This window comes from Mercenaria mercenaria, chromosome 5, assembly GCF_021730395.1.
Source record: "Mercenaria mercenaria strain notata chromosome 5, MADL_Memer_1, whole genome shotgun sequence".
In the NCBI taxonomy this organism is placed as follows: Eukaryota; Metazoa; Mollusca; class Bivalvia; order Venerida; family Veneridae; genus Mercenaria; species Mercenaria mercenaria.
The window spans coordinates 27425933-27556766 of NC_069365.1; the positions used below are offsets into that span (position 1 = coordinate 27425933).

The window sequence follows — 130834 nt, forward strand, 5'->3', positions numbered from 1 at the left end:
ACAGTGCTTATACTAATTGATATAAACAATTGGGCTGAAGTTCACCTAACCTCATTAGTGATCAGTCCAAAGCCTATTTGTATATATCTTGGAATTTTATGGTCCAGTGAATTTCGTTGGAGTTATGGACCTTAATTTATGGCATTTTTAGCTTGACTATACAAAGTATTTGGAGAGCTATCCTACTCGCCCGGGCTTCAACCTCGGCGTCTTGCCGCGTCCCCACCTTGGTTAAAGTTTTTTTTTTACACTTTTTTAGCTCGACTATTCGAAGAATAAGTAGAGCTATCCTACTCACCACGGCGTTGGCGTCGGCGTCACACCCTGGTTAAATTTTTCGTACCAGTCCACATTTTGACAAAGTCTTTTGAGGTAAAGCTTTGAAACTTTCAACACTTGTTTACCATCACCATGTCCAGTTATAGGCAAGAGTACATAACTCTGTCAAGCATTTTGACTGAATTATGGCCCCTTTTGACTTAGAAAACTTGGTTAAGTTTTTTGTACCAGTTCATATTTTGACAAAGTCTTTTGAGATAAAGCTTTGAAATTTTCAACACTTGTTTATCATCACCATGTCCAGTTGTAGGCAAGAGTACATAACTCCATCAAGCATTTTGGTTGAATTATTGCCCCTTTTTGACTTAGAAATCTTGGTTAAGTTTTTCGTACCAGTCTACATTTTGACAAAGTCTTTTGAGATAAAGCTTTGAAACTTTCAACACTTGTTTACCATCACAATGTCCAGTTGTAGGCAAGAGTACATAACTCCATCAAGCATTTTGGCTGAATTATGGCCCCTTCTGACTTAGAAATCTTGGTTAATTTTTTCATACCAGTTTATATTTTGTGTAAAGTGTTTGACATATGGCTTTGAAACTTTTATATCTTGTTCAGTATTATAGTCTCTTTCAGTAGGCAAGAGTACATAACTTTGTCATCTTTTTTGGCTGAATTATGGCCCTTTTTGAACTTGGAAATTGGTTCTGTTTTCATATATATCCATGTTTTGTCAAGACTATTTGACATATGGCTTTGAAACTTTAGACACTTGTTTATCATTATGATTTCCATCTGTAGGCAAGAGTACATAACTCTGACAACTATTTTGGCTGAATTATGGCTCTTTTTGGACTTTGAAATTTTTGTCAAAACTGTTTGAACTGTGGCTTTGAAACTTTTAACACTAGTATATCAACATGATTTCCATCTATAGGCAAGTGTACATAACTCTGTCAACTATTTTGACAGAATTATGACCCTTTTTGGACTTGAAAATAAGTTAAATTTTTCATACTAGTCCATATTTTGCCTATCATATAACTTAACATATTTGCCATCATGGTCACACATTGCCATTTAGTGCAAGACTAATCGAAATCCACAAATACAGGAACATTTTTTGTTTAATCCCTTTTTTTTCTTTTGTCTGAAAATCTTCGGAAATATTTTGACCCCATTCTTCAATCAATTCTTCGAATAGTCGAGCGCGCTGTCATCCGACAGCTCTTGTCTTTTTTCTCCTTATCTCTATAATTACGTTATGGATTTGCTTTAAACTTATAATAGTTAATCCTCATCATCACCCACATCATATGTCACAAGGGTCATAACTATCACCAATATTTCAAGAATTATCCCCCCTTTTTACTTAGAATTTCAGGTTAAAGTTTGATGCACTTTCACTCTATCTCAGTTAATCCTAAATGGATTTGATTCAAACTGAATGTTGTTGTTCCACATCTCCCACATCATATGACACAAGGCCCATAACGCTGGTACCAATATTTAATGAATTATCCCCCCCCTCCCCCGCTAAATCCACATCATACTGCACTTAATAAAAACTAAGTGGTTGAAAAGATATACTGTCAAGGTCCCTAATTAGAAAAGTCAACAATAGGCAGCCTGCCCGCTTAGCTCAGTAGGGAGAGCATTGGTCTACGGATCGCGGGGTCGCGAGTTCAATCCCTGGGCAGTTCGTATGTTCTCCGTGACGATTTGATAAAAGACATTGTGTCTGAAATCATTCATCCTCCAACTCTGATTCATGTGGGGAAGTGGCAGTTACTTGTGGAGAACAGGTTTGTACTGGTACAGAATCCAGGAACACTGGTTAGGTTAACTGTCCGCCGTTACATGACTGAAATACTGTTGAAAAACGGCGTTAAACCCAAAACAAAACAATAGTTAATTATTTAGGAAAAATCAATGAACTATAAAATGGCAGATAACTTTCTTTTTGCCCCACAGTGTTCTTTTTAGCTCACCTGTCACATAGTGACAAGGTGAGCTTTTGTGATCACCCTTCGTCCGTCGTCCGTCCGTGTGTCAATAATTCCTTTTCTGCACGATAGTGGTTTCATTTATGATTTTATTTTAACCAAACTTGCACACAACTTGTATCACCATAAGATCTCGGTTCCTTTCTTGAACCGGCCAGATCCCATTATGGGTTCCAGTGTGATGGCCCCTGAAAGGGCCAAAATTAGCTATTTCAACCTTGTCGGTACAAGGCAGCTTCATTTTTGATTTGATTTTAACCAAACTTGCACACAACTTGTATCACCACGAGATCTTGGTTCCTTTCTTGAACTGGCCAGATTCCTTTATGGGTTCTAGAGTTATGGCCCCTGATAGGACCAGAATTACTATTTTGACCTTGTCTGCACAATAGCAGCTTCATTTATGCTTTGAATTTAATCAGTCTTGCACAAAACTTGTGTCACCATAAGATCTTGGTTCCTTTCTTGAACCCGCCAGATCCCATAATGGGTTCCAGAGTTATGGCCCCTGAAAGGGCCAAAATTAGCTATTTTGACTTTGTCTGCACAATAGCAGCTTCATTTATGATTTGATTTGAACCAAACTTGCACACAACTTGTATCACCATAAGATCTTGATTCCTTTTTATACGCCCTTAGTGACGTATTATGTTATCACCTCGGTGTCTGTCTGTCTGTCTGTTGGTTAGCAATTTCCCTTCCGCTCTGTAACTATTGAACCCCTTGACGGATTTCAAAGAAACGGGATACAAATGTTCACCTCATCGAAACGATGTGCAGAGCGCATGTTTCGGATGGCTTACTTCAAAGGTCAAGGTCACACTTAGGGGGTCAAAGGTCATATGACTTTGTTTTGTGTGTATATTGCTCTGCATTTGCGTTGCATTGCAGTGCTCTTGTTTTTATTTGGCAGATCCCTCTTTTGTTCACTTACAATAAATTTTTTTTAATTACTTCCCTTTTGTTTTACTATAAATAGCTTATTTAGTAACTTTTTTATTATTGGCCGTAGGGAAAAACCGAGACCACTTTCCTGTGGTACAACATGGATGGTACCTCCAATTTATAGGTGTATTTTGACATATCTGTACCTTTAAGAAAATTTCAACTATATTTTCTCATGATTCCTTTCATTGATCTTCATTATGATTTTTTGACCTTCTTGTCCTTAAGTGCAATGATGACAGGTGAGCGATATAGAGCCATTATGGCCCTCTTGTTTAAATCAACTGTTTGATCTGGCAACATTGAAATGTTTGCTGATAATTAGAAGAAAAACTAGTTGTGTCTACTGGACATGGAAGTACACTAAAAAAGACAATTTTTCTGTTTAACTTAGATGTTAATTTTTCTTCTTTTTATACACCTCCTTTTTGAAAATTCATCCTATATGGATGGGTGGTTGTCACTGGTGAATGAAATTTATATCCGTTTGGTAATTAGATTATTTTTTTCAGACCTAAAACAGACTTATTAAGTGTGTATCTCTACAATATGTAGGTCAGCCAGTTCAGACCAGTATAGATTTATTGCCCTTAAATTGATAAAAATTGTAAAAACTGACAGTACCAGCTTCATTGCTATTGTACCGGTAAGTGTTAGTCTGCGATGCCAACCATACTTTTACAGATATGTTTCTACAAAGTCTAGGTTAAGTTTGATAACCAGCCAGTTTGAAATATTATCTCTAGTTATTGTTCCTGAATAGATCAAAATTGACAAAAAGATTCGATAAGTAGATATATGTGACCGGTTGGGAATCCAACAGGATGTATTATAAGCAGTGGCAGTTGTTGTCCATGAAATTGTCCTCTCTAGCTTGAGCAGTAACCCCATGTCCAACAAACCTGGTATATGTATTCAATTTGGCATAATGACTCTGCCAGTTCAAACCTGGTGAGTATCTATAGAGTTCTTGCCCTTAAATTGATAAAAATTGTAAAAACTGACAGTACCAGCTTCTTTGCTATTGTACCGGTGTTAGACTCAGCCAAGTTTAATATTCAGACAGATCCTCTATATGGCCCTTAAATTATTCAAAGTTGAGAAAACTGAATGTGGTGTTCTTATCCAGTGGTCACTAAACTGGGTCACAATGTTTTTGGCATATCACAGCGAACTATCAGTGGCTGGAGTAGTGGCCCTGAAATTAGTCGAAACTGAGAAAAGTAACATCTTCTTAACTTGCTAAATAGAGAGTTTAAAAGTCTGAAGTAATTTGTTGTCACTGGCATAATACTATGACAAATATATTTAACTTGGCAAAATGTGTAACAGTCATTTTACTACAATTTATTACAAATCAAAATGGTGACAACTTGCATGTAAAACTTCAACCAGATTTATTTTCTAAATCAGACATGGACCATAATTTGAATAAGGCAGTCTTAAAAACAGCTATATCCTCCGTCGCAGTTATGGATAGTGTAAGGGCTGATGGTATTGGGTGGAAGCACTGACTTTGTAAGGTATAATTTATAGTCCATGCATGACATCAATGAATTGTTTCAAGCGATATGCTGAGAGATCACAGGAATAAGTTTAATATAAAAAGAATCATGAGTATACAATTCAATTAGATAGGTTATTGCATATCACAAATTTACAAATTCACTTACCATTTTTGAACGGCTTTAATAAAGTTACAAATTTATTAAGGAATATTACAGCCAAGTCATACTTAAATCCTTCAAGGGGTTTAGGAGATACTGAGTGGACACAAAATGGAAGGCTCAAACCTTTGACCTTGAGTTCTGACCTTGACCTTAAGCCGACATGGCTTACTCATGAGTTCTGCTCATCATCTTGATGAGGTGACAATTTGACCTAAGTTATTTGAAAATCCTTCAAGAGGTTTAAGAGATACAGAGCGGACACAACATGGAAGGCTCAAACCTTTGACCTTGAGTAAAAGCCTGGATCTTGAGCCCACATGGCTGACTCATGAGTTCTGCACATTTTCTTGATGAGGTGATCATTTAACCCAAGTTTCATGAAAATCCTTCAAGGGGTTTAGGAGATACAGAGCGGACAAAAATTTAAAGGCTCAACATTTTAATATTGAGTTGTGACCTGGACCTTGTGCCGACATGGCTGCCTCGTGAGTTCTACACATCATCTTGACAAAGTGATCATTTGACGCAAGTTACTTAAAAATCCTTCATGGGATTTAGGAGACACAGAGCAGACACAAAATGAAAGGCTCAAACCTTTGACCTCGAGTTGTGACCTTGACTTTAAGTCGACATGGCCGACTCATCGTCTTGATGAAGTTTCATGAAAATCCTCCAAGGAGTTTAAGAGATACAGAGCAGAAACAAAATGGAAGGCTCAAACCTTTGACCTTTATAACCCTTAGTCCAAGTAAGATTAAACTCTTGGTTTGATTCTGATCTCTAACTACAACACGTTTTGACTTAGATAAAGATCTGGTAGAAAATATGGCTGCTGGAAAGCTATAAGAAAAGTTTTAATAGGATTGGACCAAGAGATCTACTTTTTATTTAACACATCATTGTCTTGATTTAGATTTCATCAAACCAACATTCTTTATACCAGGTAAAAATATGGCCTCTACATTGTAAAGAAAGTTTTTCTACGATTATACCCTGTGATATAGTTTTAGATGTGACCTAGATTTCATCAGGATGTATTATCATTCAGACTAGTTGGAACAAATAACTTCTTCAGTGTCAACAAGCTTTTGTCTAGGACTTTATCCTAAAGAACAAGAGTTAGATTTCATAAAAAAACTTCCAAGGTTTTAAGTAAAGCAGGTACAAAATGAGGCCTCTAGAGGGTTGATAAGGGTTTTCTGTGTTTTTATTGTGCCCCACTTTATGAACCCAGCCGACCCTGTTGAAAACCTAACCCAGATTTCATGAAGACAAACATTTTGACTCTGTTTTATGTAGATCTGATAGAAAATGTGGCCTCTGTAATATTTACAGGGTGTTTCTCAGGACCTAATTTTGTTTAACTCCAACTGGATTATTTCAATCAATTTTATCAGAACAAACTTTTTGACAACCATGTTAATCTGGTTTAAACTTTGGCCACTGGAGACTTTACAAGATTTTATTAGGATCTAACCTGTGGACCTATTCTTGGATCGGAGACGTTGCATTTTTAAATTTTTCCTAGATTTCCTAAAGAAAAAGATTCTAACCGTGTAGTGTAGTGTCTAGTGTTAACAAGATTTTTTATGACTCAATTACAAAGTTCTTACCCTTGATGACTGAATTTTTTAACTTGATATAGAATTTATAAAGACAAGCATTCTAACCAAGTTGAAAATATGGCTTCTGGAGTGGTAAAAGAGGTTTTTCTGTATTTGGACATAGTGACATACTTTTTGACCCCATATGACCCAGTATCTAACTTATCCAAGGTTTTTATTAAATTTATGTTTTGACTAGGTTTCATTAACACTGGACAAAAATTGACATAGGGTGTTGCCAGTAACTGGTAAATTATTGATGTCAGATGACAACTTGTGACAGACACAGGGTGATCACTATAGCTGGCCTTGTGCTCAACCGAGCTGAAATCTGAATGTATTAACCCCCTACTATACAACTGCAATATTGTCTGTCAACAGTATTGAGAACTCGTTTTGGGTCTGACACCATTTTTCAACAATATTTCGGTAACGGTGGGCAGTTAACCTAACCAGTGTTACTGGATTCTGTACCAGTACAAACCTGTTCTCCGCAAGTAGCTGCCAACTTACCCATATGAATCAGAGCTGTAGGACGAATGATACCAGACAAAATGTCTTTTAGTAAATCATCACAGAGAACACACGGCCTGCACGAGGATCAAAATTGCGACCCTGCGATCTGCACACTATTGAGCTAAGCAGACAGCACTAAGAAAGTTTAGGACAGAAAGGCTATACTAGTTAAATGTCACTCTGCTCTATCAGAATTTTTATGTCTCCCCCCCACCCCACCCCCACTGGGGGAGACATAAATGTTTTTGCCCTGTCCATCCATCCTTCTGTCCGTCCGTCACACTTCATTTCCGATCAACAACTGGAGAACCATTTGAACTAAAACCTTTAGACTTCATAGGATAGCAGGGCTTATGGCGTAGATGACCCCTATTGTTTCTGGGGTCACTCCATCAAAGGTCAAGGTCACAAGGGCCTGAACATGGAAAACCATTTCCTATCAACAACTTGAGAACCACTTGACCCAGAATGTTGAAACTTCATAGGATGATTGGTCATGCAGAGTAGATGACCCCTGTTGATTTTGGGGTCACTCTGTTAAAGGTCAAGGTCACAGGGGCCTGAACAAGGAAAATCATTTCCGATCATTTACTTTAGAACCTCTTGACCCAGAATGTTGAAACTTCATAGGATGATTGGACATGCAGAGTAGATGACACCTACTGATTTCGAGTTCACTCTATTTTCAGTCAATAACTTAAGAACCATTTGACCTAAAACCTTCAAACTTCATAGGGTGATAGGACTTACGAAGTAGATGACTCCTACCTATAGTTTAATGCCTAGTTTAATCAAAATCCATTTAGTGGTTAAGGAGGAGATGTCTTTTAAACACAACTGTTGACGACAGACTGACAGACCACGACAGACACAGTGTGATCACAATAGCTCACCCTGAGCATTGCTCAGGTGAGCTAAAAAAAAAGACAAGCATTTTTATTTACCTTTATAAATTTTTATTCATTTAGACCAAATGTCTGATGCATGCTGGTATATTTCATGATTTCATGCAGACATGATATACAACCTCAGTTTGACAGAATCATACTGTTTTTTAATCAGGCATTTTGTAAAATAGTAAACCAAATACAATATATGAATGAAGTATTCTAAGCACCTTAACTTAAACACCTTTGTTTTTGTCAAATCTTTATTTCTAGCTGGGCGGTATAGCACATTAATTATGTTTCTGTCTATAGTTTTGGATTACCAATACTAACTTCTTGCAGCATAAAAGTGACAGGTCCTTTGGATAAATCTGGGTAAAGAATAAATGATTTACTTGTATTATCGTCAGTCATATTGTCAAACAGATGTAAATTCGAATTGCACACATTTTGTTGGAAAGCTTACAGACCTAAACAGTTGGGTGGCTGTATTCTACAAGATACTAAATACATCCTCAAGCACAAATATGAATTATAACGAGTTAATGTCCGATATTTAACACTGATACTTAATTGAAAAGCAGTAGACTCTCTGAATAAACTGTAAATGAATATTCAAATACCCAGTTCTCTTACAATTGCAACGCATGTAGTATATTCATCCAAGAAAAGATTTATACAAAGAGGTTTTTTTGACATAGCCGGAAAATGTCAAAATAATTACAACAAATAATACACACCATTGAACACTTCAAAATGATGACAGGTTGCAGATAAAGACTTCATAATTTCTTTTCTTTGCGAAGAAGAACATCTGCCCAGCGTGCCAGCTTCAGGAAATTATGAAAAACATAAAGAGCAGAAGTTCTTTTGACACTAAAGGGATACAGAGACAGAAACGGGGAACAAAAATTTAAAATCCTTTCAAAATTTGTAGAAACAATATTTCTCACACTTTACTGACATAGTGAAAACTTGATAATCTGCCTTGTTGATAAATAAACAGACAATATCATAATAAAAAAAAAGTTCAAACAAGTCGAAGTGATCTTACCTACATGTAAATGTACACATATAATGCTTGTAACATCTGAAAGTTCCTATAAAATGTCATACATCACTTTTCTTTTTTGAGGTATTTACTTTTAAAATTGACAAATTTGACTGTCAGATTCTGAAATGGACAATTTGTCTGATGTTTTCGTGACTTCACATATTATCATATTGCGACTACTGTAGAAAGATATATTTCAATAAAACAACCTCTTTCTGTTTCCTTTAACTGACTAAGTGAAACAGTATAAATAAACAGTCTATATATTTCTTGAAAAAACAAACAAAACAAGAGGACCATGATGGTCCTGAATCGCTCACCTCTTCCCACATGACCCAGTTTTGAGCATGACGTCGTTTTTTCTATTATCTGACATAGTAACCTAGTTTTTGAGCTCATGTGACCCAGTTTTGAACTTGACCTAGATATTATCAAGATAAAAATTCTGACCAATTTTCATGAAGATCCATTGAAAAATATGGTCACTAGAGAGGTCACAAGGTTTTTCCATTATTTGACCTATTGACCTGGTTTTCGAAGGTATGTGACCCTGTTTTGAACTTTATCTAGATATCATCAAGGTGAACATTCTCACTAATTTTCATGAAGATCTCATGAAAAATATGGCCTCTAGAGAGGTCACAATGTTTTTCTATTTTTATACCTACTGGCCTAGTTTTTGACCGCACATGACCCAGTTTCGAAAATGACCTAGATATCATCAAGGTGAACATTCAGATCAATTTTCATGAAGATCCATTGAAAAATATGGCCTCTAGAGAGGTCAAAAGATTTTAATAATTTTAGACCTACTGACCTAGTTTTTGACTGCAGTTGACCCAGTTTCAAACTTGACCTAGATATCATCAAGATGAACATTCAGACCAACTTTCATACAGATCCCATGAAAAGTATGGCCTCTAGAGATGTCACAAGGTTTTTTTATTATTTGACCTACTGATCTAGTTTTTAAAGGCACCTGACCCAGTTTCAAACCTGACCTAGATATCATCAAGGTGAACATTCTGACCAATTTTTATGGAGATCCATTCACAAGTATAGCCTCTAGAGAGGTCACGAGGTTTTTTTATTTTTAGACCTACTGACCTAGTTTTTGACCGCACATGACCCTGTTTCGAGCTTGACCTAGATATCATCAAGATGAACATTCAGAATAATTTTCATACAGATCCCATGAAAAATATGGCCTTTAGAGAGGTCACAAGGTTTTTCTATTATTTGACCTACTGACCTAGTTTTTGATGGCACGTGACCAAGTTTCGAACTTGACCTAGATATCATCAAGATGAACATTCAGATCAACTTTCCTACAGATCCCATGAAAAATATGGCCTCTAGAGAGGTCACAAGGTTTTTCTATTATTTGACCTACTGACCTAGTTTTTGATGGCACGTGACCCACTTTCGAACTTGACCTAGATATCATCAAGGCGAACATTCTGACTAATTTTCATGAAGATCTCATGAAATATATGGCCTCTAGAGTGGTCACAAGGTTTTTCTATTTTTAGACCTACTGACCTAGTTTTTGACCGCACGTGACCCAGTTTCGAACTTGACCTAGATATCAAAAAGATGAACATTCAGACCAACTTTCATACAGATCCCATGAAAAATATGGCCTTTAAAGAGGTCACAAGGTTTTTCTATTATTTGACCTACTGACCTAGTTTTTGACGGCACATGACCCAGTTTCAAACTTGACCTAGATATCATCAAGGTGAACGTTCTGACCAATTTTCATGAAGATCTCATGAAATATATGGCCTCTAGAGAGGTCACAAGGTTTTTCTATTTTTAGACCTACTGACCTAGTTTTTGAAGGCACGTGACCCAGTTTCAAACTTGACCTAGATATCATCAAGGTGAACATTCTGACCAATTTTCATGAAGAGCTTGTGAAATATATGGCCTCTAGAGGTCACAAGGTTTTTCTATTTTTAGACCTACTGACCTAGTTTTTGAAGGCACGTGACCCAGTTTCGAACTTGACCTAGATATCATCAAGATGAACATTCTGACCAACTTTCATAAAGATCCCATGAAAAATGTGACCTCTAGAGTGGTCACAAGCAAAAGTTTACGGATGGACGCACGCACGCGTGGACGACGGACACCGCGCGATCACAAAAGCTCACCTTGTCACTTTGTGACAGGTGAGCTAAAAACACACACGAATATACTTTCAAAAGAACATAGCAAGTTATTATACCGATCAAGGTTTTGTAGTTCCAGTATACACAATCTATATGCAGAGTAATAAATATGGTATTGAATATTCTTTACATTTAAGTCCATGGTTTTCATACATATGTGACTAGGTTGATAAAATTATGGCAAACTTGAATAACTAATAAACTGTTACAGGCTTTTGCATGAGAGACAAGATTTTTGTCACTGGCCATGTAAGGTACATTTTGCAAAATACTTTTCTGACAAATTATTAAGTAACCAATAAAATAATCACTTTAATAGCTAAGAACAACAGTTCTGAACGGTTTTTCTGTGGCTCTTTACTCAAAAAATTTACTTAAATCCCTAACATAATAACCAAGTAACACTTTATGTTACAGTAACCAAATATTTTCTAAATAACCATGTAAGAAACACAACATTTTCAAAAATACATTCTAAAGTTATCTGGGTGTTGGCATATTCTTTCACTGGTTGCAGGCACAGACAAGAATATCCCATCAGAGGTAAACCATTCAGGGAGTAAAGAGGTACTGTCAAGTTCCTGTGTAAACAGCTACCAAAGAGTCGGATATTTCCATCCATACCTACAGACATTCACAGACCCTGCAACTAGCACGCAATTATATTCAACAAATAATAGTAAAAATAACAAAACAAGAGCACCGCCTTGCGGGTGCTGACGCTCATCTGATTTTTTTTGTATAATAGAAATATTGTCCTACCCATGATTTTCTAAGTCTAAAAAGGGCCATCACTCTTGCAAAAAGCAGGATAGAGTTATGTTTCTTGATGTACAGTGTCCACTTATGATGGTGAAAAACTGTTGCAAGTTTTAAAGCAATAGCTTTGATAGTTTATGAGAAAAGTTGTTTTAAACATAATATTCAACCAAGAAAATGATTTTTCTAAGTCCAAAAGGGGCAATAATTATTGCAAAAAGCAGGATGGAGTTATGTTGCTTGCTGTACAGGGTCAGCTTATGATGGTGAACAAGAGTTGCAAGTTTTAAAGCAATAGCTTTGATAGTTTAAGAGAAAAAGTAGACCTAAACATAAAACTTAACCAAGAAATCTGATATTTTCTAAGTCCAAAAGGGGCCATAAATCTTGCAAAAAGCAGGATGGAGTTATGTTTCTTGCTGTACAGGGTCAGCTTATGATGGTGAACAAGTGTTGCAAGTTTTAAAGGAATAGCTTTGATAGTTTAGGATAAAAGCTGACCTAAACATAAAACTTAACCAAGAAAACTGATTTTCTAAGTCCAAAAGGGGCAATAATTCTTGCAAAAAGCAAGATGGAGTTATGTTTCTTGATGTACAGGGTCTGCTTATGATGGTGAACAAGTATTCCAAGTTTCAAAGCAAAAGCTTTGATAGTTTAGGAGAAAAGTTGACCTAAACATAAAACTTAACCAAGAAATCTGATATTTTCTAAGTACAAAAGGGGCCATAAATCTTGCAAAAAGCAAGATGGAGTTATGTTTCTTGCTATACAGGGTCAGCTTATGATGGTGAACAAGTATTCCAAGTTTCAAAGCAATAGCTTTGATAGTTTAGGAGAAAAGCTGACCTAAACATAAAACTTAACCAGGCAACGCCGACGCCGACGCCGACAACCGCTCAAGTGATGACAATAACTCATCATTTTTTTTCAAAAAATCAGATGAGCTAAAAAGAAATGACTGTCTTTATATGCACAGTAATAATGACAAAAAAGGAAATGAAAGACAAAGAACATTACACACAGAGGTTATATAAAGTTTTGGTCTAACAATCTTATAACTTCATAGGAGGATTGCCTGTGGTCAGTATATAACACTGAATAGGCTAAAGAATGCTTTCTCAGACAGTTGCCAAGATATAGGATAATTGTCCGTGAACAGAAGATGACCTCTTTTATGTTGTGGGTCAGAAGGTGAAAGGTCAATGTCACAGAGACACTGAAATTGGGAACATTGTAGGCACAGTAACTGAAGAATAATCTGGCCAACAGACTTTCATAAGATTACTAGATACCCTTTTGTAATGGGGGTCAATAAGTCTAAGGACAAGGTCACAATGGCTTTGAGACTAAAAGCAGTTTATGCTGAATAACTAAAGAACACCACAGTCATCAACCACCTGAAGTCAGTAGAAGACCCCCTTTGTTTTGGACTTCAGTAGGTCAAAGTCAGTGACCAGGAGACTGCTCACTTTGACCTGCAGTAATAATACATGAAGGATAATTACCTGCAGTCAGTAGATGACCTCATTTGTTTGTGGGTTATGAGAGATGTTAAAAAATAATGTAGATTTTGCTCTAGCTTTTATAATAATTTTATACTTTCATGAAGCAAATCAAGAAAATTGGAGAAAAATCGAATAATGTGGGTATCGTCCAGAAAACCAGAAGAAATCCTTCACAAACCTACCCACAAAGACTTGAAGATTATGGATTTAAGCAATGAGAAACTGTGGAATGAAGCACAACTCGACTACCAGAACTTCCTGTCCCACGATTGGGAAGACATGTTTAAAGTGCAAAAAACAAAACCACTTCATTAAAATGTGTCGTTCAAAAACAAAGGATGTACATGATATTGAAAAGTATTTTGGAGATTATAGTGCTCATGGATTTAGCTATGAATATGGAAGTGAAAACAATGGTGCCTGTGGATTTAGCTTTGAAAATAACGAATATTTCACCGATATGGTAAATGCTTCATCTTTTCAATTTCAAAGCCCAGACCATGCCTTTGTTTCCCTTCTTTTAGCCCAACAATGCAAAGCTTCAAATTTAAGATTGATTTGGCAGTGCTGTTAACAGTATTTTCTACCAAATGTATGAGAGACTTGTCTTGAGAAATCCCTTGGAACCCCCTGATAGCAAACTGACCACATATTCTGGTGATGTGATACAGGTCATCAGAAAAGTACGCCTGGAATGTGTATATACCACTTCCTGCATTGTTACAACTTTCTATGTAGTGGAAACTGTAGCCCAGCCTCTGTTAGGGTTGAGGTCATGCCTTTACCTAGGTCTCATACAACTGACATATTCTGTAGAAAAATCCACTCCTACCGGAAATCAAGAAGCCATGACAAAAAAGTCTGTAATGTCCCAGTATAGTGACCTTTTTAAAGGTATTGGTTAAATTCCAAGGAAGTGTAAATTATATGTGAAAGAAAATGCTGTCCTTGTGGTTAATGCCCCTCGCAAGGTGCTGGAAGCACTTAAATCAAGGCTTAAGCAAGAACTCCTGTGAAGAGAAAGACAAAATTATTACAATGGTCACAGAATGTACAGACTGGGTTTATTCTATAGTGGTGGTAGAAAAGCCCAAAACAGATCAACTCCAAATATATCTAGACCCAAAAGCACTTAATGACTCAATATGCAGACTGCATTACTCTACACCTACACTAGAAGATGTGACAGCAGATCTCATGGGCATGTCACATTTTATTATTCTCTACTTTGCTTATATGTTATCCTTCCATCTACATTGCCCATCTTTCTATAGCAGTTCCTTCAGGCTATCGATACAGTAAATCCACACTGCACACCTACCTATAATGGGGGGTGGGGGTGGGGGGGGGCCTCAGTCAGTATATTAATAAAGTCTCCATATTGCACATCTATCTATACAAGAGCTCGTCGAACACGAAATGCCCCCCTTGATGCATTCAGTAATTGCACAAGGAACAGAAATTATTTGCTCACTGTAAACAAAAGTTCTACTGCTCTGGTTCAATGTGACATTGACCTTTTACCTATTGACCTCAAAATCAACAGGGGTCATCTCCTGGTCATGATCAACCTCCCTATCAAGTTTAGTGATCCAAGAGTTCTCAAGGTATCGTCTGGAAAGGGTTTAACTGTTCCGGGTCAATGTGACCTTGACCTTTAGCCTACAGATCTCAAAATCTATACGGGTCAACTACAGGTCATGACCAACCTCCCTATCAAGTTTCATGATCCTAGGCCCAAGCATTCCCAAGTTATTGTCTGGAAACTGTTTAAATGTTCCGGGTCATTGTAACCTTGACCTTTGACCTAGTGACCTTAGAATAAATAGGGGTCATCTGCTGGTCATGACCTCACTATCATCTTTCATGACCCTTGGCCCAAGCGTTCTCAAGTTATCGTCCAGGAACCGTTTTAATTGTTCCTGGCCAATCTGACCTTGAACTTTGACCAAATGACCTCAAAATCAATAGGGGCCATCTGCTGGTCAAGATCAATCTCCCTATCAATTTTCCTGATCCTAGGCCCAAGCATCCCGGAAACCGTTTTACTGTTCCTGGTCACTGTGACCTTGAACTTTGACCTACTAATCGCAAAATCAATAGGGGTCATGTGCTGGTCATGACCAACCTTCCTATCAACTTTCACAATCCTAGGCCCAAGCAATCTTGAGTTATCATCCGGAAAAAATACAAGTATGAATTTTGATAAAATGATAGCAATGATTATAACATGCAAATGACACTGATCCAAACCCAGAATAGTACTTGAATAACATTAAATACATGATAATCTATTTATACAAGTTTTCTGATGACAAATAAAAATTCTCCTCAAAATCAATTTTTAACACGAACATCCATCTTTGTTCCCTTCATCTGACCCGGCCCTCCTTAAGCCCCGCCTCTCAGGACTGTCATGAATATGAACAACCTCTTCATTCTGGTAACCAGATCCGTAATTAGCCAAGTGTGGGGGCATCATTGGTTTGGAATTCTTCAATTTATGAGCCAAGGTCATAAATATTGCATCAACATGATTTGCCTTTTCATCATCTTTTGCAGACGTTTCAAATAAGGGCATGTTGTGCGTGTCGGCAAACTTTTGAGCTAGGTTTGTATTGACGGCTACTTTGTCCGTCATATCACATTTATTACCGACAAGTATCCGAGGAATTTGCTTGTTTAAACTGTGTCTATCACACTCATCTATCCAACCAGGAAGATTCTCAAACGACAACATCTTTGTAACATCGTACACGAACACAACTGCGTGGACATTTCTGTAGTAATGCTGAACCATACTTTTACGGAAGCGCTCTTGACCGGCAGTGTCCCACAGCTGCAGCTGAAAATCAAAACCAACTATTTTAGAATTAGATTTCTATAATGATTTATCACTGACTTTATCAGTATTTACTGCATATATTGGTATCATTAATGCAGTTCTTGGTTATCAACATTATTTTGTGGTTGTATAAGCAATGCAAACAGTAGAGTTATTAAACTTGTTAATTTTAAGTGCAATTGCTATATAAGTAGATTCATGGCTCCATGCAGCTAGAATGTTTCTACTGTCAAATCAGACACTTCATATCATTTTACTATAAAAGATTGCATATAGCCAGTACATACTTTCCAAAATAATTTTATATACATGTATGATCATCTTTCACGTATGAACATCAAATATTTACATTTTCGCTTGCCATTATGCCACACATTAAATCATTGCATTACTAATTCTAATGTCACTGATATATTTCATGAGTTAAACAGTGTCTTTCAATGGTTTTAACAGAATTTTATGTTTTCAGGTCTTTTTAATTGTTTTACATCTTTTTTTACACATTTCCACTATGTTAACATTTTGCCTTTTCTGTCTGCAGTCTGCTAAAAAGAGCAGTCCATACTGTGCATGTACATTTTCTTATTTATAGTTACCACCAGTAGTCTGTATGGGCAACTCTTTCAGAAGAGATAGTAATATTTTCAAAGAGGATATTGCAAGATACAGAAAGTGCTCCAATTCCAGAAGCATCTCTGGTACTTTAGTTGTGTCAGGTGTAAAGTATCCATACAGGGGACTCATCCTATTATTAGCAATTTTAATGGAGGAAAAGGGGCTCAAACAACTCCTGGTTTTGTAGACAGACAATGTGACCTCTGGACCACTTTGACCTACAGGTGTTAGACTTAATTTTTCTAACTGAGTTAATTTTAAAATTCAACTTGCCAAAATATGTATTATAGGAGTTATTTAACAAATTCATTTGAAACTAAAGCTGCTTTGGAGAAAAGCGCATGTCTCCTACAACTACCTAATCATTTAGATTGGCATTTCTTCTCCATTATGTATCTGAGTCAACCATGCACCAACACCGGTATCACTGGCATCAGTATTTTCAGTAATTCAAGGACCATAATTCCGAAAAGCCTGGGCCGATTTGGCTAGCTTTCAAACTTGGCCGAGGATTTATTGTCAAACACATTTGTAAAAGTTTGGTGAAGATCGGATGAGAACTGTTCGACTTGGAGCACGGATAAGATTTGTGACAGACTGATGGACGAAAACACACACACACACACAGACAGGAGTAAATCAATATGTCTCCCACCACAGTGGTGTGGGAGACATAATAATACACTGTCATATATTGGACATATTCTAATAGTTGACATCCGACACTACACAACTTCTATTTATATCATGTAACAAGATTAAATTCAATGCTTGGAACACTTAGTTAGCGTTTTGGGTTGCCCTACTGAACTTTTACTTTCCCGGACAAACAGGCATTTCCATATTTTTGTGTCTTTTGAGATAACAGTTCCCTCTAAGACAGAATGTATTCTGCTTTGAATAAAATATGTAAACTGGTTACAAATGATACATCCCATGGAAATATTCAGTTCAATGATCTCTCTTTGTAACCACTTTACCAGGTTATGTCTATGATACCCCATAAAGAATCAGCTGTTTTGAAGCCATGTTATGGTTTTGTAAATTTCTGTTGAGATATTAATGTAGCTGAGAACAAACAGCTCTGCCACTATTTGCCGAATGTTGAATGGAGTACTTCTAAGTAATTCTATTTTATTTTGGCAAGACAATATTATTGTGCACACTGTTTTTCTTATTAATCTTAAAGTCCCATAAGGCTTTAAATTTTATATTGAAAACAGATGATAAAGCTTCTAATTAGATGTTATGCAAAATTACATGGTTAGAAAGGCACTACTTGAAATACTGCACATGAACATATACATCTAGAGCTGTGAAGGGAGGTAATCAAAAACAATGTATTCAATAAAACCTTGTAATATGTTAAAGAACATTCCAACATAGGACAAATATTAAAGAAAACAATTACTGAACATTGGATTTCACAAGAAATGAATATATTTTGTGTTCATAATTTAAATGTGGCAGCCACATCGTTAACAAAGGCATTATGAGCCTTTAATTAAGTATCCTTATGCATATGACAAGTGAGTTGTTAGTGTTTCTATTTTTGGCATAGGTAGACTATTTTATTTGCATGATGTTGATTCCTTAAGATATTAATACAACAGGAAATAATAAGCACACCCGTTTTTTTTATTGGACATCATCCTGAACATTTATTCAGTGCAAAAGGAATTGCTTTTCTGTACATCTGTTGGGTTATTAAATTAATATGGGGAACCCAAAGGGACAGTGCTTCCCAGTGAAGAGCAGACATCATTCGACTGTCAGATCAAAAAGATTAACTATATTTTTCCAACAAAATCCTATGAGACTGAGTTCCATTTATCTGATAAATTGCTAAATGTTTTTACATAAACAAATGCTGTCAGAGGACATCCTTGTCAACTGAATGAATATAAAAGTCAACAACAGCACTGCAATGCAGAGCAATATACGCCCGCAGGTATGACCTTTGACCTCTTAGTGTGACTTTGACATTGAAGCGAGCCATCTGAAGCATATGCTAGGTGCACATCATCCCGATGTGGTGAACATTTGTGTCAAGATTCTTTAAAATCTTTCTAGCAGTTCAAGAATTACAGAGCGGACATGAAACATAGTCATATGACCTTTGACACCTAAGTATGATGTTCACCTTGAAGCTAGCCTCCCAGAACATGCACTCTGCATGTTGTCTCAGTGTGGTGAACATTTGTGTCAAGTTTCTTTGAAATCCTTCAAGGTGTTCAGGTATGACCTTTGACCCCTACATGTGACCTTGACCTTGAAGCAAGTCCTCTGAAACATGCGCTCTGCACATGATCTTGAAGTGGTGAACATAGGTGCAATTTTCTTTAAAATCCTTCAAGCAGTTCAAGAGTTACAGAGTGGGCATGAAACAAAGTCATGTGACCTTTGACCCCTAAGTGTGACCTTGACCTTGTAGTGAGCCATCCAGAACATGCATGCTGCATATTGTCACGATGTGGTGAACATTTGTGTCAAGTTTCTTCGAAGTCCTTCAAGGGATTCAAGAATTACAGAGCAGACACGAAATTGCTAACGGGACAGACGGACCAGTATCACAGAAGATAAATGTGTGAAGTTTCAACCTATTCCCGATTAGTGGGTACTGTGCTACTAGCTTGATATAGCCATTTGAATATTGTCCATGTAATCAAATGGCAGCCATTTTGGGCACAGTGACATCATTATTCTTTCCTTATGAAGTTATGAGGGCATTACCATATATGGAAAATCAGTGATTAACAACTAAGAGAAACATATTTTGTGGGCCATAATATGATATCAACCTTAGTATGTGTGTAAAAGTGTGTACCTGAAACTTAAGCTCCATGTTTAATTGTATTTAAAATTTTTTACCATAAATACAATAAATGGTAATGCCCATATAACGAAAGGACGACAACGTCACTGTGCCCAAAATGGCTGCTGTTTAATTAATTGATAATATTTAAATTGCCATATCATTTTTGTTTGTAGTCTGATTTTCAATTTTTTTTCCACCAAGTTATAGTATTTCTTAAATTCTTTCTAAATATATACATTGTCAAATGTTGAATATCCCTCTTTCAGATGTATTTTGACAGATTTTCCTTTATAAATTATTCCTAAATTTCATGACTTCAATGCTGATCAAAAAAAAAAAGACATACTGGTACAAAAGCAGTTTCGGTCATATAAAATAAAGGTTTTTTTTTTAAATGTATTTTTCTACAATGCTTCAGTTAATACTTTAGCTCTTTTGCTTTATGAAAACATAAATATCAATAGTGTTTAGTGCATGTGATAACACACAGAGGGGCTCCAAAATGGGTGTTTAAATTGCACTGAATTGGCTGACTACAAAAGCAGTTTCCGTCATCGATTTTTCTTTGAAAATCTAGACAAAGCACCATCCGTGCTTTTTCTAACCTTTCTGGTGAAATTAATTTATACAACAGTTACTGTCACTTCGCACAGCGCGCAGAATGTGTACCACTTACCTCTCTTGGATAAGAAAATTCGGCAGGGGTTCACTCAGGCCAAATAAATAGGTCCATTTCCCGTCTCCCTAACTACCCTCTTTTTTAACCCCTACATCCCAAACTTTTTATTGGGGATAATTTTCTGCCTTTCGATTTTTAAAAAATACTTCTGTTTCATTTTAAACCTTTCATGTTGTTTTGCTGAAATACGCGATTCTGATTGGTTGGCAGTTATATCAAAGATGGCAGCGCCAGTGTTGCTGGCTTCATCAGTTTCAGGGCTTCGATTTAAAGCTTTTTGCAAATATAAAATGGCCAAAAACTAACTTACAATTGTTCCAGATCAAAAATTAGTTAATGACATTGTCACGGTATAGAACTTGAATATTAAAACGGGGAGAAAGTGTGTAGGCGGCCGGGTAGCTCAGTCGGTAGAGCATCGGAACGGTATTCCGAGGCCCCGGGTTCAAGTCCCGGTCTGGCTGCACATTTTTCTCACCCTGTGACATTTGGCGCCGAACATGGGACCGTGACTGAATATATTCCGAGGCCCCGGGTTCGAGTCCCGGTCTGGCTGCACATTTTTCTCACCCTGTGACATTTGGCGCCTAACATGGGACCGTGACGGCATTACACTGGTTAGTCTCCGACGCCTGTAATTGCTTATATATAAAGTACCCACTGAAATTCGAGGACGAATTTCAAAATGGTGGAGAAATGTGTCACGGTATAGAACTTGAATATTAAAATGGGGAGAAAGTGTGTAGGCGGCCGGGTAGCTCAGTCGGTAGAGCATCGGAACGGTATTCCGAGGGAATACCAGTCGTTTCACCCCCTGGATGTTTCCCCTAGTTGTTCACCTCCCAAAACCCTGTTTTTTTCCCCCCATGTGAATATGAAAAGTATGATTGATTTTAGTTAAAGTTTCAGTTTAAATTATCTAAAATGAGGTTTAATCCTAAAAAGAATGGCTTTTAAACATGCAGTTATGATATATAATAATGTTATTTGATGTATGGTGTGTAGATAAATACGCAACTTTTTTTTTGTGATTGTTTTTTAATGTGTAAATAGCTATTCTGTTAAATTAAAAATTTTAAAAATTTTGTTTTTTCCCAAAACACTAATAATTAAAATCAGCAACACATAAATTTTAATTAATGTCATAATTTAATCATAAAAAGATATATTTGCTTGATGTAAAAAGTATGAATAAACAATTTATCACACCTTATTACAATTTGTTAAGTTACAAGTGTAAAAATAAAAGGACTATTTAATCAATTATCACTATCATGATTAACATGATTAAAGGGTCATTTTGCAGTGTAGTTCCAACAAATAAAAAAAAAGAAACCTGTAAACTTTTGTTAACTTCATTGAAGTAATGTCATACACAGATAAATCGGGATATTTATTAAGTTGATATTAACCTATCATATAAAATATTAATACATCAGATTTTTCTTGTTTCTTGATTAGTATAATAAGTTATTTTGAATTTTTTTTAAATAGTGCATTGAATGAAAAATTTTTTTGGGGCAATTTCACATTTTTTCTTTACAGGTATCTACGGTGGCATAGAGGGGACACAGGAAATATTTTATTATCAAACGTCCTATGCCCCCTCTTTTCCCAACGTGCTCAATAAAATAGATCCTATATAGATACGAACGTGATAGGTATCACATGCAAACGTGTTAGTCCCGTATGCGAACGTGATAAGCTAACACGTGCGAACATGTAGTTATCACATGCGCAACGTATTAATTAACACGTTCGCACGTGGAAGCTAACACGTGTCACGTGATAAAAAAACATTCCTATGTCATCTATGCACCATAGGTGCCTCACTGGATATCACGTCTTAAAACACGTGGCATGATCCCCCACCCAGTCACATTATACTGACACCGGGCTGACCAGTCCTAGCATATCCTCTTAATGCTGAGCACCAAGCGAGGAAGCTATAGTACCATTTTTTTTTTACGTCTGAAGAACTTTGTTTCACACTGAAGATAAGTAGAAAAATACAGTGGATGATAATTATACCTTAAATTAAAATTGTCAAAAATGAAGACTTCCACTGTATGTGGGTATAAGTTACAATTAGAAGAGTTCAGCTTTTAAAATTGAATTCACTGCCAATTTTGTAGAATTATTCATTATTAAAATGAAAAATTCAAAATTTTTAGGACATATGTTTTACTTATTTAGTTACAATTAGAGGGTAATGGATGTTGAGGTTGAACCAGGTATCATCGTAGACCAGCTCAACCAATCCTTTAGGGCCCTTTTATGTGTATAGATAAAAGTGGTCATATTTGTTAAAAATATTTATGTGATATTAAATATAAGTTTTTTGTTTTTTTTTCAAATACGCTTACATATGTGTCATTGATGATTACATAAGGACTATGTGTATGAATGAAAGTGGTGATACTTGTTAAGATATTATGTGATTTTTTCAAATGTGCTTATTTTTAAAGGAAATAGTTCAGTGATGTGTAATATAATAAAATATCGGGAAAATTTACAATTGTTTCCTTGTTTAATTTAATAATGAATTAAGAATGACCTTTCTGTCTTTAGTTATACTTCGTCTGGAATGTAGACTGTGTATCAAGTGTCAGCTCCCAATCAGTGACACATTAATTTCACAGGAATTTATAGGAATTCACACCTCCCTGAGTAGCCTCTCCCCAACCCAACTAGCAAAACCTTAAGCTTGCCATTTTGTCTTTAACACCCATTAAAATTCGGTATTTTGGTTTTCTTTTTTTTTTTTTAAATTCTATATTCTGAAATAAATATGCATTTTTTACATTCCTGAAATAAGTCTTTTTGGGTGAAATGATGCTTTTTCAGATATTAGTTGTAGTCCTTGTATTGATATAACTAATTAATTTTCACCGATTTTTTTTCCATTTGACTCAAGTTATCTACAATTTTCCCTAAAATAAACATTAATGCAATTCATTTTATTGAATAATTTACAAATTTAACTATAATCTGTAACAATTTTTAAAATACTACAGATTATTATTAAAAACATAATCAAAATTATTCTGTAATTCAAGAGGTATAATAAATTTTCTAAGTTTTCTAAGGTTATGTAGTGAAATAAATAACAATTTTTTACTGAATTTTATTTTCAGTTTGACTCAAAGTCTTCTACAGCCATTTTTTGCCTAAAAAAATAGTTCAAGGCCAATTCATTTTATTCAATAACTTTACAAAAGGAATATTTATAATTTAATTTTTATCTTTTTGGAGTTTTTAAAAAAATTATCTTAAATGTTTTTGAAATACATCTGACATTTTAATTCAAATAGGACCTATAAACCAGGGTTTTTTTATAAGACTATAGAATTATTCTAAATAACTTACATCAACTCATTTTATATTTCCAAAACTAATAAACAAAGTTGCTATATGTGAATAACGTATCGTGCTCAAGTTCTGCTGACTTTTATGCTTCTTTGGGCAACATGAGGACTGCTAAACTACCTGAGACCATTATCCAATGATCACTTTTCAAGTATCAACGAGTGAGATACATTTAACCCCCCTATTAATCATATATAAACATAATCAGGGGATTGAAACATTAGGGTGAAACAACAGGAGGTGAAAAGTTAAAGGGGAGAAAAGTCTAGGAGGTGAAACGTCTAGGAGGTGAAACGTCTTGATACCTTCCGAGGCCCCAGGTTCGAGTCCCGGTCTGGCTGCACATTTTTCTCACCCTGTGGTCTATGCAACTGGTAAATAATTATCAAAATTTCAAAGTAAAAGTATTTCTTATTTGAAATCTCAGCTGTTCACCTTTAGTTGCTCTGGCTCAACATCAACAAGTTTTTCACGAAAGTCAACTCCAATTGTAGCTTCTGTTTTGTCTGGGAACTTTCCACAACAGAATCTATATGTAAGACAGGTCTTGCCTACATTTGAATCGCCAATGACAATAATTTTGAAAATTCGTCTTTGTACTTGTTTTTCCAAGACTGTGACGGAGCTTTCATTTTCAAGATCCCTCTGCATTTCCAACTTTTCAATCGATGCCATATCTATAGTTCATTAAATGTGAAATTTTTTGTACTTTGAACGTTTAATCTGCTGGTATATAAGGGGCCGTTATTCTTTTAAAGTTTAAAAGGACATATTTGTGAAAAAATTTCAACTTCGTCACCACTGGGGGCGGCCATATTTGTTGTTGTTGTGGCGCACTCGCATTTCAACGGGAGAAATTATTTATCATATCTCATAAAATGCGGTCAATTTCGCTTATTTGCGCAGTTGTTTTTGACAACATAAGTGAAAATGTAGAAAATGTTTATATTTTTTGCATCTAGTTTAATTCGAATATCTTCGAGATAAGTCAAACGGGACTTTGCGAGATTTAGCTCCATCTTGGAATTTCCACGAGGTTTCTCAGAAAAAAGGGCAATAGTTTGAGGGCCTATTAGTCCTGCCCAAAGTTCAAAATGCCCACGAAAAATCCATTACCTCCTAAAGAGAATGCTCTGTTCAAGCGCATTCTGGTAGGTTTCAAGATATGTCGTTCATTGATTTCTTAGGTTAATGACATGAAGTTTGACACTGAAAGTGAAAAAAAGGGAATTTTTCTTGTTACTGAATTTCTCGGATACGGATATGTCTTGACGAAGTTATTGCTTCCATATTTAAGGCTGGATATTTCTGGCTCTTGATTATTTTATGATTGGTGTCTCTTAACCATTCTGTACTGTGGCTTCTGTTTCTTGGGCCCTGCTAGCAGCAAACATTTCAAAATTATGAACTGAGCACAGGCTCTGTCCACAAGTATTCATCGTCTTGATCACACTACGTCTTGTCTGGAGTGCACAACATCTAGTTTCCACCACTAACATCAAATTGTGAAAGCACGTTTACACGTCTAAACAAGTCTGTGTCTTGTTAGTCCAATTTTCGATATCGACATTATAGGATAAATCCCGTTTTCCGGTATAACCACCAATAAACGCTCGTTCCCAGTGAGAGGGGTATCGGCCATTATGCTATATAGCGGTAGTGTTTAAGATTATCCTTTTTCAAGGTTTGAACAAAGAAAATGAATAAAAAAAGTATTGCAGATAGTCATAAAACAATGTTGTAATTAACGTTTAGTAAAAATATCATCAAACTTTACTTTATTTTTGAAATTCTATCTTTATTCTATATTGCCGTGTCTGTGGCTGAACACCAAAGGTGTGAAATTTTTCGCATCTTTTAAGGTTAACAAATTATTTTTGCAAAAAATTTGTTACCGAGGTCGTAAAAAAATTTTTTTCATCGTCAGAAAGTAAGAACTTTCCTAAATCCTAATCTTCTGGCAAATATAATCGCTAATATCGCAGCATGCCCACTCATTTTTAAAGTTGAGGGTACATGTACCCCCTGCTTTTACAAAATAGGGGTACACTTCAAAATTTGGGGGTACACTACATGGCAGATCTGAAAATTTTCTATTTAACTACTGAAATTTGTATTATTTTTTTTTCATGCAGAACTCTCGTGGGTGGGGTATAACAGATGAGATCAATTTTAGAAAATTTAAAATGTTTTCAACGTTAAATAGGACACTTCTGACATCAACCAAGATCGCTCCTAGTCATACTAAAATTAGGGTGTTGTACGATTACATCGAACTATCGATGCATTGCGATAAGTGTCCTAGCATGCATCGACAAGAAAAGTCCGATCACCGAATAACATTCAGCGATAGTTCCTTAACATCGAAGGTTCGGTAAGTTTTGGACTAAATTTTAGTAAATACGAAATAATTTATAATTTAAACCAAGAAACAGAGCCAGCTTTCATTTGCGCTCGGAAAATGTTAACGTTTCCATTACATATTACCCTCACGAATTTAAATACCATTATAGGACTGAGAAGTTGGGAGATAATTAATGAGAATTTTAGTTCTTCAGAAATTTGATTAAATATATTTAAATACTGTTAATTTAGATGAGAAAATGTATTATGGACATGGAGAAAGAAGGCTACTTTATTATACAGCAAATGTCGGTAGGGTCTTATTGTGTGGCACTTAATCGATCCGTTAATTTCCTTCTTTTCGATGCTTTGGGTTATTAAACATTGTTGACATTTCACAAAATGCGATTCGTCTGAGTATACCTGCATAGGTTTAGTGTTGTATTATTGTTCAAAGCCAAGGAAGCAAGAAATATTTAAGTTTAGAATTATTTTGTCCGTTTCAGTTATACCAAACATTTAATGTGTGTTACAGCAATTTTAAAACAGGTCGTCTCCTTACACTGTGTAAAATGCAGTTGGTGCTTTCATGTCTAAATATGATGGGCGGATAATATTGATAAGTATGCAATAGTAACTGCAATAGAATAGTTCAATAGTTTTTAAGCAATATCAATGTATTGGGCAATCAGTCAAAATTGGCCTCCAATAGTCACCCTACTAAATATAAATACGTTTTCAACAAGGTTAATGTATTCCCAATTTCGTGAACGGTACACGATTCGTCCGAAATAACATACAGTCAACTGAAGACTGGTAAAAATCGCCGATCAATAATAATGCCCAAACCAACTATTACAAATATGCAATGTGCATCAAAATTGCAGTTAAATATCGAAAAATAAAATACTGTAAACTGGTGCAAGGGGGCGTGGGCAGTGTTGCATTTTCCATTACTGCTCATGAACAGACTCAATCAAACCGAGTGCAATTTTCACTGTTTGCCTTGTTTTCTGTGCTTCCGAGGGATCTACTTTTCAGATTTTATTTTTTTGCTGAGTTTATTAAAGCTAAAATGCCTTTTTGCACTTCGTATCCATTCTTCTTTTTTTTGCACACGACCCGTGTGACGTCCGACTAAAACAGTTACCAAACCCCTCAATGCAGCTGACAATTACGCCGAGAATTCGGTGATGGAAACGAAATTATCACGTCCATGGACTGGATCTGCGTTTTAGACCATACCAAACAATTGGCAAGACTAGTGCGCGATGAAATAAACAGCGATTTGGCAGCTGAACAGGAGTTCCGAATCTCTGCGTGCATGTACCCTCAACAAGTGATTTTTATGCGTGCAATTGATATTCTGTGCGTGATTTACGTACTGCAGTGCATGAATGGGCATGCTGTATTCTACACGGTCTTTATATCGGTTAATCTCGCGAGTCCCCCTGACCCTATTTACGGAAATACCGGAAGACAGGATTTATCCTATAATGTCGACATGGTCAATAGGCATTTGGTGCATTTGTTTGGTAAATAATGTTGATATATATTATCAAAAATATTTATAGACAGTCCAGTCCAGCACCCACTTATTACAACTGACTGATTGAAGGTAAACACCTTGGCGTTGCTGTATTTTGCAATGATGGTTGTTTCACGCTCTTTTTTCTGTCACAGGGCTAAATAGATTAGCAATCCCGGCGTAGGTTCTTACTCTCTTTATTTAAGCCTAAAACATAAAAACATGAAATTAGCAATCCTGATAAAATAAAGATAAAATAATACAAAATTGCACAAACGATAATTTCACACGTTGGCAAAGAAATACAAAATACAATAATAATGAACAATATATCGTAAATATCTCTTACCACATGATCTAAAGAATTGACTATTTCAAAATGATTTGAATTTCTAGTCAAATAAATTTTTAATCCCCCGCCACAAGTGGTGGGGGGTTATAGGAATGGTCTTCGTCCGTCCTTCTGTCCTTCCGTAACATTTTGTGTCTGCTCTGTATCTCCTAAACTCCAGACCTGGGATTTTTCAGGACTGGTCCTGATTTCAGACTTTTAAATGCCAGAATTTTCCTATATAACTTTATTGAAAATGGGATTTCAGGCTTGAGAATGTAGATTTTCATGATTTTGATTTCTGACTGAATCCCAGGCCTGAAACTCCTTGAAGGATTTTCATGAAACTTGGGTCAAATGATCACCTCATCAAGACGATGTGCAGAACCCATGAGTCAGCCATGTCGGTTCAAGGTCAAGGTCAAAGGTTTGAGCCTTCCATTTCGTGTCCGCTCTGTATCTCCTAAACCCCTTAAAGGATAATCATAAAACTTGAATCAAATGATCACCTCATCAAGATGATATGCAGAACCCATGAGTCAGCCATGTTGGGTAAAGGTCACAAGGTCAAAGGTTTGAGGCTACCATTTCGTTTCCGCTCTGTATCTCTTAAACCTCTTGAAGGATAATTATGGAACTTGGATTAAATGATCACCTCACCAAGACGATGTGCAGAATTGATGAGTCAGCCATGCCGGCTCAAGGTCAAGGTCACAACTTTAAGAGTCAAAGGTTTGAGCCTTCCATTTTGTGTTCATTCTGTATCTCCTAAACCCCTTGAAGGATTTACATTAAACTTGGGTCAAATGATCACCTCTTCAAGAACTCATGAGTCAGCCATGTCAACTCAAGGTCAAGGTCACAACTCAAGGTCAAAGTTTGAGCTCTGTATCTCCTAAACCCCTTTTAGGATTTTCATGAAACATGGGTCAAATGATCACCTCATCTAGACGATGTGCAGAATTCATTGGTCAGCCATGTCAGTTCAAGGTCAAGGTCACCCTTTCACTATCCATACCAGTGGCGGGGGTTTTAGCTGTCTTTCAGACTGCCTTGTCCATCTTGTAAGAGGAGACTGTTCTGAGGGCCGAAGGAATTTGGCACTGGAAAGTGCAAAGAGAATGAAAAGAACAGACCAATGTATTTCTTTCATTCTCTCATTCAAACATGTAAGACAAACAAGATGATGTGCAGAACCCACGAGTCAGTCATGTTGGGTCAAGGTCAAAGGTTTAAGGCTACCATTTTGTGTACGCTCTGTATCTCTTAAACCTCTTGAAGGATAATTATGAAACTTGGATTAAATGATCACCTCATCAAGATGATGTGCAGAATTGATGAGTCAGCCATGCCGGCTCAAGGTCAAGGTCACAACTTTAGAGTCAAAGGTTTGAGCCTTCCATTTTGTGTTCATTCTGTATCTCCTAAACCCCTTGAAGGATTTACATTAAACTTGGGTCAAATGATCACCTCATCAAGAACTCATGAGTCAGCCATGTCAACTCAAGGTCAAGGTCACAACTCAAGGTCAAAGTTTGAGCTCTGTATCTCCTAAACCCCTTTTAGGATTTTCATGAAACATGGGTCAAATGCAGGGGTCAAATTTAACAATAGTTTGTACTAGCTGAAATTAGCTAGTGCCCTTTTTGATCACTAGCTAAAATGAAAAGCTACCGGCTGAAGTTAATAATATTTAATTACTCTATTTATATATTATTGGCCAAAACTTACTGACTCATGAGTTCTTGATCAGGTGATCATTTGACCCAAGTTTAATGTAATTTAATTTTCGTCGGGCTACCAAAAAAATACTGGCGGAAGCCCGCCGGGCAACCATAAATTTGAAGCATCAGTAGCCTGGTTATTGTATATTTTACAAAACTCCCCAACAAAATCATCAACATCCGGTCGTTTACTCGGTTGTAACTTGCAATAAACAACTTTCCATGTGTACTGATTAACGGGTCGTAAACCGTCCTATTAGTTTAACCCCGCCCATTTATCGATAATTTCAACGGTGGCTGCAGAAGCAGTCTCCGCCTACGAATATCAAATATGCAAACTATCGTGGACTGGTCTCCGCTTGACTAATCAAAGTCGACCGATTTAACGATAGTTAATTATGACCGATGTACCAGTCAAAATCTCTAAATTCAATCGGATCCTCTCGTACATTACCGACGACTGATTATGATAGGTACCACGCTTTCACTGCTTCGACAGTTCCAGGGGTGTAAAATTCCACTCGCCCGCTCGCATTGGCGAGTGAAAGTCTGAGTAGGACGAGTGGACCTCGCCGTATACTCGACCGATCGGGCGAGTGGTTTTTTACGTCCTTACTTTACCAAAATTCAGAAATTACAACTCCAAAACGTCTATAAACTTTGAGATGGTTCAGTCGCTACCTGGATTGACTGGAATTTACCCGCGAATCGTAAAGATATCAAAACGTCATGCCGGTAATTTTCCATTCCACAAGCACGTGCGACCTATCGTCATATCTAATTTACATCGACACGTACACAAAAACCGTGCGTAGTGCATTCATTTTTTAACATTTTCGCTTCAAGTTTTCAACACCTCTTGAGAAATAATACTGTTTGAATTCTATAATGATTATAATAAGATATCGACAGAAATGTAGGCAAAATTCTATAAAAACGGTCGAATTTTCATATAATCATTTGTAAAAATTCAAACAGCGCGATCTTAGTTACTTAGTTCTTTCTAAAAGTAAATAAATGATGAATACTCTGGGCATAAAATTCAGACTTTTGACCAGAAAGTACAAAAAACAGAATAAAAAATTCTTAAATAATGAAAAAGCGGCAGCTATTACAATACATGGAGTAAAACGATTTTTGGCAAACAGATTTCTGTTAGTGCGGCAGGATAGGTTACGTGACCTCGTGAACGTAAATAGAAATGCGATTTTAAAATAAAGCAATGTGATGTCATTGCAGTTTTTAATAAGTTTTAAATGAATCTTTGTACATGTATTTTTTGACCAACAATTTAAAAGTTTTTTTTGTCAAACAATAATGTAAATTCCCTGAGGGCAAATAGGTCACATAGGTAGTATATCCACTATAGTAACTATCGTTTGAGACATTTACCTTTTATACGGGATATAGCACATTCGCTTTTGATAAATTAAAGAAGACAACTTTTTATTGATTTCTATTTCTCAGCAGTTTTAAGAACCGATGCGGTACGATCAGACAGTGATGTGTCACATGGCGCGAAAACATGACGTAATGCCATGACAATCTCGAGCAAAAATACCGCTTTGATCTCCGCTTCAGATGTCAAGATACTGACACACTTCTTTCAGCTCTTTCAGGGGGTGTAAATTGATCATGAAAACAAGGTCTTAGTTTATCAACTGAATAATTACCGATAATCATTAACGTTTTTTTCCTCTCTTTCAACACGGGTGGATGGACGATGATTATTTAGACACTTTTCAAAATAAATATTTTTCGGGAAATAATACTATTGTACATAATACTCCTTTCATAAAAGTGACAGTATTAAAAGTGTCAATTATTAGGGCGAGTGGCTGTTCACTAAGGGCGAGTAGATATTACTGGCTACTAGTCCTGCAGGACGAGTGGTGTGAAAAATAATTTTACATCCCTGAGTTCAAAGGCTGGGAACCAGCGTAAAATGAGTCATTAGTAACATGTCTGTCAGCATGTGCGAAAAACACGTAAAACATAAAAACTGTCAATTTACTACACGAGTCTTTTGTATAATGCCGATTTCTTTGGTTAATACCATTTCATGTTATGTGAACATTTAACTAGAGATTATAGAATGTTTATAGAATGTCAAATACTCAAGTTGATCTCAATATTGACACAGGTGGCAGTATCATTGATTGGTCACCCCTTCCCCACCCTAAGACCCCTGATACCACCCTGAAAAAAAATCTGACATTCTCAGGTGTTCCTTAATATTCCCACCCTACAAGACCCCTGATACAATCCTGAAAAAAAATTTAACTATCAAAACAGTAGTTTGATAGTTGAAAAAAAAATTGCTGGGTTGTATCAGGGGTCTTGTAGTGTGGGGATATTAAGGAACACCTGAGAATGACAGATTTTTTTTCCGGGTTGTATCGGGGGTCTTAGGGTGGGGAAGGGGTGACCAATCAATGATACTGCCACCTGTGAATATTGACAGTGACTTGCAATTTAAATACATTTTGTGAACATCTAATAATTGATTACCGGTATAGAAAGTATAAATACTCAAGTTGATCTCAATACGGACAGAAATTTACAATTTTAATATTTTAAGACTTTTAAGTTGTAAACTAAGAGATACTTGTGTGAAAATGTTTCTTTAATAAGATGTTGTATTAACTTCAACTTGTACTTCTATATTATGATTAAAGAGAATGAAATGTTTATCTTTGTGTTTTTAGATTTCTGTTATTAACAAAATATTGTTAAAGACCAATCTTATTCTCACATCTCAGTAAGTCGGGTACGGATAGAGCAAGTTAGTACTTTCATGGTTAATTTTCTGGGCAACTACAAGAAAATGCTGGGCTACCAGAAAAAAATTCTGGTAGCCCAGTGGGCTACCAGTAAAATTATAGATTTGTCGGACACCGGTAGACTGTTCTGAGGGCCGAAGGAATTTGGCACTGAAAAGTGCAAAGAAAATAAAAAGAACAGACCAATGTATTTCTTTCATTCTCTCATTCAAACATGTAAGACAAACAAGATGATTGGACAAACACGACAAGTGTTCACAAAATTGCACGGACAGACACATGGATAAATTGCCTCGGGAACTTCCGTTAATATCCGTGATATAACGTACATTACCGAGAAGCCCCGATTCAATAAAATAGCAGATGATGCAACATAATAAAAACCTGAGGGACACTATTGGAAATTTGGCACATGGTTAAGTATTATTTTCCCCGCTCTGGAAAAGACTTTATGCACGGCGCACGTTACTATTAAGGATAAAACAGCCTGTAAAATTTACGACCCGTGACATTTCAACCTAAAAAGATAGCCAAATATCCGCATGCCAGCAACACCCTACAAATGTATCTCTCAGATCCTGGGTGGATAATTTTCATGTTGTTGATTTTTCGAATGTATGTGGTTGTATTTCATTTGTAGAAGCTTTTACAGGGTTTTTTTGTTTCTTCTTTGATAATAGCCATTAATAGGCCCTTTTCCCTCAGAAAATAGGCCCTTTCCCCTCAGAAAATTTCCTTTAAATCATGCAGTTTTCCCCAAAAATTGACTTGACATCAGGTTTTTTGTATTCGCCTGTGCCCAAATTATTTAATATCTGCAAAAGAGCTTAATAGTATATCTTTGGATCTGCCTCAGTTTGAAAGGGTCATTTAATTTGATATTGGTTTGTTATCTCTGTATATGTTTTTCTTAAATGGCTGACAAATATTTTCCAGAAATGTTATGAACAGAAACAGTACAGAAATGGATTGAAATTTTCCAAACAGATTTTGACAAATCCAAAATTTGCAGAACATGGAGGTAAGAATTGGTTTTAAATTCGGCCATTAGAAGAATAGTGAGAACTTTTCCATTCTCTCGAGCGTATGCAACACACTTCGGTTAAAATTTTGTGTACAAATTCATATCTCAATTGCCATTGCATATATTGGATCGGAACTTCGCAGAAGGCTTCCTAGTCATCAAACCTATTGACCTAACCAAGTAAGGCTACACTTGGGTTAGATTATTGAAAATTATGGCCTTTTTTCGACCAAAAAATTGGTTCAAGTTGTGAACAACTTGCTATCTAACAACTACATTTGTAAAATTGAACCTTCCCAGCAAACAACCTTCCTGAAAAAAGGAAATGAGAACTCTTTATTTGAATAAGATACATATGAATTTTTTTTACTAGAAAATTTGGTTTCAATATTGCATCATTTGAGATGCTTCAGTGATGTTTTGGTTGTATTACAGAGACCCTGGCTATGAAAGGACTGACACTGAACTGCCTTGGCAGGAAGGAAGAAGCGTATGACTATGTTAGACGTGGACTGAGAAATGATCTACAGAGTCATGTCTGTATCCTTTACCAGTAAATGTTGTTCACTTTCCAGCTGTGTGGTATATATCATACAATACATTCATACTTAAAACAGAGAGTGTGTTGTGACTGCTGCAACACAATCCTGTAAAACTGAAATCTCTGTTGGTACTTGATCAGGCTTTTGTGGCTTATGGTAAAGACTGCGTTCGTCACATGGATTCTTTGCGTTGTTTTATTTCATATCTTACCAACAATGTGGAAAAGTTCCATTTCATTCGGTTTTAGAGTCGAGTTAAAAGTTTGAACAGCAACAACCATTTCAACCAAAATCACAGCAGCATTATATCCCATGAATATTACCTATTGCCTGCCATCTGTATCAATTACCACCAGACAATAGTACCAATAAGAAATGTTATTCCCATCCATGTTTCTCATGTTCCTGCAAACAGATACATGCCACTGGCTCAGAATGACAGTGCCAAATTTAATGGGATACAAAAAAAATGCTGATGAACCATAATGTGCAAATAATTGATTGGCCTGGCATAAAGGGACTAACCCACACATATTAGGCGAAAAATAATTTCAGAAATCCATAAAAGTGTTCTGAAAGTGACTATTGATATAAACTTATAGACAAAGATTTTTTTAGCTTACCTGAGCATGAAGTGCTCAAAGGTGAGCTTTTGTGATCGCCCTGTGTCCGTCGTCCGTCTTCGACAATTTGACTGTTAACACTAGAGGTCACAATTTTGGCCCAAACCTAATGAAACTTGGTCAGAATGTTACCATTAATAAAATCTTGGATGAGTTCGATATTGGGTCATCTGGAGTTAAAAACTAGGTCACCAGGTCAAATCAAAGGAAAAGCTTGTTAACACTTAAGAGGTCACAATTTTGGCCCAATCTTAATGAAACTTGGTAAGAATGTTACCCTCAATAAAATCGTGGACGAGTTTGATATTGGGTCATCTGGGGTCAAAAACTAGGTCACCAGGTCATACCAAAGAAAAAGCTTGTTAACACTAGAGGTCACATTTTTGGCCCAATCTTAATGAAACTTGGTCTGAGTGTTACCCTTAATAAAATCTTGGACATGTTTGATATTGGGTCATCTGGGGTCAAATTTAGGTCACCAGGTCAGATCAAAGGAAAAGCTTGTTAACACTGTAGAGGTCACAATTTTGGCCCAATCTTAATGAAACTTGGTCAGAATGTTATCCTCAATAAAGTCTTGGACGAGTTTGATATTGGGTCATCTGGGGTCAAAAACTAGGTCACCAGGTCAGATGAAAGGAAAAGCTTGTTAACACTGTAGAGGCCACATTCATGACTGTATCTTAATGAAACTTGGTCAGAATGTTAATCTTGATGATCTTTAGGTCCAGTTACAATCTGGGTCATGTAGGATCAAAAACTAGGTCACCAGGTCAAATCAAAGGAAAAGCTAGTTTACACTGTAGAGGCCACAATTATTACCATATCTTAATGAAACTTGGTCAAAATGTTAATCTTGATGATCTTTAGGTCAAGTTTAAATCTGGGTTAGGTAAGGTCAAAAACTATGTCACCAGGTCAAATCAAAGGAAAAGCTTGATAACACTCTAGAGGCTACATTTATGACTGTATCTTCATGAAACTTAGTCAGAATTTTAATCTTAATGATCTTTAGGTCAAGTTTCAATCTGGGTCATGTCGGGTCAGTGACTAGGTCACCGGGTCAAATTAAAGGAAAAGCTAGTTAACACTTTAGAGGCCACATTTATGACCATATCTTTATGAAACATGGTCAGAATATTAATCTTGATGATCTTTAGGTCAATAGGTCAGGTGAGTGATACAGGGCCTTCATGGCCCTCTTGTTATATGAAACCCAAACAAACTTAATATGGCTTATTGTCTGTAGAAGTTCTTGGATTGTTGGAATTATTATCAAGGGGAAATACTCTTGTACAGATTTGTCTTCTAGGGACAGTAGTTAGCTTTCTTGTTTTTCTACTAGAACAGGAAGTATCATATTATCTCCCTTTCATTCAATGTCATTCCTGCAAATTCTATTAGAAAAATAAAAACTTAAAATCTTGAGCAATCTGAAATAAAAACTTAAAATCTTGAGCAATCTGACCTTTCACAAAGATGCCTGGGAGAGGGAAAGGTGGAGAAAGAAAGAGAAAAGCTCAGCAGGCAGCTTCATCAGAACCAAAACTGCAAAAGGGCGATGATGTTCTGGAGAGAGTGAATGTTCTGGACTTGTCCAAGGAAGGACACAATCAGAAGGGTAACATTATTGATTTTGAGCAGCTAATATCTGAATCCTTGTCTTTACCAATAAATGGAATTCTAACACGATCTACAGCAATTGGTATATAAACATATAGTGAAATCGCCTAAACATGAATCTACGATAAAATATGGTTGACTGTCAGGGCTCTCGCGAGTGGGCGACTTGAGCGAAATAGGCGCTTTGGAACTTCAAACTTCGCTCAAAACTAACCTCAAAGCAAAATGCAAGTCGCCCGATTTTCTTTGATATCCGCATTCGCTAATTACCGCCACCCGGACTGTTAACCTTTGCACGGTGTCAAAATGAGTGTTGAATACACGGAGACACACGCCGAAAGCATAATTTAAGCTCCGCCTACTTCAGGTACTTGCGAGATATTCCCGAGAAGCGTGAAAGCTAATCAAATTATCCGATACACCAGAGTCGGTTGTGTTTAGCCAATTAGCACCGCGGTTACGTCTTTGACACTTTGGGTTTAATTGTCAACATGTTCGAGTGCAAAAAAAAATGTTTTTATAAAGAAATTGCTGATTAACCATGCGGTTAGATTAACAGCATTGGCTTGAATTTTGAAAAAGACTTTTTTTCAGAATTTTGCAATGAAACAATAACCACTGTAAGGGCAATGACCTAACTAAAAAAATGAATGGTCACTTCAATGTTTTTTATTTAGAAACAAGAAAATTACAGCCACCTTTTGTATCACTCAACAGCATTGCGATAGGAAAAGTCTTCCCACTTCTCTCTAAAGTCTCCCCACTTCTCCCTAAATCAGCTGGAGGGAGAAGTGACTTCTCCCAAAAAATTGGACCTAGCTAGACCCCTGGTTGTTACATTTCACCTACTATGATTGTGGCATAAGAGATTCTACTTCAGTTTCATTACATACAAATTATTTCAGGGCCAAACAGTTGAAAACAGCATCTCAAAAACATAAATATGATAAAATGTCATACTGAGTTATGTGTAGGACCGTAAAACACGTTTCGATCTCTACAAGTGAATTCAATTAGCTTTAAGTTACAGCGGTGACGCCATAAATGTATGACATAAAGAATGACGTCATAATGATGTGACGTCATATAAAGTTAAGTTCGTAACTTGTAACACAGGGTCAACTCGCTTAATTTGATGATTCTCTTCATAATTAGTTTGCGGGCTGTTAGATTACTAAATTATAAATACTTCTCAAAATTCTGATATAAAGAAACAAATATCTATACGTTCCATTGGCTATGCAACTCTTTCTAACCATAGGGGGTAAATTGTAACAGCATATGACCCGAATGACGTATTACACTGAAAATGTAGTACTGTAAAATGTGAATTATTTGCGTTGTTAGAATCGAAACAATAAATATGTTCCAATAATTTTATCTATTAATAAAACATGGGCAGTTGTTTGGATGCGAATAATTAAATCACTCGTGCTACGCACTCGTGATTTAATTATTACGCATCCAAACTCCTGCCCATATTTTATTAACTGATAAAATATAGGAACAGATTTATTATTTCTTAAATAACAGTATAGAACCAAAACCTGTTAAAAACATTGAGAAAAGTTTCAGTTTTGATACAGATCAGCCTGAAATTGAAAGGTATGGCAGGGATGAATTGGGTTGTCATGTTCCTGAGTCTATTAAAACAAAAATAAAACAACTTGAATATATAAATATGGCTGTTCTTCTCAAAGGAAATGTAGAGCTTAGTGAAATGAATGCTGGTGCTATGTTATATGTTGAATGTGGAAATATTGTTAAAAGGCCAAAGGTATCTACAGAGAAAGTTAACTCAAATGAGAAATGGTCTGATGCATTTCTTATATACAGTAGCATTTATCGAAGTGCCCATCCAGATCAAACACAAGACATACTTCACTAAATGTATGTTATTTGTGAAGAAGCTTACAAGTACAGTGGAACATTCTGGAGAACATATGATGAACAATTCCATCTGAGACAGGCAATTCAGTTTACACCTTGGTCATCTATTAATTCTGATCTTTGGTTGAGGTGTTTTTCTGGTGCCTCTAGAGGTCAGGGTAGCACTGGTTTTGCCACAAATAGTCAAACCAAGCCTAGTCAGTCAATGCCGCCACCATGTATTGATTTTAACAAGGGCTACTGTATTGATTTTAACAAGGGCTACTGAAAATGAGTAAATTGTCATTATCCGCTCATTTGCTCCACATGCTACAACACTCAGCATGGTTGATGGCTGTGCAAAGCCAATAATGTCAATGGTCAAAATGATCAAAACCGTCATTCAAACTCGTTTCGGGGTTCCTTTTGAGGTTCCCAAGCAAGACCCATCTGGAGAGGCCAGGCAAGGGGGTCTGCTAGAGGCCAGTGCTTCTACTAATCCAACCCTATTAAATTTAGCACCATCTCCGATACATATTAATCAGCTTGAAAAAGAATCTGTAGACTATGATCCTGAAGAGGCAAATTTCCTCTTACATAGTTTTACACAAGGGTTTTCCTTGCAGTATGAAGGCCCTAGACAAGCATCAGAATCAAAAAACTTAAAATCTGCTTTAAATTCACCAGAAATTATCAAAGAAGAAATTTAAAAAGAAGTTGAATTACAGAGAGTTGCAGGCTCTTTCAACCATAGACCATTCCCTACTCTGAGGGTGTCGCCAATAGGCCTCGTCCCTAAGAAGTCAAATGACCTTTGGAGTAGTAAAAAGGAATATATAGGTTAATCCATTACTTGTCATATCCAAAAAGTCAATCATACGATTACATAGATCCAAGTAAATGTTCTGTGCAATACACAGGATTTGACTCTGCCATTCACATGGTTCAAGATTTCGGCAAAAACTGCCAACTGTTTAAAATCCATATAAAAAGTGCCAGTAGCATGTGCAGACTTTGATCAGTTGGGATTTAAATTTGAAGACCTGTGCTACTTGGACAAATGTTTACCATTTGGCTGCTCAATTAGTTGCAACATATTTAACAGATTTGCTGATTTTCTAGAATTTTTGGTAAAGCAAAAAGCTGAAATCTGATGCACTATCTGGATGACTTTCTAGGTGGTGGGTGGCATAACACTAATCAGTGTAAGATATTAATGCAAACTTTCTCTGACTGCATAAAGCAGCACAGTGTCCCATTGGCTGAGGAGAAAACAGAAGGTCCAACAATGGTCATGTTTTTTGGGGCTGGAACTTTACTCAAGGGAGATGGTTGTACATTTACCAATGTCAAAAATCCAAGAAATAAGTACCCTGGACACAATCTTGCATAAGGAGAAGTGCACTTTAAAAGAAATGCAAAGCTTGATAGGTGTACTTAATTTTGCATGTAGGGCCATACTCTGGGCGACCATTTTGCAGACGTTTAATAAATTCTGTTTGTGGCTTGACCAAGCCCTATCACCATTTAAGAATCAAGAAAGGGATGAGAAAGGACATGTTAATGTGGAAGACATTTTTTGAAAGGTCCAATGGCATAAAAGTGTTTCATGACAGATTTTAGTCTAATAATAAAGATGTTCAGCTTTTTACAGATAGTGCCGGAGGACAAGGTGTTGGTTTTGGTATTTATTTTGCAGGAAAATGGGCCTGTGAGAAATGGCCAAACTCTTGGCATGCAAAAGGGTATGCGGAGACATTAAATACAAATACAAATTCAGAGAGCGGAGACATTAATTACAAATTTGTAGAGCGGAGACTTACATTAATTATAACATACAAATTCATAATTGATTCTAATTAAGTATTGAGCTGAGACACACGCAATTTTGTTGGCTTTAAACATGGCACTGGTCCCTGACAGCCCGGGGTTTTCTGTCTCTTGACTCTTCTTCCTTATGACAATTATTCCTTATAATTGATGATCAAAGGAAGAAACTTTCATTGTCATTGGGACCAAATTATGCTACACTTATTTATAATGTGTAACACTGTATCATGAAATATGTACTGATTTTGTATGTATTGATTTTGTATTAACAAGGTATTTTGTGCAAATAACACATGGAACCTTCATTGAGTTACTTATTGCTTATACATGTAGTTAAAGTTTTGTAGGAATGGCATTGGCAATTTTGGCTTCAGTCTTGAAATAATAAATTTAGCACATAAACAGCATTTAAAAAATTGCTAGTGGGGAAAAAAAGTTAAATTTGATCCCTGTGTAACATTTGAAAGTTCGAAGTTTACAACAAGTTTAAGTTTTTAGCTATTCTACCCACCCTGGCATCGGCGTCACACCTTGGTTAAAGTTTTGCATGCAAGTACATACAGCTATCATTTAAAGGCATATAGCTTTGAAACTTATTTTTTCTTTTTCTAGGTCAATTACCAACCTCGCTTGGTCAAGTTCCATAACTCTGACATGTATTTTGAGCAAATTATGCCCCTTTAGACTTAGAAAATTCTGGTTAAAGTTTTGAGTGCAAGTTGCTATCTGCAGAACAAATGCAGATATTAAATTGAAACTTCACATGTACCTTCGGGGTTATAAAACTAGTTGATTGCATCAAGTCCTATAACTTTGATATACATTTTGGTCAAATTATGTCCCCTTTTGAACTTAAAACTTCTGGTTAAATTTTTGCATGCAAGTTACTATCTCCAAAACTAATGATACTTGATTGAAACTCTATAGATACTTTAACATTTAGGGTAACATTTTCCTGCTTCTGGGACAATAATTCGAATAGTCGAGCATTGGCTGTCTTACGGACAGTCTTGTTAAATCTCGATACTTGTAGAGCATGTAATATCAATTAACCATTGTTCATTAAAAATTGGCAGATTTGTATCAGAATTTCTGAGTTATTTTCGACCTTATATTAATTTTTACTTTCCATTTAATTGTAGTATGCATGCTCAAATGAACCCTAATTGTTGGGCATCGGTACAGAATTGTGACCGTTTCAATGTAGGTTTCTGAAACCATGTGTGATAGTATAAAAACTCCTAGGATTTCCTTAACTGAGACTAGGTTGGCATGTGTACGGTCTACTTCAAAGGTCAGACAGAAAATATGATGAGGCAATAAAGTGCTACAGAAATGCTCTGAAGTGGGACAAGGTAATATTTTTATTATTTTTTTTAAAAAGAAGAAAAAACAACAAAAACCCATTTATTATTTCCACACTTTATGGTTTGTTAAGTACAGTACTCTACAGATTTTTTCTGGAATGAAAAGGATTAATGAGTGTATGTATTCTTTATATTCTTCAAAGTCTTTACAGGATGTTAGACTTCGTGGTACAGAAAACATGATTCCCTATTAACATTGAATGCATATGATGAACACTAATGGATCCTTCGTACTGTGTACAAGGTGTGGTAGTACTCACCCATCTAAACCTTGTCACACAGACTGAAGAGTATTGTTAGCTGATGCAATATCATATGCAAATACTTCATGTAAATAGTGACCCATAGGTTGCAGTAGTACTCAGAAAATATATGGCATCTGTGTTCAAAATTTAAGAAATATTGTAAAAAGAAAATGGACTGCAAATGAAATGTTTCGCTTAGGTCAAGATATGAATATTGATAAAGAATGTTATAAGTAATCACTAGAAAGAAGGATGTGGAAATCCAGACTTTTGTGGAACCCGCCACTTAGCTCAGTAGGGAGAGCACAGATCCACGTATTGCATGGACGTGAGTTTGGTCGTCAGGCAAAGATATATTCTCCATGATTATTTGATATTAATAGGCATTGTATCAGGAGTCATCTTGTTCTCCACCTCTTAATCATGTTGAGAAGTTGGCATTTGCTTCTGAAGAAGATGTTAGTACTGGTATAGAATCCAGGAACACTGGTTAGGTTAACTGCCCTAGTAGCATGACTGAAAAACACAGCTAATCCCAAAACAAAAAACAAACAAACTTCTGTGACAGTACAGATACATGATGTTTTGCAGATGATGAATATAAATGGATCCTTCTTACTATATACAAGGGGGAGTACTCACCTATATAAACCTTGTCATATAGACTGAAGATATTTTTCTATACTGATGCAAAATTGATTTTATTGAAATTGATGTCATCATATATGGGATTCTTACATTGGTACCTTTTGCATTACTGTGACAGCATTTCCTTTTAATGGGGATGGGGGTCTTAATTTTTGAGGATTTTATGTCTATTCACGAAATTTAATGTTATCCCTGTTTCTTTTATCTTTAAAATTAGAATTTGTTGTTTTTTAATTTCAACAGAACAGTATCCCCACGAAAAGTCTAAAACTTTGTCCATGAAATTTGACAATATTTCAATATGTATATGTAATGTTGTTGATGATGAAATGTATATATGTTACAGGACAACTTACAGATCCTGCGAGACTTGTCCTTGCTGCAGATACAGATGAGAGATCTAGAAGGTTACAAGGTAAACTCGTTATTCTTACAAAACTTCGCAATTTTTGTTTTTACATGAAAAGTATCAACTGTTGCTAATGGAAAGGAAACTGAGAAACACAAATCTGTAGAAATATATACATGTGTTCAAGATTTTTACAATGAGTAATTGTTCTTTCTAAGAATAGTAAAGTAGATGCTTACTAATAATGTCTGGTGTCTCCAGTATTTGTTAAAAGTAAGGATCAGACTGGAGTGAGAGGTAATTACAAGCAGTTACCTTCATGTTTAAGTAAATTTATTTCAATAGTACATATGCAGGTAGTAAATTTCTAGAACGGAAATAGCTATGATATATATGAAATCAAATTGTCATAGCTGCCTTTACTTCAGGAAACACGTTACCAGCTGCTAGTTCTACGTCCAGGACAGCGAGCATCATGGATAGGTTATGCTATGGCTTTCCATTTGCTGAAAGAGTATGATATGGCACTGAAAATCATTGAGGCATTTAGGAATACACAAACGGTAAATATTGCTGTAATATAATGATATATATTTAGCTTCACAACTGACACAATTCCAGTTGTTTATGTTGATGTCTTCCTGGCTTTGCTTTCTTATTTTTAACTATATAATAAAAGTAGGTTTTAGAGGGATCTCGTGCAGTGTCGACAGAATAAGCAAAGGAAAAAAAATTGTAATTAGCACAAAGTTGGCAGGTGGGATTATTGAAGAAGAAAAAAACAGCAGTAGTATTCTGGCATTTTTCATCACAGTACTTAACCTATGCATTCCATGCAACAATGCACATGATGAACACTAATGGATCCTTCGTACTGTGTACAAGGTGTGGTAGTACTCACCCATCTAAACCTTGTCTCGCAGACTGAAGAGTATTGTTAGCTGATGTGTATTTGTACATGAGGATTTGGCAGTAGTGATTCTTACAAATAATCTATGGTGTAGAATTTGGGTTTTTATTTTGCACTAAAAACATAACTTGCTTTTAATGTTTAATTTAAAAGATATATAAATTTACTTTATATGGTTTTCAATATTTTGATAAATGAGAGTTTTTATCACTAGACCAAGTATACACTGTCTGGAAAAAAAATTAACTTACAATATATATATATATTTTTTAGCCAAAAGCATTTGATTATGAACATGGGGAGCTGTTGTTGTACCAGAATCTTGTGATTAGAGAGAAGGGAAATATGCAAGAAGCATTGGACCACCTTGATAAATATGATAGTCAAATAGTAGACAGACTTACAGTGCAAGAAACCAAAGGTTAGTGGTATGGCATTACTTGGAAAAACCTTCAAAACATTTTGGAGAAATACTTTCAGAGAGAAAAAGATTGGCAGTTTTGGAGTCTGAGACTAGGAAACACTTTGCTGTGTCGCACTGAAATAAATTCCACAGCTGGCAAGCACTCTCAAAGCATTTAATACATTTACACCTTACATTGTGAAAATAAAGTTTTGCTTTGCTTAATGAGCAGATAAAGACGGGTGATTGTTTCAGTAAAACAGATAGAAATTTTGTAAACTTTTACCAACCAAACTCATGTAAACGTAGAAGCCATATCATGCAATCTCTGGTCTTTTTGAGATTTTAGAAAGTTTTATGCTGCACAAAGGTCACTTGCTGATCAAACGTGGTAGGCGTAGTTACACTGGTAGGCAGTCAGCCCAATACAACATGCTGTTTTATTTTTATTTGTTCTATAGCTGAAGCAGCAATATATATTGGTTGAATTATTGACACTGACATATTATTTCTTTGTTTCTAATTACAGTGATATAATGAATTTGATATTTGTCATTCTGTAATTTTCTCCTTTTGTTGGTTTGAAGATCTGTCCCCAAAATACACTCACCTTTTATGACTGTGTCCCTAGTAAGTTACGGTAGACTTTGTTGAAATTTATATTTTGTTCAGCCAGTCTGTTTTAATCATTTGTTATGTGAGCCGTGCCATGAGAAAACCAACATAGTGGGTGTGCGACCAGCATGGATCCAGACCAGCCTGCGCATCCGCGCAGTCTGGTCAGGATCCATGCTGTTCGCTAACAGTTTCTCCAATTCCAATAGGCTTTAAAAGCGGACAGCATGGATCCTGACCAGACTGCGCGGATGCGCAGGCTGGTCTGGATCCATGCTGGTCGCAAACCCACTATGTTGGTTTTCTCATGGCGTGGCTCATGTGTTGTTAGCTGTTATACAATGCCTTAAAAAGTAGTACAGGAGAAAATGTAATGCAGTATACACAAGTCCTTTCTGAAAATGTATCTTTAGAAGTATTTATTGCTTTAGGGAACTTTGCTCCGTATGATGGAGGAAAAGTTAGAAATTTTCCATGTAGCAAAGCTTTTAGATATCTGTTGTTTTGTTACAGGGGAGATATATCTAATGATGGGTCGGAAGTCTGAGGCTGCTGTTATATATAAAGAACTTATCAACAGAAATCCAGAAAACTGGGCCTACTACAAGGGTCTGGAAGATTCCGTGCAACCAGGTAAGTCCTCGGAAAGTTTCCTATAAAAAATCACAGGGTAGAAGAACAACTATGTTACATGTTATATAGGCCATAATTTTACGAGTTAAATGGTTAATTCAAGTTCATTCATATACATGCATTATTTGAAGACACAGAAATCACTCAGAAATATAGATTAGAATTTGTTCATTGTTCAGCATCTAAAATGCAACATTTTGATATTTGATTAATAATGGCATATACACATGCAGTTTGACATTTTGATATTAGTATGAAGTTATTGAATGTTACTCTACAATTCATAGAACATTAAAAAAATATATATATTGTTCATAGAGACAGAAGAAGCTCGTTGGAAGCTGTATACGGATGCGGAGGAAAGATTTCCTAGAGCCTCAGCACCAAAAAGAATTCCACTTAACTTTACCACAGGTAACCCCTGTTATAGATAGATATACAGCTATATATACATAAAGCATTGAGATGCTACAGAAAGTACATTATAATCAGATTAAGCAAGCATGCTAAGCTCAATAGGGAGAGAGCAGATCTACTGATCGCTGGGTCTTGAGTTTCATCCTCGGATAACGTATTTGTTTTCCGTGTTGATTTGATAAAAGACGTGACTGAAATCATCTGCCTGCATCTCTGTTTCATGTGGGGAAGTTGGCAGTTACTTGCGAGAGAACAGGTTCGTACTGGTATAGAATCCAGGAACACAGGTAGGGCTAACTGCTTCATGGTTCGCACAGGTCCTTGAAAGTCCTTGAATTTGATCCTAAGTCCTTGAAAAGTCCTTGATTTTTTTCTTTCAAAAATCCCCTGAAAAAGTACTTGAATTTTGAAAAAAAAGGTAGAAAAGTCCTTAAATTTTGCTAAAAACGGGGGTGCAATCGTATTGTAGGGGAAAAATACAAAAAATAAATAATAAATAAGTCAAAACGAGCGAAAAAACGGTGTAAATAAAAATACATGCACACCCACGGAGGGAACGCTAGTTGAACACCGTTTCGGTACGGAAGTTAGATACGGAATAGCGATTTTCACAACGTTAAAATATTATGCGCAAGGTCATTGTAGCGTGACTTATCAACAACAACAATGAGTGGCCCAAAAATAAATGTAGTTTTCGCCAATAAATGGCTTACACAGGATGATTATTCATCGTGGTTAAGGAGTTTAAGTCAGACAAGCATAAGTGTATGTGATAAACTCATTGATGTCGGAACTATGGGAGAAAGTGCGTTGAAATCACCGCGAAAACAAGAAGTGAAGTCCCTTGAGGACAATTGAAAACTAGTCTTGAGAGCTTGAAAGACTTATAAGAAACATGTACTAAGTATGTATACAGGCAAATATAGCTCATAAAAGGTAATCCCATTGAAGATCTCATAAAGGTTAAGATATGCTATTGTAGCTTATGGAAAATAAAACTGGTCTGTAACTTTTCTTCTGTCATAATGCCTTATGAAGAGCCTAAATGGTTTTGTAATTTAAGATTTAAAGCGATTAAAATAGTCCTTGAAAATCCGTAAAAAGTCCTTAAAAAGTCCTTGAAAAGTCCTTGAATTTTTTTTGCCAAGTCCTGTATGAACCATGTGCTTGCCATTTCATAAATGAAGTAATGTTGAAAAATGGCATTAAACCCAAAACAAACAAATCACAATCAGATTTGCCCTGTTGCTAGTCATACATGAAATACATATAGAAAGATTTTAATTTAAGAAGTTAGGCATATTGTTGCAATTTTTCAGGTGATTTGTTCAAAAAACTGTTGGACAAGTATTTGCGGAATGGCTTCCATAAAGGAGTTCCACCATTGTTTATAACACTGAAATCTGTCTATACAGATCCAGCAAAGGTATTCTATTATACTTGTTTATATATTTATGCAAACAAAGAGGATTTCACATGTTTAAAAACTTAAGTAATTACTTGTATCCAGAACTGTCCTCAGTTCCAGAAATTGTATTTAAGTAGTGTATGCAGGCAGGGCTTGATTGGCCAATTTTATATCTGTTATTGATTCCTAATTGAAAATACTGAGGTTTTTTTTTTTTGAAATTCCAAATCTTACCATGCAAAAGTAAGTCTTCCTTTAGCTGTCAATCAGCCATTTTTCAAGCCGATAGTTGGCTCTTATTCCCCACAAATTATACATACTTGCACTGCGCCATTTATATTTGCCTATGTACAAAAGTGTTACTATTGTTTATGAAAACTCAGCAATGTCACACCCAAAATTGTAGTGGATTTGGGACAAACATTTATTTTGATACACAAATACGATGTCAGAGAAAGTGGAAAGCATTGATCATTTAGTTCAATGTCTTTATTTGAATCATGATTTATCCCAAAAATGAAGAATGCTTTAAAGTGTAAAATGTGAAGTTATGATTTGATTTTGAATAGAGGTTTTATCAGAGACACATGTATGCATAATGATGGAGTAATTTTTCGTAACAAAATTTCAGATACATGACAAAACTAACATTGGAGAATCGCAATTTGTTCTAGCACAAAATTTCTTTCCAGGTTACAGCAATTCAAGAAATCTGTTTAAGCTATGTAGAAAGCCTGAGAGAATATGAATTATTCAACAAATCCGGTAAGTTGATCATTTTAATGGACCGTCATGCTTATTATAGAAAAGTGAAAAAAATTAAAGCACTCGGACAGCTTGCAAGTCATTTAAGTTAAAAATGTTTTCTTGAATATTTACATAATGTTTGCTGTTAGTTAGAACTTGTTGAGTGTTACCATGGCGATTATTTATATTTCAGATGAAAATTGTGAGAAGGAACCACCAACAGCATTGTTATGGGTCTACTACTATCTTGCTCAACACTACGACTATATAGGCAATGCACAGCAAGCCTTGCACTATATAGACATGGCGATACAACACACTCCTTTACTTATTGAACTATATGTTCTTAAAGGTAAACTATTTAAGGTAAGACACATAACAGTATTGTTTAGTGAAAATGGTAGGATTTTAGAAGTGATGCCAGTCTAAATCATTAGGGAGACTGTCTAAATGTGTTTGATATCAAAGTAGTGCCATTTCAGTTGGGGAAAACGGTCACTTGTTGATCAAAGAAGGTGATAGAATTGACACAGTTTGCTGAAAAGTGTTTATCTAGCACTTTGGTATGTTGAAAGTTGCAGACAGTAATATTAATCTATTCACCATTTAAGAAGTATTACTGTTTCTAGATGACATTAATTTTAAACCGCTTACTGCTTATAATATTCGCCTGATGACGTGCTGCCTCAATTTTAATTGAAAACCATTTCTTTATCTTGAGTTTACAAGAAGATTTGGAATCTGGCAGGAGAGAGTGACTTTACTTATACGCCATAGCATCTCCACTTCAAATTTCATAGACTGGATCAGAATTCTGATTTTCTTTGTGTTCTTACTATTTCTAGTTTTATTCCAACATGTCTATTAGTATAATTTAAAATGATAATAAAAAATTATTTACAGCATGCGGGTGATATAGAAGAAGCTTACAGATTGATGGATGAGGCACAGTCTCTAGACACTGCAGATCGTTACATTAACTCAAAATGTGCCAAGTATATGCTGCGATCAAACCTCATACAAGAAGCAGCTGACATGTGTTCAAAGTTTACTAGGGTAAGTTGATAGACATGCAAGGGTGTAAAATTTCACACCTTTGTTCTTGTTGGAGAGATAAAATGAAGATTGGGAGAGCAAGAGAAATATTACCATTATTGTAAACTACTTTGTCTTAAATGCATAGAAAATATTTTTCAGAAATACACAAAAAATGGTAACAAAGTTTCATGAAAATTTCATTGGCTTTAATCACATGAATAACAGGTTATCATTAACTGCAGTGCCTGTAGACAATATCTATCATTACTTTTAGATGCAAGTATTGTATTAAGTACACTAACTTCAAAGGCCATTAGGTAAATTAAAATATTTCATGTGTGTATGTTTCTTATTTAAAAAAACATAATTGTATTTGTTAGGAAGGTGTGTCAGCAACAGATAACCTGAATGAGATGCAGTGTATGTGGTTCCAGACAGAATGTGCAGCAGCGTATCAACGACTAGGCAAGTGGGGCGAGGCCCTGAAAAAGTGCCATGAAATTGACAGGGTAAGTACATTTTATAACCGTTTTGTGAAATTATCTGTAAATATGCAGTTTGTATTCCATATAGCATAAGTGGGTTACATTTGTCAAAAAAAGTACAAATTACAGTTAAAACTAGATATCTCGAACTGGCTTGTCTCTAAATTCCGTCTATCTTGAAGACAGGTTTAAGTCAGAGCACTGGCATTTACATTACTGATGGTTACACCAAGGGATACGACTCTGTAATTACCATAAAAGAAAATATACTGATCTAACAAAGTGTAAATTTGTTCTTTGTGTTACATTATTTTCTGCCTCTTTTTCAGCATTTTACAGAGATTATAGAAGACCAGTTTGACTTCCACACGTACTGTATGAGAAAGATGACGTTACGAGCCTATGTAGGATTGTTACGATTAGAAGATGTTTTGCGTAGTCATCCTTTCTATTTTAAGGCAGCTAAAATTGCAATAGAGGTAAAGTTTTGTCTATAATTGACATTATACAGGCGCAACAAAGTTTAATTCATTCTTTTATTGAGCGAAGCATCACACCAAGTCAGTTTTAGGTCATATGGCAACTTTCAAGCTTTTGGTGGTGGAGAACAGTCAAAGATGCCCCCTCTGGGCATAGTTTCAGGCCTGGGCGGGCACCTGCATAGAACCACTGACCTTCCATAAGCTAGCCGGATGACTTCCTGTTATAAAAGAATTTTACTCCTCAAGCAAATTTTCAAACCAACAAATGTGAGCGGCAAGTGATTAGAAGTCAGCTACATTAACCACTCAGCCATGGAGGCCACTACAACAAAATCTTTAAGTAAGAAAAACTTAACACAGGCCCACATGCACATAACAATTAACGCTAAATCACAGCAATTAAGTGGGAAGATAGAATTTGTAAATAAATGGAATGTGCATATGAATTAACCTAGTAGCTGTTAATTCATGCAATGATTTATTGCCATTAATGATACACATGTTTTCTCATTACTTTTCAGATTTACCTGCATTTACATGATCATCCTCTGTCAGATAATGATAAAGATAATCTACTAGATGCAGGTATAACTTTTAATTCTTTGTTATAGTAATATTATAAGATAGAGACCTTTAGATGATCAGTTCAAGCTTCTCTTCACTATAAAGAGAAATACAAGCCACACTGTGAGAAAACCAACATAGTGCATTTGCGACCAGCATGGATCTGCACAGTCTGGTCAGGATCCATGCTGTTCACTTTCAAAGCCTACTGCAGTTAGAGAAACCGTTAGCGAACAGCATGGATCCTGACAGACTGCGCAGATGCACAGGTTGGTCTGAATCCATGCTGGTCGCAAATGCACTATGTTGGTTTTCTCATGGTGCGGCTCAATTACGTAGATTTAAGTTAAGATTTTCTTGTCAAAAGATCCATATGTTATAACAGACAGATGATTAGACTAGACTTACTGCAGTACTTACAAACAGAATTGTTCTTTCACAAGAAATGCAGCAGAATATTCTTTAAAATATCAGATGCTATCTCTTAGCATAGTTCAACAAGCAAAAAAATTAATGGAGAAGTTAAAAGAAAAATGTTAGTGTAATCTGTTTCATGTGTTTTGCATTGAAACAATGTAATCAAATCCTACAATACCTTTTATCTACTGCAGACAATCTAACGCCGAGTGAACTGAAAAAATTAAAGAACAAACAAAGGAAACAACAGAAGAAACTGGAGAAGGAGAAAGAAAAACAGAAAGAACAAGAGAAAAAAGACCATCCAAATAAGAAACAACAAGATCAGGACCAAGATGGACCTAAAGAGGAGGAGTTGGTGCCAGATAAACTCGCTAAAGTAAGAAAACTGCCATCCTTCATTAGCTTCTTCAGTTAGAGAAGTACAGTTACAGATTTAAGAACAAAAGTATATAGCAACATTTGTTACTTTCAGTGCCACAAAAAGAAATAGAACGGTTAAGTTAGGCCTAAATGTTTATGTTCTTGTTACCAATAATGGGTTTGGAACATTTGATGTTACACCTGTAGCATTGCTTAAAGTTAAACATACATTCATCCTAGTAAGAGATGGCCTTGCAGTTCAAAATAAAAAAAATTTCTCTTCTGCTCTGTAATCCTGTACTAGGATGGATATTCAAAAAATTTGGATACTTCATGGTAAAAAAGGTTACATCATATTTTTTTTGCGTTGCACACATTGTGTCAAGCTGAGACATTTTAGCATGATTGGCCTTAACTTGGTCCATTTTTGTCGAGCCCGCTTGCGGATGCGAAGACATAGTTGTCCAAATGGCTGTTCGGTGTATGTGTGTGCGTCCGTCCGTCCGGATTTGTTTGTCCGGACCATAACTTTGACATGCATGGAGCAATCTTGTTTATATTTGGCATGAATGTTAACCTCAGTGAGACGGAGTGTCATGCGCAAAACCCAGGTTCCTATCTCAAAGGGCAAGGTCACACTTATAGGGGTGGTTTTCAAAATAATGAAGCTTTTTCTTTTCTCTCACCTTACTTTAATTCAGTTTAGTTTTAGAATGCATTTTGGGGCAAATTATATCCAAATCAATGTAGTCAATAAATGTGTGCAATTTCAGCTTAATGAATCAAACAGTTTTAAAGTTATATTAAATTATATAGCTAATTTTGTCCCCTGTGCACCCAAAAAAGTGTGACATTTTACATGAAGTATAGTTTCAACTGTGGCTTACTTTTTAAAACCATGCTTTATTGTAACAGCTTTGGCTTTTTTGTGTAACTTAAACTCTGCACATTTAAATAAAATACTTCTTTTCATTACCTACATCTTATTGTTACCAATATTTCACATCTTGTGATGGAACCCCCTTCACAAAAAATAGTTAAAAAAATACTAAATTTAAATGTTGAACACTACAATTTCATAACCCTATTACTTTTCTAAAGTCTTAATGTTTTTCTAAGATCCTTATCCCTTCAGCTGTGAAGACACAGTATGATTTTTTTCTTTAATAAATCAACTTTCTCTCAGAAACTGCTGGATGTCTATACACCTAAAAATGTCCCCTGTGCATCTTTCAGTTGTTAAGTGTCAGATTTCTTATATTCTTTAAATAAAATGGGATTTTACTTTATTTTCCTTGAAAGGGAGTTACAACAGATACAAAAGCAGCATTCAACTTCACATATTACTGACTGTTAAACATCACAGAGCCAAAAGTGATGTCCCCTGTGCACCCTTTTTTGACATATATCAATTTTCATAGCATTACTGTAATTTGTGGTGGCAGTTCTATATTCTTAACAGTGTGAAAGCAAAATTTAGGCATTACTTGATAATTTAGCATTATATAAGAAACCCTGGACAATTTAAAATTCATTGTTTGCATTTTCTTCTGAAGTTGCCAATTTTCAAGTTTAAAGGTGGATACATCAATTTTATTGCTTCTTAAGCTCTTTAAATTTACCTAAATATCTAATGTTCACTAGTAAATATTGTGTAGTTAAAAGAATTTTACTTACCATGAACATATTCTATGAATAAATATTTTGATACAATTTGTCCCCTGTGCACCCTTTTTAGTAACATTATAAAGTATGTATGAATTTTACTATTCCATTTTATCATGCATGGCATTTTGTCATTTGTCTACTATGAATAAGCATTGCATGTAAACTAAATGATTTCAGTGTATTAGTTATGTATAAGTCACTTATTTTTCATTTAAAGCATTACATTCAGTTGAATTTTCATGTTTTGTAGTGAAAATTTTCAATTTGTAGTTATTTGTGGAGTAAATCAATTTTTTAATAGGATTTGTCTAAAGTTGATCACCATTAGTCTTTTATGAATAGAAAACTAATAATGGATGAATATTACACTGATCTTCAGTATGTGTCCCCTGTGCATCTGTACAATAACTCAATTTTGAGTTGACAATTCTAGAAATTAGAATTACTGGACATTCTTGAAAATTGGCATGTGGTTTATAAAACATGCAAAGTGAGAGAAAAAAAATAGGTTTAATAATTATATGTTAGTTATTTTGCACTTAGCAACAATTTTTCTAGGTAAAGTTTTATTTTCATGTCAGATTTGTGCCTAAATTGTGATTTTAAAAACCAGTGTCCACAAACATTTGAGTAAATAAGTTTCAAACCATACACATACACCCATTACTTATCATTTATGTTGAAAAAATTACTGTTATACATAATTCCTTGTCATAAAACACTGCAACATTTATCACCCATCTTATGGGAAATTCACTGAACTTTCGAATTAAAGGCTGAAATATTTTCTTATTGGCATTTCTCAACACTTTCCCAGAGTTATTTCCTTTAAATTTGAAGTATTTGCTATCATAAAAAATAGGTGACCACCCTAACAAATAAGTTTGAATTTTCAACCCCTATGTCACACTTTTGCTTCATTATTTTGAAAACCACCCATAGGTCAAAGGTCAAATTCAAAAATGACTGTCCGCAGCATTTCTTCTGCATGCATGGAGAGATTTTGATGTAACTTGGCACAATTGTTCACCATTATGAGACGGAGTGTCTTGCGCAAGAACCAGGTCCCTAGATCTAAGGTCAAGGTCACACTTAGAGGTCAAAGGATACAAGAATGGCAACTTTGTCCAGAGCATTTCTTCTTCATGCATGGAGGGATTTTGATGTAACTTGGCACAAATGGTCACCACCATGAGACGGAGTGTCATGCGTAAGAACCAGGTCCCTAGGTCTAAGGTCAAGGTCACACTTAGATGTTAAAAGTCAAATACAAGAATGACTTTGTCTGGAGCATTTCTTTTTGATGCATAGAGGGATTTTGATATAAATTGGCACAATTGTTCATCATCATGAGACGAAGTGTCTTACGCAAGATCCTAGAATTACTTCCCTTTGTTGTTACTATAAATAGCTTATATTCGTAACTTTTTAGCTCACATGTCACAAAGTGACAGTGTGAGCTTTTGTGATCGCGCAGCGTCCGTCGTCCGTCGTCCGTGCGTGCGTCCGTGCGTAAACTTTTGCTTGTGACCACTCTAGAGGTCACATTTTTCATGGGATCTTTATGAAAGTTGGTCTGAATGTTCATCTTTATGATATCTAGGTCAAGTTCGAAACTGGGTCAACTGCGGTCAAAAACTAGGTCAGTAGGTCTAAAAATAGAAAAACCTTGTGACCTCTCTAGAGGCCATATTTTTCAAAAGATCTTCATGAAAATTGGTCAGAATGTTCATCTTGATGATATCTAGGTCGAGTTCGAAACTGGGTCACGTGTCTTCAAAAACTAGGTCAGTAGGTCAAATAATAGAAAAACCTTGTGACCTCTCTAGAGGCCATATTTTTCATTGGATCTGTATGAAAGTTGGTCTGAATGTTCATCTTGATGATATCTAGGTCAAGTTCGAAACTGGGTCAGCTGCGGTCAAAAACTAGGTCATTAGGTCTAAAAATAGAAAAACCTTGTGACCTCTCTAGAGGCCATACTTTTGAATGGATCTTCATGAAAATTGGTCAGAATGTTCACCTTGATGATATCTAGGTCAAGTTCGAAACTGGGTCACGTGCCGTCAATAACTAGGTCAGTAGGTCAAATAATTGAAAAACCTTGTGACCTCTCTAGAGGCCATATTTTTCATGGGATCTGTATGAAGGTTAGTCTGAATGTTCATCTTGATGATATCTAGGTCAAGTTCGAAACTGGGTCAACTGCGATTAAAAACTAGGTCAGTAGGTCTAAAAATAGAAAAACCTTGTGACCTCTCTAGAGGCCATATTTTTCACAAGATCTTCATGAAAATCAGTCAGAATGTTCACCTTGATGATATCTAGGTCAAGTTCGAAACTGGGTCACGTGCTATCAAAAACTAGGTCAGTAGGTCAAATAATAGAAAAACCTTGTGACCTCTCTAGAGGCCATATTTTTCATGGGATCTGTATGAAAGTTGGTCTGAATGTTCATCTTGATGATATCTAGGTCAAGTTCGAAACTGGGTTAGCTGCGGTCAAAAACTAGGTCATTAGGTCTAAAAATAGAAAAACCTTGTGACCTCTCTGGAGGCTATACTTTTGAATGGATCTTCATGAAAATTAGTCAGAATGTTCATCTTGATGATATCTAGGTCAAATTTGAAACTGGGTCACGTGCCTTCAATAACTAGGTCAGTAGGTCAAATAATGAAAAAACCTTGTGACCTCTCTAGAGGCCATATTTTTCATGGGATCTGTATGAAAGTTGGTCAGAATGTTCATCTTGATGATATCTAGGTCAGGTTCAAAACTGGGTCACATGAGGTCAAAAACTGGGTCACTATGTCAAATAATAGAAAAAAATGACGTCATACACAGTTCAAAACTGGGTCATGTTGGGACAGGTGAGCGATTCAGGACCATCATGGTCCTCTTGTTTATTACTGGGCGTAGGGAAAAATCAAGATCACTTTTCTGTAGTACAACATGCTTGTTACATCCAATTTTCAGGTGATTTTTGACCTATCTCTACTGGTGAGGATTTTTGTGTGGACTTAGAATTTCTTCTCTTTGTTGTTACTTTAAATAACTTATATTGTAACTTTTTGCAATCTCTTTTTTATTTGGCATAAATGTTTGCCTCAATGAGACAGGGAGTGTCATGTGCAACTCCCAGTCCTTTTGACAGCTGGCGGGCTCGACATGTTGCCCGTGGGCATCTAGTCTTAATAAACATTAGCGGTAATAATTACTGGGTCTGCTCATTTCCAGTTTAAAATTGAATATAGCAGATGTGACTGAAAAAATGATTTAGTGAAAAATGGAAATAACAAAATATTAAAATCGTCATGTAGTTTCTTCACCATGTATGTGTTTAATATATGAAAATGATTATCTTTGTTTCTTTTACAGGTGGAAAGCCCTCTAGAGCAAGCAATCAAATTTCTCAAACCATTGCAATTACTAGCTCCACAAAGAATAGAAACTCATTTATTTGCTTATGAAATTTATTCTAGAAAAGGTAAAGTTTTGCTTTGAAGTTCTACTTTATTTACCTTCGAACCCACCAACTTTTGATTTCAAAACTATGTTTGTCCAGGGATACAAGTTGAAAGGATGAATATCTGCTGCCTGATGGAAATCATACACAGACTATACAGGGCTCAACAAATCCAACTGTCCAGTTGTACAAGTAGAAATTAAAGGAATTAATATTTGGCTTACTGCTAGCAGTAATTCCATATACCTATAGTTTTACTGCATTTTATACACTATTGCTGGAAGATTTATATACTATTTTCAAATACACACTTAAATATTGTTAGGGGGTCTCCATGGCAGAGTGGTTGTTACTCTAATCGCTTACCTCTTACTCCAGTGGATTAGAAACAGCTGGCTTACGGAAGGTCGGTGGTTCTTTCCAGGTTCTTGCTTGTGATGAAATAATGCACGGAGGGGCACCTGGGGTCTTCCTCCACCATTAAAGCTGGAAAGTCGCCATATGACCTATCATGTGTCGGTGCAACGTTAAATCCAACAAAAAAAAAAAATTGCTTGTTATGTTGTACTTTGTTTGTGCGGAAGGCATCCAGCTGATTAACCCTTAGCCTGCTGCAGGCGAATTTAACAGCCTTTGCAAACAGCTTGGAACCAGATCAGACGCCGATTAAATCGGCATCTGATCAGGTTCCAAGCTGTTTGCTACTCTGACAGTATTTCTTCCAATTTTGGAGCAAATTGAATGAACTTAACAATTTTAGCAGACGACATTTCCAGCAGACGACAATTTACCTAGCATGCTAAAGGTTAAGGTCAGTGGTTCTTCCCAGGTGCCCACTGGTGCCTGAACCAATGCTCGTCAAAAGCTGGAATAGTGTATGCTCAACCTAAAATGGTGACTGAAACTCAGTTAAATAAATTATAAGCCATGATGTTTTCTGTTTGTTTCAGATAAGTTACTATTGATGTTGCAATCATTGAAACGTGGATGTCAAGTAGACAGAGAAAACCCACAGTTACATGTCTATCTTCTCAGGTTTCTTATTCTAGGTATTTTATTTTATGATATTCGTTGAAAACTACTTTAACCTTTACCCTGCTAAATTTTTAAACTGGACTGGTCCATCATACAAGTTCGGCAGTACCATTTCTTATTCAAAGGGATGTTCAGTGAAAATCTACTGATTGAATAGTGAACATGATTGGCCTGCACTGGTCGCAAAGGCAAAACTACTTGTCGCCAGCAGGTTACAGGTTAATATGACTGAAACCATAAAATGTCCAGGAAGATACTTGAATTTTGAAAAAATATACTGCTTCAGGGTTACCTCGAGAACTTGAAAAAAACATTGCCATCAGCTTATTTCATGGAAAGAATAAAGTTTTTAAAAAATGGAAATAGATAAAATGAAGGGCATGTTGTTCAGCTGTTTTTAGCTCACCTGTCACAAAGTGACAAGGTGAGCTTTTGTGATCGTGCGGTGTCCGTCGTCCGTCCGTGCGTCCGTGCGTACGTGCGTCCGTGCGTCCGTAAACTTTTGCTTGTGACCACTCTAGAGGTCACATTTTTTGCGGGATCTTTATGAAAGTTGGTCAGAATGTTCATCTTGATGATATCTAGGTCAAGTTCGAAACTGGGTCACGTCCCTTCAAAAACTAGGTCAGTAGGTCTAAAAATAGAAAAACCTTGTGACCTCTCTAGAGGCCATATATTTCTCAAGATCTTCATGAAAATTGGTCAGAATGTTCACCTTGATGATATCTAGGTCAAGTTCGAAACTGGGTCACCTGCCTTCAAAAACTAGGTCAGTAGGTCTAAAAATAGAAAAACCTTGTGACCTCTCTAGAGGCCATATATTTCACAAGATCTTCATGAAAATTGGTCAGAACGTTCACCTTGATGATATCTAGGTCAAGTTCGAAACTGGGTCACGTGCCTTCAAAAACTAGGTCAGTAGGTCAAATAATAGAAAAACCTTGTGACCTCTCTAAAGGCCATATTTTTCATGGGATCTGTATGAAAGTTGATCTGAATGTTCATGTTGATGATATCTAGGTCAAGTTCGAAACTGGGTCACGTGCGTTCGAAAAATAGGTCAATAGGTCTAAAAATAGAAAAACCTTGTGACCTCTCTAGAGGCCATATATTTCATGAGATCTTCATGAAAATTGGTCAGAATGTTCACCTTGATGATATCTAGTTCAAGTTCGAAAGTGGGTCACGTGCCTTCAAAAACTAGGTCAGTAGGTCAAATAATAGAAAAACCTTGTGACCTCTCTAGAGGCCATATTTTTCATGGGATCTATATGAAAGTTGGTCTGAATGTTCATCTTGATGATATCTAGGTCAGATTCGAAAGTGGTTCACATGCCTTCAAAAACTAGGTCAGTAGGTCAAATAATAGAAAAACCTTATGACCTCTCTAAAGGCCATATTTTTCATGGGATCTGTATGAAAGTTGGTCTGAATGTTCATCTTGATGATATCTAGGTCAAGTTCGAAACAGGGTCATGTGCGGTCAAAAACTTGGTCAGTAGGTCTAAAAATAGAAAAACCTTGTGACCTCTCTAGAGGCCATACTTGTGAATGGATCTCCATAAAAATTGGTCAGAATGTTTATCTTGATGATATCTAGGTCAAGTTTGAAAGTGGGTTACGTGCCCACAAAAAGTAGGTCAGTAGGTCAAATAATGAAAAAACGTTGTGACCTCTCTAGAGGCCATATTTTTCATGGGATCTGTATGAAAGTCGGTCTGAATGTTGATCTTGATGATATATAGGTCAGGTTTGAAACTGGGTCAACTGCGATCAAAAACTAAGTCAGTAGGTCTTGAAATAGAAAAACCTTGTGACCTCTCTAGAGGCCATACCCTTGAATGGATCTTCATGAAAATTGGTCAGAATGTTCACCTTAATGATATCTAGGTCAAGTTTGAAATGGGTCACGTGCTTTAAAAAACTAGGTCAGTAGGTCAGATAATAGAAAAACCTTGTGACCTCTCTAGAGGCCATACTTTTCATGGGATCTATATGAAAGTTGGTCTGAATGTTCGTCTTGATGATATCTAGGTCAAGTTTGAAATTGGGTCAACTGCGGTCAAAAACTAGGTCAGTAGGTCTAAAATTAGAAAAATCTTTTGACCTCTCTAGAGGCCATATTTTTCAATGGATCTTTATAAAAATTGATCTGAATGTTCACCTTGATGATATCTAGGTCAGTTTAGAAACTGGGTCACGTGCAGTCAAAAACTAGGCCAGTAGGTATAAATATAGAAAAACCTTGTGACCTCTCTAGAGGCCATATTTTTCATGAGATCTTCATGAAAATTAGTGAGAATGTTCACCTTGATGATATCTAGGTAAAGTTCAAAACAGGGTCATGTACCTTCGAAAACTAGGTCAATAGGTCAAATAATAGAAAAACCTTGTGACCTCTCTAGAGACCATATTTTTCAATGGATCTTCATGAAAATTGGTCAGCATTTTTATCTTGATAATATCTAGGTCAAGTTCAAAACTGGGTCACTTGAGCTCAAAAACTAGGTCACTATGTCAAATAATAGAAAAAAACGACGTCATACTCAAAACTGGGTCATGTGGGAAGAGGTGAGCGATTCAGGACCATCATGGTCCTCTTGTTTAATTCAGTTTAGAAAGAGGAAGTTTTGATAACTAACAGGGACTTCATCCACAGTGATGGAATGTTGTTATATATAAATTACAGCACTGTTATCCAGAAGTATGTTACTTCAATATATTTTGTTATCATAATGTCTGCTATACTGTCAGTCTGTCTTTTTATACGCCTGAAGGGACGTATTATGTTATGGTCCCGGTGTCCGTCCGTCCGTCCGTTAGCAATTTCGTGTCCGCTCTGTAACTCTTGAACCCCTTGAAGGATTTCAAAGAAACTTGACACAAATGTTCACTACACCAAGACGACGTGCAGAGCGCATGTTTTGGATGTGTCATTTCAAGGTCAAGGTCACACTTAGGGGTCAAAGGTCATATGAGTGTGTTTCGTGTCCGCTCTGTAACTCTTGAACTGCTCGAAGGATTTCAAAGAAACTTGGCACAAATGTTCACCACACTGAGACAACATGCAGAGCGCTTGTTTCGGATGACTAGTTTCAAGGTCAAGGTCACACTTAGGAGTGAAAGGTCATATGAGTGTGTTTCATGTCCGCTCTGTAACTTTTGAACTGCTTGGATGATTTCAAAGAAACTTGGCACAAATGTTCACCACACTGAGGCGACGTGCAGAGCGCATGTTTTGGTTGACTCGCTTCAAGGTCAAGGTCACACTTAGGGGTCAAAGGTCATATATGACTTCGCTTTGTGTATATTGCTCTGCATTGCAGTGCTCGTTTTTATTTTGCAGACCCTTTTTTGTTCTCTTACAATAATTTTTGTTTTTGAATTACTTCCCTTTTTTTTTTTTTACTATAAATAGCTTATTTTGAAACTTTTTTATTATTGGCCGTAGGGAAAAACCGAGACCACTTTTCTGTGGTACAACATGGATGGTACATCCAATTTTTAGATGTATTTTGACATAACTAACTGGTAAGAATTTTTTTGTGGACTTAGAATTTTTTTTTTTTTTTTTGAATTTCTTCTTTTTTTGTTGTTCCTGTCCTTTGAGTCAAGTTCTTTAAATTTTGCTCCCATCCTCTGATGAAACCCTTCAGGCGTATATTGCCCCGCTTGGCGGCGCTCTTGTTGTTGGTTGTGAAACCTAACACTGACTATTATATACTTTTAGTTTTATTTCTTAGAATATGTTTAAAATTGTATCACTGGTTTGGTAACATTGTTTTATCTGCTAACAGTGAAGAAAAAGAAGTGTTCGGGAAATTTACCAGAGTCTGTGATGCGTGTACTAGATGAAGAGATGGAGAAATTGTTAAGCAGCCAGGATGCAAACAAGCTCAATGAGGAGTATCTCTGTAGAAATGTCAATTCAGTATTACACAGAGCAGCAGGTATGTTTTTATGCTGCTTGTAACATTCTTGTAATAAATCAGGAGTTTTTGTTGGATTGCTTTTAATGCTAGGCATAACCTAGTTATAAATATAGTGCAGAAATGAAATACTTGCGTTTTGGTTGGTTAAAAAAAATACAAGGTACTTACCTTGCAGATGATACAAATGGTTAACTGTTTAACATTACAACAGGGCATTGCTGGATATGTCAAACAATTTTGTGGTCTGGCTGGAAAAACATTAACTCTTGCAGTAAAAGCAAAATATCTTTATTTTCAAGTATGCATGATTCTACTATCCTGTGTTCAAGATGTAATCATACATAATTGACTTGAGGAGTCCTAGACATTTTAATAAGTCCTAGATAGTTTCTATAAACAATGCCTCAAGCTTTACTATTATGAAATCATCCTTAAATGTTATGCATTTGAATAATATTCTTGCATTTTCCTTAGTCCAACTCGTGACACAATAATCACTTTCATTAAAAAAATTTCATTATGGTGTTGTGGGAGACATATTGATTTACTCCTGTCTGTGTGTCTGTCACAAATCTTGTCCGCACTCTTAGTCGAAGATTTCTTGTCCGATCTTCACCAAACTTGTGTTTGACCATAAGTCCTCGGCCAAGTTAGATAACTAGCCAAATCGGCCCAGGCACTTTGGAATTATGGCCCTTGAATTAACAAAAATCGGCCTTTATACTCTTGTCCGCGCTCTAAGTCGAACATTTCTCATCTGATCTTCACCGAACTTGAAAAAAATGTGTTTGACCATAAGTCCTCAGCCAAGTTCGATAACTGGCCAAATCAGCCCAGGCACTTGGGAATAATAGCCCTTGAATTACCGAAAATCGGCCTTTTACTCTTGTCTGCGCTCTAAGTCGAACATTCCTCATCCGATCTTCACCAAATTTGAACAAAATCTGTTTGACCATAAGTCCTCGGCCAAGTTCAATAACTAGCCAAATCGCTCTAGACACTTCAGAATTAAGGCCCTTGAATTACCCAAAATCAGCCTTTCTACTCTTCAATGCTATATTTGCAGTGAGTAAACAGTATATAAAGACTGACTTGCTATTTAGATGACTAGGCAGTTGTGGTAGACATGCGCTTTTCTCAAAAGCAGCTGTAGTTTCAGTCTATTACATCCAACTGGGCCATGTTTGAAAACGGGTGTAATCATTAGTGATTAACATCCTAACGTAAATAATAAGGTTCATGGTGTAAAAAAGGAAAGAAATATTTTAATTTGCTGTATGTAATACATTTATACCTTGAAAAGAAATGTTATTTGACATGTTCTGCATAAAACCTATACAAAAACAGCTATCAAATATATGCATGAACTTACAGCATTAAGCGCAGTGTGAACCCCATGTGGTTCTGGAACGATCTGTGTATGAAAAGAATTGGAACCACTACCTTACCCTTGCATAATCGTAGGAGACGACTAATAGGGTCTTAACACTTGGTTTTGCTGTAACTCTGTGATTCCAGTAGGCATGCAAATTTTGATTCCATACCTCATGTTTTTATTTCGATGTAAATGAGATGTGAAACCAAAATTTGTAGTCGTGTTTGGCACCATATAACCTATACTGTGTTGGTGCGCTGTAAAACCCAATTAAATAAATAGATAAATAGCACAGTGTGAAGTCCGTGCTCGATTTATTCACCAAACTTTGTTCCGAGTGTTCATGAAGGAACAAGCACATGAGAATAGATATGAATAGATCTCTCCCCCCTATCTGTTTTGTTTTCAAATGTTGTAATTTAACTTTAGATTTAAATATACAAATAATATTGCACTTATACACTTAGAATTAGCCTGAGACGTTGTTCTCCCCCATTATCGGCTATCCGGTACAGGTACATGACGGTGAATGAAATGCGCCAATAGTGACGTAATAAAGCTGTGACGTCACCAGTGGCGAAAAACGAATCAATAATATAGGTCAGTGGGTGACTTTCTTCAGGTACTGCGAAGTGCTCAAGATATGACATATCACATACTACACAAAAAACAAGCACAAGAATAAATTTGCTATTCTGAAATATTTGTCTTTTCGCCATTATTAGCTCACCTGTCACATAGTGACAAGGTGAGCTTTTGTGATCGCACAGCATCCGTCGTCCGTGTGTGCGTGCGTAAACTTTTGCTTGTGACCACTCTAGGGTCACATTTTTCATGGGATCTTTATGAAAGTTGGTGAGAATGTTCATCTTGATGATATCTAGGTCAAGATTGAAACTGGGTCACATGCGGTCAAAAACTAGGTCAGTAGGTCAAATAATAGAAAATCCTTGTGACCTCTCTAGAGGCCATATTTTTCAATGGATCTTCATGAAAATTGGTCAGAATGTTCACCTTGATGATATCTAGGTCAAGTTCGAAACTGGGTCAGCGTTCAAAAACTAGGTCAGTAGGTCAAATAATAGAAAATCCTTGTGACCTCTCTAGAGGTCATATTTTTCATGGGATCTGCATGAAAATTTGTCAGAATTTTTATCTTGATGATATCTAGGTCAAGTTCGAAACTGGGTCACGTCCAGTCCAAAATTAGGTCAGTAGGTCAAATAATAGAAAAACCTTGTGACCTCTGTAGAGGCCGTATTTTTCATGGGATCTGCATGAAAATTGGTCAGAATGTTCAGCTTGATGACATCTAGGTCAGATTTGAAACTTGGTCAACTGGGATCAAAAACTAGGTCTGTAGGTCAAATAATAGAAAATCCTTGTGACCTCTCTAGAGGTCATATTTTTCATGGGATCTGCATGAAAATTGGTCAGAATGTTCATCTTGATGATATCTAGGCCAGGTTTGAAACTGAGTCACGTCCGATCCAAAACTAGGTCATTAGGTCAAATAATAGAAAAACCTTGTGACCTCTGTAGAGGCCATATTTTTCATGGGATCTGCATGAATATTGGTCAGAATGTTCATCTTGATGATATCTAGGTCAGGTTCGAAACTGGGTCAACTGCGGTCCAAAACTAGGTCAGTAGGTCTAAAAATAGAAAATCCTTGTGACCTCCCTAGAGGCCATATTTTTCAATGGATCTTCATGAAAATTGGTCAGAATGTTCACCTTGATGATATCTAAGTCAAGTTTGAAACTGGGTCACATGCGGTCCAAAACTAGGTCATTAGGTCAGATAATAGAGAAACCTTGTGACCTCTGTAGAGGTCATATTTTTCATGGGATCTGCATGAAAATTGGTCAGAATGTTCATCTTGATGATATCTAGGCCTAGTTCGAAACTGGGTTACGTGCGGTCAGAAACTAGGTCAGTAGGTCAGATAATAGAAAAACCTTGTGACCTTTGTAGAGGCCATATTTTTCATGGGATCTGCATGAAAGTTGGTCTGAATGTTCATCTTGATGATATCTAGATAAATTTGAAACCGGGTCAACTGCGGTCAAAAACTAGGTCACTAGGTCTAAACATAGAAAAACCTTATGACCTCTCTAAAGGCCATATTTTTCAGTGGATTTTCATGAAAATTGGTGAGAATGTTCACCTTGATGATATCTAGGTCAAGTTCAGAACTAGGTCACATGAGCTCTAAAACTAGGTCACTATGTCAAATAATAGAAAAAACGACGTCATACTCAGTTCATGTGGGGACAGGTGAGCGATTCAGGACCATCATGGTCCTCTTGTATCATCATTATGCTAGCAATCATGTCTCAAGGACTGAAGTACCTCGATAGCGCCAATTTTAAATGGTCGTTGCTTGCAGCTCTGTGGACGGACCGTCAGGGGTGATAACTAGAGTCACGGATTGGGACTAACTTTCCTTTGTCCAACAGGTTTCATTGTAAATGTATGAAGTACAGATAATGAAGATTTGGGTTTCAGTGGGGCTTATTAGATTCAAGTGAGGATAACTATCACTGTTGTACTAACATGGTCTTGTATCTTAAAACTTGGATTTAAGAATAGTAAACTAAGAAAGTGTGGTTGTACAGTAAGAAATGGTTGGGTAGGAGTTGTTACTTAAAAGAACAGTTTCGACAGCTGACCATTTAGCTTGAAGGTGCTTATATATCAGTAGAATAGTACACGCCAAAGACATCAACATGAATGAGGATTTCTTATATTTGTTTGGTCAATTTCAGCTGCTCGTATGATGTTTGAGATGAATTCTGATCCATCCACGCAAGCGAAGGCGTTACAGCTTGCCACTGCTGTCAGTAAAGATCTAACAGGAGTCTCACCAAAGGTATTGTCTGTCTACATACCATTCACTGCTTGTCTTCACACTTCGTATTACGGAACTATAGGCTCTGATATCCAAGTGCTTATAACTGGTTGAAACTTCTGGTTCTGCTTGGTGTTCCCATCAGTATTTATGTCGAAGTAAAAATATATTTCCTAGGTAAAGTTGTGATCATGCATTGCAAATAAAACATTCACCCAATTCATACCCTCAAATGTCCCAAGTCATGTTTATATGTACACAATAATTAATATGTGGCTGTGGTAGCACTTCTAGAGAAAAACACCAGTTCCAAGTATCATGTTGGTTATCACAAAATAAGATGCTCACTCCCACGGAATTTGACATACTTTGTTTCAGCTGTATTTTTCTGTCTGCAGTCCAAAAAGGTCTCTTAGTTTGGTCTATTAACTTGCAAGCCATTCAATAAGCGCTTAATTACAGGACAGCAGAAATTAATTTCAAATTTTTTACTCACTAGCCCAGTTAACATGTGTTTAATGTAGACCATTCATACAGTACAAACAGTGGTCCGACAATTTGTATCTAGGTACGTTGTTATTTCTGACGAAGACATAAAGGTCGAAACTAGTCAAGAATGTGTTGTCTTGGTAATTTTAAATCCTTTTGATCTATCCAGAGTCCTGTAATACAATCATTTAATACGGTAATGTGTCTTTGAATGTATGATTTTTACTTGAGAAATGTTTGTATATTTTCTAAAGTGGATATTAAACTGTCCCATACTCAAATAACCAAATCCTGGTTGAATAACTTCAAATTTATTTAAATTTTCAGAACTGTCGGGAAGTGTTGGAGTATATTTGTCGGGGTGACTTTGGTCAGTGCGAGGCAGAGGCCATGTCATATCAGGAAAGATGCCATAAACTGTTTCCTCATGTCCCTTCTTTTCATATACCAAACTCACAGTCACAACAAATAGTAACCAATGGAAACATGTCATCATAACAGCTGCAATCTACATCTAGTGATTTACCTGCAATTTCTTACCTGCTCTTCGTTACAGAATGGTGAAATATTCAGTGCATATTTGACTTCTATCGAAGTTTTCAGTGATGTGAAGGGATAATAAAAGGTATACAATAAGTAGGAAACGTTCCAGTGCTCATCTGTGCATATGAATGTATGCATGTGTTAGTCTTCTTACCGAGTGTATGCCAGAATAAAATTTTGAGAACAAAACCTGTTCAGACTTGTAACCAACAAGAAAATGATTCATAAACAGGATGTTAAAAGTTTTCACAGCTAAATGTTTAGTTTGTTTTGTTAAAAGAGTGGAGGAAGAGGCAATAATTTTCCTTGAATGACAAAAAAAGTCTGGTTTATTTGGGAAATCCATGTGTTGCAGATGTCATTTTCTGCTTGAAGTTGCTATTGATACATTACCTCAAATAGACTTGTTTCTTAGGAGAAGAGCATTTTACATATTGTAATTTCCACAGAGAACCGCATTTCCTGTATTAGAAATTAGCATTTTCTGTATTTTTACAATGCTTGAAATACTAGAAAGGAACAGTATGAATACATCTGAAAAAGAGATAGTTTCAACAGTTATGGGAGACAAGTCGGGATTGTAGTTTATAAAAGAAGGTTTGAGGAGTGAGTGATATGAAGGGTAATGGTATACTGTAAAATGATTAGAAATCAAAGAACTTGTTGGTTTGTGAGTTTACCTATGTAAGTGAAGTCTTAATTCTCTGTGTTCTTATCTGCAAGCCTTATTTAAATATTTTATTTATTTAAACTCATGAGTATAACATACAAAGATATTCCCTAGACTTAATTTTAAAGAAATGCAGCTGGTTTACAGAAGATAAATTGATGTATATATGTAAAACTGGCAGATATGAAGGGAAACAATTTTAAGGCTATACAATTACTTCCTTATTTTAACTAAGTGAGATGTAACTGCATGAGTAATAAATTTGTGCACATTTCTGTCGAACAAGGAAAAGATTTATTCATAATGGATTATTGCATGATAGAAGATTTTATGTACATCTTTATGAACAAAACCATTTGTTTTTTCATTTGATAGATTCACAGTTAATGCTTTTTGTTTACATTGCTTGTCATCATGCCAGAGCATTTTGGGAGCAATATCCTGCAATCTTGAGGTGATAAGACCCGTTGAAATTCACAAAATTAATGTCATTAGAGAACACGCAAGTTCAGCTTCATTTGTCTGTAACACTGAACAGTGTTAGAGCTGATATTCAAACTGTGTTGTAGTATTATTGAAATTAACCAGTGCTTTATCCTTCCTGTTTGCAGTCGAGTGTTTGTAGATTGACGAGTGTTACTTTTTAGTGTACATGTATGGGATTTTTATACATTTTTTGTTACTGTATATTACATTAGTGAATGAATGATTGTTACAAGTTTACATTCTCTTGTTTCTTATACCGTCATATGTACCTTTTTTTCATCGACATAAATCAAATGGGGTTGCCTTCTGTCCTTACGAAACATTAAAAGCAGTTATTAAGGATAATGTTTAATAAGACAATTTTGAAATACTTTTTAGAAAAAAGTAATCATGATCTCCTTGAGACTAAAGCTATAAAGATATTCCTCGTGTGAGGAAGCAATCCAACTGGCTTTCGGGAGGTCGGTGGTTTTACCCAGGTGCCCATGATGAAATAATGCAAGGAAGGGCACCTGGGGTCTTCCTCCACGATCAAAGCTGGAAAGTTGCCATATGTTAAGTGCTGTATGAGATTTCTTTTGGAAATGTTTCAGGAAATAGTTTCTGACAGAAATTTTGTTGCTGCCCTTTGCCAGTAAACTATTGGAGATTTTCTGTTTGTGTGTTTACCCCTCCTGTTATCTATTAGAAATTTTAAGTTTTGTTGTACTTGGAGTTCTGATACAAAGTTAATTATAAAAAAAAGGTGGTGAATTTCAAATGAATATTTTTTGCTTCTGTTATAGTTCATGATGTAAAAGGGCATCTTCAGTTAAATTTTTAATCTGCCATGTAAACTTGTTTTGTTCCTGGAACTTGGTAGTCATTTGGAAGTGGATATTTCTCTTTAACTTTGATCGGTGTCTGCAATTAAATCATAACAAGAATTACTGATATTCCATATTGATTCAGTGTTTTCAGTTGAACTGTATCGCTGTCGTGAACAATTTTGAGTTATTTTCCTTTTTTGTACTTAATTTTCCTTCCTGACAATGACTTACAGCTGTTCTATGATCGGATGATAGATTGCAGTGAAATGAAGTGCATTGCACACAAAACTGTTACTTCTTCCAGAAAAGATTTTAATCTGTCACATTTTGTAATTCATTTTCTAAATCAGACTGAGTACTATGTTGATGTTTCATATTGGTAGATCATAATGTCTCCCCCTTGGTCCAAGTATATGAATGCATGTCTCAGCATACCACTTTAAGTACATTGTTTTTGCAATCAAGTGTTAATCAAGTATATAAAAAACTATCACGGTTTTTAGCCCTGTCCGTCCATCTGTCCACACTTCATTTCCGATCAATAACTGAAGAACCATTTGACCTAGTATCTTCCAACTTCATAGTCTGGCAGGGCTTATGGACTAGACGACCCATACTGTTCTTGGGGTCACTCCATCAAAGGTCAAGGTCACAGGGGCCTGAACATTGAAAACCATTTCCGATTAATAACTTGAGACCCACTTAACCCAGAATCTTGAAACTTATTAGGATGATTGGTCATGCAGAGTAGGTGACCCCTGTTGATTTTGGAGTCACTCTGATAAAGGTCAAGGTCACAGGGGCCTGAACATGGAAAACCATTTCCAATCAATAACTTGAGAATCACTTGACCCAGAATGTTGAAACTTCATTGGATGATTTTCATGCAGAGTAGATGACCCCTATTTATTTTAGGGTCACTCTATTACAGGTCAAGGTCACGAGGGCCTGAACATGGAAAACCATTTCTGGTCAGTAACTTGAGAACCACTTGACCCAGAATGTTGAAACTTTATAAGGATGATTGGACATGCAGAGTAGATAACTGCTATTGATTTTGGAGTCGCTATTAAAGGTCAGGGTCACAGTGACCAGAACATGGAAATCCATTTCCGGTCAGTAACTTGAGAACCACTTGACCCAGAATGTTGAAACTTCATAGGGTGATAGGACTTAAAGAGTAGATGACCCTCTTTTTGGGGTCACTCTATTAAAGGTCAAGATCGCAGTGGACAGAACATTGAAATCCATTTCCAGTTAATAACTTGAGAACCATTTGGCATAGAGTCTTCAAATTTCATTGGATGATGGGACTTACAGAGTAGATGACCCCTATTGTTTTTGGGGTCACTCCATCAAAGGTCAAGGTCACAGGGGGTTGAACATAGAAAACTTTTCAATCAATAACTTTATAATCACTTGACCCATAATGTTGAAACTTAGTAGGATGATTGGACATGCAGAGTAGATGACCCCTGCTGATTAATTTTGGGTCAGTCGAACAAAGGTCAAGGACCTGAACATGGAAAATCATTTCCAGTTCATAACTTGAGAACCACTAGGCCCAGAATGTTGAAACTTAGTGGGATGATTGGACATGCCAAGTAGATGATCCCTATTGCAGCCAACCATCAGTGTCTCTTTGACTTTTGCTCCTGTCCCCTATTGACTTCTTGCCTATACGACTATGCATTGGGGGGGGGGGGGAGATGCGCTTTTCTACAAAAAGCATCTAGATGAAACAAGACCCTACAATAATAATTTGGACAGGGACTTCTAGACATGTTGATTGTTAAAGCATCTTGATCCTTGCAAGGTGACATCAGAACAAGTTCAGTTTTTATCACTGTCTTGCATTGTGGTCTTAACTAAACAGGTGAACAACAAACTAGGAAATGTGATGTTGTTGTGATACAGAATTATTGTAGTGACTGATTGACTGGTACTTTTAGTAACAGAATGAGCTTATCGAAGGTTAGTGGTTTTATTCATGTGTCCACTTGAGCATGAATTGATGCTATATGGGGTACATGGAGTATTCCTCCATTATCAAAAGTGGAATAGCATCCGAAGTCGATGTGACTTAAAATCCAACATACATAGCTGAGGCCCTCATTTTATGATAAAATCTAATTTATCTAATTTTTTCTCCATAAAAAAAGCATTATAACTAGAACCATTATTTAGGACCATATATACAGCCATTGTAAGTGTTAAAGAACAAGGGAGATCGTAAACAAAATATATTACATTTGAAAGAACAAGGGAGATCCTAAACAAAGTCTCTTGTATTTGAAAGTTGTCCACCAAATGAATGAAACTAGTCTGTATAAATGACTGTATTGTTGGTTTAAAGCACAAGTTATTTGAAGGTATGTGCCCTGTACCAGTAAAGAAATGATGTATCAAATAAAGCTGTTATATTTGCACGCTCCTTCAACATTATTTTGCTATAATTAATTGTTTGTTTGTAGAAATGTCATGATTTTACAAAAAAAACTATTTATTGTTTTGATAAGAAAACAAATAAACTCATTGAACTTTTATCAAGTTTGTTGTCGGTACTTCTAAACAAATTTATTATATTAACAGCCTACTAGTTCTTTGTCATTATACTCCCAGACACTAAGTATATGGGGACTATATTTAAGTAATGCTTGTTGGTCCAGCTTATCTGCTGGGAAGATTTTCTTTAAAACTTGTATGAATCATCAACTTCTTATAGATGATTTGCAGAGCGTACAATTCAGGTCATGAGGTCTAATGTCAGGAACACAAGTCAAAAGGCAAATAGTATGTGTTGGCTCCATTTTGTCTAAACTGCCTTAAAGATTTTTATGAAACTAACATCAATATTTTTTTTTTGTATTTTTATGCCTCCGAAGGTGGGCATATTAAAATCACACTGTGCATCCGTGTAAATTTTTGTCCGAGTGTAACTCTGCCATCCATAAAGGGATTATGAAATAACCTAGCATAAGTGTTCACCATAATGAGACGAGGTAAAGTTCACACTTCGAGGTAAAAAATTGACAGGGTCTGCTTCATGTCTGGTCCATAATGAGACCTTGTGTCTTACCCCAAGATCAAGGTCACACTTGGTGTCAGAGATTAACAGGGTCTGTTTCTTGTCTGGTCCATAACTGCCACCCATGAAGAGATTTTGAAATAACTTTCCACAAATGTTATTATGTTAACCATAATGAGACGATGTGTTATGCGCAAGACCCAGACCCCTAGCTCCAAGGTCAAGGTCGCACTTGGAAGCCAAAGGTTAACAGTGTTTCGTGTGTGGTTCATAACTCTGCCATTCATCAAGAGATTTTAAAATTACTTGGCATAAATGTTCCCCATAATAAGTCAACTTGTCATGCGCAAGATCCAGACCCCAAACTAAGGTCAAGGTCACACTAAAGGTTAAAGATTAACAGGGTCTTGTTTCTTGTCTGGTCCATAACTCTGCCATTAATGAAGGGATTTTAAAATTACTTGGCATAAATGTTCTCCATGAGTTGTGTTGTTATGCGCAAGACCCAGACCCCAAGCTCAAAGGTCAAGGTCACACTTGGAAGTCAAAGGTAAACATGGTCTATTTCTTGTCTGGTCCATAACTGCCATTTATCAAGGGATTTGGAAATAATAGGACACAAATGTTAACCATAGTGAAAATGTGTATCGTGCTTCTGACCTGGTCTCTCTGGTCAAGGTCAAGGTCACAAAATGATACATACCTACATTCTTCTGGCGTATTTTGCGCAGACAGCTGTAGCATTCTTGGGCACGTTTCGGGGGCATTTGTCACTAATTATGTAATAGTGACAGCTCTTGTTTCATCAAGTGATTAAAAGAAGTGTTTGCCTATGAAATGAAATTGAAAATGTTGCCGTAACATGAATGCACTATTGAGGATTGGCTGCAAACTTGTTTCAAATGAATTTGGGCTTTCAAAAGTCTATTGTAAGAATTAAAGAAAATTAAGTTATTTATAACTTTTCTTACCGCAAATTGTTCATATGTATCGGACATGTATTACGATTTTGGTAATTATTTCAAGTTGTTATCAAAACTGGAATGGTTGGTAGTTGCTATCCTATCGTGTCTCCGCTTCTAGTGATGGAAATTAATGCCGAGGGGCACCTGACAAGTGAGCTTTTAGGATAACGCGTGGGTGCGTCGTCGTGCTCCTCCGTTCAGTCGAAACTTTTGCTTGTTGATTATGCCCGTCTAGAGGTCACATTTTTCATCGGATCTTTTTGAAGTTGGTCAGATGTTCATCTTGATGATATCTAGGTCAAGTTCGAAACTGGGTCACGTGGTCAAAAACTAGTTCAGTAGATCTAAAAATAGAAAACCTTGTGACCTCCTAGAGCCATATTTTTCTGAGATCTTCATGAAAATTGTGTCAGAATGTTCACCTTGATGATATCTAGGTCAGTTCGAAACTGGGTCACGTGAGGTCAAAAACTACGTCTATAGTACCATAAGGAATTAGAAAACCTTGTGACCTCTCTAGAGGCATATTTCTCAATGGATCTTCATGGAAAATTTTCGAATGTTCATCTTGATGATATCTAGGTCAAGTTTCAGAAACTGGGTCACGTGGGGTCAAAAACTAGGTCAGTAGATCTAAAAATAGAAAAACCTGTGACCCATCTCTAGAGGCTATTTGTTAAAGATTCTTAGATATTGGTTCAGAATGTTCACCTTGATGATATCTAGGCAAGTTCGAAACTGGGTCACGTGGGGTCAAAACTAGGTCAGTTAGGTCTAAACTAGAAAACCATGTGACCTCTTAGAGGCCATATTCTCAATGGATTTCATGAAGTTATACGATTGTTCACTTGATGATATCTAGATCAAGTTCGAAACTGGGTCACGTGGGGTCAAAACTAGGTCAGTAATCTAAAAATAGAAAACAATTGTGTACCTCTCTAGAGGCATATTTTCAAGAGATCTTCATGATTTGGTCAGATTTTACTAACCTAGATGATATCTAGGTCAAGTTCGAAACTGGGTCACGTGGGTTCAAAACTAGATCAGAGTCTAAAAATTAGAAAAACATGTGACCATCTAGAGGCCATATTCTCAATGGATCTTCATAGAAATTGGTTCAGAATTTTTGATGATCTTAGCTCAAGTTTGAAACTGGGTCACGTGCGGTCAAAAACTAGGTCATTATAAGTTGAAAATAGAAAAAGATTTGTGACCTCTCTAGAGGCCATGTTTTCGGGGATCTTTATGAAATTGGTCAGAATGTTCACCTTGTGATATCTAGGTCAGGTTCGAAACGGTCTGTGCGGTCAATAACTAGGTCGAGTAATCTAAAAATAAAAAACCTTGTGACCTCTTTAGAGGCCTATTTTTCAAGGATCTTCATGGAAATAGGTTCAGAATGTTCACCTTGATTGATATCTAGATCAAATTCGTAACTGGGTCACGTGCGGTCAAACTAGGTCATGTAAGGTCTAAAATAAAAAATTTTGACTTTCTAGAGGCCATATTTCTCAATGGATTTCATGAAAATTAATGAGATGTTCAGCTTGATGATATCTAGGTCAAGTTCGTAACTGGGTCATGTGCGGTCCACAAACTAGGTCAAGTAAGGTTGAAAAATAGAGAAAACCTTGTGACCTCTCTAGAGGCCATATTTTCACGAGATTTCATGAATCGGTGAGATTGTTCACCTTGATGATATCTAGGTCAAGTTTAAAAGTGGGTCACGTACTTCAAAAACTAGGTATTAGGTCAAATTAATTGAAAAACCTTGTGACTCTTCTAGAGGTCATATTTTTCAATGGAGTTCTATGAAAATATTTGGTCAGAATTTTTTATTCTTGATGATATCTAGGTCACATATGCTCAAAACTAGGTCACTATGACAAATATAGAATAACGACTTTCATACTCAGTTTTAAACACTGGGTCATGTGGGGATAGGTGAGCGATTCAGGACCATCATGGTCCTCTTGTTGAAGTTTTCCTTTTGTTGTTCCAGTCCTTTGGGGGTACAACAGTCAAGTTCTTGAAGTTCTGCTCCCATCCTATGATGTAAGTTTCTTTCACTTAAAGGTATTGGTATTAGAAACACATATGTTACAAGCAACATAGCCAATCCTGCTGTACAGTTTGTTTAAACTGGGTTTCTTTGGTCAAAATTGGTGTTTAGGTCCAGTGGTTAAGAGGTAGGCAGCCCAACACAGAAGTTGTGGTTTGAGTCCATATAGGGTCATGAACTGCATTTTCATATGACATCAGACAGTACTAACATTTTCAAGAAGCAGACTGGCGTGATTCAAATAAGCTGCAAGCTTTCGTCACGATGAGGCTGAAATAAATTAGTACAAATCAAAATATATTTGGGATTGCCACAGCCTTGCCGTCATGAGTAATCTTTAGCTCGACTATTCGAACAATAGGTAGAGCTACTGGACTCGCCGATTCGTCGGCGTTGGTGTCGGTGTACAATTTGGTTCAGCTTTTGTTTGTAAGCTGGTATCTCAGCAACCGCTTGTGGGAATTGATTGAAACTTCACACACTTATTCACTGTGAAGAACTGACTTAAATTGCACGGGTTCAATAACCCTGTGTTTTTTTTTTATACAAAATTATGCCTCTTTTTCGACTTTTATTGATTCATTGACAAGGCTGTTGAATAGTCGAGTGCTATCCTACGACAGCTCTTGTTGTACATGGCATACATAAATGTAGTGATAGTAGGTATATAGGCCAACCCTTTAGGGACTAAGAGTGTCCGCCTACGGATTACAAGGTCCGGGATTCGAGCCCCAGAAGTTACCTTGGTATTTTCTCTCCCAGGGTTTAATTTAATGGTGTCAGAAGTGTTTGACGGACTCGTGCAGTGGGCATAGAATGTCATTCTGGACAGCTGATGAGCCCTGAAAAATAATGGGGGAGAAGTATAGTGATAGTAGGTTAATAGGCCACTTCCAACAGCCTGGCTGTTGGGTTAACCCTTTAGCGACGTGGTTAGAGTGTCTGCCTACGGATCACGAGGTCCGGGTTCGAGCCCCAGAAGGGACCTTGGTATTTTCTCTCCCAGGGTTTACTTTATAAGAAAGAATTAAAATTTCTTGTATTCAGAAGTGCAGTGCTCACTTGCAAAGCCCAGTTATTGATATCGATCTTGAGACTAAATTTATTGCAACCTCGAGGGTCTTTATACTACATATAACTATATTTTGAGAATCTATCTTTTTCTCAAAAGTAGAATTTTAAATGAAATACGTGAAATCATAACTTGCCTTTATATAATTAATAAAAACAAACTACAAAAGGGAAGTGGCTTGGGGTTCAGGTAACTTCTAAGAGAGATTTTTTATTTCACATGCACATGATGCATGTGCAAGCGTAAATAAAAACAACTGACGATCAATCTGTATTAGAATATAAATATGAAATGTAGCTGTTAACAGTACAATCTGCATGACGCAGCACTTATTCACTTATTCAGAGTGTGGCATTAAAGTTCCTTACTTTTTTATTAGCTCTTATTTTCAAGGACACACATCTCAAATTAATGGTCAGGAGTCGTATTTCTGATCCGTCTTGCCAGATAAAATGTGCGCTTTTTGTTCCTTTTACTAAATACTGACACAGGCAAAACACGTTGTTTTTTACAAAAACAGGCCTTCATACCTGCATTAAGACTGCATATAAAATGGATGTATAGACAACTTTTTCTCTCATACGGCATCATACTTTACCAATCCGTCTGGTTCCCTTGATTGGCGGTTCATAACTTTATCGCCGGAATTAGACCACAATCTGACTGGTGTAAAGGACGCCAAGTTTTTATACAATTAACTAAGACATCAGAGTTACACCAAACAGGAATAGCCTTTTTAACACCGCAGCGTGTCTTCTCCAAAACTCTCCTCTAAACCTTGCGTGTTTTCTCAGTTTGACATATATGCCAGACAACGACAACGATGACTTAACAATAGAGTATTGGTTCAATTTATTGGATCGATTTGCTAAAAGTATAGAATCCAATGTATAATTACGGTACTTGAAACAAATCCTCCATCCCGTTTTATACAGTTTTTATAACTCCAAAAAGCCGGGAGCATGTGCATGTGCCGAGCCTCCATACAGTTGTGTCCTCGTTTACCAGCGACGAAGGTCGTTGTCATGAAGTGCACACAGAGGATTGATAGGTAGTCATTGGGATTATTCACACCAATGACCAACTTACAAAACCACTGCGGACACGACATTGGTGATCCCCTTTTTGATGACAGCTGAATATTGTCGCTCTGGCTGTTGTTGCTGACCCTTTACGTTGATGTCCGCGCAACAGTAACTACTTGCAGATCTCCTACTGATGGGCTTTAACCGATCAAAAATATAAAAGTTTCTGTCTTTAGTTTAATACATTTGAAAACAGTTTTAATACCTTTAGCGAGCGTTAGAATTTATTTAAAAATAGACATGAATTTCAGAGATATCATAGATTTTCAAACTTCGTTCTATGAAAAACGATTTTAAAGATATGGCGAGAATATGGTTTTGTTTACACTTAGTGGATTATATATAAAAATGACCGCATGGAAGCCTATTTTTGATCTAGTAGACAAAAGTGGACTGACAGCTGCATTAGCCTACTCTAATAATCGCAGTTTTCTCAAGAAATCTAGTTGTACTGAACGTTCAGGACAAAGCATGCCCATGATTTTACTGTATGTTGTAAGTGTAATCTACAACGGAAAGCATGGATTTAAAAGTAGTATCTCTCATTACTTCTTCATATGCAGAAATTTGCACTTTCCTTGAAAACAATATTTGGGCTTACATCACAGAGCAAGTGTGACAGAATCAGTGTGTCAGTACTACCAGAACAGAGCTGTTTACTCAGAAAAGACATCCTTTTAACATTGGCAGCGTTACTGCAACATGCAAAGAGGGCGATACTTGGCAAAATCGTCTGTCCAATTCCTCAATCTTAATTTCGTAAATGTTTAATCAATTTCTAAATAAAACATGTTTAGACTAAAAGGGCAGTTTAAATCTAGGGCCACTCAATAACAGCCGAACTGGATATACCAACATAAGCAACTCGGGCTGTCACGGATAATAAATCGAATAGAATTTTCTATGTATTGTTGTAGAAATACGAAATCTTCATATTTTATGGCGACCATCTTGAATTTTGTTGGCCATAGGCCTATTGGATTTATTTACCCAATTTAACGGTTAAAATTGTTTTAGGAGTATATTTTACAAATACATATATACCCTGCAACGTTTCATAATTTTCACGCAATATGCCCAGCTGACGCACAATTTTCATGGGAAAAAATATATGATTGCCATCTTGAATTTATTGGCTATATTGATTTTTAACCAAAGTCAGTGTAACAATCGTTTGAAGAGTGTATTTTACAAATATATGTTCTACCATGCAATGTCTCGTAATTTTTGCACAATATATGCCCATTTGAATAATTAAATATAGTTTAATGCGGCCATCTTGGATTTAAGCCGCCAATGTGGACTTTTCTCTCTTAATTTTAGCTTAAATGAAAACTTCACACTGTAATGCTTACCTTTCCTTATTTTCCAGCCGTATAAATAATTCTACATTTTCATGGCCTATTTGAATATTTACAATTTGCTTCGGAAGTGCACAGTTGTTTCGCACATTTCTTGCACTCATTGGGGTATTACATAACTCTCAATCCCAGCTCTTCTTGTTACGACAGAGATTCCGACATTATGCTTCGTATAGATGTATGGATCTTAGCGAGAGATAAAGATACTTAGATTTGGTACATGTAGTGGCACACATTCTTCCCATCTTTCTTCCGTATATGATTCTTACTATTCCCCCGTGCACATTATCAACCCCCTACTGAATGCCTTCCCCGTCAGTCTCTAATCCCCCGACCCCCCGTCTTCACCCCTAACATACACCGAAATGTATTAAAGTGGTGTTTTGTTTCACATTTTTGATAGATTTAATGTGCGTTTTTCTCTCTCGAGTGAACAGCAGATGCAATATTTTCATGAGAGACAAAGCCACGAGTGAAAATGTAAGATACGGTATTCATGAATGAAAGATCTTTTGACCTTACACGTAAAATAAACATATTTTCTTTTCCCTTCATGTTTTGACTAATTTTAATCATTTTTTAGTTTCTTTTCACATAAAAATGTCAAGCTTCTTTTCACTGTAAATATACTAGGTATATAAAGTCCAGAACATCAGGCTGTTTTACTGGCAGCTCTTGTTCACTAAACAACCCACAGAATACACTAGGAATACATTTATGAAAGGGCATTTGTATCCTACAGTTTTAAAGGAGTCCGCATAAAAACTGGGTAATCATTTAATTCTACGACTAGGCCCTCGGCATGTTTCAAAGTAAACTGGCAATAAATAACATGGCTAGACAACATTGTTGCATGTACAAGCGTAAAAAAACTGCTGAGCCTTCTGTATTACAATAATTATATGAATAGTGACTGTTAACATTATCATTTGCTTCGTGGCAATAATTCAGTGGTCTTTACTTATTAGCTTTTATTTTCAAGGCTAGATGTCACAAAATCACATCATATCATATTAATAATCAGTAAAAATGGACTTCTGTGAATACGTGAACAATTCTTGATCACTTTAAAACTGAAGGCATTTCTGAACCCTCTTGCCAGCAAAGAAACCATTCCAAAAGTGCGCTTTTTGCTCATTATACTAAACACTGACACAGGCAAATATTGGGTTTACTTACAATAAGCAGGTCTTCATACACGCGTTAAGATTGCTTATAAAAATGGTTGTATAGACAACTTTTTCTCATACGACATGATACCTTACCATCCAGCCTCCGCGGGTTCCCTTGGTTGGCGGTTCGTATCTCTTTGCCGGAAACAGACCACAATCTGACTGGTGTAAAGGACGCCAAGTTTTATACAATTAACTCAGACATCAGAGTTACACCAAACAGGAATAGCCTTTTTATTACCGCAGCATATCTTCTCTAAAACTCTCCTCTATCCCTTACGTGTTTTCACACTTTTACATAACTGCCGGACGACGGCGACGATGACTTAACAATTGAGTATTGATTCAATATATTGGACCGATTTGCTACAAATATAGAATCAAAAGTATAATTACTTGAAACAGATCCTCCATCCCGTCTTATACAGTTGTTATAACTTCAAAACGGTGCATGCAGTTTTGTCCTCCTTTAACCAGCGACGTAAGTCGTTGTTATGAAGTGCACACAGAGGATTGATAGGTAGTCATTGGGATTATATACACCAATGACCATCTTACAAAACCACTGCGGACACGACGTTGGTGATCCCTTTCCCCTTCTTTCCTTAGTTGTTGTTGCTAACCCTTTACGTTGATGTCCGCACATCCGTAACTATTGACTGACGCTTACTGATAGGTTTTAACAGATCAAAAATAGAAAAGTCTCTATCTGAAGTTTATTAAAGCCTTTAAAAACAGTTTCAATACATTTAGCCAGTTTCGGATTTGAAAAAAAAACAAAAAAAAAACAACAAACAAAAAAAAAAAAAAAAAAAACAAAAAAAAAAAACAACAAAAAACAAACATACTTATGAATTTCCAGAGATATCAAAGTTTTTCAAACTTTTTTTATGAAAAAGATATTTAAACCCTTTGATATTTGCAGTCAAGTAGCGAGATCTTACCTTACTGTGCGGCACGGTTGGCTGTCTGACTTAGCCTATCCCTGGGTTACCTTTATATAGCTCACCTTAGCCAGCTCGTGGCTGATCAATATGTCGTTACTCCGGGTGTTAACTCTGCTAATTTGGGGACTGCCATAAGACTATTAGTTTTCACAGTTTGTTTTCTTGACATTCTGCGTCAGCAACTAAACGTGCTTTCTCAATTAGTAACTTTTACCATTTTTTGCCGTCTTTGTAAAATATTGACAGACAGCTGTGTCCAAATTTATATATCTAAATATTGTTTTTCGTAAGTATGCAGATTGGATCTACAATGTATTTTAATAAACTTCGCACGTATTTAGCGGTCGCCTTCAGTTATATTCAGTATGTTACGAAAGCTATGTCAAAACAATCTAAACATTTCATATTTACCTACGAAACGAGTACAATTCTAATAATTACCTGAATTGATGCTAACTTAAACAATCTTATTTACGGTATCCGGTCCACAAATAAGCAAGTTCTATTAAAATATATCAAATATTGGTGCCTGGTAAGGTCATATAATTTTGGCATTATTTAAAAGTGTAGTGTCTATCGAAAAAGAAAAAGTAATATAACATACATGACAAAAACATGTTATAGAATATTTAGTTTTTTTACTTTATAGTTTTCAATGATACTTCAACAAAAATTCAGTTACTACAGGTCTGAGTAAGATTTATCATTTCGCTGGCATGACTGTAGTGATTCGCGCATATCATTATGGTCATCTTATTTACTAATTCTTGTTCAGCAGACATAACTCTCATAACTCTTTCAAATGATGCAAAAAAAAAACAAACAAAAAACAAAAAACATGAATTCGCTAGACATCGAAATATTATCTATCTGTCGATCGGATAACATAATCAGTTATTATTTCGGTTACAGAGAATAATATAAATAGAGAGAGAGAATGGAAAATTTAACAGACACTTACTACCCTCCAGTAAAAAAATGGCCATATTATGGTGAACAGTCTTTAATCTTAATACATGATAGTAAAAATAGGAATTTTCAAGGATGCAACAAATGATGTTTACGAGTCACATATTTTGTTAGACTGTAGTATTAACACTCAATCTGTGCCGAAAGTACTTCTTTACATATGTATTAAGATATTATTTAGACTATATCATGCTGTTAATTAGCAATGTTTGTTATGCATTACATTTATGTTGCATACAAAAGGCAGAAATTTGTTTAAGCAAATTTGCATATAAATGATATCTAAATACTTTTTATATTTTCTTTTGTTGTTGTCATTTCTTTTGTTGTTGTCATATGATAGTTTGTACTGTTTGACTCATTGATTCTGTAACATGTTTTTTTTCTCGACAGTTTCTCATTTGCTTCAAGAATCCAGCAGAAGTTTTATTTATTCTACATGTCTTCAGGGCGATTAGAATAGGGAGGGGGTGGGGGAGGGGAATTATCTTCAGTCAAATTAATTATCTTAGGCTAAACTGCGTGTTTCACAAAATGTTTCTATATAATTTTGAATAGTTTTCTTTTCAAAATTAAACTGTTTTTTATGAGTATTTTGCTTTTATGTAAACTGACTCTTCCGTTATATATTTCAGCAAAACTGCCAAGTATCAGCTGAAATGTATCAGGCTACGCAAAAAAAATGTGGTGATTGGGAGAAGATAAGCCAGTTAGTAAATGAATTTTACAACTGTTAAAGGGTACATCATCATCATCATTATCGCCACCACCACCACCGTCAACAACAACAAATTATCGTTATCATCGTCATCATCATCATCGACTTTCATTTTATTGATTTTGGATTAAAACAGAACGCTATAAAATGTTGCGAGTACCCGTCGAACTGTTTATTGTCTCCCAAGGTGTGCAGGTCTTTATTCCGAGATGAAGGCTAGGTGAACATATCACGATTTGCACGTTGTTTGTCAACAATTGTTGCTATTTAACAGTCGCCTAACTTGCACCCAAGTCTATAACCACAAACCCGGAATAAAAATTGCATATAATATGTAATATTCTTTTAAAACACAAAAATGCATTTCAATCTACAATGTGTCTCTGATTTGTTACTCAGACCCTGGTCAATTCAACAGTTACAATATTGGAATCAAAAACATAACTTAAACCTGTAGCTGAGAGTAATTATGATGTATTATGGCATTATAGCCATTTATGATTGTTTAGTACAACATGACCATATATTTAATTTTCGGATTGATTACTTTCCTTCTATTGAGTAAATGCTTGACAGGTTTCTATAAAATAGATTGCCTAGCTTTCTGACTGTACACCCCTACTAGAAGTGGCATAGAATTTGAGAGCTGTGTAGACCACATCTGGATGGATTCAAGCTAATTTTGTTCTGTATTTATTGTAGAATTCCTCATTTTTAACAGACCATAAAGATCTCAGACTTCGCTTTATGAACATCTGTTGATCAAAAAAGGAAAGGACGACAAAACAGAAGTTGCGCACAGCAACGAGACATAAAGAAATGCTCTAAATCAGCCACCATATTTCATAGTGTTGGAAAAAAACGCTTCTTATATTTCTTTAAGGAAATACCATGTGTTTTCATAATTGAATGTTTTACTGTTGTCTATTGTTGCGCAGTCAAGACTGAACGAAGGAAAAATATGCATGCTACTAACGAGCTCCTCAATCTTCCTATCAAAGTCTCAACTGACTGCACAAAACAACAACAACAACTGTTTTGCAAGGCAAAACACCTATATTTATTTAGCATAAGTAATTGGGAATCAGCATACAAAAGTACGTTACTGTTTTAAAATTACAAAATCTACATGTTGTTAAACAGAAAAATTCAACCTGTCACGACATCATGCAATTTAATACAAATATAATTTTTGTTCATATTTCGAAGTACCGTTATTATACCTAGTTTGACGCAAGCCACTATCGAATCTATGTATACATCATAACAGTTCAAACCTTTTCATTTTGTCATTAAAGCAAATTCGATTTATATATTTCTCAAGCACAACCACGAAGAGCCCACTCTCCAGTTTTAAATGCTCAGACTATTCCTTGAAATACTGAACATCAGAACAAATTCAGACAAGTACAAGTATATATCAAACAGACATGTTTCAGAACTATAATTTACTCTTAAAAATGAATATTAATGCGACGTATGTAACTAACCAAAGAGTGATCTGTATAGATCTGACTATTCTTCAAGGTGTCCGTTTAAATTGTCACAACTGGACATAGGCACCAGTTGAGACAAATGTTTACAGGTTATTAGATTTGTATCGGAAAATATGCATGAGTTCTGCAGTGGAAATATTGCGCGACTTTAGGAGCGCAAAATTATTCCGCGAAAGAACGAGTGGATATCTATATATACCATTGAAACTTAACAGAGTTTTAAAATGATGTAATAATTTACGCTATATGCCGTAACTCGGAGAACTTGTCAATGTAATTTGCATGTTTTATGCAGTTCATAAAAAACTCTAGTATAGTGGCCGTAACTGTGGTTTTAAAAATAAGTTGGTCTTTTATCTTTGCATTTTACTTTTTCCGGCAATATTATACTTTACTCTGACAAAATCTAGTAGTTGCAGAAATAAGAAGAAAATGGCCGTTTTAAGCATTTTATTTTATTCATACATGTGTGCTTTGTTACGAACATAGCAGCAAATAAGGTGGTGAAATACAGGTTCTAATCTATTAGCAAACTGGCTCACAAGATATACATGTTGGCATGTTTGTGAGAAATCTGATAATTAATTGATTAAACAGTTATCATTGGCAACACGCGTGCTATACTATACATGTAAACATGTCCGATATCCACTTGGTCATTTCTAAAATGCTTGGAGGATATAGGAGTGGGTCTTTGTTTTTATAAAAAAGCATGTAATCTTTCCATACTTGATGAATTTTCGTATCAGGTACACAGGAAATATACATTTTTTGAACATTTTCTCTATCAGGACTGGATGGGACAAATGGAAATCATAAGATATTGCATAACATGCCCGAAAATTGTTTAAACAGGAATCATTTTTATATACTTGAAAAGAAGTTTAAATGATTTGTCAATACAAATATACAAACTTAATTCAGTCATTTATCCTGATCTATATATATGTAATTCGCTCATTTCATTTATACTAGTCAGATCCAGTTAGATCATATACTAAGTATATATATATATATTGTGAATGTAGTGATACATTAATAAGAAATGTCGGATTAATACGTTGCGAGAGACGCAACATTTTCAGTTGTGTCAAACCATACTGCAGTTTCACATTAAAATACCCCAGCTTTATCAATGTTGCTGATTGAATTAAACTACAACTAAATCAGTAGCAATAACTGAATTACAACCGAATCAATACAGTATTTAACTATGAAATTGAACTACAACTGAAATAAGACATAATTATATGTCAGATCTACAACTGATTCAGTATAAAGGACTGAATTACAACTAAATCGGTATAATCGACTGAACTACAATTGAATCTGTATGTGATAGTTGGATTCCAACTGAATCTGGATCTAAATTATTGAATTACAAATGAACTAGTACATATGGTTGGATTACAACTTAATCAAAATAAATGACTTATATAGTAAAACTGAAAACATTGATGAAGACTTTCTTCACCTGAAGTAAATATCTAAAGATAAAATGAGCCATGCCATGGGAAAACCAACATAGTGGGTATGCGACCAGCATGGATCCAGACCAGCCTGCGCATCCGCGCAGTCTGGTCAGGATCCATGCTGTTCGCTAATAGTTTCTCCAATTCCAATAGGCTTTAAAAGCGAACAGCATGGAGCCTGACCAGACTGCGCGGATGCGCAGGCTGGTCTGGATCCATGCTGGTCGCATACCCACTATGTTGGTTTTCTCATGGCACGGCTCAAATATTTCAGAGAAAGCTGACTACCTGACTACTAAAAATATTTGCATTATAGATATATTATTTCCCTTGAATTATAAAGAACATATATAACACATCAAATATTAAGTCCATAAAAAGCTTCTAGCACATAGCACCCCACGCACTGCCATGCATCACGAAGTAGGCCCACAACATCGGCTATTAGTAGCGGTACAGAAAAGAGAGAGCAAATGTAATGACAATACCAACAACTATAGACAAACTTATTTCGTTAGTCAGGCGCAAAGATAAAATAATCTCTAAAATTAATGTGCAGTAAGATGGAATTCACAAAACAGGCTAAGCTGTTTAATAACGTCTTTTTGCAGGAAAGAAATCATACTTTTTATTTTAAAAAAAATCACGGTAATAAATTGCCCGACATCAAACCCTGCTTTGGAAACTGATCAGTTCAATTGATGCCATTATCTCACAATTATCAGCATGTATGATAAATTGAAAAGTTAAACGGTTCAATGTCTCAGTTTTTTATTATAAGCATCCTTGGGGAACCAGGCAAGAGGTTTAACTTCTCCACCGCTTGAACTACTGTTTATTATCTCATATAAGAACTTGAATCATGTGGACTTGGTATTCGTATAATATTATACAATATTCATGTGAGCTTACCAACTGTTGCAAATGACATGGTTTTAAATTCATTTTATTTTTAATTTTTTATCTAAAGCTGGTCTGCAGACGTTCTCTTTTTCCTGTACCTTTGGATATAAAAAGTACTAGACTTGTTCTATTGTCCTGGAAGTACAATTTAAATGTACAGACACGCTTCAAAATTTCCAGCAGTGTAACAATCGTCCTACACAGAGCAATATTACATGTTATTTGGAAGGTCTTTCGCCAGAAAGAAACTACTCTTGATCAACTCATGAAAATACATGAAAGATAAACAGTACTTTTACACAGAAGACCTTCAAAATAAACCCTTTAATTATAACATTATAAAATCATTATAAAATGACCATTAGATTGATTAGAACAAATGTATGACTAGGGTTGTCCCTACTGTGGTTACATTTATGATAACAAATCTCAACCACCCCATCACCGTAATTTACCGTATCTGCAGATAGTATTTTTGTATCACAACCAGGTAGTTTTAACGAAAACTGGAACAGTCCAATATTTTTCTTGCTTTGGAATAGTTATAATGTCTAGAGGTATGTTTGAATTTTTCATTTTATATTGTGTAATTACAATATAGCTGCGAAGTCAGAGGTTTGCTTGAAATGTGCACAAGCGTGGATACATGAATTCGTTAAGCTGCTTTACAGACATTTGTTTTGCATAATGTTCATTTCGAATTCTCTGCTGTCTTGTAGGTATTATCTTGATATTGATTATCCAGATATGTTTTAAATCTAGCGAAAGGAATTACTTCTTACAATGCAATTGTTTGTTTTTCTTTCGCTCGTGATGTAATAATGCACAGGGGCACCTGGGGTCTTCCTCCACCATCAAAGCTGGAAAGTCGTGATATTACCTATAATTGAGTCGGTGCGACGTTAAATCAAACAAAATAAATAAATATATACAATGCTATTTTAACCCATGTCATAGCGTAAATTTACCACTTTTTAATGCTTCCTCAGTCTAATCCAACAAAATAAAAAATTATATCCACATTGATCTTATTAAATGAACGTTAGAAAGTTTTCAGAACAACACAAGCGATCGGCAAGGTAAGCGGTGCACTGCACGTGATGAAGGAAAACACGTCCATCCGCTTTAGAAAACATAAGAGCGAGCATTGCATTAGGGTGCTTTAAAGGCACAACTGGTAGTTTGTTTAGAAATATTGTTTGTTTTAAGAAGAAATGCTTTATAACAGATTGAAACTTAAGATTTATATCGAAAAGACATGGTAGTATGTAGTCATTGTCAAATTTTGAAGGTTGAAAAACCAATAATAGTACTTATTACATACTCATTTCTATTCCCCGTTAAGTTACGCTGGTACCGGAAACGTCAATATTTTTCCATACACTGACGCCTGAATTTCATATCGGGTGCGTGACGTAATTTAGTGTGTGTGGTTGCACTATTTTTTTTCTATTTAGTTCACTATTGTCAATCCTATTCAGGCTATTGAACATATTTAAGATATTTACATAATATTTATACATGTAGATGCGTATGTAATAAAAAGGTTATTACCTTTGCATCGGAAAATATGCACTCGTTCTTCAGCGGAAGAATATTGCGCTCCTAAAGTCGCGCAATATATCCGCTGAAGAACTCGTGCATTTTTCCCGATACAAAGCTAATAACCTAAAATTGTCATGTTTTTGGAATTTTTAGCTTAAGTTCTAACCGAATATATTTTTTTCTTACAAATGAGCACCGTGACCGACCATTAATTTTCACCCATTCATAAAAACTGCAATGTTCTAGATCTACGAATTTAGCTTTTAACAATATCGGTCTACAATGATTTTTATATTTAATATTGGGCATTTTCACCATAAATAGAATTTAAGCATTTTAATCTTATTGTTTGGACCTCTTAGTGTTTCACATTTTTGTAAAATCTACTCTAGATATAAATTCTGTTAGCAACATAGCAATTTATGACAAAATTTTAAAATGATATTATATAAGGCATTTTTTTTGCATATTGTGGCAGTTTTGCCTTTATAAAAATAGAGTACGCAATAAACTGAAAACGAACCTGTCCTATATTTTTTTTGTAACATATGCAATTCATTCAAATTTTATTAAGTTATTTGGTACATAATCACAACAATACATAACACGAAGGTTAAAATGTGGACTGAGTAAAACACCATCTAGGCGACATGCAGAATGCATGTTTTTGATGTGCCTTCAGAAGATCACAATGGCAGGTCAATTTTGTTTCCTATCCAATCCATATCTGTTTAACTCTCTCAAGGATATTTAGTAATAGATACATATGAGTATCTTCTAATAAAGCAATTCATTTTATACATAACTATTGTTCTAGAGATTAAGCCCATTATTCTACTCTTGTGAGACAAGTCACAACAGTTACCACTTTGCAATACCGTAGCTCATCATAGAATATATCTCCTCTAAAGCCCCATGACGTTTTTCTGAGAAATATGTACAGTTATAGTAGTTTCAACGAAAATGCGTACATAACTACATATATTAAGTCCCTTTGTGGTAGTTCTAGTCGTTTTTGATGAATAAAACCTTTGCATAGGAAAAACATGGATCTTTTTTTTTATATTAACATGTTTGAAGTATCCATAGTATTGTGTATTAAACTTCTGTTCTGTTTAAGTTTCAGTTGTTTGGTTACGTCGATGCAAAAGATAAAATGAAAGCTGAAATTCTGATCTCATTAATTTTCCTTGAAAGATCCTCCATCTGTGCTGGTCAAGGTAGGAAGCAAGCATTAATTCAAAACAGGTTCTTTACTCAAGGAATGTCAAGGATCATATATTCGTCCGTTCGTCATCATTTGTACTCTTTTTTATAAGAAACTTCATTTCCGATCAATCTTCATGGCACTTATATATTAAAACTGATATTACTGTAAGATATTTGTCAGGTTTTAACTATGGGCAAGATTGCTTTAGTACCACTTACAGAGGTTTATATGTTTATCAAATTAAACAATATTTTTATCTTAAACATTCAAACTTTATCTTTATGAAATGAACATAGAAAGAATATGACAAGAAAATTTCAGACAAATGTGATAATAGGCACTTGCATCAGTCTAAAGGTGAAATGTGCTATTACTTTGATGTTTTAATAATATGTGTGCAAATGCTTTTTACTCATACTAAAATTGTGTATCAATTGTTATATATTTGTTAAATAAGTCGGTCAATAGCTATTCATAGCTAATGTCGACTTGTTGTGCCATACCGACAATAAATAAAATTTGTATTGTATTGTATTGTATTGTATTGTTGGTAGTATGGCCAGTATGAAATGAGTAAGGCTACCGCAACCCCACCCACCTCTGCTCTACTTTAAAAACAAAACAATGCTATCCCCGATTTATCATTATTAAAATATTTATTTATTTATTTGGGTTTTACGGCGCACCAACACAGTATAGGTTATATAGCGCCAAACAGGACTACAAATTTTGGTTCCACATCTCTACATCGAAATAAAAACACGAGGTATGGAATCACAGTTACAGCAAAACCAAGTGTTAAGACTCTAAATCTTGAGAAAATCGACATACCTGGTCTTAAACAACCAGATTACTGTTCTATCGCTTGTAATTTGCTTTTTTACAGCGCGCCATCTTTTCTTTGTGCATTCAATTTGGCGGCAACACATCAAAACAGGGTAATAATGCCACGTGATTTGCACGGAAGTAAACAGGTTACAGTATACCAAATGTAATTCAGTTCCTTCATTATTTCATATAAAAATGACAACGGAGCATTTCAATTTTATAAAAAAGATACTTAGCCAGGTAGAAGCTAATACAGATTACAATAAAAAAAAACAAAAAAACAAAAAAAACCATACACATTAGAGATAATAATCTGTTTAAACGATTCCCTCTGAAAATGCCACCAATAAATTGCTATTTAGTTTTTATTTATCCCAGGACAAAATACATACATACATACATACAGTAGAATCATTGCTAGGCTCAGATGAAGGACCATGGATCTGCATGTTATCAACTTCTGCCGTTGTCAAAGTCCAGAAACTCATCGTTCATAAACCAGTGGTTTCTATGTCAACACTGCAAGGTAGGTGACGTGGTCCATATCTTTCATAAAAAGAGTCAGCAAAGAAATTTAAAGCCAAAATATATATCAACCACATACTTGTATGTCAACATGGAACTCCCTTTTAGACAGTACTACTATCATTCAAGTTGCACTGACTATTCACTTCTTATTTAGTGTAAACAGACCAAAAGCTGAGGAGAGTCGTAGATCTAAACAAGGTCATGACAGAGTGTTGTCTTCACTTGTCAAAACAGTGTCTTATTATGTTAACTAATCAAAGTGTGGTGTTAACCTATCAAAACAGTGTCTAACTATATTAAAAAGCTATGATATCATGTCAAAGTGAGATGTTAACTTGTCTAAATAGGTCTTATTATTTCAAAAAGTTATGTTGATATGTCAAAGTACAGCGTGAGCTTGTCTATAGAGTGTGTTAATAATGTTAGAAAATCTAGACAAGATCAAATGATATTTTAACAACATAACATAGCTTTGTGACATAATAAGACACGTGTGTTGACCACATTTTTTACATAATAACATGACTAGTTAATATTATAAGATACTATTTGGACAACGTAGCATTACTCTTTGACATGATAACATATAGCATATAAACATAATAAGACACAGTTTTGACAAGTTAACACAACTCTTTGACAAGATAACGTAGCTTTTTAACATAAAAGCACGCTCGGTAGACAAAGTCAGACGGTACTTTAACAAGATAACAAAGATTTCCAACACGATAACAGGCTCTGCAGACAAGACCACACGATACTTTAACAAATAATCAGAAGTTTTAACATAATTACACACTCTGCAAACAAGATCATACTTTGACATGATAGCATGGCTAGTTAATAATAAGACATTATTTGGACAAGTTAACATCGCAGCTTGACATGGTAACATAGCTTTTCAACATTATAAGACACTGTTTCGCAAGTTAACAACATGTATTGACAAGATAACATGGCTATTTAATATAAAAGAACATATTCGACAAGTTAACACCACACTTTTACATAATAACAGAACTTTTAAACATAATAAACCACTGTTTTGACAAGTTAACAACACGCTCTGACATGATAATATGAAATGTCCCGACATAAAACAGGTGCGGCGTTCCATAGCGTGATGTGTTATAAATTGCAGTTATAATGTCTGCCTGTGTATCTGGAGAAGGGTTCAACTTATTAAAATCTCTTTCATAACCATATAGAAACAAAACTGTGACAAGGGTTTCATTGGGAATACCAATTACTTGTCTGAAAACTACATTCCCAAACCTGACGTAAATGTTGTTCAATATTCTGATCATCTATAATAACTTTCAATAAGTAACTTTAGTGATGAGAATACTTGTATTCCTATGAAGAAAGTTCTTGATGGTAATAGTATATTTAGTATATCTAGTGATTTTAAACATCTATGAAACCACAGAAAAACTAATTTTAGTTCACTTCTGAACAGCATTGATAGCAGCTTTGATTTGAATGTTCATGCTTAATTCTCAAAAACAAGCACGCCTTTTTTATTTCATTATTTTTATGGGGCCATTCTAGTAAGCCGTTTTTCATGGTTCCAACTGTACTCTTGTGTATCATTGAGAGTTACAAGTACCGCCGTATGAACACATCTTAAGATGTCTGAAAAGTATATTTTGGTACTTGCAACATGTGTAAATGTTGAGTACTGGAATAAGTTTGGCACAAGCTTGCAGTATGTGTCATTACAAGCTGATAACCGCACTAAGGTCTATTTGTAAAAATGTGTCAGCTTGTGAAATGAAAGAGTTGATAATACATGTATGTGTACTGAATGGTTCAAGGTTGATTCTGGCGTACGACAAGGCTGCACATTGTGGCTCTTAGTGTCTACCATTTTATTTAATAAATTAATACCAAATAACATAGTACAAGTAATTTCAAAGAAAACTGAAAGAAATATAGAATAGTATGCATATTATTTCTCATAGGTGGACTCAGTCGGACAGGCTATATTTAGCTTGGTGGCGTTCTATGCTTTCAACAGTCTTTCTCCGTCTTTTCACGGGTTTTGTCAATCTGATTTTGGTCAAGAAATGAATTTGTTCGTAGCAGTAACATTATCATTTATACTTATTTATGTTCACAGAGCGTTAAATACATGCTAGATTTTTGATGGAAGTATTATTAGATTTTATGATTTTTTATTTGGATTTATATGTAGTTTGAAACTGACATGTACATGTTTTCATTTTCAACATGCATATATATTTCGAATTCACAATACTAACACGCTTGCCCGCAAAACATATTTGCTCGTATTCTTAAATGTTTAAATGAAGACGAAAACCATTTTCATCACATAGAAAAGTTTCAGCACTTTTTTGTCATTTTAGGTACTCAGCCAAAAAATGCCGCAGCACCTGCTGGACTGTGGTCTTGTTACTTAGTCAGTACATGTGTATTTTCTGTGTGCGATATTTCATCTTCAGCACCAAGCAAGTATATCCGTAAATAGGCAAACCTCCAGACGAATGACATCATCACATCTTATTTCCTTGCTAAAGTAGAAAGTGACTCCTATCAAATTTCTTTATGAAATTTAATGCGTTGCTAACGCAATTGATACAGAGTTGTTCAATTTCTAATGCGTTTCTGTCACGTTGTTAAATACATTACAAGATGATAGTTTTAAGTTATTTACATCTAGAAGTGACATAATCACTTTGTTTTAAGCTTTAGCTAAACTGAAAGGAGGCACATCTTTTTAACGATTGTGTCATTCCTGCCCTTGAAGGCTATATAATTTCGTAAAATGCGTCTCATTTGTAGATGATTTAAAACTGTTTTAAGTTCGTTTACCTTTTTGTCAACATTCCAGGATACTTTTGATGCAAGTCAATTATTCAAATATTTAAATATACTACGGTTATCTATGCTAATATTCAAAACAAACAAATCCGTAAAAGCTTTGGGCTCAATTAATGAAATAATACATTAACTTGCAAGAAAAGTCTTCTGGGCATATGTTTTTATCAATCCTTAAAATAGATCTTTGCTATTTCGACTGTATTTTATCATACAACTTATATATGAAATTTATTTTTTTGCACAAATATACCTAGCTTTAAGTAAAGACATTATGCAATTTCTTTCTTTTATACATACAATTATACAGAAGGTTATATATCAAGTTTTATGAGCGTCTACCAGCAGAACTATAAAACTGACTTTGTAGACAAGTCTTGGAATTCAGCCTGGCCGTCGGCAAATCAAAAACCTGTTCAGTAAAAATAAATCAGATGCTAGTCCTTCATTTGAGTTTTGAGTCTTGCCTTCAACCTAAGATTTTGTACAGAGCGCTATATCTCAGAACACACACAGCCTTACCTTCCTTAAAATAATCTATATTACAGATTCAACAGTTTCATTGTTCCGATAAATTATTCCATATTTTATTTACATTAATATTATATAACCGATGATGCTCTGTTTCACCATTTCAATAAATTTTATTGTTTTTTAAACAACACATAGTCGTAATGGATAACTAAAGCAAATGGGTAAGGCTACAAGTTAGTACAACATTAAAATTCAGTCCACCCCAGAAACATGTGAAATAAACGGAAAATGAAAAATGAACAAGAGTTGATTAAATAAAATTAACAATTTTCCTACAATCATTGAAACTTATTGCACTACCTTGACGATGATTTCGACTACTGCTACGACTAAGTATTGCAACTACGACAACTAAAACTACGATGACTTCTACTACGACATTCATGACGGTGACAACGACTTCAATGATTACTATGAGTGCTAAGTCGACTACTACTACATGTATGACTACGACTTCTACTACGATGAAAAATTGATTGTTTTGGGTTAAAGTAATGACGGACGGTTAACTAATTCAGTTTTCCTTCATTCTGTACCAGTACCGTCCTATTCTCTGCAAGTAAATGTCAACTTTTCATGGATAATAATTGGAGGACGACTGACTTCAGACACAATGTCTTTTATTAAATCGTATCTCTCCCTCTCGACCTTGCGATCCGTACATCTGCACTCTCACTAATGAGCTAAGCGGACGGACTCCTACTACTTCGATGACAATATGACAACTACTATCACATCTATTATAACTACAACTACTACTGGGATGACAACTCTTACTACTACCTTGGCTTCGACTTCTTCTACAATTACAACTACTAACATGAATACTATTACTATGACTATGTTGAGTATGGCTAATATTATGACTTCAGCTGCTACTACCGTGATAACTATGACTACTACTTCGTCTCCTTCGACTACTACTACAACAATTTTTATAATTGCGACTTATATGATTAAGACTACTTCTGTGATGACTTCTAATGCACCGGTTACCACAAGGTTTACAACACCATGACTACCAGGACTTCATTGACTGAGACTACTACTACCACGACTACAATTACAGCAACTACTACTGCGATGACTGCTATGACTACTACTATATTGAATACAACTACTACTACTACCATGATTACAATGTTTATGACTACTGCTTCTACTTCGACCACCAGTACCACTACGACAACAACTAACTCTATGACTGCCATCTGTAAACCACAAAAATACCGATACGTCTGCCTCCATGACTACCACTACCATAACCTCCATCACCACCACGACTCCAAAGATGACAACCACTACAACCATCTACACCCCACTACCACCGTCTCTAACACAACCGCCACTGCTGCTGAGGGAAAAGTGCTTAAGTCTTGCTAACAATCCCTTTTAAACCGTTGAGCAGGTGAGTCCTTTATAATTTTCGTGCTCCAATGGTTTTCACATGGATCAGCAATTTCAGGGATCAGACCTGTCACGTAATATTTTACATTCTAGCATGCTGATCTTGTTGTGTTTAAAAGGTTCGCACTTATTTTAATTAGCGGTGTTTCAAAGAAAAATGTAACCTATCAACATATATGAAGTCATGTGATGCCATTTTGAAGCATATTCTGTACAACTGATTGTAATTTTCTAAATACTTGAAACATGATATAAACACTACGGTATTGTATATCAAATGTTTAAAATGTGCAGAATAATTATATCAGATTGCATATTCTATGTAAAATTGTGACCATCCTTTCTTTCCTAATTTTCACTAAACAAAATCATATTTTATTCATGTGATCAATCTGGACTGTTATAGGTTCTGCAAGGGCAGAAATATAGACAAACTCCCCTCGCCTGAACAAATTTGCCCAGTTTGACCGAGACGAACAAACTCCCACTTTTGATTTTTTTTTATCTAGTCATAATATCAAAGTCCGTTTGAAACATTGGGTTTGTTTAACAATAAATTAATCAGTGTGTATTCGTATTGAAAGATTTCCAATATTATCTTTTTGTGATACCCTTTCAGCATTTTATAACATTTTTATTTCATTTTAGAATATCATAAGATATATTAAATGATATCATACAATGAATTAAAGAAATCATAAAAGAAGTAAGGATATCACAAAGTGAATTGAGGACTTCATAAAATAATGAATAAATAGCAAAACGGAACCCAATAAAGGATATCCAGAAATGAACAACGGACTAAATAGTATAAAAATCTTTTGCTTAAACAAATATTTTTTCTCTTTTTTTTTCAAAAGCATCTTCTGAGTTGAATAAAAAATCACGAGGTACGGCAAATATTTCGTAATAGACTCTTCTTGTCATATCGAATAAAAATATTTTTCATTTAGTACAGTATACTATATTTTCTTTGATGAGATAAAAGCAGATGTCTGCATAAAACTAGTGATGAGAGATAATGCATGCGTGTCCAAAAAATCCAAGCCGAATGTAAATAAGCAATAAACTGTCTCACAGTCGGGTTGCTATAGATACGTGAATAATTAAAGATGGACCTAACAAATTTATATTTAATTATTGTTGAATCGAGGCGGGCCTCTTCAGACATGTTATGTTTATCGATGAGACTTAATCAAGATTACTTACTGTACAACTACTTTCTGTTTTCACTTTACCTTGAGACAAGATGAAGGTTGTTTGTCTTTTCGCTTTTCTGTGCTTCTCTGCCATTTTCATTGGATGTGTGGAAGGTACTGTTAATTATACCCATGACCAAGTAAGACCAAACACGTTATTGTATTGAATATTTCATTAAACATTACATTTGAATATATTTTAATGTAATACTTAACTGACATTTTGTCAAAACTTAGGATTTTTTTCTGGAATTATTCGTAGCACATTTTTATTCAAATTTGGGATTCTTTTAAGTAATTATGTGTTAGTGTCAACAAATCAAATGGAATTATGATAGTTTTAGTTTTACGACGTCTTCCCATTTTGGACGTATTTACATATATGTGGCATTTATTAAAAGAGACGGGTCACGATAAAGAATAGAGTGACGTTTAATTAAAATTTTGACACTATAATCTAGAACACTCGATAATTTACATTTTTTTTTGGTCTGAAGAAGTGACGGAAAATGTACAGGTTTTGGTCCGAAAACGATCAAATAAACTGAATGAAAATTTCATATGATTGAATACTTCGCGTGTGTCATTCGCACTATTCTTTATTTGAAATCTTAAATAAACAAGAACAGAACAGAAATTTTATTTACAACTTTATTTGAACACAGAAGTTTATCGTCACGAATACTGTACATACATGCGTGTATACCAGAGAGTATATCATTATAAATACATATAAAATGGACACTGTTTCAACTGTTATAAGTATACAAAGGATTGATCACTAAAATAAAAATGAAAAAAAAAAACAAAAAAAAAAACTCAAACAAGAAAGTTATTGTTGAATTACATACGACTTATTGTGTACATTCAAAGTCAACAATTATTTTTTTTTGTGCGAAAATAATAGTGCTTTACCTTGTCCAAACATTTATCAATATCCTACAGATTCTAATTTAAAGAAAAAAAGTGAAATAAGTTCACTGTCTTTATTTTCATTTTGCATATGTACGCTAAAACACATTATTTAGTTTGTTTACAAAGTAGTGCAATGAAAAGATATGGTGGTCAAGGAAGGCCACATTCCAAAACTAAAAGAGTATATTCCCCTTAATACATTAAACATTTATTGTTACAGAAGTCGAGTAGGTTACAATAAGGGCCTAGTAATATGGTTCCATTATTAATTTTCAACTTGGTATTCATGAACTACAATGCACGTAAATATCAAAGACACATTCAACAAACTTTTGAAATGTATTGTCTTAAAAATCACTAAAATAAGGTATGAAATTTGGTTGAGAAGTCCAGTCAATGTGTATATGTGCAAAAGTTACATTCTAATCTTATTCACAAAACTTACTAATACACAGCAGGAATGTCAATGATCAAAACTGGACGAATTTAGAATTATCCTCACTTTAATCCATTTATAATTTTTCCTTGAATTCTCCACCATACTTTTCATAACTCTGTTTGCACGAGTTGCACAAGACTGTTGTCATTCACGTAAAAATCGAGGTCAGACAAGTTGTAAATGCAATATCATCTAAACGTAATTAATTGATTATGCAGTTCAAGAAAAACTTTATCCCATAACGTAATGAACAAGTATAATCTTGTAATAACAACTACACTTACACTGATCTTAGAAGCAGTCGGTTTATATGTGACATTATTGATTCATTTTTTGTTTTGTTATTGTTGTCAAAAAGTATAACGGAAGTGCCTCGACACTGAAAGCGGAAATGAGTTCGATGCGCAAAATAGTCCACTGTAAGTAATATTTTTTTGATAAATGTCCATAGAAATTAATAATTTTCTGATACGAGGATGGGGTCCAAAGTAATGCCACTGGCTATTGATAACCGCTATTTTTAGCGCGAGTACAAAATTCATGCCTTGCACGTGTCCCCCGTTGTAACAGCTTTCAATCGACGTATAAACTATACAGTTAGACACAATATCTCGCGCACAATTCACATTTGCACAAACCCTACTCGTAGGCGGTTAGGCAAAATGGTTGGTAAAAGTGTAAAAAATGCGAACGAAATTAGGTCTTACATTTAGACTTGCGCTTCACTCGGAAGAGGTTCAAAGGACATTTATGCTGACATACGTGCTGTTTATGGTAGTAATGAAATGTCCTTTTCCACAGTTTGCAGATGGGTTAGGAAATTTTGTGCAGGCGTGGAGTCTGTCAAAAATGCGCCTAAGACTGGTCGACCTAAGTCTGCAAGTAATCCAAGGATTGTTGAAAAAATCAAACAAATAGTACTTTCTGACGCAAGATAAACTTCTCAGCAGACTGCGGACATGGTTGGCATTTCAAAAGCATATGTGTTGCGCATTCTGCGAAATATTTTGAAATTGAAGAAGAAAAGTGCTAGGTGGGTCCCGCATTTGCTCACTGATGAGCAAAAACGCACGCGCGCAAGCTTTTGAAAAGGTTTCCAAGATACGATCAAAAACATTTATGAATGTAGTAAAAGGTGATGAGTCTTGGATACATTTCTTCGCACCGCATCGAAAAATTAGTAACCGAGTATGGCTCACCAAAAATGCCAGAAGGCCTTGCATTGCCAAAATGTTTGCAAGTGTGAAAAAGGTTATGTATGCCATATTTTATACTACTAAAGGTCTCGCCATCCAGGTTCCTGTACCTAAAGGCAAGTCAATGAATGCCAAGTCTTATAAGAAAAAAGTTCTTAAAAAGCTTCTCAAGTATTTCCAGAAACATCGACCAAAGACGGGTATCCTAGGCATCCATTTGTTAAATGACAACCCCTCAAGGCTGGGATTGTGACGTCGTTTTTGAATGAACAGGGAGTATATGTTCTAGAACACCCACCCTATTCTCCGGATCTAGCCCCCCTGTGACTTTTTCCTTTTCCCTCGTCTCAAGAAAAAGCTTGCAGGCTGAAATATACATCCTGCCAAAAGTTGGGGGCCGCCATATTTAACCTCCTTAGTGACATACCTGAAAAAGACTATCAGGAAGCTTTTAAGGATTGGATTAAAAGATTGAGACGTTGTGTATCTGTTAAAGGAGATTACTTTGAAGGTTTGAAATAAAAATTTTCTGAATCCAATCTTTAGTTGTCATTTAACACCATTGGTTGCATTACTTTTGATCCCACCCTCGTATCAAAGACGAATATCTGAATAGGATTCGTTATTAGATAAGAAATTATAATCATCGACATATTTTTTTTCAATATCATACATGTGCTGACACTTAAGTTGTCTCCCGTTGTTTATTAGAGTTACCGTTCGTCCAGCGCAGTAAAACAGAGAAAAGTGGAAACTAATACTTCTTGCAGTGAATCGCCGAGAAGTCGTGGGAAAATTAAAAACCATGTAAATAAACTAAAATTAACCACCTTATCAAGATCAATTTCAAGTGATCGACGTTAAACATTTAACCAACCAGACCTGTGTAGCATCTTAAATATCTGTTCTAAGGTATTCATTGTGTAGAATGTCACGTTATGCCCTTGCAGTGCTAATCCCACTCTGACTTTTTTGTTTACATTTTTTATCAATGAGAAAGATGGCGTCCATCCCGAGTTGAAATGACGTGGCGTTAAATTTTTAACTTGTTTAAGCAAACCTGGTGCGTTAGAAAGAAAATCTCATTCCTTCAACATTATTTGTAACACTGGTATTGTAAAAAAAGCCTGTTTTTTCCTTATACAAAAGCTTAATATTTTGTGTTGAATGTACTTTCACAAAGACCACTGTTTTCCTATTACATTCATAGTACCACATCCTTATCCACAAAGTACTGAATATTACAGGTGTTCATCAGTATCATTTCAATTTTATCTTCCCACCATCAATATCTTGAATATACACCCTTCCTAATATCTGTATGAACTGTGAATGTAGCAATATGCGTCCCCTTAAAAACAGTGCTGTCTTCATAAAGAATAAAACAAAATCAAGAAGTGTTAAATTCAAGTATTTTTCATGCATTTGGCTTAACATTCTGTACTCAGACAGACTGGAAAACAAATGTGTATCATTGTTGGAATCTTTCAACAAGTGAATAAATAAACTATAAAATCATGTACATGTATTTGGTCAGTCTTATTTCTGCAGATAGAAAAGCCATGCAGTGGTTTCTTAGACCATAGTTAGATGATGGATTGTCACTGATCATAACAATTTGCACGTTGTCTCAATAAACAGCTTTTGTTTTTAGTTTAGTTTATTTAATACTCTCAGCACAAATACAATTGTGACATGAAGATACACAAACACATTTATACACATATACATCAATTTGCCAGGCTGTGTGTACAAACAAACAAATAAAAATAAGGGAAATTTGAGATGCACAAAAACACATCTCTGATTAGTGTAAAATTGACGTAGACTATGTGCGAAAGTGATCCCAATAGCTAAACATTAGCTACAGGCCAGGATTTGTGTAAATTTAACGACAACTACGTACGAAAGCGATCACAATAGCTCATTCTAATGTTATATTTGTATAAGCTAGATTGAGCTTTACATAAACCTTTAGACTCGGCATATTTATAGTTAATACAGAGTATACATAGAAACAATGTTAGAATTCATTAGAAAAAAAGTTTTGATTGCCAGATGATGTTTTAAAGTGATTCAAAACAACAGAGATAAATTTACAAATATTCGTCAATTTACCCTCATCTTTTTCGTTCATGAAGATACTAAAGTTAATACAATTTACAGCCCTACTATGGATAAACGGAAGCAGTTTTTTTCTAGTATTCGTGAAAAACGTACATTTCAACAGATAATGAAATTCATCACCAATATCATTTGAATGACATAAATTACATTTCCGCTGTTCTCTCAATACACCACCCCATCTTAATCGTTCAATTGGTACACTACAATACAATACAATAAGTTTGATTTCAAGCCGGCAAGACACAAACATATGAAACATAAGCTCTGATGAGCTTTTTAACCGACCATTAACAAATATATATATGAGGTCAACAAGAATATAAGTAGCTGTAAAAGAAAATGTTATATATCTAAAAAGCACACAAATTAAGCACAACAAACAGTTATTACACATACGAAAATTAATGAAATTTTGAACATGTTAGGGAGATAGAATATCAAGATATTCTTCATATTTATGTACGGTTTTGTAAATCTTGTAGTTGTGACATTTAGCAGATTCATTTATATCACTATGCAATCGCTGTAAGTACTGGGATTGTAGAGATTGCTCTACCTTATACAATAACAGTTCCCGAGAGCCATTGAAATATTGATTGAGCCATATATAGCTTAAGCCACATTCATCAAGAATTGCTTTAACACTTTTTAACCAACCATAGTTATCATTATTTCTAAGATACTCTTTGTATGTGATTTCATAAGACAAAGTGTTATACAAAAACCCAATAATTCTCTTCTTAATTGCTAAAGATATAGGATATCTTCCTAAATCGCCGTGCAACATCACATGAGGTGTACTTCGTTTAACATGTAGAATATGTTTCATGAAGTCAGTATGTACCTTTTCTAAAATAGAAAGATCACCATAACCCCATACTTCGCATCCATAAGTCAATATTTGGTAATATAGTATTATTTAATATAGTAACTTTAACTGGCAATCAGTAGTTAAATTTAAATTTCTTATCTTCCAATACAAACTAAATAAGCCTTTTCTCACCTGTTCAGCTATATGTTTCTTAGCTTTAGCAAATTGTTTTTTTTTTTTTGAAAAACAATGCCTAAATACTTAAAGCTATCTACCACTTCCAGGGAGTGATCATCAATACATATGGTCCTATTTCTGCCAAATTTGTCTCCAAGATAAACAACTTTTGTCTTGTGACTTGTCATAATTGATAATGAGTTTCCAAGCTTTACAATACTCATAAAATATGTTAAGAACTATAATGAATTCGTCTTCGGTATTTGCAAAAACAACCGTATCATCTGCATAAAGGATTACTATTAGTTTTAAGTATACATCTATATCATTATCAATAAGATCTACATTAGGAGCATCACGAGAAGTTAAATAATTTTCTATGTCATTTAGGAAGAGAGAAAACAGGACAGGCGATAAATTCTCTCCTTGCCTAACTCCAGTACTACACATGAAGAAATTAGAAGTTTCATTATTAATGACAATACAGGACTTTATATCGCTATACATATTTCTATAGACCTGCACGCCACACATAATCAAATGCTTTTTGAAAGTCGATAAAGCCACAGAAGAGTTTCTTTTTCTTAGTTTTACAATATTCGGCCAACATATGCAAAATGAATATATGATCAACAGTTGAATGTTTCTTCCTAAATCCAGCTTGATTTTGATTTGACAGATTATTTGATTCTAGATACATTGTCAATCTTTCATTTAAAAAAGCCGTAAATACTTTACTCATACAACTCAAAATAGTTATCGGCCTATAATTCTGAGGATCTTGAGTATTGCCCTTGTTTTCATAAATCGGTATAATACAGCCAACTTTGATTAACTAACGCCCATTAAATGGTCATAAAATTACATGCATGGATTAGGTGAAAACAGAGAAATTCTTTGAGATCTGTGCAAAAAGTACAAACTGATTAGTCTACCAAACAGTTTCGTTGAATTGGACATCTTTTAAACCAGACAAGGAATTCAATTTACACTGAGTTATCTGTTAGTAAACTTAATATATTAAGACAGGTGGCTGGTTAAAAGTTTTCAATGGAGTTGATCCGAAATTTCGAACTTACTTTGACTTTCCAACACGTTTTATTTTTCTATTTTAGATATATCAATTGCTCCAGAGTAATGAAGCAAAGCTCATCGCCATAGGTAAGTTATTAAAATTCTAACATGACCTGATTTATTTCCCTATTAAAAAGAAGACTGAACACACGCACACACACACGCACACACACATACGTAGACACACAGACACACCCACACACAGTTTGCACGTCACAATTATAACATCATAGCGTCAAACGTCATAGCGGCGCAGTGTAAAAGGAAACCACATAGAACAGGCAGATATTTGGTGAATAATTTGAAAGATGAAGATCTAATCCTGTAATCATTGATAATATGTTAGCATTGAAATAATTCCTCCAAACAATGACCTTATTAGTCAGGTGGTTTTAGTGACAAAAGTGCTCTAGAAATCATTTTATGAGGGCCGGCATGTTAATGCCCGAAGACAACATATTTGTTGAAGCTTGAACCTTACCGGTTACTTTGATAGCTGTCTCCAAAAAATATAACGATGTTTTATGTAAATTAGAGGGGTCAAAAGGTCATGCTTTGAAATTCTGATTTTGAAACTTTTTTGTGTAGCTTTCATTTCAATGATTATGTACTGGCAATATTTCTGGAAAATTTTACCCTAAATGTATTATGAAACTATTTTTAATCACCTAGAGTTGATGCAAAGCTAAAACAGAACATGACAAATAGAAACAATGTCTGAAATTAGGGTCAAAGGCCGTGCACTTTATCTATTTACGTTGAGACAATGTCATCTATAGATTCTATTAATATGTTATCCAAAAGTGATAAATGGAATTCATTCAAACTTCATACAAAGATTAAGGACATTAGGGAAAAGTGCTTTGTACAAATACAAAAAATATATCTAGCTTACTTTTTGAATTATCTCCCTTTATTAAACTTACATATAACATTTATTTTCCAAAGAATAACTCTAAATTTAACCAATCATTTTTGTTGAAGTTTCACGCAACGATAAAGACCACTGAATCTGAAGTGTATAAAATCATGAGTCTATCTCGCTCATTTTTTAAATTATCTCCCTTTATAGAATGTAATTGTCTGAACCATATCGTTAAACACTAAATGACATGGCTTCCTCACATGAAGAATTCAACGCCCCGAGTGAGGCTCGAACCGCATACTGAAATTTTGTATGTAATTTAACACAGGTATCTTAAGCATTGTTATAGAATATGGGGTTCCTTATTGGCTCATCTGATTTTAGCTCGATTATACGAAGTATAAGGAGGGCTATCCTACTCGACCAGGCGTCGGCGTCTTTCCGCGCCCCAATTTTGGTTAAAGTTGTTTTTTTACACTTACTATTTTTTCTACCTATCTCTGTAATTACTTGATTGATTTTATTTACATTTAAAATAGTTATTCCTCATCATCACCCATATCATCTGACCTAAGGGCCATAATTCTGGTACCAATATTTTGTGATTTATTCCCCTTTTCGCTTAGAGTTTCAGGTTAAAGTTTTGATGCACTTTCACTCTATCTGTGTTATTACTGAATGGATTTGATTCAAACTTAAAATAGTTGTTCAACATCATCACCCTCATCATATGAAGCAAGGTGCATAACTCTGGCACAATTTTGTCACGAATTATTCCCCCTTTTTACTTAGAATTTAAGGTTAATTTTGATGCGTTTCACTATATCTCAGTTATTATGAAATGCACATTTAATTCAAACTTGAAGAAGTTGTTCCACATCATCACCCTCATCATATGACACAAGGTGCATAACTTTTGCACCAGTATTTAATGAATTATTTCCCCCTTTTTGCTTAGAATATACTTATATAGTGTTTTGATACACTTTATCTTTACCTCTCTTATTACTTAATATCTTTTACTCAGGTTATTGTGCAATATCTTCATCCACCATTGGAATCACTCCAGTGACAGCCCCAGTTTCCTGAGATGTGCCCAGTTTTACTATCCAGCTTTTCTCCTAAACTATCAAAGCTATTGCTCTAAAACTTGAAACACTTATTAACCATCAAAGACTGACTCTGTAAAGCAAGAAACATAACTCAGTCCTTCTTTTTGCAAGAAATATGATCCCTTTTGGTCTCAGAAAATATCAGATTTCTTGCTTAAAGTTTGCGTTTAGGTCAACTTTTCTCATTAACGGTCAAAGTCTCTGCTTTAAAACTTTGAGCAGTTATTCGCTGTTTAAAGCTGCAAGTACAGTAACTCTACATTGTTTTTGCAAGAATTACGACCCCTTTTGAACTTAAAATATCATGGGTATGACAATATTTCTATTATATAGAGACAAAAAAGTCAGATGAGCATCTGCACCCGTAAGGCGGTCCTCTTGTTTTATTTCAGCATGCTTTCATGGTAACATATGTACCGATACTTATATTTACTTTTGAAAAAATATACTGCATAACACAGGTATAATTCGATTTTATTTATATTTGTGAGTTCTAATTACAAGTCGCTTTTACATGATTTAATGAATGAAATGCCCTCTCCCACAATTTACCACACTTTGAGCAATGACTGTCTACCACTGAGTACTAGTATATCATGCTTTGTTTAGTGTACCATTTATTTCACCAAAATCTACGTTACATTAACACTTAAGATTGACAAACTTTTCAAATTTACACAATGAGCATTAGGTTACAGTGCTTAGTTAACAAATATCTTTAAACGCCTTTTGAATAATTATTTATGTAAATTACTTTAAAGTGCATTCTTTCGCCAGATGCAGCTTATTGGTACATACGTTACTTAATTAGATTATGTTCTTTGTTCAATAAAACTCTCTATTGATAGAGAGTGAGTGGCGCAGAAATTAACAGACTGGGCTACAGCGGTCCGGGTTCGATTCAAGGTTGCGGCTGATATCCTGACCAGTGTTCAGTACTGGTACTGTTTCCAGCACTATCGGTCTAAAATATATGCTGGGAAGGTAAATATCACACCTGCCGTGGGATCCGCTGGAAATAAATTGTTCCATCCATTACAGATGGGGACTTTCGTCCACTACCCACTTTAAGAACTCATTACCCTATGCTGCTATTCTGCTAATTTCACATAAACGAATTATTTAACAATATTGAATATTGTTCTGTAATCATGAGTTTACAAGTACCAGTACTTGTACATGTTTTAGCGACTCCCACATACAACCGACATCATCCTTACATAATACATATATTGGCTTGCAATTTTTGTTGATATATTCCAACGACGCCACTTAAACATTCACCATTATAGACAATTTGACATGTGCAAAGGTCAAGGTCACAAGCGCCCAAATTAAGTTTTCTTTTTGTTTGTAGATGAAATTACTTACCTTTTTTATCATAAAGTAAAATAAATGTGTTTCTCTTCAGTTTTAGAACTAATTCAAAAATGAAATCACGATTGGTTCTGATAGATATATAAAAATGCTATTAACAATATTACATTTCCAAAATATGAACACAGACGCACTGGCCACAAATTTATTGAAAGAATATTTTATTGACAATTGTTTTTTCTTTCTTTTTTGAAATAATAACGTAACTGAATGGTTTATCAATAAAAGTAAGCATTGATGTAGTTGATAAATAGTACCCTTTTATATGCAAGGTTATGCATCTTTTCAGTAGGCAATATGATCATGTTTACACTTACTGCGACCTTCGGACCTTTAACATATATTTGTGACATTAAACTGAGAAGCATCTGTATGATTAAACTGATTGCATTAGGCCTCACCAAAGTAAAAAGTTGTTCATCGGATTTGCCGCTCTATATTTTCAGAAACACAAAAAAAATATTTTGTTTTTGTTTTTGGCTTGCGCTCGCCCCATTGAAAAAAATCAATCCAAAATTTTTGGTGCGCTACTTTTTACGGATGTAAAAGTGTATAAAAGTTAGAAAAAGAGCTGTGCATAAGACATCATGCTCGACTTTTCTGAATCAGAGCTTTGCCAGTAAAAGGGGCATAATAGTCAGAAGCTTTGAAAGTAACAGAGCTATTGGTCATTACATAAAAATTAATTAAAAATATTCTATGTTAAAAAGGGGCATAACTCCGTTTAGATTAAGACTTGAGTATTTTTTCTCCTGGTGTAGACTTTGACAGTAAATAACTATTCTAAGTTTCAAATCAAAAGCTTTAATAGATCTAGTAACACTCACAGAGATTTATGATGGATCAAAAACATTGTAAAGCCAGCTAAAAATGCTACATTTTCACATAGGTATGGCGTAAGGTTATGCACTGTTGTTTATTACATATTTTCTAACAGCATTTTCAAAAGCATGCATTATTTGATTACAGTGTACTGTATGACAATGTTATTACTTTTTTTCACGAGTTCGCTTTGTTGTGTGTCTGGAGGTCAGGTTTTCTCAATCCCTTTGGGACTTACTTTTTAATTTAAAAGGTCTATACATTCTATTTTAAGGTTTTTATTAGTCAGCCGAGAGCCAAATGAAGACAAATATATTTCTTCGCTCTTCGCTCGCTCCTGATATTCTCAAAAACCAAAAAAAATATTTAAATTATTTTTTCGCTCGCCGCCTCAATTTTTTCAGAAAAAAATCCGATGAACAACTTATCAATTTGGTGTGGCCTTAGTTAGATAAAGAAAATTATCTTAACAAGAAATCAGAAATATTTGGTTAAGTAGACTCAACCTGAATTAAAACAAGTCAGAGCGGTCCATAAGACAGCGCACTCGAATTTTCTCATTGCTTGACTCTGAATTAGAGCTTTGCCAGTAACAAACTTTATAAAACTTTAACCAAAATCTCTAAGTTAACAAGGGGCATAACTCTGTAAAAATTCAAATCAGAGTTAGGGAGTTTATTTCTCCTGGTGTAGACTTTAATAGTAAAAAACTATTTAAAGTTTCAAGTCAATAGCTTTGACAGTAACAGAGATATTTGACTTTATCAAAAACTTTAACCAAAATTCTTAGTCAAAAAGGGGCATAACTTCATCAAAATTTAAATCAGAGTTATGGGAATTGTTTCTCCTGGTGTAGACTTTGATAGTAAATAACCATTTTAAGTTTCAAGTCAATAGCTTTGATAGTAACAGATATATTTGACTTAATCAAAAATTTTAACCAACGGCGACGCCGACTCCGATGCTGGGGCGAGAGCAATAGCTCTACTTTTTCTTTGAAAAGTCGAGCTAATAAAGCAACGAAATGAAACATTTAAAACTTTACAATATGTCCTGCCGGAAGGTGACCTTCAGTAGTATTTCATGATAAAATGTATTCAAATATTACATAAAGATTTACTGGGACGTTTTTAATCTGTAAAATAAAAGCTTTCCTAACACTGTATATAACTAATATATACCGAACAAAATAGCTAAGTGCCCCCAATATTTATTTGCCAATATCTTAAAAAAAACATAAAATACTTCTTGAAATGTAGTATACACTCAAAACAATATGTAACTGATAAAATGCCGAACTTTCAACAAAACCAAAACACGTCTTCAGATATAATATTCATTCATTTTACGATTTCAACCAATTTTTGATAGGTCACAAAAAGTAAACAAACATGTTTACAATGTGCATGTACATACTAAAACGAAATAGATAATGAAATAACTTCGTTAACTTGCTTTTTCTAAAAACAGCATTCACCATTAATGTCATATTTAACCATTCGCTAGAAAAAATGTTTGTATGAACAGTTCTTATTCTTACAAATGGTATTCACTTGTTCACTAAAACACAGCTTTTATGTGTTTTTGTGACTTTTTTACAAATGGGGTGAGTTAGTAAATTGAATAAAATTTATATGTTGGCGTCACTTAATATTTTTGAAATTTTATTATGTTATTAACAACACTTTGTTCTAAAAGTATGCTAAATTTCAAATTTGTATTTACAGAATTTGCAAAGATATTGGAAAAATAGCAAATGCGGTTAGCTATTTTGTTCTGTATATATACTCTATGACCTTTAACCTTTATATATGAGCATACAATACGTTTTCGAGTGCGAGTCATAATTTATATATTGGATACAAGTGTATGGTTTATTTAATCCTAATATTGTAAATCAAATCCTGTATAATGAGAAATTATTCATGAATCATTACATCAGTGCCAAAAATTATGTGAAAATATCAGTTTTAACGCATGACCTTTTGACCTCTATAACTTGCATATAATGGTCATATATTTTTTGGAGACAGCACCCAGATGAACCAGGGATGTTTAAACTTTAATAAAGTCTTTATCTCCAAGCATTAACATTCCGGCCCTCATAAACTTTTTTCAGGGCCTAAAACCACCAGACTATATCCAACGCCAAAGCACTAAAAGAGATTAACTACTTCTTAAAATAAAAACATTGGAGAGGTACAGATTTCATATTTGTAGGTTAGCACGTGTCAACTGAGTGTCATGGATCAACAATATGGAATAAGCTATGTTCAGCTCATCACAATATTTTGTAATGTAGCGTGGCCATTTAATACATTTAACATACACAAATTTCGTACGAAGAGCAATGCACATTTACTTATAAATGTTCAGTCGAATTTCAAAGATATAATCTATGTTCAGTTAGCCTTTTAAAACAATTCTGTTTACTGCTCTATTAACAACATTTCTTAATTATAAATGTATTTCAGACTAGCTTTTAACAATACTTATTGCGTTTCAGCTTATCTGAGCGCGGGACTTTGTCCCTAGCCCGTCACCTGGGCTGCTCCCCCTGATCACAGAGTATATTGAGTTTATATAGGATTATACAGGAAAACACAGCAGACACATTATCTAACTTCCTGACCAATAATAAGGATACGTAGAAAAGAATTCACTTATGTGTACATGTTCATACCCTTACGCTACTGAAGATTTGACAACCTTGTCTGACTGTAAAGTTTTTGCATGATTTTCAGCATCTTAAATCTCTAAATCTCGTGTATCTTGTTTCGCTAAAAAAAACTTTTCATGGTTAAAATCAGTTTTCAACATGAAGTAATTTCTGATTTGTACTTTTTATATATTTTGCGTTAACTTACAGAAAAACACAAACTGTATGTTTATGTTTAAAAATATCGCATTTTTAATTTACTATTAACTATTAATCTGCTAGTAATTAAACTGTAACAACAGCAGAGAAGAGTTATATTCGCTTCCGTATTAAGTACTAAGTCCTATGGCTTAGGTTGTAATAGATATACAAATACGCAACACATTTAGTAATGTAATCATCACAGCTGATGCAGCATAATTTGCATGTAAGTCCGTCCAAAGTAACTGTAGAGAATATTGTTTGACTTCATATTTGTTTGCAGTCTACATTGCAAGGTTTAATACTAGTATGTTAAATAGTTTATTTTATTTTCTTACAGGACATAATTAACCAGATAAATGATTTAGAAAACACGTGTTGCGCCTCCCCAGACTCCTCATCAAGCGACTAGATAAACATAGAGGCAAGTGTCATGTGTTCGAGAAAAGACTACATGTATATTCCAGAGAAATGAACAGAAAAGACCGGAACAGAAATTGTATTTAGTCCATGTATATATACAGTACATCGACATAAACCAACATTAATACAGGAAGCAGGGCTGTTAGAGTTCTGAACCAATATTCATCAATCTTATCATTTTTTTAAATCAATTTCTACGGTTGCATGATAGATAGATGTACATTCGGCTTTACTGTTCATTGAAAATATAAGCTAAATAAACCATAGAATTAAGTTTAAATTACTAGTATAAGAATCTTTGTGATTTCTAGGCACAGCCGTATTTAAACACGTTTTATGACCTACAATGACCTATGCCACTTAACTAACTTGGCAAATCTGACTGCTTGGGAACATCAATTTTAAAAATATGTGTCGGTCAGTAAATTTAGCAAGTATACTGGTCTGCCTAAATAAGGACTTTACAATAAAACTCCCATTACGACACTGATTCTTTTTTTATAAATTCACAAGCTCTAGTACATAGTGCAGGTTACATTAACAGGTATGGTTGTCAGGGGCAAACGATTTCCGTCTATCAGGTAGAGAAGAGCTCTGGTGACAATCTTTTCTCTTGTGTATATTAAACTACAGCCATTTTTATGCAAGATGTGGAAAGAATCTACTTCAGATGATTTTGATCTCAAATACAGCATTTTTAGAATAGACCTGAAATATATAGCTGAAACGAAAGTAGATATCCCATGTTTATTTGATTTCCGGAAGAATGGTTTTGTTGACATTAGCTGTTTCAATGACGTGGCAATGCCGTTCTTGCATTACGTTTGTCATGCCGTTTTCACCATTTTTTTCAATGTGTAAAAATAGATTTCAAAACAAGGATAGCCTCAACTAATCCCTTCAAGCTGTGTTTGGCAATGAAAAAAAAAAAAATCTGTGAAAAGATCCCCTGTAAACATAGAATGCAACCAATATAGAATAATAGCAGACTCGGTTTTATTTATAAAACGTGGTAAAAGCATCAAGTCCCATAACTTTGACATGCATTTTTGCCAAATTATGCTCCCTTTTGAACTTAGAAAATCCTGGTTTAAGTTTTGCGTGTAAGTACTTATCTCCAAAACTAATGTATATATGAGCCGCACCATGAGAAAACCAACATAGTGCATTTGCGACCAGCATCCGCGCAGTCTGGTCAGGATCCATGCTGTTCGCTAACGGTTTCTCTAATTGCAACAGGCTTTGAAAGCGAACAGCATGGATCCTGACCAGACTGCGCGGCTGGTCTGGATCCATGCTGGTCGCAAATGTACTATGCTGGTTTTCTCATGGTACAGCTCATATTGATTTGAAACTTCACTTGTGTCTTCAGAGTTGTAAAACCAGGTGATAACATCAAGTTCCATAACCTGACATGCATTGTGGCCAAATTATGCCCCACTAAGAAAATCCTGGTTAAGTCTTGCATGCAAGTTACTATCTCCAAAACTGATGTAGATAAGGAATTGAAAGTTCGCATGTGTCACCGGGGTTATAAAACTAGATGATAGCATCAAGTTTCATAACTCTGACAAGCATTTTGGCTAAATTATGTCCCCTTTTGGACTAAGAAAATTCTGGTTGAATTTTTGCATGCAAGTTACTATCTCCAAAACTAATGTAGATACTAAATTGAGACCTCACATGTGACTTCAGGGTTATTAAAGTAGTGATAGCATGTAGTCCCTTAACTCTGGCATATATTATGCCCAAATTATGCCCACGTTTGAAGTTTTTCGTGCAAGTATCAATGGCTGTTATTTAAAGGCAATATACATCGAAATGCACCAGAGCTGTTCTGAATTTCATTTTTCCGTGGAAGCATGCACCACGAGCCCCCTAATATGTCCCGATTGAGACGCAGTTTTGACTGACTTTGCCCCTTGAGGCTAATTTATCTTTTAGGTATCAATTATATTATTGATATACATGTATATGAAAATTAAAAGTCATTTTTTTTACCATTTTTACTTAAAGAAGTTTATTATTGTCCTCAAAATCAAAGAGACGTAGATTTAGCAATTTTCAAGTGTTCTTAGGCAAATTACTCAATATACAACAGAATGTATGTCTTTATCGCGATTGTTAGTTTTGAATAACGTAAGTATAACAACAATATTTTGAGAGGAGATATCTTTGGTTTACTCTGAAAAAAATATTCTGGCTTTCAAGTTTTGAAAAAAAATCTGACTTCCATAGAAGGCAAAACAATTCTTAGCTTCAAGTAAAATCACAGCAACCCGCTCCACCCAGAAGTTCAAATTATCGGCCCCTAAGAAAAGAACTTAAAGAGGTAAACAGATACAGAAATAAGGCAAAAATACGAAATAAAAGTCTAGGCTGACGGTATGTACAACAACAATCTGCATTGTGGGATGGCACGGACACCATTTCAGCCTGCGACTTAAGTTTCCTGCACGGTTGCTGACACTGTTACATCTTAAAAGCAAATAGTGGCCACTGAGGTAGTAAATAAGCTACCAGACAAACCGGAACTCCGGGCTGTACTGGATATAAGAAAATCATCAGCCCATAGACATTTCATTAGTTTGACACTAGGCATCTAACTGAAAATCACCGAAAGCAAATTCGTAACTTCCCAAGAATTTTAAGCATGGTGCCTGATCATGACGCAGCATACAGAAATTATGTCTGTGACAAATTTTCTCTTGATCTCAGCAGATGTACGGCGGTATTTCAAGCCTTCTGGATTTTTCCTAAAATAATTGAAAAGAAGAAATAATGTGTCAACGCAAACAAACGTTGCTATGGTGGTGTTCACTGTAGTTGCCGATTACATTCTCTGGTCTGTAAAGGTCTACAAAAAAACCAAAAAAAAAAACCAAAAAAAAAAAAAAACAACAAAAAAAAGCTGACTAATTAAAAGCCATTCTCCATAGCCTTCAGGACTATTTAGTTTGAGAAAGCCAGCTATGCATGACTATATTGAGTTTCGGCTAGGTGAAGATATGCTTCGAAAAAAATCCTGTCTGAACGTCAAGGGAACAAAATTTATATATCAAAAGAAGCTATGTTTAAGGTTACTAAACAAAAGAAAATTAGGGTAGAAATGTAGATAGGCATATTAGAATGAACTTCAACGATAAAGGATCGTTAATATTCATGTATGGCTAACAAGCTAAAAAGAATACAATAACGATATCTGGTTTTTAAATGTGGAATAATATCTTTCTCAGAAAACGGTCGGTCAATTAAACTTAAACTTAGAAACAGGAAAGATTCAAACTTGTTAACCATGAGTCTTAAAACCTCAGATTTCAGAACGTGAGCATTATGTTCTTTACCGTTTCCAAGGCACAAATGCGTTAAGTGCCTAGAAATTGAATTTAGTAGAATGGTCATGCTATAGTCGTCAGTTTCTATACATATTATGAAAGTAGAATGTCTTGCGGAAAAGAAAAATCGGGCTTGCAAAAATTCATGAATTATTAGGGGAGATAACTCTGTATAGCTGCAGTTTTTTAAGTTTTGAAATGTAATTTTGTCGGCAAAACATTACAAGACTTTCCTAAAATCAGTTCAGATAAGTATTTTTTCGACCTTGGTAAAATTATGTAAGGTGTACTAACTTAGGATACATATTAAGATAAATTTAACACTTTGAATACAAGGAATAGACTGATAAAGGTATTATTTAATGTTAAAATCACAGTATGAAGAAATTAGCTTTAAAAAGCTCTTATTTCTAAAATTCATTTGTTATTACAGCTACAAAAGAGCTATAACAGTAAGATTTCCTTCATGAAAAGGCATTTTAATATAAACCAATAAATGAATTTTCCAGCTCTAAGGAAAATGTACACAAATCTACATTTTTTAAAGAAATCTCTAAAACTACAGAAGGTCATGTCCTACTAGACGTATATTTACAACATGCTGAATAAGAGAATGGCACCAGAATTGTAAAAATATAACTTACAGGACATTTTTTTTGTAGATAATCTCTACAGAAGTCTAGAGTAGTAAGAGGTATATTTTTGGAAATAACTCAAACTTTCAGCAAGGTTTTGTCATGATATAATGTTCAAAAAACGTTGCTTGTTTAGCACTCTAGTATAATTCTAGAGCACTCTAAATAACACTAGAATACAACAGGGAACACAACTTGGGTGCATTCTAGTGCACTTTAGGGGGTCCATTGTACCGTACTTAAGTGTCCTTTGGTTTACTTTGGAATACTCTAGTGTCACTCTAGAGTAATACGGAATACTCTACTCTAGAATACAACCCGGGTGCACTCTAGAGCACTATTGGGGTTCCCTGTATCGTACTTTAGTGTTCCTTTGGTATACAATGGAATACTCTAGTGCATTCTAGTGTCACTTAAGAGCACTCTAGAGTATTCCAGAGCACTCTAAAACACTAGAATAAGGCAGTGAACTCAACCTGGTTGCTCTAGTACACTGTAGGGGGTCCCCGGAACCGTACGATCATATGACAGTCTAAAACAGTATACCCTCACATGGGAAAATACAGTCTGTTTATAATTTCAAGCATTTCTACTAAACTACAACAACATGTTCAATACTAGTAAACTGGCAGCCATGTTTTGCCATTACGAAGTCATGTTCTAAGGCAGAAAGATGTTTATACTTATCGCAAAAGTTATTTATTGCCAATATCTTAAATATTACTTATTATTATTATCAAATCTATATTTATAGTCATTCCCATTGGTCGTATTGACTCAAAGGCGGAGCCAAAACACGTATTGACCTCCAGCTGTGATGTCATCATGGTTTGATATCAAAACAATGCGACGTCAAAATTTACGACGAAAAATGACTAAAGGCTGTAGATATTTGTATTTGATTTTTATGCTTTTGTTGCCTTTTAGGTTCGGTCGATATCTGGATTTATCGACCTAATAAAATCGATATCGACCGGACAATAAAACAATCTCATTGTTAATGGCATACATGAATTTTAAAATAACAAATTTAAGCAATCATATTTGTTGTTATTTTACGACCGGAACCCATTTTAATAAGTCACAAAAACAAATAATAAGAACAGTCTTTTAAAAAAGAAAAATAAACTTTAGTTTTGAAAGAAGCTAACATCTACACGTAATAAAATCTATATCTGACAGTTGAAAACGTATTGGGATGAGTTAATATCCCGACACACACCAACACCACCACTATCACCCACCACACCCCAAAATTTTCTGGATATTTCATCTTAACGGGGTCAAACTCCATAAGTTAATGTCAGAACGATTATCTTACAAGAAATGTTTTCAAAAATGAAGTTTTAAGGTGGAATGCGCCTAATTTGAAGATGTTGGGTTCCGTTTCGAAATTTTGTTTAATATAAAAAATATAAAAAAAACCCATAGAACGCGTATTTTACTTTTTTGATATTTTTGTAACTTTTTTCTCTACAAATCTTCAAACACGACTATTGACGTCCATTTTTGATGAACCATTATTTCACTTCCGTCAGATTGTTTTCTTAAATCGTTTTGTTCAGTCAACAAGTATCGATTTGCTTGTTTCTTATCATATTTTCATTTAAAAATGTCTTGAACTGGTGTATAATTTGTGGAGATCATTATAACGTTGAAGCCGATATTTACGTTAAAGTGACATCAGAGCGACAAATATTACGTTTAGTTTTGAATAAAAAGTTTGCGTTAATCTTGTCGCATGTAAAAACCCAAACGATAGACTTTGACAAAAAACTAACATGATCATGAGAACTTTATTTTCTGTCGATTGAAGGAATAAAATTATGGGGTCACCGAATTCATTTTCGCGTAAAATTACGTTACGCTACCACTACCCCCAAATAACAACTTAGCTTAGTTCGGCTGTTTTTCTGATATATCTCTTTTCAAATCTTAGTATTTTACATTCTCATTCATCAGTTGTTCACTACAGGCGTGAAACGAATCATGGAAAGTGAGAAATAGACCTTTCAAAAGAGGTCCTTATAACTGTAAAATTGGCGACTTCTTTGAGTAATGGTTTGAATGCAGAATGTATAACATACGCCAATACGACAACTTTGCTTAAAATACTGATCATGTTATTTTTGAAAGTCGCTTTAAATATATTTTCTATATGATAAAGCTTCTTTTTTCAATGTTTTCTTATTCAAAGTTCCAATAAACACATTTTCCGTTGTAAAACACTGCGAACATTTTGGTACTGAATTGTATAAAAGTATGTGATTGCGTAATTTGGTTTGGCTGTAATTTAGACATTTCTTAGCGAGTTTAAAGTAAAAGGTGAATATGTAGTATTTTGAAAGATAATAATTTATCAAAAATGTTCGTGTTGCATTAGAAGATATGTTAAGTGCGTATTGTCATATGATTTACAACTCTATGCAACATCAAATGAAGTCTCTCCTTTAAAGTCCGTACAGGTTACACTATACCAATCCAGTTCCTTCTTTATTTAATATAAACAATGAAATCTTGATACCTCATTTTCAGTACTAATTAGAGCATTTCAATGATATGAAAACCATATGTGGTCATTTAGTATGACATGTCTTCTTATAAAAAATAGAAAAATATTGACGTGTTATATTACATATAAGAAAAATAATCTGTTCTGAAAAACATCACTGTCTGAAAATTCTACCATGAAAACAGCCGTTTAGCAATTACGCGTATGTAGACATTTTCTCAAAGAATATAACTAATACTTGGAAATCACAATGAAAATGGTCCAGATTATTTCTCAATACAATAAGCAATAGATCTAAGCCAAAAATATAACTGTCACATCCTCATATGACGCATTATACCAGATTTCATCAACGGCATGGAACTACATTTTGGACTACTTCACATGTAACACTGAGTACTCACTTACTGTTTGGTGTAATCAGTCCTTTAAGGAAAATTTCTATACTATAAAAGTGTTATTTTCACTTAAATTGTACCAGTAACCTTAATGCATCAAAACTACCAGTTTCAGTTTGATAAGATCAATTTTCAAGGTTTTACGGCCTTTTCAGTAACGTATGCTAGCGCGCCAAATTGCATCCAATTTAGCTGTCGCGACAGAATTTATGGTCACTTATCTTGCTAGGGCTTATTTTTGCTAGATTTCATCATTTTTTACACTAAACTTCATCCAAATCACACACTTTTTCTGTAAAATATACCTAATCTCACCTCTGATACCTAAAATTTAGCAATATTTAAATCATTAAATATGTATGTTTAGAAAAAAAAACCTAACCACTGAAATTGAAATATTTTTTGTTTTTGTACACTTTCTCTGATAACCTATTTACAGCCACATCTAAAAAAGTTTCAATTTTTACCCCTGCTTAACTTCCGGCATTTTTTTTTCTAGGGAAACTATTTTTTCATAGCAGTTGTGTTATTTACGTTTCCTTGAATTATATGAAGTATTACAAAAGATTTAATTTAGAATAGTTTTGTTAAACCATCATTTAAACCTTTCTTTGATGCGGAATGATTATGGAATTTACCTCTACATAAACTTGTACCAACTACAATTCCGCTGCAAAAATAAACATAAGTATTTGAATTGAGCACAGTTGTGTCCCTTGGCAAGATGGCCGTACTTTTTCAAAACACAGGCACTTGGTTGCACTGATAGTATTTTTCTTATATTGGCCTGTACCTACTGTTTGTTGGTTTTAATACGTGCACCAGTGCTCCCTGTATTCAAAAAACATTATTTACTGTAAGTGAATCCCTTTTATTAAAAAAGTTAAAATTTTAGGTTAGATATTATTACATATAAGGTATACCTGACGGGGCAACGGAAGTGTATGACCGGTGTATGACGAGTAATGAAAAGGTTTTGAACCACTAAATTATTTCCGGCTTTTGAGCGTTGATCATGACTGTTGTCTTTTTTAAACTATGTAATAACAAGAAATATCTTTAAAAATGATGGTCGGCGAACTGTAATAAGGAAAGAAGTTTATGAATTTTTAATCTAACATTCAGCTTTCATCTAACATTTTTCAAATTACAAAACTAAACACCGCACTTTAACGATTTAAATGGTTCTCTTTTAATTTTTCGCAAAGGTTTCATAGGGTTGCAATTTTGTTTCGTTTATCGTTAGACGAATAATTACAGCAGTAGTTTGATGAAGATTTATGAAGCGGTTCATGAGAAAAGGTCATTAAACGTGTTTATATTTTTAGCTAATATGGTCCCTATCCCCATTTGTAACACAATACTGGAGACCTTATGATATTGTTACACATTGAGTTTGATAAAAATCCATTACATTTTAGTTGTTAATGCAAAGAAAGGCATATCTACTTTTAGCTATAGTGGTCCCTAATAGGGCCCAAGTTCCTATATAAATAAAGAGGACCTTATAATGATGCTCCAGACCAAGTATGACAAAGATCCACCAAGCTGTTCATGAGACGCTGTATAAAGGCATTTCTAATTTTAGCTCTAACTGCCCCTAAAAGGGGTCAAATGTCCCAGCTGAACAAAGTTGGCTGCGGGCCTAATAAAGATGCTACAAATCAAGTTTGATTAGAATACATGAGAAAAAAATCAATTAAAGGATTTTTTTATTTATTATTTTTATTTATTTCTAAAATAGGCCAACTGATCCCGCTTTAACAAATGCATATTCGCTATTCATGAATCTTTGGACAATGACGTCACACTTATAAAAAGAGTGAAGGTCAAGCAAAACATACAATTGTAATTATTTCAATATTTCTGTTTCATAAGCAAAGTTTGACCGTAGTCATATCACATAGATAAACTGTGTGCAACGTACCTTCATTTGAGTGTAATGAGATTCAGTCATTTTATAGCATATATATAATAAAACAGATTTCAACTGAGTTCAATATTTGCATACCATACTAAAGAAAAATATTCATATATAATAAATCAGTTAAATAATTTATAACAAATATATCAAAGCAAACAAGTACTCACTTTAATATGCAATCTGAATAAGTCACAAAAGCAAGAAACCTTTTCATATACAGACGACAATTGTAACAAGGAAAATCTTTTAAAAAACACTTCTCTACATAAAAGACTCTTATCGCACTCTTATTCATGTGATACACAGACCGTATTCAGCTCTTTCTTTAATTTGATATATGTTGGTATTTGAACAGGTTTTTATCATATTTATTAAACTTACTTATCATTTTGAGATATATCAATATTCTTGCTAAATATACTGAGCCAAAGTTAGCTTTAAAACTGTGAACAGCGTCGTTTAGGATAAACGCTTTGTCTACATTTCACTCAGCGTAGCACAATCAACAGAGTGAAAGAAATTGACACTCTCGGCCAATCAGGCAGAGTGTTACATAAATCTTCCACTTTGATAAATTATCTATAATGCGTTATCGAGTAGTTTGATTTGCAAACTGAAGTCACGTGGCATAGGTAACGAAAACGAATTTAGACGGCGTCGCCGAAAAATAAATCGGTTACACAAGGTCAAAAACAAGCTCACAACATTAAATTATAGAAAAAGAACTTATTCACAATGCACATGTCAGATATTTAATTTATAAAAATTGAAAATGTATTTCTGTATGAAAGGTAGGTATATACTTCATAAGTGGCTGCAGGCAGGTAATCTCTCTCTCTCTCTCTCCCTCCCCACCCTCTCTCTCTCTCTCTCTCTCTCTCTCTCTCTCTCTCTCTCTCATAATGTCAAGTCATCTCTCGACTGATAGAGACATGGGATACACGTCGACTTGCTAGTTATGTTGAAAAAGTGTTCTAAAAGACTGATGGGTCCGACATCAGCTAAAATGAAAAGGCTAAAGGAATGTTAGCATGGTAAGTGTGATTAAAACAGAACAAGCATTAAAAGATAAAAAAGAACCCGCCCGCTTAGCTCAGTAGGTAGAGCGTCGGTCTACGGATCGCGGGGTCGCGAGTTCGATCCTCGGGCGGGGCGTGTGTTCTCCGTGACTATATCATAAACGACATTGTGTCTTAAATCATTAGTCCTCCACCTCTGATTCATGTGGGGAAGTTGGCAGTTACTTGCGGAGAACAGGTTTGTACTGGTACAGAATCCAGGAACACTGGTTAGGTTAACTGCCCGCCACTACATAACTTAAATACTGTTGAAAAACGGCGTTAAACCCAAAACAAACAAACAAACAAAAGATAAAAAACCCATAGCACTCTGGTATAGTACATGTACTTTATAGTTGCTACAACCACTTTGAAAGCTTCAAGGTCAGGGTGGTAAAGATTATTCCACTGTACATCTGAAACTTTGTGGTCAGGTTATTCTACAAGGTCAAGGTTATTCCATAGTATTACTTGGGTGCAAGATGGTATATGCATATTCTAGCTGTGGACGGACAAGTATTTTTATGCTTATGTTTTGGCGTTTTCGTTTGTTGTTGCGATGATTATGAAATTAAGCGTTTATTAGCATTTAAAGATATTTAAGTGATATTTTACATCTGTCACACTATTTAGCACTGACAATTAACTATAAAATATAGCCATGGAGTAAATATTTGGTTTTGATGACAGCTTTGATTTTTTATGACATGTAGTGCCTTATTTAGAAGGATTAAACTCCATGTCCCAATTATTTTCCCATTGTTCTAGCTTGTTCAGATTTTCCTGGAGGATTTTGTTTCCATCCACAGAATTGATATCATAATAAGGTATATGTATACTACATTATCGTCGGCAAAGTGTCGGATTTGAGACTTGATTGAAAATGGGAGATCGCTAATATAAAATAGAAAAAACTGAGGTGTAAGGATGGAACCTTGTGGAAACCCAGATGCCATTGGTACTTCTTTGGAATTTCGCCCTCAAAAACTACAAATTGACTTTCTATCAAGTAGAAATGCATAATACCACTTGATGACTTGTGGACAGACACCACGATCTTAACAAAAGTCTTACTGAAGTCGAGTACAATTAATTCAGTTTGTTTACGACTGGAAATGCTGTTAATCAGCTCACCTATTAACTCAATTAGTTGAGTTTTACAATATCTCCTTCAGAAACGCCATGTTGGAGGTCATAAAGAATGTTACGTTTAGAAAGGTGGACAGAGACATCGGAGGCATAGATGTGTTCTAGTGTTTTACACAGTGAATGATATAACAGATAATTTGCCAAGTCATGCGGGTCCCCCTTCTTGAATAGAGGGCAAACAAAATCTTATCTCCATTTTGTGGGAACAGTGCCTGAGGAGAAAGACTATGGAAGATTACCAGTAGAACATCAACAATTTCATCATTAAGTTCCTGGAGGACAACTGGATAAAAATGGTCTGGTCCTGGAGCTTTGTCTGGTTTTAGGTTAGCTAGCAATTTGAGAATATCCATTTTATCTATGGAAATTTCAGATATTATGGAGGCAATGTTCTGAAGGCTATAGAATTTTAAGTTTTTGAAGTCAGTTTTGTCTAAGATAAAGTGGTGATTTGTTTAAATACAGATTGATAATTTTAAGTTTGAAAATGAAATAGATTATTATAGTGTTTGTGGTCTTAAACCAGTGAAATGTCAAAAAGGTTATTCCATAACCCTACATAGTGCTGGTAAGTAAATATTTACACAGACTATCATCATAACTGAGGAGTTACATTTACATGCTCTTCATCAGTGTGGATTTTAAGTCCCGCTTTGGTGTAGAAATCCTTCGCTTGAAGAATTTATCCTGGTACATGGAAGGTTGGTAGTTCTACCCAGGTGTCTAATGAAGTTATACCTGCAGGCACACCTTATGTATTCCTCCAACAACATCAGATGTTTGAAAAATACCATGTCAAGAGACAAGAAAAAAAAGTACAGCAATAGACCAAATCAGTTTTTACCATTCATAATTTTATCATGTCCAAAACATTGCGCAATGATACTTATTTCCACTTTGGTGATTATTACATTTCACTCGGACTTTATCGTAGACCCCTTTGTAAAATCTCAAACTTTAAACTAAAATATAGGTATTAAATCCATATAATATTTGAACAAAACTTCAAAGTTTTGTTGTTTGTAGCATCATCTGAAGCATGTGCAGTGAAAAATCTTAATTTGATATCTAAAATAGTGTGATATTTATTTCTAGTCACTATATTTTCATTGTAAATATACTTCGTTATACCCAAGTGGAAACTGGCAGGTACTCGAAAATGCAGCTCTCTGATTGGTCAGTTAGAACCCCTAACGTACGGTGATGTCATGTTAAAATTATAAATTTCTGGAGGTCCATCATGAATTCTGTGAAAAATTGTAATGTCAATTTTTGTACAATCTTTGTCGACGTGTCTTCTGTTATTCTGGCTCTGTAGGCAAAAAGCGACATGTACTCCAGTTCGTTTTACAGTCTGTTCCATTGATCTGTTTTAGTAATACAGAGTTAATAAGTAATATTAACGCATGAAATAAGTTAGGTAGTTCTAGTTACCACGCCACGATAAATTAGTGGCTTACTACCGTTTGCAAAACCAGTCGACCGTAGTTCCGTTGCCGATAATGGCCGATAATGGCGGAGTGCAATACCTTCACTTTATATCTATCCTGAGACCAAATTTTTAAGATTCTTTAAAAAGCGAATTTTCGACATACCATCAGTGCAACCAAGTGCCTGTGTTTCAAAATAAGTGACATTGATATTTGTTTTGTGAAAAATTGGGAATGATTTAAAAACTTGGCGTGCTGCGATAGGTGGATTTATGCAGCCAAATAAGCAAAGATCCACATTCTATGGAATAAAAGTGTCTAAACATATGTGCAGTAAAGGATTACGTTGGATTGTATTTGTGTCCATAATCTTGATCCTTGATGGGGATATTGAGACTAACCCTGGGCCAACAAGGCGTGGTGCCGGGAATATTCAAGTTGCTAGAGACAATATCGGAACTCGGTCCCGCCAGAGAACATTGTCTTCGTTTTCGTATTCTATGTCTTTGCCGCCGACAGGCCGTCGGACATCCGTCGGTGATCCATATGCCGCAAATGAGTCACAGGATAGGGGGCCTACGGACTTACAAGATTCACATATGATGGATTTCCTTAAGAAAATGAAAACGGATATAGCAAACCAATATAATAGTGTGTCAAAGAACATATCACAGGTAAATACAAAAATTGACTCATTATCTGATTCTATGCAATGCCTACGTGATGAAAATGACAAATTAAAAACTGAAAACCAGGCTATTAGATCTGAACTGAACTATTTGAGAGGTCAAATTGACAGCCTAGAGAGTCATTCTCGTCGGAACAATTTACGTATAGGAGGTATTCCTGGGCCCGTGAGTGAGGACTGGTCAGTCTGTGAGTCTGAGATTAGGAAATTTATCAGGGACGATCTTGATTTGCCGGAAATGGAGTCTGTTGAAATAGAGAGAGCGCACAAAGTCAAATCAAAGGACCCATCCAAATGCACGATTATTGTCAAATTCAGTAGGTTTAAAGATCGGGAATGCATTTTGAATAAAGCTAACGGAATATTAACTCGAGATTCGGACAAATATGTAAAACCTGACTACACAGACCGTGTAGTTCGACACAGACGTGTATTGGGTACCCATATGTTGGAAGAACGAGATAAAGATAAGTATGCTGTGATACGGTACGATAAGCTTATTGTGGATGACCAAATCTATAAATACGATGATGTTAAACAGGCTATCGTGTGTATCGGCAAGCGACGACAGATTAGACGGCCACGTGCTCAAGCACATGGCCAACGTGTAAACAACATTGGGGAAAGCGAACGATTGGACGAGACCGATCAGGTGAACAGTGACGTAGGAGGAACGTGGTCTACCGCGCAAGAAGACGATTGGAGCGCGCACGATGAAATGGGCGTGGACGAATAGGAAGTCGGCCAAGGCGTTCCAAACAATGACTGTTTTTTTACAATATGTAAATATTGTGACTTGGAATATTCAAGGACTTAGTAAATACGTTGAGGGTTGTACTTTAAAATATTTTTTGAAGAGCTTTGACATTATATGTTTATGTGAGACTTGGTCAAGATATACAGGTGAATTCGATCATTTTATGAGTAATTATGTGCATTTTGATAATATCCGGAAGGTTAATAAGAACTCAATTCGTAATAGTGGCGGAGTATCCGTATTTATTAAAGAGTCATTGTTTCAACATATTAGTATTACTAGAATTAAGAAAGAATTCAAAGATTGTATCGTGATGCTATTTAAATTTTCGTTGATAAGCGACTGTAAAGATCTTATTATGTACTTTTCATACGTATCACCAGAAGGGGCATCATTGTATAATGATAATGAAAGAAATGGAATTATTCTAATACAAGATAATATTGATAATATACGATTAAGTTTTCCTGATGCTATGTTTTTCTGGGCTGGGGATTTGAATTTTTTTAGATTATATACCAGCAGATAACCTTTTTTATGTATTTGGTGATACAAAATATAATAGTAGCTTCTTTGATATCCCAAGGCAAAGTAAAGACAATCGGTGTAATAATTTTGGTCGAACTCTTATAAATTTTTGCTGTACCCACGACATGCATGTTTTAAATGGTCGTTTTGATGATTCTCAAGGTAATTTTACTTGTTTATCTGGGGATGGAGCTAGCGTGGTAGACTATATGATAGCATGTGAAGATCTTTTTAATCATGTTTCATATTTCGATGCCTTGGAAAGGGATGAATCGGACCATTTTCCCGTAGCCTGTAGATTACACTTTAGTATATACAGTCATAATGAAACACAAACATTGGTCTCAGAGAGTACATCTGGAATGATATTTCCGAAATTTAAATTGGATTCTAATAAGAGCCATACTTTTTTCACTGTTTTTAATAATCTTTTTGAACAGCACAGAGACTCCTTTCTCAATCTTATAAATACAGACATAAATAGAGCAGTTGGTACATTAACTAATTTATATCAAGAAGCAGCATCACAAATGCGAGTGTATTCTAAATCTAGCAATACTACATTATCAGTAACTCAACCAAAATGGTGGGATGAAGAGTGCGAAATATTAAAACTCAGTAAATATAGGGCTCTGCGTCAGTTTAGAGCTACAAATTGTAATCAAGACCTTGAATGTTATAAAGAGAGGAAAAGTATTTTCAAAAATGCTGTAAATCAGAAAAAGTATGCTTTTCAAAGTAGAGAACGCATTAAACTCGTTGAATGTTGTAATAACATCAATCAGTTATGGAAAGTACTGAAGAAATCTAGACCCAATCAGAGCGTAAATAGTTTAACTGTTTCAGCAAATGAATGGTTTACATATTTCAGTAGCCTGTTATTTGATGAGTCTGCAGAAGCCATTGTTATTAATGATGAGGGTCCCCGCGATCAATTTCTAAATTCTGAAATTACCTTAGAGGAAACTAAAAGCTCCATTTTAAAATTAGCAATCGGCAAAAGCCCAGGTAACGACGGATTGAATGCAGAATTTTATAAGTATACAGATAATATAATAGCTCATGTACTATGCGTTCTATTTAACAAGATATTCATGAGTGGGAGTTTCCCCACTTCTTGGGGTCAAAGTATAATCTGTCCAATACATAAGTCAGGAGCCCTTAATGATCCGAGCAATTATAGAGGTATATCTATAACTACCACAATGTACAAAATCTTTTCTAATATAATGAACTCAAGTTTATATTCGTGGGCTGAAAACAACAAATAAATTGATGAAGCCTAAGCAGGTTTTAGACGTGGTTATTCTGCCATTGATAACGTGTTTTGTTTACAAGCCATGGCTCAGAAATACTTGTCTAGATCTGGTGGTCGTTTTTACTGCCTATATGTCGACTTCAAGAAAGCTTTTGATAAGATTAACCATAAAAAGTTATTTGAAAGTTTACAATCTAAAGGTGTAAACGGTAATTTTCTCAGGATCCTTGCTCAAATGTATCAAAATTTACAATCTTGTGTTAAGACATCAACGGGGAGAGTAACGGATTATTTTCCTTGTAACATTGGTACAAGACAAGGGGACGTAAGTAGTCCTGTGATTTTTTCCTTATTTATTGATCAATTATCCTCCTTACTGCGCGAAAAATGTAATTCAGGTATTTTTATCGACAATTCAATACCTGATATATTATGTCTGATGTTTGCAGATGACATTGCAAATTGTGCAGAAACTGTATTTAAGTTACAACAACAACTCAACGTAATAGAACAATTTTGTAATTCAACAGGAATGGAAGTTAACCTCAGTAAAACTGAAATAATTGCATTTCGAAATGGTGGACCCTTAAGAATTAATGAAAGATGGTTTTTCCGTGGCCAATTAGTTGGCGTTACGACTGTTTATAAGTATATGGGCATCTTATTTACGCCGACCTTATCTTGGACAGCAGCTAAAGAAAAGTTAGCGTCACAGGCACAAAAGTCGATATATGCTATGTATAACTATCAAAGGCCATTTGGATATTTTAACATTAAACAGTTGTTTCAGTTATTTGATGCTATGGTAAAACCAGTACTCTGCTATGGATCTCAGATTTGGGGATATAAATATTCGCCAGAAATAGAAACCATACATACTAAGTTTTGTAAAAAAATTCTTGGAGTAAAAAACTCAACGAATAATATAATTGTTTTGGGAGAATGTGGCAGACTACCAATGTGTATAACCTATTATTCAAACTGTGTTAAGTATTGGTGTAAACTTATACAGATGGATAATTCAAGATACCCTAAACGGTGTTATTATATGCTAAAATCTTTAGATAACGTAGGCAGAATCACCTGGGCTACTCAGGTCAAACACTTACTATTTTTGTATGGTTTTGGTTATGTTTGGGTTTCACATGATGTTGGAGATACTGACTACTTCGTTAGTATTTTTCGTCAGAGACTCATAGATTGTCATACACAAAACTGGAAAGAGTCTATCGATGAATCAAGTAGATGTCACCATTATAAACATTTTAAAACTTTATTAAATACAGAACGTTACCTTACAATAAATTTGCCATTTAAATACAGGCTGGAAATGTCAAAATTTCGTTGTTCAAGCCATAAGCTGCATGTTGAAACTGGTAGGCACAACAATACCCCTTTTGAATCTCGTATCTGCCAATTTTGTTATAATAGAAGTAACACTAGTATTGTTGAATGTGAATATCATGCTTTTTTTCAGTGTGAGAAATTTAGTGAGATTCGTAATCAGTATCTTCTTAATTGGTATTCATCTGACAGAAGTATACAAAGTTTTTATAACATACTTAGCTCTGATAATGAAAAGGTGTTATATCAAACAGCATTGTATCTTGAGAAGCTTTTAAATAATGTTTGACCAGTTAATTATGATATTCAGCAGCCTAGAGAACTATTATGTTAAGATATGTTTGCTAGTCGACTGTGTGCTGAATCTATGAAATATGTATCTCAACTTAATCAGTGTATATGTATACATTTTGTGGGATCACAACTATCTGATTGAACCACTTACTATATATTATGTAGTGTATTTTGGGCCGGAGGCCTTTGTTACATTTAATAAACTTTTGACTTGACTTGACTTGACTTAAGATTTGTTTACGTATTAATTATAACATAGATTCAAGCTTTGATCCATATATACAACAAAGAAATATGCAACTATACGAACAAGGCATCCAAAAAGTCATCTAAGACTATAGCTTGAAGAATGGTAAACTTAGTTTAAGCTGATTTAACCATCATTTCGTTTTGTTTCACTTTCCTTCAGTTTATTATTTTTTATTTCTAAAACTAAATGTAGATACGTTTAACTAATAGTAATTCTAATATTTTGCAATTATAATACCTTTCTTAAATGATGCAATATAATAGGGTATTTATAGCAGTAGCTCGGTCTTGGTAGCTGTATTCGGCTCGAGTGGATTCTCGCAAGGCGCGCAAGCGCCGAGTGTGATCCATCCTTGCAAAATCCACGAGAGGCGAATACAAAATCTCAGATCGAGCTACTGTTACAATGACCCTTTTAATATATACATCCACGGTTTTGTTTGTTGTTTTTTCTTGTGACAGGCAATACAGTAGTAAATAAATATGCTTTATGTTCTATATAAAATTAACATTCTTCTGAGAGCTGTAACACATAGACAGGCCCATTTAAAAAAGAATCACTAACCTTGTGTTCTTAACATATAAACCCTCAAAAACACCAAGAAAAGTAGGGGCGATTTTTTTCTGACAGGTCAACACTATAAAATAGCTTCTTAACTGACAGCTAAAATTTGGGTATGGACACAGGAGTAATAAAGTATGTTTACATTTCTGTAAATGCAAAAAAAAATCTCCTAAAATGTCAAGTTTAGGTCCACAATGAAATAAAAACAGGAACTGGCTTATATAAAACATGAAAATGCCACTTTAACAGGGAAAAATATTGAGGATTTATTCTTTCCGCCATTATTTGATTAGCACGAAAGTGCTGCTTGATTACCTATTTAGTACTATTGTAACTCGAACGAAATCTTCAATGTTTAACTACGCTAAAAGTTTTATGTGCGCAATTGTTTGAGCTGTCAAGTCCTGCATATTAAATGAAAGTTGTCCGGCAACGTACAATACAAAAGGTACAATACAGATTTTTTTCTACCTGTTCATATTTACTTGTGAAATACAAGCCGTAGTTTTGACAAAATTTATATAGGTATATGATAAAAGAATTTACTTCTGATAACATCCATATTGTGGCGCTCTTTCCGATAAATACTAAGATGAATTTGTATTTTCTATCTTATATCAGTCATTATCTGGCATGCATAATAATAATTTTCAAAAACGATTTTGATGAGGAATCTGATTAACAGAAACAAGTGTTAATTTGCTCCATTGTTGTCATAGCAAACAACAATGCCCGCTGACATAAACAAACTTATCTCGTACTGTATATGTAGCGTATGTTCTACCTGATTTTTACCGAACCGTAACAATGGGGGATGATTCTACATAAGAAAAAGATAAAAAAAAGATGTTGATCCATTTTTCAGATATTTTTTATTTAGCACAGTTTTCTTGAATGGTCATAATACAAACAGATCCGTCAATTCAAACACTGTTTATAAATTTGTAAGAAAGCTATATCATATATATTACACCTGTCTGAAGATTCATTCCATAGTCAGAAACTATTAAATAAGTATAATAAACAAATTACCTTAAGGTCACGAGTTATGAAATACAAGCATTGTATCTAGAACTGTTTGTTTCAGGCAAGTTCAAAAATATATACCAAGTAGATATTAAATCTACAGAAGAAGAATAATTGTATTTTGCAAAAAATGTAGGTTTACCTAAATCGGTAAGATCTTGTAAACCAATCAGTTCCAATCAAGATGTGATTTAATAGAATAAAGTTTCATATACTATTCCCATTTCCCACCTTCGAGTCCATATTCATTTTTAAATAAGTTAAATTAGTCTAAATTTTAACGATCACATCTCAGTAATTCCACATTAACTTTCATCATTAAGGAAGGTTATATTCCAGATAATATTTAGATGAATAAGCAACGATACATTGAAATATAAATAAAAATAGCAACATGCAACTGTTACAGTTAAAAGCAACTTAGCTATAACATAGATAAAAAATTTCCTGCAACTATTCCTAATGGAAGCGTCCTGGTGCCAGAAGAGAGATTTAAATTTGTCTTACGTACGACTTACTATCTCCTACGTAGGACATAGTATCTCCTACGTAGGACTTAGTATCTCCTACGTAGGACTTAGTATATCCTACGTAGGACTAAATAACTCATACGTAAGGGCTCCTATTCTGCGGCGCTGCAACGTTATGTGGTCCTACTTGCATTTCCGGTACATGTGTTAATTGAACATTGCTGGTTGACTTTTTAATTGCGGGCTGATAAAGGGGAATAAATCATGTTTACCAAGTTACTCGTCCTTAATTTCTTCTCTCTAGGCATAAACAAAGGATAACCAGATTTAATGACTGAAACCTACAAATTCGCCGTGATAAAAAATGCTTCACTTTATTTAAATACTATTCTATTCTTCCTCTTTTTCACAACATATACAATATATAGAAGATACACACACCATGTTAAAGAAAGCAAAGCCGTCGGACCACAAGTTGATTTGAATTAGTTTTTCGGAACACTATTATTGAATGTATTTTCGGGAATAGATCACAAAATTCAGTAGGAAAAAACATATGAAAATGAGCTAAATATAGTACTGTAATTAAGAGAAAATATACAGTAATTAAGACTCTTAGAGAGAGAGAGAGAGAGAGAGAGAGAGAGAGAGAGAGAGAGAGAGTAAATAGTTTGGAATTAGGTTTTTATTGTAAACATTTTATGTTCGATGTCAAAGTAATTTAATGAAGTTTTTGAGATTTAATTGTTGAACAAATTGAAATGCAAGCATTTGGATGTGAAATAGTTTAACTGTTATTATTGTGTTAACTGTGTAATTTAGGACACTAGTGCATTATTTTAGACTTACCAGGTATCTTCACCGATGAGATTAATTCTGCACTACGGAGGTCCCCATAAAGACTTGAAAAACTACCCGATGTACGTATATATATTTAACAAATAATCAAGGCCTTCGAGTGGTTTATCGCCTAATTTATCACGGTTCGGAGTTCAGATGCGTAGGAATTGAACCACGAGGGCGTTAGCCCGAGTGGTTAAATACTGAAGCATCTGAACGATGAATCGAGGTAAATAAGACGATAAATCACAAGAAGGGCTTGATTGTTTTCATTCTGACATGCTCATTGACATATTATAATAAATATTATGCTGGACTTCATTTACCCAAGGAATAATGTATCGGACGTCATGTTGCAATTTGACGTCATAATGCTCTCTTACCGGTCCGCGCGTCAACCGTTGTTTATCGCAGAATATACAGGGCTTGATTTCCTTCTTTGTTTAACTGGAAATTAAATCGGGT

The 130834-nt window shown here is 35.1% G+C and overlaps 2 protein-coding genes across 3 annotated transcripts; one reads left to right on the plus strand and one right to left on the minus strand.

Moving 5' to 3' along the window:
* Positions 1 to 15592: 15592 nt before the first annotated feature.
* On the minus strand, positions 15593 to 24571 carry LOC123556703 (putative Ras-related protein Rab-33). Its single transcript, XM_045347618.2, has 2 exons — positions 24167 to 24571; positions 15593 to 16250 (listed from the first exon to the last, which is right to left on the minus strand). Exons 1-2 carry the CDS (start codon positions 24404 to 24406, stop codon positions 15750 to 15752), a joined length of 741 nt encoding a protein of 246 aa, XP_045203553.2. The 5' UTR covers positions 24407 to 24571; the 3' UTR covers positions 15593 to 15749.
* Positions 24572 to 24724: 153 nt separating this feature from the next.
* LOC123556702 (N-alpha-acetyltransferase 15, NatA auxiliary subunit-like) lies at positions 24725 to 70915 on the plus strand. Of its 2 annotated transcripts, none has more exons than XR_006687515.2 (22): positions 24725 to 24882; positions 33377 to 33461; positions 33900 to 34004; positions 41218 to 41306; positions 42558 to 42626; positions 42989 to 43123; positions 43744 to 43891; positions 45002 to 45121; positions 45440 to 45535; positions 46858 to 46964; positions 47639 to 47711; positions 47887 to 48059; positions 48597 to 48749; positions 49112 to 49240; positions 49546 to 49695; positions 50220 to 50283; positions 50874 to 51058; positions 56089 to 56197; positions 57127 to 57225; positions 61009 to 61161; positions 62986 to 63118; positions 65290 to 65393. XR_006687515.2 is itself a non-coding variant. In XM_045347616.2 (22 exons), the coding sequence occupies exons 1-22, from the start codon at positions 24826 to 24828 to the stop codon at positions 66357 to 66359; spliced, it is 2574 nt and encodes an 857-aa protein (XP_045203551.2). In that variant the 5' UTR covers positions 24725 to 24825; the 3' UTR covers positions 66360 to 70915. The 2 variants fall into 2 exon arrangements, 1 of the variants encoding a protein (XP_045203551.2); XM_045347616.2 differs by lacking the exon at positions 62986 to 63118 and adding an exon at positions 66189 to 70915.
* The last annotated feature ends 59919 nt before the right edge of the window (positions 70916 to 130834 follow it).

Coding starts and splice junctions, on each gene's coding strand:
- LOC123556703 (XM_045347618.2), bottom strand. CDS start 24,406: ATGGCATCGATTGAAAAGTTGGAAATGCAGAGGGATCTTGAAAATGAA. Junction 16,251..24,166: donor TTGAGCCAGAGCAACTAAAG/GTGAACAGCTGA, acceptor TTTGATTTTCAG/CTGCAGCTGTGGGACACTGC.
- LOC123556702 (XM_045347616.2), top strand. CDS start 24,826: ATGCCCACGAAAAATCCATTACCTCCTAAAGAGAATGCTCTGTTCAAG. Junction 48,750..49,111: donor TGTGTTCAAAGTTTACTAGG/GTAAGTTGATAG, acceptor TGTATTTGTTAG/GAAGGTGTGTCAGCAACAGA. Junction 65,394..66,188: donor TAACAGGAGTCTCACCAAAG/GTATTGTCTGTC, acceptor TTAAATTTTCAG/AACTGTCGGGAAGTGTTGGA.